This window comes from Manduca sexta, chromosome 13 (assembly GCF_014839805.1).
Source record: "Manduca sexta isolate Smith_Timp_Sample1 chromosome 13, JHU_Msex_v1.0, whole genome shotgun sequence".
In the NCBI taxonomy this organism is placed as follows: Eukaryota; Metazoa; Arthropoda; class Insecta; order Lepidoptera; family Sphingidae; genus Manduca; species Manduca sexta.
The window spans coordinates 4,561,091-4,705,269 of record NC_051127.1 but is presented as its reverse complement, the minus strand read 5'-3'; the positions used below and the strand labels follow the sequence as shown (position 1 = coordinate 4,705,269).

The window sequence follows — 144,179 nt, the reverse complement described above, 5'->3', positions numbered from 1 at the left end:
ATGGTATCTGCCTGCTCCGTGAATAATGGATGTGTTGTGACCGTCCAACCAGCCCATACGCCCATACAAGCTGGGTAGTTCACATTTAATGGTCAAAATTAATACGTCACTTGTAATTGTATAGAGGGTACTGCTTAGGATTGTGAGTGTTCAAGGTGGATTATTCCGTCTTTTGTTCGTGGCTTTGCGCGTGTATACACAACTTTTATCGCCAAGTGGGAAAGCAGAGGTGCAACCAATGTTATATATTTTCGCTAGTTCGTAAGACTATTGACGGTGAGCATAAATTCCAAATTACCCATTAATACTTTTCCCAAACCGAGATTCTAACCTGAGACTTCAGCGCGGCAGTTGGACCTAAATACAACTATATCACTGAGGCATCAAGGTTTAATACAACGGAATACTCTTTATTGAGAAAAAACACTAAAAAGTTCCTAATAGCGTTATAACTAATGCCAATTTCACCAGTAATACCCATTATAACGTATATACTAACGAGTTGCTTTAACATTACGTTATATAATGAAACCACATACTTATCTTGGAAATAACCGTCAATACAATACTCATACCGTAGGTGTAAAATAAAAAAGTGTTAGTTGAGAGCAATATGAATATCAATAAGAGTAATTTTAATTTTATGCGCCCTAATGCCACTACTACTACTCTAAGAAAATTCGTCGCAGCAGCAACATAATACTTGCAGTCAGAAATACACTCACGCACAGGCCGTATTCGCACTAAACTACAAAATGATAAAAAAAAACAGGAAAGTAAATTGGTAATTTTTGTGAAAATATTCGTTACTCGTGGACGATTTTGGACACAATGGTAACAAAGGTAAAGACGTGTATCTGGTTTTAATTAATTTCAATACCAATATGATCATAAATAAGTAATATTGATCATATCAGTCAATTTAATAAATCATTGTATCACCCTACACAAGTAGGTATAAAAATGTACTATGCCGAGTTTCCTTTAATGATATGTTTCCAAAACTTACTCTTGAATGAGAAAGCATCTTCGATCGACATAAAACAAGATCAGTTTAATTAACTATTCGAAACTATAGTTACCGGTTTTCCTGCGTTTTATGGCGCTAATAATGAGGGTGTAAACGCGAACGGTGATTCGCAAGTATTTTACGAGCGGGTTAATGTTTACGCCCGTCGAAACTAGATGGCGTTGTGTTAATATTTTATGTATGTGGAATTTTAATGGCTGTTGCTGTAGTTTTGTTTTTCAATTCGTGAATAAGTTTGATTTGTATGTTTGTTATAAAATATGTAGTTTAAAATAAATATATCATTCATAATTTTATTATGATTACTATTAACATAAGATAAGTACCTTTTTTATTTATTTCGAAGTTTAGTTTTGTTGTCCTTGGAAATAATAAATAAATTTATGTTAATACATGGAATAACGATATACTGGGTTATTCAAAGGCAAGTGAATATCACTATCTGCCCACTTAAAAACTAAGAGGAATTAAATGAAGTATATAATCAATATTATCCCGGTTTGAAAGTCTACCGCATCTGAGGAACATGTGCTCTCGACTTTACCTACAATTCATACTTTTCTCATTCTCCATATCACAGTTCCTACCGCCCCTCCTCCGCCTAGACCCTCACCTGGCGACGCTCTTAAACATGAGCTTTCTATAAAGCGATTTCACAAATCAAGTTTATTTCTATTGCCCAACCTGCGAAACATCTACTTCTCTAACCCAACGAAAATTCCAAACCCCACCACAATGTCTAGAGTCTAGCCTAGATACAATAATTTGAGTGGAAGAAATCAAAAGGAATGATATTATTTCTCGTCGAATTCTTTACGACAGTGATTTCACTTTAGTTGAGCTGGTATTTATACCTATAGTAAACAAGCAGTCTATGGCATAGCTTTAGACTAGACGGATTGATTCTGTATTGTCTAAATTGAAATACTTTCCTCAGGTCGAGGTCCCTAAACTTGCACGCCAATTTTCGATCGCCATTCACAGCGAGGCTAATAGATTTTCCATCTGTGCCATATACTTGGCAATGTGACGGAACGGTGCTGTTACACGCTACGATAAAAAAAAGGATTATTTTCATTAAAAAATTTATATGGTATAATTTTTGGAATAGCCTTCAGTGTTGACAGTATAGTATAGTTCCTTTGCCTTATCTATTTAAAAAAAATATGCCTAGTGGATTAGGGGCAATATAAAGGGCTAATGTTTTGATATACCACTAATTTGTAATTTCCTAATATGATAATATGATTATGTGTACAATACTTGTGAAATATTTGTGAATTTTTTTTCTCGTCATAGCTTAGTCATTTACATAAAAACAGAACTTCTAACGTCACATTTATAATGTCTTACTTCTTCTACATACCCCGTGTTGTTTTCTAATTAAAAAACTATTGGTGTTTATATAGTTCACATCTGCAACAGATCAGGGTTAGGTAACTCTAGTAAACTCTTGCAAAACCCTTTCTTTATAAGAGACGTGACAATATAAAATCCATTTCAATAGAACATAAGTAAATGTTTTCGACTGTATCATCCCTATACTTACAGGAAATCCGAGAGTCTAACTCAAAAACCCAAATACAAACAATATTCCCGAGGACCGCTAAAACAAATATCAATTACCAATAAATACACATGTTTTAGAAGTCAAACGCATTTTGAATTAAGGTATGAAAATAGCCCGGAGATACGACACGATATCAGAGTCGGAACATGTTTAGGGCCTCAATACAATTCACAAACAAGAAATTCGATCTTCCAGGGCAGGTGTCGAGCGACAAAAAGGCCGGGATCCCCCGGGTTGTCCTTTCACTGTCATCGGGACCCTGGGATAGGCAAGGAGCGACTTAATACTGTCAATTTAGGAAGTCTCATAATTCTTAATTAATATAATGAGCTTCAAAGCAGAATACAACTCAAATCATAGTAGTCAAAATTGTCGGCATTTTTATGTTTTTGGCTTACTTCATTGTGTTTTTTGTGCTTTAAACATAGTAACAACACAGATACATAGTAGTCAAAGTCGTCGAAATTTTCACGTTTTTGATTTACTTCACTGTCTTCCTTCACCACTAACATAATCGAATCAATAATTAATTACTATAAAATACATGTGTATTTTATAGTAATTAATTATTGATTCGTATTCGCCCCTGCCTACCTTAAGTATGTACTTAAGGTAGGCAGGGGCGCAACTTCAGCACAAAATTTTCGTCATGTTTATTCCGTCCCATGACGTGATAGGGGACGAGCCTATCGTCATATTGGCCCCAATTCTAGACTCCAAACTAATCATCATCAAGTCAGCCGGGTATCGTCCACTGCTGAACATAGGCCTTCCCCATTAATCGCCTTAGGGAACGGTTCTGGGCCGCCCTCATCCATCGGACTCCGGCGACCCTCACCAGGTCGTCCATCTCGTGTGGGGCTTACCTACGCTGCGTCTCCTGGTTCGTGGTCGCCACCCCAGAACTTTCCCAAACTGATACTGAGCAGGAAAACCCTATATCACTTTGTTCGATCTAAGATTCTAACCTGAGCCTCATACTCATAAATAGATAGTCGTACTGCACATAATACTGTCATCTACGCCACCGAAGCTGTCCAGGTTTGTCAATTGATTTGTATGAAGCAATCAATCCATAAATTCATACAAATTTTCTGTAAGATGTAATTAATAAGCTTAAAAATTTGTTAATTATAATTTATTAGTATTTATTTAAATAATATGCTTATTATCATGTTTCGATTTCCATATCTCAACTCTTAGTATAAGTGTTCACATTATCAGTGTAAGCACGTTTTAACAAAGAATAGAGTTATGTTATTACTGCCACCTACTTGACGCTCCTGCTCCTGACTTAAGCCCCGCGTGTTTCGCAGATTCCTGACAGATTGGATACCGCCCTGGGGCAAGACAAAGAGGCCATCACGTTTTATTCGCCATCTGATTCCCGCCCCTGTCTCTAACGGCATTTCAATTACACCTTGTTATGACGTCACGTCTCGTGTAAACAATACAATGTTTAGTTTGGCATGTTTTATTATTTGATAATGTTCGTTTGTTTTTTTTTTGGTTAATGGTGCTTTGATATAAGATAGGAGTGTAATCTAAAGTCCAGTAGTATCAATAGGTTGTCTACTTCCATGAAGCAAAAGTGTGTGAAGAATATTAAGTTTTGATTAAGACAATACTGCCAATGGATTTAAAAATAAGATATATTGTGTCAGGACTGCCTCGGTGGCACAGTTGCACGCGCGGTACGGTAGCGCTCTGAGGTCTTGGGTTCGAATCTCAAGCCGGGCAAAGTGTATATTTGGGGTTTTCTGCTTAATATCAGCCCGGAGACAGAAATTTGTGCCCTATATGGCGGTAGAATCGCTCCCTATCACATCATGAGACGAAACATACTTGACTGAAAGTGGGTGCCCTGGTTGCGCCACTGCATACCCCTTCGGAGAGAAATGCCTGAAGTGATGTATGTTTGCGTCAAGACGATGACATGCGCAGTCTATTCCCTTACTAATTTGTTTCGTGGTTCGCTTAAATTTCATAATTACTAATAATAAACATTGGTTTTAATAATAATTAAAACGATACGCTACATGCATTATACGCATTCTGGAATCAGATGCTACAATCGCTTGTTATTTGGTCTCACGTACACAAAATTACAGCTTCGTAGAGGGATTCACCTCACGACTTGAGGACATAATTTTGCAATCAGATTAGACTTGGTGATGTAAGATTGTAAAAATGTTCAAAGAGTTCGTGCATTTTATGACTAGGAAAAAGATTGGGAAAATGGTAACATCAATTCTTGAACGACTGGACCGTTCTACGAATTTGGTAGTAATGAGAGGTAATATTAATTAGTGTCTCGATGGCGTAGTTGGATTGCGTACGACACTGCTCTAAGGTCTCCGGTTCGAATGCCGGGTTAGATGAAGTTAAATTAGATTTTTCTGCTCAATATTAGCCCGGGAGTCTGGAATTCATGCCCGAAATGACTATAGGCCCGCCTATGGCATTGAGGGACGAAACGTACATGGCGAAAGTACAAACCCTGTTTGCACCTCAGCCTACCCCATCAGGGATGTGTTATGTGTTATTGATGAGCGCAAAAATACCACATCATATTTTAAAAAAGAGAGAATCAAAGAGTCTTAATCCTCAGTGGATCTAATGGAGTAAGTTTTAATTTGATAAGAAGTCTTACACGGACAACGATTAACACAAAACAAAAACTAACCAATGCATGCAAACACTCCAGTCCAGACAGCAGCACTCAGTAATCGTGGAGGGGACAGAGGGGGGGCTCATAAACCACCTCGCTGGTCTCATAACATGTAAATGTGCTCGGTACAGCAAAAAAATGTCTTTCTTAATGAAATATTCAGTAGGCGGTACCCGGGAAAAGTTTTGTGAGAGCGAGCGTTGACGTTGGATAGACGGTGTCACCTCATACTGGTCGAGTTTTTATATCTGGGAATTTTATAGTGCAGTTTATAAGTACAGTCAGCCACATATTAAGAAACTGAACAAATTAAGGTAAAAAATGTTGGAAAAAAAAATGTTGGTAATAACAGAAAAGTGCGTTCGCTAGTGGTGGGCTATATTTTATATCTGCCCGGATAGCAACCATCGTACACAAGGTGTTAAGGTCTGATATAATGGCCCATATAAGTGTGTCGCATTCCGGGATCAGCCTGTGTACATTCGGTTCCAACACTCCAGCATAATTCTGTCGACTGCCGAGGGTTAACCATCTCTCGTCAGTCAATTTATTGGAACACTCCACTTACCATCAGGTGCAGTGTCACTTTGCCCTGCACGTAAATAATACAAATTATGCGACCAAACTTAAACACTACTCGCCCTCCACCGTCTTTAACGCGAGAACTTAAGTACTAACTCAGAAGCACTGCTATCACACGTCACACTACTGCGGCCAAGTTTTTACGATTCACATTGTTAGAATACCCTAATGGCCTGAGATGACTCGTGATTCGCGAACTTTAACCATTTTTTGCATATGACATGTTGAAAATGGTTTTTAGCTCACATTTAGAAATGGAATAGTATTTTAAAAGTAGAAGAAGCTTAGTAATATTATTCAATATATACCCCCTTATTCATAGACGATTTTTATCTAAGGGCGAAGTATTGCTATGATAACAAGTCTGTTTCTCAGTGCTGACGGCATGGCAGCCTTCGCAGTGCGTAGATATAAGGCCATTGTGATTGGCTAATATTGAGATACAACTTTAATTTAGTTGGCTGTCAGATAAACAAAGCTGAGAAACAGACTTGTTTAATGATTTCTTATGTTTACCCGAATGTTAGACATTGAAATTAAACTAATTTTCGGATTCTATCGCGGTATTAGTATTTTATTTTCTCCCGACGTTTCGAAGACTTTGCAGCCTTCATGGTCACGGGGGGGACTGAGGTGTTGTTCATCCGTAAAGTCAAAGTTACAATATCTACCTACATTTTACAATTATAGAACTTTTTTAATTTTTTTAAATTTTAGCTGTTGGTGGTCCGATCTACGCGGAATGAGCTCACAGTGTCTTGAAGTCTGGCAGCCGGTCTTTTGGGTTCCGATTTAATTAAATGTAGAACTGGATCCCAGGCTTGTGCAAGCTTCCAACCATCTTCCCTATTGAAATTAGGATGTTTTTAATTTCAATAGCCTCGCGAATCATCCTAGGCAGGAATCGGTGTTCTTTGGCGAGGATTTGGGGCTTGTCTAGTCGCAGATAATGATTGGCGCCTCCCCCAGAGTGTTCAGCGACTGCAGACTTCGTCGAGCGTCGGTGTTTCACGTCAGCTATATGTTCTTTTACGCGGGTCCCTATATTTCGTCCACCAACAGCTAAAATTTAAAAAAAATTAAAAAGTTGTATAATTGTAAAATGTAGGTAGATATTGTAACTTTGACTTTACGGATGAACAACAACTCAGTAACCATGAAGGCTGCAAAGTCTTCGAAACGTCGGGAGAAAATAAAATACTAATACCGCGATAGAATCCGAAAATTAGTTTAATTTCAACAGATTTGTTATCACAGCAATGCTCCGTCCTTCGATAAAAAAGTCTATAAATAAGGGTAATATTTTTTAAAGACATGAAAAACTGAATTGGACTATATGGTAATTCAGTAGATATAGCTTTCTAGGTGGATGGTGGCCACTATTCAGTCAGACAAAAATATAAATTTTTAAGTTAGCATGTAAAACAAAATTCAAAAGACTTCCTTCCCAAACAAAAATAATCTGTCAAGAAAGCTACCAGAGTTTAAAGTCACTGGTAATGGTCCATTTACCTGAAGTTAATGTGGCATTGTTATATCAAATGGGGACGAGTGGACTGGTCTTGAAACATCATAAAACGTATACTAGAAGTAAAGTGATGCCTTAGGGTCTTACACAACGTAATGGTATCGTAAAAGGCGAATAATGAAGATCTAAGGTGTAAAGATAGCACGAAATATTCAAGGTAATTTGTATCAAATGAGACTATAAAGAAAAATCTTAAAGTAAAATTGTTCTTGAATATGGATGGACAAGATGGCGAAATTACCTGTGCTGGACTAAAGTTGCTTGCGGTAGCTGGAACATGCAGCTGCCAGAATTTACTTGAATTTCTTATATTTATAAGTAGTTCCTTTTAGTTATAAGCTGATGGAAAACAAGTGATGGAAATTATAATTATGAGACTGAACACCTATAATATATCAATCCGAAGAAAACACTGGAGAATCACGTATTATATCGTAATTCAAAGTTCTATATAGTGCTGCTATCATTTATGTTTATGAATAGATGCAGAGGTTACCAGGTAAGTGTAATGCCCGTCTCTTTATTTGTAAATTTCTCGCATAAAATTAATTTTTAGAGACCCTTCATATCTTTAAAATTGACAAATTACAGCCTTGAATAATTCTGATAAAATCAAAACCGGTGCAATTTGAACATAAAAATTGGCCTATTAATAACTTCAAACCACAAGCTGTCAACCAAGACACCGCGCACTAACTGCTCAGACTCCAAGTCAATTATCTCAAAATAACCATTAACCAGCACATTTCTCATTTAAGACGTTTACGTGCAAATTACTGCCCATGGCGATAATAATACGATATCGCAACGATCTTCGCAAATCGCTCGCAAATTCCCATCAAGCAACAGGTTTGATGGCTGCACGACCGATGACGGTGACCCTAAATAAAAGTCAGTAATTTGGGTTTTTATGTTCAGATGACAGATAGGTACGCCAAAAGTAAATTATTAAGATTTTTTTTTATCTTCATGGTGATTGGCTGCAGAAGGCTTGATATTTAATCTTGCATATAGACAGTCAGGCAGGGTTTTGGCTGTACATCAACCATTACTAAAGACCAAAGGTAGTGGTTGCTGTTTATCATCAGACGGATCGCTTGCTCGTTTACCTACAAAGACAATAATTATTTATTAAGGCAGTCAACATAATAAAGCTCTTGAACTATAATGAGATGTAGATGATGTAGATGATGCTACTTCAAAATCAACACTAGTTTGTTCCTTCTTTTCATTGATTTCTTCACCTGATTACACTTTTAAACTGGAGCCCTTATAAATTTCTGAGGCCGGCGCCTTTCTAATGATTGGGCTTCTTCTTGATTTTGCTCGAGCAGATCTTTTTGATCATCAATGGTGACTTTATCTGTATTAGTTATAATATAAGCAATAAAAAAGATAGACAACAGATCACTATTAAATAGTTACATTCATCAGAAATGTGTTACATATTAGGGTTTTTTTATGGAGATATGTTATGGAAAGCTATTACGAAGTACGGTCTTCTGTGTCTAGAAAAAATCCTTGTTTGTTGGTCATTGTTCGTCTTAAGAATCTAACCTCAGGTACCACACCCTAAACCCCAGATTATTAAGTTGCTACTAGATATTGCTAAATATTAATATTAAAATTAACACTTCTTAAACCATCGCACGTCCTATATCCAATTACTGCACATTTACCACGAAGGTGCGAACGACGCAGTTAACGCATGAATCGACAATTACCGCCTTTTAGCGACACGACCGGTTTCTGATTGGTTCCTGCGTGTCTCCAACGTGGTATTGCGATAAATTATCTTAAGATTGACGTATACTGTTGCAATTTGCTGGTATAAAATTACTAAATTGACCGTTAGGAAATCTCTGGCGCAATTTAGAAAAGTTACTATGTTATATTTAATGCCTAAATAGAAATATCTATATATTTATTTATTGCTTTGAATGTCGAGACTTTTCGTTCGCTTGGTGGTAAGCGATACGATCGCCCATAAACAGTAGAAACACCATCCAACACCTTGAATTACAAAGTATTGTTTGGTATTCAATTGCGCTCGCCATCCTTAGGCATGAGATGTTAAGTTTTATTATGTCCAGTAATAACCTGACTCTAAGTATTTTTCACTGAAATATTCCAATAATTCCGAAAGATAAATACAAGGAATCAGGAATTACTTGTGTAAATTTGGTAATAATTATGCAACAGTATACACTCACGATATAGTATGAATAGTCATTACCTCGAGTGGCACTCCTCCACACTTAAACAATACTGTTTTATGCTGACACTATGACGTATTTATTGAAATATTTGCGCCTTTTGGGCAAAGCAATAACGACTTTTTGTTCTTTATGTACAACATTAATGTTAGATTTTCCAAAAAACGCAAATATTCATTTAACTACTCATAAATACTAGTTGGTGAGCATAGACTCAAATAAAAATGCTGTTTATATTCCAGCCTAATGTTTTACAATCTTAATCAAGGGAGGTCAAGATAATAAAAGGCATAAGTCTCTTTAATACTCGCTGCTTCTATGGAACACTACAGTAAAGTTACTTTACACTTTCGCAAACAGCTCACCACAAGTTTACCTAAGCTACAATCTAATTTATATTCAGTACATAATTAAAAGAAGAAATCGAGGAAAATAAATTAAAAAAAAAACTCTGTATTACTTCCTCAAACACAGTCGAATGGATTACGTCGGCAAGTTCATTTCAATTTAAAACTAGATACATTTGCATTTTATTTATTTATATTATTCATTTATTACGCTCTTTCGTTTATTCTACGGTGCTCGTTTTCATTTGGTTTAAAAGGCAAGCTTCCTTTATACAAGGAAGACAGATTAAATATTGTTTTGATTTAAATATATTTTGTAATTATTGCAGTATCTGATAATGTTTTCGTAGAAAGTTCTTAATTTAGGCGCAGGTTTCCTTATACAGTTTTCCTTTAAAGCCTTAATTATAATTGGATTCACGTATTTCTGAGAAATCTGACGAAATTTGCGTACCTTAAGCATTGGTTTTTCTTGATATGACAGTTGTAGGGTTACATGGGTTTTAAAGACTCATTCCAATGCTCGCTCGGATGATGTTATACTCCCAGGTGTCGACATTGGGCCGTAAGGTTGGTAAAACCAACATATCCGTTCATGGTAATACATTAGATAATATCCAAGGTCATCACCAAATGCTTAATCTAATAAATGCTATTGTTAAATTACGACGATAAACCCTGAATTATTTATTATTACTTATATCATAAATGCGAAAGGTGTGAAAATGTCTGGATGTTTATTACAAGTAAATGCAGAAACCATTGAACACATTGAACAAATTTGGGCACGTGTAGACCATGTCCTGGAGTAACATAATTTTTTATTCCATTAATTTGTTTCCATAGAAAATAATGCAGAGGTAAACTAAGGCATTAAGCGGCGATAGCCTAGATGTGTGTGGAACGGACTGCGAAGACGAATGTCCGCAGGTTCAAATCCCAAGGGCTCACACCTCTGACTTTTCTAAAATCATTTGTGTATTCTTTGTGAATTTATCGTTCGCTTTAACGGTGAAGGAAAACATCGTGAGGAAACCTGCACATCTGAGAAGTTCTCTATAGGAATTTCGAAGGTGTGTGAAGTCTACCAATCCGCACAAGGCCAGCGTGGTGGACTAAGGCCTAATCCCTCTTAGTAGTAGAGGAGGCCCGTGCTCAGCGGTGGGCAAGTATTATAATACAGGGCTGATATTATTATTTTATTATTATAAACTAAGGCATTATTGATTAGTGTGAAATAGAAGTTAGTGTGGAATTTATGGCCGATATGGCGATGAGATAACTCCTTATTACATCATGGGTCGGAATACACGAGGAAGGAAGTTAGTGTGGAATTTGTACCCGATCGCGATGGGCTAGCCCCCTATCACATCATGAATACACCACGGAATGTGGGTGCACCAGTTGCGCCTCTGTCTACCTCTTCGGGGATAAAAGGCGTGAGCATGTGTGTATGTATTATTAAATATTTATAAAACTAATCACGTATTTACATCAAAACAGAATCAATTACAACACTGGTCAGAGTAACTGATTAAAATGTTCGACCCCAAGTATCTATTGTTAAGGAAACTCAGTTATACGACCCTATAAAACTTCTTGTTAATCAAATACATAGCTTTTGGGACGAATGCGTAATGGCGGACTTGGGGATGAATAACGTACAGATGGCACAGTCCGTTTGTCTTTATGAGTAGGAGGCAGAAGGCTGATTTAAGGAGCCGGATAGATCTGCAATTTTGGAATATTTTGGAGATGATGCAAACTAATTTTTGTTCGCTACTGTTGAAGGTTTATGGATTCAAATTCCCACTGTGTACTTTTGTGGAAAAAAAACGTGTGTGGTAATCTTGAAGTCGGTCTACCTGGGTACCGATGTGTAACCAATTCCATTCATAAGTCTGAGTCTCTGGTATTTCATCCAAATTCCTGAAGGAATGTTTTCTTTTTCTTGAGAGTTTGGACGTCCACTGACACTCTTCAAAAATTTCAAGTAGACTCTATAAATATCAAAACATAATAACCAACAGGACCAGTATAGTAGCTTTCCCAAGCCATAATAAGGGGACATTTTCAACACACGAGATATTAAAAGTACCTCATTTTATAAAATCCTCTTGACCCGATTACAGCATAATATACTTAAGCAGAATTTAAGTTAATGATACATGAAGCAAGCGAAAATGCGATTATGAAGATACATGCTTACCATGTACTTTGTTCATAAGTGTTGCATTTTGTATGTTTATCTTGGTTTTAAAACTGTATTGTTATATGCTGGTTGGTGGGATATATTTTGTATCCGCCTTGATAGCGACTACCGTACACAATGTGTCAAATCCCGACATAGTGGCCCACGTAACAGTGTCGCGTTCCGGGATCAGCCTGTGTATATCTTATTCCAGGCCGGCATAATTATGTCGACTGTTGATGGGTAATTACTCTCGTCAGTCGACATTTTAATGGAAGCCAGTCTATTTACAGATACAGACATTTGTGTCAATATCGATCATGAGATTTACAATACTGCAAATAAAAAAAAGAGGTAACAACAGCCCGCGCGCAAGTTCTAAGAAATTGTATGGAACATTGAAATATAAATGCAATTATTTTGACAATATTTCATTACCAATGTAATGAATGTATTTGCACTTTCCTCTAATATTACTATCGATAATGATATTCACAACATACTTGACTAGAAAGACGCTTGTCAGTGTAAAAGCACCCTTATATAAAATCCTATACCACAAGACACTACAAAATCTAAGTCGTTTGTCAAGAGTACTTTGCGAATTCGCAGAAACTAGAAGTCTATAACCCCATCAAGAGAATGGCACGGTCTGCGCACGCCTTAAATCACTTGGACGTTTTAAACTGATTATTCTGGGAACTATTTTGGACCGGGTGTGTTTTTGTTGACATTACCCGAGCCTGGCGCAGATTAGTCCACTTGAACGTAACAGTTGTGAGTGAAGATTGGTCAGAACTAACTGATTATATTTTAATACATATTTGTCTAAGTGGCGTAATTGTATAGCATGCAACTACCGTTCTGGTTGGTAAAATTTATGAAAAAGTACCTTTGTTGCACCTACCGATCGGATTATGATAGATAGAAAAAGATTGAATACAAAATTTTTATGCTTTACATCTTTATTGGTAAGTCTTTGTTGGGTAACGTTCTATGGTACATAGATACCATCACACCTGTATCGCACAGGCTATAGATAACTTCCATGCTCGATTCTGGCACATTTCTTTTGCTACCTCTTATTTGAACAATATTCTCATGCATTCCCTCCAGTTAGGTATTTTTGACATTTATCAAGAATGTCAGATATCTGACATTCAAAGGTTAGGGTGTAGTTGATTCCTACCGGCTCTTCCATCCATACTCGCCTTATATTATGTTCTCTTTGTACTGACAGAAGACTGCTTCTATCATCCATTCTCTCCAAATGGCCACACCACGTTATAATTTTGCTATAATTTATGAATAAGAATAATGTGACTAAGAGTCCGCGGTCCGGCCTTAGTCATTTGAGTACTCCTTTTCTAGCGACCTTTTCAGATCGGTAGGTTGTCATTATTGGCGTATAATCATGGCCGAATTATGTTCTCGCGTGCCATTGGTTCCATATCTGCTATAATAACTAGGCTAGCTTCAAATTCAATGAAGATATTCCTTCAGACCTGTAGAGGAATAAAATGGAATAAAATATAGAATAGAACTTAAGAAAAAGATATTTAAGACAATTGATATGTCACAGTGGATCCGTCACAAGTTGGCAAGTTATGGGCTAGCTTGGGACAAGAAGTGCGAACTTGCACACGTACTGATACGGTCCAACTTACGGGCTGGGCGCGTGACGGGAATCTATTAGGGGGATAGCATAGTGTCGCTTTGTCTTGAATTGGCCAGCTGTAATATTAATGACAAAATTTTTAAGATACTTTTGTCTGTCGATGTGCCTGATTTACGTCTTTTGAAACAATGCCGTTTCATAATACCGTCTGATGTACCTGGTTTTGCGAGGTTTGTCTTTTCCTATTGCGAGTAATCTTACCGGAGGTATCTTGTAAAACCACATAATATACTTACCCAATCGGTTTGGCAGTGTACTTAGACATGGAATTTTTTTAGGTTTGAAAAAAATTGAATTGCACGCTGTGACTTTCTAAAAAAAGGGCTTACTAGTTTCACCTCTTGTTATATTAGTACGAATTTAACGCGTCGTTATATTAATTTCAGAATCTTGACATAATTTTATGCCAATTCACAACATTCTGACTGCATACATATATTTGAGAGGACAGCGGGCGACACTACATTATGTCTATAGAGAATTTAATTGTACTTCTTCTGGTACAATTGAGTTATTTCACGCCCCTCCAGTGTCCCTCGTAAATAATGTGGGCCGCTCACTTTTGAATAGTAACTTATGGCTGTAATTTGCCTTTGTTTTCAGAGTATTTGTGACTTACATTGGTTCGTGAGCAAAAAGAAAGATGTTTTTTTTTATTAGTCTTCTTAGATGTGTTAGTTTTTTTAAACGCAACGCCAGTAGATAATTGCTAATGGAGATGTAGTTTTGACATCAAAATGAAGGATGTTGCATTACTCACACATTTTATCTCTAAAGGGATAATTACAGACGCAACAGTTGCGTCCACATTCTGCCGTATTTATTGCGTCATATGATGTCATAGGGGCAAGCCTGTCTCCATATCAGATACAAATACCAGACGCGAGCTACTCAGTAGTAGAAAAACCCAATATAATTTACTACTATATCTATCTATGTATCTTGATAGATAGGTACCTATTTAAATTAGGTATATTTTTTCTTATTTCAAGTATAATAAAGAGAGATCTTTCACATTTGTTAATAATATGTGAGTTGGAGACAGAAAGGCTCTTCATCACAATTTAGTTTGTATGAGTGACAACAGATGGCACCACATACGAATCAATTATAACGGAAATCTGAAGTGAAAATGCTACTAGGCCAGCCAAACTACATGACAATTGAAATGTAATCTCAGGCCTAAATAAAGTCTAGCTCTCAAGAGTAATGATCACTGATATCATAGGAGCACAAGAGAAAACTTTATTGAATTGTTCGTCACGAACTCAATGCCTTGTCTATAATATCAGCCCTGTATTATGTACTGTCCCACTGCTGGGCACGGCCTCCTCTACTACTGAGAGGGATTAGAACTTAGTCCACCACGCTGGCCTAGTGCAGATTGATAGACTTCAAACACCCTCAAAATTCTTCAGGTATGCAGGTTTCACAAAGAATACACATGTATGCGTGAATGTATGTAATGTGAATGTGTGTGTGTGTGTAATATATGTTCTTGTGTATGCGTAGGTGTGTGTATGCAATGTAGGGGTAGCCTATACACACATATTTTTTTAGAAAAATCAGAGGTGTGTGCCCTTGGGATTTGAACCTGCGAACATTCGTCTCGGCAGTCAGTTCAACACCCAACTAGGCTATCGCCTTTTTCTCTATTGAACACCAAAAAACCTCATATAATACCGCAGCCATCGCCAAATGAACCGAAATGACAAACATGAAACCAGCACACATCGCTCATTAATTCCTTCAATAACACGGGGTGGAAACCGGACCGGGCCGGAAACCGGACGCGACCCGCCGTCCGGCTAATGGATCGAGTGGACGATAAATATCTACCGTATTGAAACATAAGTAGGCATTTTAAAAGTTATTTTCTATTCCATCTTGTAGTGAAGAAAATAATAGGGTTTGCTGAAGTTTTGATCATAGGGTAAGACGGTTAATTTAAAGTTACTTATTGCATTGTGTTACGAGAATGCAAGAGGAAAAAAAGAAGACTAAAGATAAGGTAGAGGGATTTCTTGAACAAAGATTGGAGGTGACTGTAACAGGCATGCGTATAAGAGGTATGGAGAAGACTAGGGAAGGACTACGCCACACAAACAACTACTAAAAATTACTACAATAATGTTCCGTAATGAAATATTATTAATTATTGTATTATAGGGAGTTTTGTTTAATTCCCGTCTTTATGTGTAATCTTTTCATGGAAGCTTGAATCCAATCAAGCTTCATTCCATTGTGAGTTACCTATTTTATTTTGTTTGAATTTGTATTACTGTTATGTTTCCCTAATAAAAATTTAAATAATATCGCATCACTATCCTACTGCTGGATAGAATATTTTTTATGTTCTCATTATGTTTTCAGTGCCTAATCTGAGAATCAAACTTAGAACAGTAACCGAGGAACCACATAACTAAGGATGGCATCTGTTATCCACCTAATGATATTTGAAAAACAAAGAATAAACGGCTTAAATTAATAAATTCCGGCAACCCTGATAAAGAATCAGCAATTCACCCGCATCCCTTGATTCTCTCCCTTAACGTACAATTGTATTGTTAACGCAATAGTTATCAGATTCCTATGAACATAAAGGTTTGGTCACACTAGAGCATGACTGCAGAACAAATGAACAGTAGGTGATACCACTAGAATAGGATCTAAGTACTATTGATGATTTATTTGTGACAAAACCACATGGTAAATGAAAGAATATTGGTAGAGGAATAGGTGCATGGTTAATGATTGTTGGTAGAAGAATACGATATATTACGCTCGATAGTAATTATAGAGACTATTATCCATCATAGTGCTTCATGATGAGTTGCATTTGGGATTAAAATTGACGATTGCTTTTATAGTTTGGTATCATAATAAAACTAAGTGCCGCTGGATAGTAAGTAATGAAAAACAAATGGAAGACGTAACGTCTACCGTGGAAGATCTGGTAGGGGTCGACCGCACCGAACCTTCAATCTCAGGTATATCTCATTTTTGTTAAAGGCCAAAACAAAAGTATCCTGAACCAGGGGGAATGCATGAAAAGATTGATGAAGTTAAAGGAAGTAAGAGAAGTTCGCCATAATTGTGCAAAGTGGCAATCCATTGTCAATGCCTACCCTTATGGTTACTAAGTATGTATTTACGTCTACTGCAATTTTATTCCAATATATTAGATCCGCTAACTAAACCGCGTCACCAGTACCACTATGGTTTTCTACGATAATCTTCTGGGACACGAAATTTCGATTCTATGTGGCCACAGCTTAAAATTATCTTAAAGGTGATCTAACATTAAACGAGCCCAGGTACTCGCTTGACCTAATTTCAGATAACTCTGGAATTTATCTGTCGTTCGCAAAAAGAAGAACACAAAGGATCGCGAATCCGGATCTTGAATTAATTCTCTTACCCGCATTTTGTTCTGATTTAACCTAGTTCGGACCCTACTACGAGTAATTAGAGTTTAAACTCGAAAGAATTTTAAATTATATTTCATTATAGCCTAACCAGGAAAATAAAATACCTCGTCTTGGGCGAAAATATGAAACCAATTTCTTGTTGACAACGTTAGATGTAAAACGAAAAAGCATAACAAACTGGCTTTTATTTTCCTAGCTGGGCTATAATTAACTAAATATAACGTTTGAATTGCCTGAATGTGTTCTTTGTGTCAACTTAAAATATCTTTGTTCAATCACTTTTTCTACGACATTGAAGTCCATTTAATTATAGACTATTAACCACTTTAAAGTGTTTTGTAATGATTAGTTTTGTAAAGTGAATTAGTTTTTTGTAGCTACTGCCACGGAACAATAACTCCACTGCACTTGACGGTAAGCATAATGGATTCCAGAAAGAGTGTTGGCTGACGAGGATATTTATACTTCACCAATCGACGTAATTATGTCGGCCTATTTGAAACCAGATATACATAGATTCAGTAATGCAATACATTTACTTAGACGACTATGGCGGGTATTACAGCAGTTGCTATCAGGGGGGAAACAAAAATCAAACCACCAGCACCGATATCGTGCCACCGATTCATTTTAATACACGTCTTTTCGCCGCCTGTGTAGTCATTTATTTCATAACCGAAATTAACATTTTAAGGAAACATTCAAAAAAATTAAGAAGTGTACAAACAATCAATCAAGTTAAAATGTAAAATAAAATGTTAACTTGGCGTATAACATGCAATATTTTCATTAAAATGTACGGTCGGCAAAAAACATGAAGGCTTAATGTTTTCTCCTAACATAGTAACTATAAAATGAATATAAAATTCATTTTATGATTCAAACTAGTAGCTTGACTTGGGTTTCCGTGTTTAATAAATTGTTAGATATAAAAATGAGAGCACTATAAGTAAGCTAGGAGAGGTGCAAACGTTCCTAAACACTTGATGGCTGCTAACATATAAATAGTATGTTAAGTCTCCCAATGTCCTGTTATTTAACTATCTCGAATGTTCTTTAAACCAGTGCAAATTACTGCTTGCAAACTGCTAGTCGGTACAAAGACAAATCAGTGAATCTACTCAGATAGTTTCTTCAACTCAAGAGCTACCACCTCGTGGTATGTATAAAACTGGAATGTCAGCTAATAGAACCTCACATAGCTACAATTAGTTACGACATCCTTCGTTTGCCAGCTTTGTCTATACTACTTACCTTATTAATAAATTAATATCACCTTTGAATAGGATTTTAAGAAGACATTTTATGTATGAAACTATTTTAACATAACTTAAGTTGTCACTTAAAAGCTTACTCTCAGCTTATACGGCGTCGAAACTAACACTAAACTACTAAACATAACTTAGCCGTCAATATTCGTCATGTGACTTAAGATATCGTTTGAGATTTTGTTGATATTTGTTTATTAAAAGCGACGATCTTAATATGCTAAATGTAATTTGATAGCCTCTCAACTGATGTCACCCTTCAGAGCAAAATAAGTTGCATCTTAATACATCCTTAAATTAAGAGTAATAGATAATTGCAAGGTGAATTAAGCCGTATCACAATGGAGTACGCCACTCCGCTTACCATCATGTAGAGCAGTAACTGGCCGTGATCTTAAAAAAAAAATTGTAGACTACGGGCAGCCTCGGTAACATAGTTGTATTACGTGCGCGGTACGATGTTGTTTTGAGATCCCAGTTTCGAATTGCTGGTCGAGTATAGTGCTATTAGTTTTATCTACTTACTACGAATCCGGAGTCTTGAATTTGTGGCCAATACCACATCACGGGACGGAATGCAATTAGCATAAAGTAGGGACCCTGGTTGCACTTCACTGCAGTATAACTTGGCGAATCAATATAACTATGAATAATGAGTAACGAATTCCCCCAAATAAGCTGTTAACACATTCGTGTACTTGACTATTCGTCTGTATTTGGCAAGTATCGACATCAGGGTTAAAACTTTCATGACTAATCATTTCCAGTCAGGTCCCAATCGAGAACGGTAAGTAGTGTCCCTGGACCACCCACGTGGAGCCGATGCACGACCGGATAAATTTATCTCTCTACAAATTCGCGAATGTCCATTACTTGACGTCACGAGCGTCCCGCCCACAGCAAACCGCCATTACCGCATGACTTACTGTTATGGACTATTTTTGTTTATGGTCTTGTAAACATACTTTAAATACTCGAAGTTTGAGTGCACTTAGGTGGAGTTTATCGATGACCACTAGCGTGTCAAATATATTATTTGATACTGAAGTGTATAGCGATAATAATGGTGACTAAGCCGGATACAAAGTTCAATTATTTTTTTGGATTGTAGTGGTTTTTGGAGTTGGGTTTTTTTATGTTTTTACTTTTTCGTTAGTTAAAAACAGATCTAACTCAATCTAATACAAAAAGAATAATACTACACATTTATCCTATTTCGAGCAGTTCCTCTCTCCATCTTCGAATTCTAAAGTCTTATACCAATGCACTTTAAATGGAACCACTCTAAAGTTATAAGAAATTTATCACAAATAAATCATTTAAAAAGACCACGGAGTAAAGAATTATCGTTGCGAAATAACTATACTGTTTAATATTTTAGTTGAAAAACATTAAAAGAATATACTTACGACGCATAACCTTCTTTGGAGTCAGTTAAATAATCGTTTGATGGCTTGTTCTGACGTGTCGCCTCGTGGGATTACGTGGTGATAGGTAGATATGATTTTTAGCCTCCATTTGGAGGGCAACGTCTCTCGTTAACATTATATTTGAGCTGCATTATCAGGCAATTTAATTTTCGTACTAAATCTCCTGCTTCCATACTATTTTCTTTTTAAATTATGTAACTAGAGATTTCCAGAAAAAATCTCATATAAAGACATAAATGTCTAAGCCATGTGCTTCTTCAATTATTATTCAAATATTATAAAGAAAATTGCCACGATCCCTTGATTGCGATAAACCCGAGATTTAATTAAACCATTACATAATTATAAAGGTGTTACGAGAAAATATGATATAATTCAGTACATCTGCATAAAATTAATTCAATCGGCTATACTTCGGGACCGCATTGGGAATATTATTCATAAGCTAAATCAAAATTGCTTAATTCTTAATGTCCCGCATCTGGTGGATTTATATTTTTAAGTAAGGAGAGATGAACGGTTTCTGTATAAAATTCTAAACCTTCTCAGAATGTGACGTTTGGATGAGGTTTTGACAACTTAATGAAGCTATGAGTATAGTCCGATGTCAGATAAGATAAACAGTTCTAACAATTTTATCATTTTCAATTACAAATTCCTGGATGACACACCTTTATTTTTAACCGTCTGGAAAATAGGAGAAGTTTATGAATTTGACGTGTATTTTTTTTATATTTGTTACGTCAGGATTCGGTCATTTATGATCAAAAAAAATTTTTTTTACTCGAAAGAATATACTTCCTGATTAGTCCCATAGATTTTTTTCAAAATCGTTTCAGTAGTTTGTTTTTAAAACTAATAATCTAGAATAATTATAAGCGTACTAAACAACCTAAAAAATTCAGAGATATACTATATTGAAATAAAAGCATGCTCTATCAGATAAATTTTTGCCCTTACTTTTTCATCTACTATTTTAGCATTGATTTTAGTTTTATTTATTTACTTAACTAGTTGCTTTAGTTGAAGTATTTCATTAGTGATTTCTACGCAATCCGAGGTGAATCTCAATTATTTTAATTCCTTATATATAATTTTGGTTTCTATCCGTATGCATATTTCTATTGCAACCAAGCTCTCCCTCCTTGCACCATAGACGAAGGGACGCTAAAAATAATAATCATTAGCCAATTTGCTAATTATCCCTTCTGGGCACGGCTGCCTGTGTCCAATTAGCGAATTAAAATTACTGTAAAACGCAATTTTAATGCGCCATCGGGTTGGTACCGAGCATCTGGCGCGTCCCCTGATTAACTGCTGTTACTGTAGACGTTTATATTCTTTTAACATCTGCTGTTTTATTCACCATTTCGTGATCATTTTCATTTTATATTCCTTTTTTATGGAAGGCGTGAGGGAGCGAGGGTAAGTGTAAGTGCTTATGGTTATTGGTGACTGTTTAAGTACTGATAATACGGTAATTATGGGTAGAAAAGGAAGGTTGGTTGTGTCTTATGAGTATCTATATGAAGAGCAATAGAGGCCTTGAATCGCTTCTATAACCATTTTTTCATGGAGAAATTCCTCTTGGATCCCCGTCGTGCGTATGCAAGGTAAGGACTATGTCGGAATTTTACCAACTATAACGCCATGGTGGTCTCCATCAGCACTTAAGAATGACTCCTGAACCTCGAACCGAACACACCGAAACCATTCCAGTGCTTAATTGTTAAGAACGACTCGGGGATAGTCCGTTTTTATTCAGGACTCGGGGGTGGCTTGATATGTCCCGTTATATTTTGGCCAACACTACATACATCGCGTATTTACTGATATTTTTTGTATCAGATTTTGATGTCGTAGTGGAAGGCCGAGTAAAAAAGATACAATTTTAGATTTTGCATGTGATTAGTTATTTCTCTTGAATTCTACCTTTAAGGTTGTCAGTGCCTTAAATCGTACAGTATTTGCAAACCAGCGATATTTGGCAGACAGTGTAGCTAAACGATCATAATTATTGGCTTATCTTTGAGATGCTAAGTTTAGCAGCTCTAATTATCGTGTCCTGATTCCAAATATATTGTGCCACAATTTGCTACTGCTGATAAATGTTGTTTTAAAATATTCTAACGTTATCTCTTAACACCAATTCATTAATAATAGAGAATGCGAGTGGATTTAGGAATTAATCTTATAGGAAATAATAAGTAAGTCTTTTTTTTAGTTTTTATTATTTTTAAATTATTACTAAACCTGTGGAAAAATTTAGACAAGTGTAAAAACTATATTTAAATCATTTGAGTTATTGGGGAGAATAACACTCTTATATATAATCCGTATTATGGGAAATTGCGAGAAAAAGTAGCTTGTTAAAATAAAACAAAATCGAATTTGACTCAACTTTTATTGGAAACTCAAAGAAATACATATAATAAGAATTGCATTTACAAAATTATATTATCCAATAATATTTCCATTAAGAAATCGTTCAAAATTATTTTAAGCACCAGAACTTCTCTGAAATAATTATATTTATACCCAAGCGTAATAAAAATGGAGGCTCGACCCCCTAAGATTTTACAGATCCGACCCTGCTTAGTAGTTTGTTTAAAATGTCGCAATGTATTATTTTAAATGCGATAAGGGTGACTTTGGGCACTTAGGTGTTGTTAATTTTGTGTAATCGGCTTGTAATTGAGTTGTAACATATAATTTAAGTAAATAGTTGTTATTTAATGCATTGTGCAGATTTTAGGCGAGTCCCAGTGGGAATGGAGTTAGATTAATCTGTTTAGTATTTAGCTTTGTTATTATTCACAATGACTACTGATTAGGACTGTTAATATGTTTGTATATACTATAGCTGGATAACTGGTGGTCGTGTTGGTGGTAGGATATATTTTATATCCGCCTGGATAGCGACCACCGTACACAAGGTATTAAAACCCGGCATAGTGGACTACGTGTGTCGCGCTCTCGGGTCAGTTTATGTATATCCGGTTCCAACAAGCCGGCATAATTATGTCGACTGTCGAGGTTATCATCTCTCGTCAGTCGACATTCTATTGGACTCTACTCCACTTACCAGCAGGTGCAGTGCATTCACTTTGCTTTGAACGAATAAAAAACAACTTCTTTGTGTGGGTGACTTATTTTAACCAAATGGATAGTTATGTCCAATATACTATGCCGAAATAAATTGACAAGTATCGCGTTATAATTGCTTTTTGAAGCTGAGCGTGTCGTGTGAAGCCTTTATCTTTGATATGTATTGTGTGGTCAATCACATGCGATATGCATAAAAACACAACTAAAGTAAGATATTTTTTTATTTTTTTATATATTGCCTTGAGTAGGAGATTATATTATGTATAATAATCGCTTATGTTTACGTGAATTTTAGATTTTAATGAAACAATTTTTCGGATTATATCGCGTTTTTAAGGCAGGAAAAAATTAAAATATAAAAACCGCGATAGAATCTGAAAAATGATTTAATTTTAATATTGTGTATATCAAACGGACTGTATACTTGAAGCAATTTAAAAAATATTGACCGTAACCAAGCCGTGTGTTCCCTAACTGATCCTAAACGTGTCTATTAGATATAAATGTCTCTTACGTGAGAATTTCTCTCTTGATCCGAATTTGACCCTGCACTTGCTAATCATACAATAATTTCTCACGTACAAGGATTGAACCTGTGACCTCTCGTTTCAAGAGCTCATCCGCTGCGCCACAGCTAATCTATATAATTCTATAACGTTCCTACACAACATCAAGAAAGGCTCTTGAATTACGAGTGATGGATGACCTCAAGGTCAAGGAAAAAGTGGCTCAAGATTGTCCGAATCCCTCAGTCCCCAGGTGAACGTTGAACGAACGAATGGATAGAACGAATGGCCAGGCGAATGAATGGGCGGGGGCGGTAATGGGGCCCGTCAAGACTATTTTGCGTTGAAAGACAAAATACCAACCCATTACTGCACAGAGTATTTATTAATCACGAACCTTTCTTCTTTAGTATAAATAAAATATAAGGGTTGATTGTTAGGGGTTGTACGGCGTACGTGTGCTTCGTAAAACATGTGAAGGGAGTGTACGATTTATTAAGCCAAGTACGTGTTTGTTATATAAAATCTAAGAATTATCCTGTGGTTGTTTTTTGAAAATCAATTCTATATGCTATCTCTAAAAAATATGTATATTTATATTTTATTACTATTAACCTATTTCAAAAACTGGAAAATTAAATGATGAAATAATTTTATAATACTTGGTTGTATTATAAAAATTATAGTTATAACTCAAAAAAAAAAATGTTCAATATTGTAATTTTTATATTGGTTTGTGAGTAACCACCAACAAATTTTGAATTTTCGGAACCTAAGTAGTTAAAATTTTGAGAAACATATTTATGTAGTAAACCGCCGGTGCCGATTAAAATTTGCATGTATATTATAACTATCGCGATACGGTCTTACATCACTGAGGCGAAGATACAAGCATTAATTTTCTTACTCTTTTGACAAAGACATGAGCTGTTATTAGATAATATTACAAATTTATGAAGAAATTTTCCTCTCTTAAAGCATCCCACTCATTCCACCTAATCCGATTTTCAAAATACCCGCGTCTCTTACTCTTAGGCGTCGAGTTTTTCCGAATGGGTACTACGTCCGGTTTCCGGGACAGGCTCGTACCGGAAGTTTGTCCGGGGGGAGGTTTGTCCCGGTTGCCCTTGGCGCTGCGGCAAACTCTTCGATTTTTATTATGAAACTATTATGCTAATGAAGTTATATGTAGGTGTTTAAGGGTAGGTAAATTCTGGCAAAGCTTTATTTATTAATATACTACTTTAAGCTTTTTAATAGCATGGGATTAAATTAATTATAATTTTGACCTTAAATTTTATTAATATTTCCGAGTATACATTTTAAAATAAGTTTTACTTGCCGAAAAATAATGTGTTTAGTTAGTTAATAAAGAGTATTTCTAAATGCTAAATGATGAAATAGATAATTAGATCTCCTGATGTTACCTACAACTGTTCGTCAAATTAGCGCGTTCAAAAAAACAAATTCTACATCTTTACAGGGTACAGGGTCATTTTGACATACTTGTCTTCGCGTGATATTGTGCCAAAAATCATTTATAAATAACGAATATTTTCACCAAGAATCCTGGTTTTAGTTTTCTGACTGTTTGATCATTTTGTCGTTTAATGCGTAAATGGCGTGTTCGTGTGTGTATTTCTGATTAAAAGTATAATGATGTCGCTGTGATAAATTCTCTTAGAGGAGAAGTATTAGGACGCGTAAAATTAAAATTGCTTTTTATAAATATTTTATTTTTGTTCGAATCTTACACTATTTTATTTTATATCTACGGCTCAAGTAACTTATTGTTAAGTGTTATTTCCAAGTAGATAAGCATGTGGTTTCATTTGGTAACTCAATTTCAAAATTACTGTACATGAGTGTGGATATAGATAATTATTATTAATTGATCAAAGTACGGATTCTGCATATATTTTAATATATATCGTGCGATGTACAAAGCAAACGTTAATTACACAATAGAAATAAAACACCGTTTATGATTTACAAAAAATCCCGCAAAGAAAAATATACAAAAAATAATGTCACTAAACGACGTCTTAACAATTTTACTGCGAATGAAGTCGAGTGTCGAATGTCAATGACTTAATAGTGGATTTTACCTTGAATTTAATGTAATGGGGACGATTAACCTTGTGGGTATAATACGTCAATTAAAATAAATACGCGCATAGTCCTGAACCTACACTAAGTTTTGGCCATTTTTAGAATAAAGAGACGGTGTTAATACTTTTAATTTTGAAGTAGTCAATTATAATAGAGGGCTGGTGTTATAATTTGTAAATATATTGTAATTTATATATAACTACATGTGGATGGAAGAGCCGGTAGGGGTCGACCACACCGAACTTTCACACACACGCACACATCATCACGCATTTATCCCCGAAGGGGTATGCAGAGGTGCAACCAAGGCACCCACTTTTCGCCGAGTGTGTTCCGTCTCAGGATGTGATAGGGGACGAGCCTATCGCCATATCGGGCACAAATTCCAGACTCCGGGCATTTACCGGGACCGAACGTTCGAATGTCAGATATCTGACATTCTCAGTAAAGGCCAGGTCAAAAGTACCCGGACCCGGCGAGAAAGTGGCAATCCATAGTCTCTGCCTACCAATATGGAATAGAGGCGTGATACTATGTATGTATGTATATATACATCCCGCGTAAGGCAAAGTGATATTTGTTTTTTCTGCTTAGTATCAACTCAGAGTCTGAAATGTTTGCTCAATGAAATGAAATAAAATAAACGATATGTCCCCTATTACATGATGGGATGCAAACATACAGGTGAAATGTGGGTGCATTAGACACCTCTGTCTACCACTTCAGGGGTAGAGAAATTTCTGTTTTTAATTTTTATCTTTAATAATTTAAGAGACTTTATAATTTTTATATATTTTGTATAGTTCTTACTTCATTTCAAAATATGTCATGACTAAACTACTTATTTTTTTTGTGCCATACGTTTAATTTATATCTTTCTTTCTTTTTATTTTCCGAAATACTTAATGCATGCTGTGTCTCCTTAGATGTAAAATGCACATTGTTTTATACCATTTTTTTTATGTTAAGCGGTAATTGATTTATGTGTTATCTTTTTTGGAAAACTTATAATAAATAAATAAATGTGTGAGTAAAAGTGATCAATTCAAACATCCTGACCTGTACAGCGTAACTTCAATGCAATAAAAACTGAACTCAATAGTTCAATGTACTCCCCACCTCAGGCAGGAGGGAATAAGAAATCGTTCACAACATTCGTCATTGTCGCCCGAACGTCAAATTAGCGAAACGTGGCCAGCGGCGTAGCGATACTCTCATAATCTATCAAGTTATTTTGATATAGGATTTATTTTTGACTACTGAGACAGATATCCTAATTGGTTTTTGAACGGACTACCGAGACGAATGTCCGCAGGTTCAAACCCCAAAGGCACACACCTCTGACTTTTCTAAATATGTGTGTATTCTTTGTGAATTAGCGCTTGCTTTAACGGTAAAGGAAAACATCGTGAGGAAACCTCCATACCTGGGAAGTTCTCTAGGCAATTCGAAGGTGCGGGAAGTCTACTAATCCGCACTAGGCCAGCGTGGTGGACTAAGGCCTAATCCCTCTCAGTAGTAGAGGAGGCCCGTGCCCGACAGTGGGTCAGTATAAATACAGGGCTGATATTAATTATTATTATTTACTGTGACAGATAAGTAACTAACTGGTGGTACTGTCGTATGTGAAAGCTTGTATAGATACTAACCATGTCTATTTCTGTCGCTAAGCAAAGTTGTGTAAACACTTTTTTGTGACGGCGGAAATTGTAGCCAGTGTGTCTACCTAATATATTTTTACGCACGCTCGGCGAATTGGACCCACTGCACCTCATGGTAAGTGAATAGAGTAGTAGAGTAGAATATCGACGGACGCGAGATATTGTAACTTTGACTTTTCGGACAACCAACACTTCAAGCCCCATGACCTCGGAGGTTGCAAAGATTCCGAAACGTCAGGAGAAAATAATAATATGAAAAATCGTGATTTCGGAAAATAGAGTTTTTTCAATGTCGCTCTTTGCTTAAGAAAGACCTGTACCAACAGCTTAAGGTAGTGGATATAAAGTAGCAAGCTCAAAAATTTGCAATTAAAAATACTGTGTAGATATTTTGAGAAATTTTATGTCCAATAATTATATTGGCTATAACATTTTATAATACTGCTCATTACCAGCAGAAATAGATAAAGCTGTGGCACATTGCCTGAAGGAATGTCGTATTATATAGGGGCGTATTAATGCATACAATTCAGTTTCACTCTAAAGTTCAATATATTGAGACGCTGTGAATTTAAGGGCAGCAACTGAAGATAGTCACTATTTAATAATATATTAACATCAGCTCAAATTATATTTTTAGTTCACAATTTGTAATAAGAACAAACCGGAATCGAGAATTGCAGGATACAGGCATATCAGTTAAACGAACTGCCTGTCTGATAACAAATAATAATATGTGGCGATTTTGGCAGCCGAATTTTGTTCATTTAATAATGCCAACTTAACTAAAGATAACCTATTAAATGATGCTTAAGCTTGGCTCATTAAACAGCTCAATTAATTTTATGTCTACTTGAGATTTTACTCAAATATGAGATCGATTTAATAATACGGTCTATAATTTTTCAACTCATAAAACCATGATATTACCTTATAATAAATTGGATAGCCGATGGAGTGAAAAGGTTTTGAACTGGAGGCCATGAACTAGCAACCGCAGCGTCAGACGTCAACCGACAAGGTGGACAGATGACCTCACAAATGTCGCAGGAGGTCGCTGGATGCGGACCGCTTCCAATAGGGCGATCTGGAAATCTTTAGCAGAGACCCAGTGTTTAGCAGTGGCCATCCTGCGGCTGATGTCAATGATGAAATAGTGTAGGAATATATCCCAAACCACAATCACCTCACCCAACGTAGACTTGAGTCTATAAAACGGATCCAATCGTCTAGTTAATTTAAACTTCTTATAGTCCAATTAAAAACTAAACACAAGATGGAATCTCAAGCAAGTTCGTTGAGAAGTGAGAGTTTGTAGCGAGCGTCGCGTCTGACGGAATCAATAGATCCCAGACCGGCTTGTTAACGGTCGCATTACACAATAGGATAGTAAATACCTAGAGTATACTGTTAAGATAAGAACCAATGTGAAAGAGTTAAGGATTATACGCTTTTTATATCTGCAAATACGTAAGGTTTTTCAACGGAATGTCAAAGCAGGCAAGTCACTCGCCTGATGGTGATTTAGTATGTAAATTAGCAACACCATTGAGATTTTTGAATTAAAACTTCATGACAATATGCAACGCTCATCATCCTTACAAGTTAGAATGCTTAGTCCCATATAGCCTATTAAATTAATGACATGATGTCCTTTAAACCAGAATACAATTTTGCTTTCACATTGCTTAATAATAGAATAGATAATTGTATTTACAATCTACCGCTTAACCTCGTACAATGCAATGTAAATATACATTCGCGAAACTGTTTTCTGCATAAATGAAATAAATGAAATAGGCCATGTTACTTTGTTACTTTTTACGGTATTTTTAGAGTCGACAATTGTCACTATGCCGTCGTACTCCTCTAAACTACTCTCCCATCTACTCTACCAGTGTGGATTTCACCAAGATCTCTTTACACTTAACAAACTGATAATTGGCAGTTAGTTTAAGTTTAAGCAGTGTTTTTGTTCACTTAGGTACTTTTGATTTTCAAACTAAGTTTTTACTTTACGTTGTTATTAAAGTTCTAGTTAATTATAACATTTTATTAAGCAGTATTTATGTTAGAAACATTTTCTAGAAATGTAATTTTCTTTTTCATAGGCGTGCCCCCTTCGTGGAGACATAATAGATAGTGGAATTTAGGTGTGGTTTATTGCTTGCTTATTATAAAGAAGTGTTATTTTAATACATTTTTCAATTTGTATATAACAACTACATTATGATATGTCCAAAGTCCGGTACGATGAAAATTTCAAAAGGTAACTTCCAACTTATAATTTTAAGGGGAAAATATTATCTTCGCGACTGCAAATTTATACAGCATATACCTAATTTTAAAGAATATTAGGATCTAAATATCTTGAAGATTAAAGACTAACCCCTTTATTCATAAAAGTTATTTATCTAAGGACGGAGCATTGCTGTGATAACAAGTCTGTTTCTCAGTGCTGACGACATGGAAGCCTTCGCAATGCGTAGATATAATAATAATATCAGCCTTGTATTATATACTTGCCCACTGCTGAGCACGGGCCTCCTTAATACTGAGAGGGATTAGGCCTTAGTCCACCACGCTGGCCTAGTGCGGATTGGTAGACTTCACACACCTTCGAAATTCCTATAGAGAACTTCTCAGATGTGCAGGTTTCCTTACGATGTTTTCCTTCACCGTTAAAGCGAACGATAAATTCGCAAAGAATACACACATGACTTTTTTGAAAAGTCAGAGATGTGTGCCCTTGGGATTTGAACCTGCGGACATCTGTCTTGGCAGTCCGTTCCACACCCAACTAGGCTAATCTTGAGATACAACTTGAATCTAGTTGACTGTTACATAAAGAAAACTGAAGAAACAGCAAGCTGTCAGATAAACAAAGCTAAAAAACAGACTTGTTATCACAGCAATGCTCCGTCTTTAGATAAATAACGTCTATGAATAAGGGGGTAATTGTTTTTCAAATATATTGAATAGCAGGGGTGAAAGGATTTTTTTAAGCGAAACTCGACCCAAAATATAGATTATAAAATGCATGAATGCAATCTGCATTAGTCTAAAACCTTTTCCGCTACACGCACAAATGTCGCTAAAACTGTGTTGTACGATACCGTCATGTTTGTAAAAGAATACATTATTTCCCATAGAAGCAAATTACCGGCATAAAAACTTCTAAGTAACAACTAACATACAAACATTTTTACAAACTTTCGCATTTATAATATGAGTTAGATATAAACTAAAGTAAGGATAAAAACCATGTTTTCTTCGTAGTTAACTCCTGAAATATTGCTAGCGACGATAGCCTAGTTGGGTGTGGACTGCCGAGATGAATTCGCAGGTTCGAATCCCATGGCACTTACATACCTCTGACTTTCCTGTGTGTAGTCTTGGTGAATTATCGCTTGCTTTAACGGTGAAGGAAACATCATGAGGAAACATAGGAACATACCTGAGAAGACCTCTATAGGAATTTTGAGGGTGTGTGAAGTTTACCAATCCGCACTAGGCCAGCGTGGTGGACTTAGGTCTAATCCCTTTTAGTAGTAGAGGAGGCCCATCCCCAGCCGTGGGACAGCATGTAGAAGGGCTGATATTATATCTATTATTAAATCCTGAAAGAAATCCCATATTTTTTTTTTAGATTTATTATCAAAGGTAACAAAGGCTGTCTAAGTCCTTCGTCTGTCGGATAATCAGAACAGCATCAGGGCAGTAACCTCTCAAAAAACTGCATTCACAAACAGACTGTAACATCATCTCCCGATGCAGGTGAGCACGTCTCGTTAATCCACTCAAAAACGAACTTCTTCTGAGATGATTCACTAATCAAGAAAAGTCCGTGCCACTCTGTAGTGGTACAGTCCTATTGTTTACTATCAAATATAGCAACGAAAGTTTACTTGATACATTAACAAATATTTTTTAATTATATAAAAACGGATGAAATTTTATCTTTTTGTTTATAATAGTATTGCAGTGTATAAATTTTATTTACATAACTGCCTTGGTCACGTTGTTGTAATAAGGTACGACTGCAGTGCTGAGGTATCGGCTTTGATCCCCGGATCGGGCAAAGTAAAACTGGGTTTTTCTGCTCAGTCTGAACCAGAAGTTTGGAATTTATGCCCCATATAGCGACAAGCTTGTCCTCCAATCACATCATACGATGTATACGTAATTAGAAGCAATATTCGGTTTTATTACACTCAGACCTGATAAATATTTGATATTTATTTGAGAAAGGGTTCGAACCGATTATTTGCTGGTTCAAAGTCAAGTCATCGATCACTGTGAAATGTTCAACAATAGAATATGAGCGATGTTGCTCTTAGATAAGTATAGGTAGAAGATAAATATTTTATAAAGTAACTTTAATAACTTTTACACTAATCTATGTAACAGTTTTCTGGTTGTGTTTGGAACGAATTAAAAAATTGCATATATCATATAGCTTTGACTGGGAGAGGTAACCATTTTCTGGGTGAAGGCAATCAAAACGAAATTAGCGTTGGACCACCTTCTAACAAATGGAAAAAGTTTTTCATACGGAACCAATTTTATGGCCGCGAGGGACACACTTGGATTAATTAAAAACGTATTTGAATGAAACGCCTTGGGATTTCGAGATTTGATTGAGTTTGAAATTATTCCGTAAGTATTGTTATTTAATGGTTTTGCTTGTGTTTTATCAACTCTGTAGTAGAGACTGCCTTCCTACTGGGGTTTTAAAATATCGTTCCTATAATATATATTTAATGTCCCATAACTAGGCATGGAACTTTTCTACTACTGATAGGGTCCTTATTCCACCATATTGGCCTAACCTAACTTTATAAAACTTAAAATTCTCAATCTGTAAATTATTTAGCTTCCTCATGAGTAAGTTGGATCGAGACGATGGAAACAGTTTTTTTTTATATGTACAGGGCAAAGTGACGCCAATGCACCTGATGTGGAGTGGGGTCCAATAGAATGTCGACTGACGAGGGATGATTACCTCTCGGCAGTCGACACCTTTATGCAGGTCTGTTGGGACCAGATATACAGGCTGATCCCGGAACGCGACACACTTACGTGGGCCACTATGGCGGGTTTTAACACCTTGTGCATAGTGACGGATATAAAATCCATCATATCGCCAGCAACAGCAACTTATCTGAATATTACCCAACAAAATTATATTTCTCCAGGCGTTATGAAATCAATGGAGATTATAAATACACATAACTTTTTATATATAATACAGATTACGCCCAACCATTAACAATATTATGCTTTTTAATTTTTATTAACCGATGATGGGCTAATTGGGTGTTGCGGTTCACGGCATCTGGATTACGCTCTCTACTCAGTTTATCAATACTTAACCATGTTTCGCTTTTGATGTGAAAATATATTAAAACCAAGAACAAATCTATTATTGTAACTCTAGGTTTAATTTAAATTACTTTTATGTTGGTCAACAGTCCACTATTTTTATGACGTAGAGAAGTCAATAATCCTTCTCAAGGAACTATAGATTTCATGAAAAACAAATCAGGTATGCTCACAGCTCCGGTTCTAGGAAAGAACTTTCTCGAAATAAAATCCCGCTCTGTACCTTTCCAGTAAAAATATCACCTAATCTGTTAGTCCATGGTATATCAGGGTGACAGGCGCAGTGGAATGCCTCATAGTACTTTGTAATTCATAGTTTTGTCCCTATAAAATGTAACAGGTCACGACACGTGAGTGCATAACGTTTCATTGTGATTGGTCAAGAGACAATCATATGACTGACGTATAGGTCTCTCAACCAATCACAAAGGTCACAATGAAACTGCGCGCAAATTCGTGTCGTTTTCGTAATGTCACTTTCTAGCGGGGCCTGTATAGTCTTTGCTATTGTTAGAGGACATAGGCACGTTTGTGTCGTGTTTGATTTGCCACATTTTAGGGGACCTGGAGTTATGCGGTGTTTACTACTGTTTGTGGGTAGTAGTTTCGCTTACCATCAGGTGAGCCATGCTCCTCTAGTGATTTGATTGTAAAAAAACAAATCTGTATATTAATGTTAATCCAAATCCATTTAATATTTCCAGTTTAAACTTTCACATTTATTATACATAATTATAATTAGTAAGATTATACAATCTCTCGACACCACAAAATAGTCTCGAACAATTACAGAGAGGTAAACCAGACCGCTTTAATTAAATTTGACCAAAGTTAGTAATCTAGACGAACAAGATTCCTAGAATAGAAACCTTTTTCATTTAATAGTACTTGAACCACTTTAGCTAATCAGATGTACCTTGCCCTTTGATAAGGTCAAGTGGCTATAAACTCAAAGGTATAATAGTAATATAATATCATCAGTCCTGTATTTTGTACTGCCCACTGGTGGAACCGAGCTCTTTTTCTACTGAGAGGGTTTAGGCCTTAATCCACAACGCTGATCAAGAGTGGGGAGACATAGTATAACTCCGTAATTGTTATGAAGAATTCTCAGGTATGATAATATCCGAAAGGTAGAGGTGTGTGGCTTGGGTTTTGAACCTGTGAACACTCGTCTCTGCAATCCGTTCCATTACCAACTAAGGTATCACGTGCTTGTTAAGTATAGATACCAAATATTATATCGACCTTACTGTACTAGACAGTCGTCAAAATTATGCAGGTCTTCTATACAGTACGTGCATTTGTTAAACTAGACTGTCTTTTTTTTGCGAGAAAATCAATCAATTCGCGTGAGTTCGAGGAACTGAGGCGGGGCCATTGGGGTTAGTGGCCGGTTAGCCATGCTGGCGTACGTCTTAAAACCCCGCGGTAGCTTTGGTCTATGCATTAGTATTGGCTCCATGGTACTATAAGACATAACCACACATCGCCATACTATGAATAGTCCACCGGTACATTGTTATGCCTAGCATTCAATAATCTACAGTAAGTCTGTTAGGAACCCATTAAGTTCATAAAAGTCAGTGTTATTTTTTAGTATTTGGAGGTGTTTAACATCTTGGAATGAAGAATAACATATCATGCCTTCTTTGAAATTATTTAACGTCCCGCAAGCAGATGGTTTTAAAATCCTTTCTGTATGAGCATAAAAAAAATTCATAACATTAGAGTAAGATAAGACAGGATCAAAAGACAAAATACACGTGGAAAAAAACTACTCCATTTCACACTCAAATTGAATTAAAGATACAATCAAAAACTCGACAAATAACAAAACAGAACCGTATCCCTCATCCTATAAAGTGTTTCTCGTCGATGTAGAAAAAGCGCTGGCATGATCGAAGCATTGCATAAAATAACATTCGCACAATGAGAAGAAAACTTCCTCGGATAAATCGAAGGAAACCAATGAATTTTTATGTTACAACGATGATATAAAGGATTTATAGCTTTTGTTTTGTACGCCAGCGTTATTCTCGTTTATTTTTATATTTCTGTATATTTATGCGTTTTGTTATTGGAAATTTAATTGTGTTTTTACTGTCTGCTTTTTGTTTCTATTTTTGCAGATTTGCAATATTTTGGATAAGTTCAAGTTATGACGTAAATTTCATATTGCATTTTATTTATAAGATGATTTATTCATCGACGACATAGTGAAATAACGTATGCGTATTCTTAAGAAATAAATTCAAGAACACTTTTGTTTTAAAATAGTAAAGAAGAAAATCCATTTTATCACAAGACAGGCCGAAAACACTGCTTCAATGTCAGAGACAATATATTTCTTTGCGATTCGTAAAAAGCATTTAAAACACAGAAAATGTAGTCTCCCGTGTATTGTTAAGGGTAGAACGTTTAATCTAATCTCATCTGAACTAAGAGGCCGAGAGAAGGGCTAGTATTAGTATGAAAACACACGGAAAGAATTATGGACGTGCACGACGCAATTGAAACGCCGCCAATCAAGTATACAATCTACATGACAATTAAGACATATTCAATATAATGTAATAAAAACAAAATATTTTCATCATTTCGTAATGCTTGTTAAGGTACTGCTTTACCAAAAATAGTAATATTAATATGAGAGAGTCCATAGACTTCTCCATTAAGTTCGTTAAAACTTTCGTTCTTTCGTTTATTACTTCTCTAATAACACATTTCAATGTGCCAATATGTCATTATTCAAGTGGCAATTCTTTTTCGACGCTTCTACCTTTACCACAAACAGCAACAAAATCCGCTAATGACAATAGTCTTACATTATCATCCTAAAAAACGCAACGTAACTGCCTGCAATAAGCGACCGTATATTCCCCAATATAGTTCCCCAGGTGGGCGTTAAGGGAATGAGGTTCCACGGTTAAGAGAACCAGACAGATGGACAAATGGTTTCCACGGGTGTTCCCTAATTTCTCACTGCGATATATTCTTTTTCGTTTTAAAACACCAAGCACTTTTCAACTTATTAATATGTATGAATTTTTGAGCGTATTACATTTTAATGCCACTTTAATTACTGCAGGCGTTTTATTCTGTAAAATGAATTTTAAAATGCATATTTTCATGATAGATATCGTGTTGGTGGGGGGGGATTGATGTAGGGGAATGATGTCGGATTGACATTAACGACGATATTATCGTATTGAGGACTTGAAGGGGAGAAGAACCGGATATTTCACTAGTAGAGAAAATTAAAATACTCAGATGGTAGGATGGATTGGTTATTGATAGTGGTAGCATATGTTTCTAGACGTACTTACACTTTCCTAGATAACCTAAGTTCGGTTTTCAGCCGAGGCGACATTGAATTCTAACATCAACTTCCTGAGATCGTATCCTACAAAGTAAAATGACTACAACCAGTTAATTGGTCATAAAAAAGAACTTACAACTATTTCTGGAACCAGCTCAAAAAGATCTACCCACCACTTTCACGTTCAATAACAACAGAATCATCTTTACTAATTCCAACGCGGCTCAGTCAAAACCAAAAAAGCCCACGCAAATACTTAAGAATAATGTTTGCCGATCCTTCACCGGTGCCATTACCCGCGCTGACCGCTCGGTTGTTAATATCTCTACATTATCTGAGATGCCCTAATGCCGTGCGTTATCGCTCCCTTTGTGTGTTTCACTTAGCGTTAACCGTGGCTGGCACGCGAGCCATGGTTATTTTTTTTTGTTTTTCATGTCGAATGTAATGCAGATGCAGCCAGTTATGTTTAAGAGGTTTTGTTTTATTTATCAAGGTTATAAGGTTTATAGACTGCTTCGGGGGCGTGTTGGCGTGCGTGCGTGGTATGACACCGCTCTGAGGACTCTAGTTTGAATCCTGACGGACAAAGTGATATTTGGTTTTCAGCTCAGTATTAAGCCGGAGTCTGAATTTTGCTAGATATGGTGATAATCTTTGGAAGAGGCCCATGTTCAGCAGTAAATATCCTGCGGCTAATGATGATGATTGTAATAGGCTCACCCCTTATCATATCATCGGACAGAATACACTTGGCGAAAAGTGGGTGTCCTGGTTGCACTTTTGCCTACCCTTAGGGAGATAAAGTGATTGTGTGTGTTTATAGTTTTATACTGATTGTTCCCTCGTAGTTCCTTCTGTAGTCTGTTATATCAATAAACATTTGATATAACAAACTACAAATTCGATCCTTGGACATACACAAATTAATGATCTGTAAATATATTATTACGGTCTAGTATTCTCAAAAGTACGCCGTCATCGTGTCAAGCCACACATTAAATAACGAAGTCATGTATTATTTTAATTCTTATGTGCTCATAAACTGTAAAAATCACTTACCATTATTCGCCTTAGTTTATTTTTACATGCATAAAATTCAATAAATTGTATACATACGATAATAATATCTTTAAAAAAGAAAATAAAATATATTTTCGCACTACAACACCAACTTTTAATAACCCTCAAACGGGATATTATTTCTTGGGCACCGTCCAAAAAAGCGAAAGGCCGGGCTCCTTAGACCGGAGGCGCCGGTGTCGGTTTCGCCGCGGTTAAGTAAACTTCCGTTGGAGGTTGCATCCGCCGGACGGGATTCCCCCATTCCCCTCTAACGGCAGCACATCCGCAATTATTCCTGTATCCAACGATTCCGTTTTCTTTCATCTTATTCGTGTTGGTTTGTGCGGTTATCTTTGTAAACATGGTGAACAGTTCAGGGTGTGAAGTTTCTTCATTTTTTAGGTTATGTAGGTTAAGTTTACTGCCTATTTGACGCTAAAAGGGGGTTTATGACAATACTCAACCGATTTCGAAATATTTTAATTCATCTAAAGTTATTGCCCAGATCAAGATGTCTAATATTTTATTAATAGATTAAGAAAATTCAGATAAAAGACTATTAAATACGTAATCTGGTATAAAAAAATATCTTGCTTCCTATCCTTAAAATATACACTCCACATCAAGGATTATTTTATTTATCATGTACTTTATTATAACTTAAACTGATTTTGAAAACCACCAGAGTTTCTTGCCTGTTCTTCTGCGTAGACTTAATATTGACGAAATCTAAATAACGTATAACATTTTACAGATTCAAATAAATTATTTCACTTCATTTCAAGACATTTAAATACAGATATGTTACATTTATAAATAGCCACCAAACGTAACGTTTTCATACGCAACACAGTGACCCATGAAACACTGTTCCAGCCGGCTGCAAGTCTAATTCGAGGTCTGATTTTGCGTCCAATAACTGTCGCTCCCTTTCCGCACGATTGCGCCGGTCAGACCCACACAGGCCACGCACGGTTAACACTGCCTACATAATTTACGTTCGCTAAGTTGACTTTAATTTTGGCTGTATTAAAATTATACATTTTTGGGTACCTTGGGCGTTTAATCTCATATTTGAGTAGTATCTCCACTAGACATTTCCAGTCATATATAAAAAAATTAGAAAGCTATGCTTAGTTAAACACAAATTTACTCGATCAGCTGCAATTACAAACATACATTCTTGATAATTAGTTGGTAGGGCACACATTTGCGAGAGTTGGAAAAGGTACTGTGATACTGTACAGTCTTACTTGTAAAAAATTCGCAAAGCGCTGCTTAGTTAAAATACAAATTTACTCGATTAGCTGTAAGTCAAAACGCGCCATCTTGCCTCTTAATAAGGTTTAAACTAGGAACTGGTGATGTTTTTGACAGCTATTTAAGCAATACTTAAGCACCTCTTAACGCTAAAACAAGTTTATAGGTAAGACAGTTAATGTATTAAACTATTTAAGAAACAAAACTTAAGCTGACATTTAAGAGCGGCGCTGTTAAATAAGCAATACTTGGCTGTCAAAATCAATCATATATTGTGACTTAAAGAAATCACCTGTAATCTATTTTTGGAAAACATTGTGCTCAATTGGGATGAAGCAATTTAACTCTTGGTCTCTCGTGGCTCGCCGGCGAGCCAAGACAGCTACATGACATTTGCGTGTGTCACGGGATTATAACCTTATATACTACATAATAAGGTTATTTTTCCGTCACACGCGTAGCTGTCAATGTTTGGCGGCAAACATTCAGCTACCTGTACATATTTGAAAATAAAATTTTGACAAGTCATGACGGGTTAAAATATGTACCTGTGGTAGACATCCGCCCTCAGTCTGCAGCGATCTTTGTCAGAATTGATACACCCACACCAAGGATTTAATTTACTAAAGAGGTAGAGCTTAGATATACCTTCCTAAAGAGATAGGGGTTAGATATGGCTTTAAATAAAACTACTAAATAGATTTTTTCTCGATAAATTTGTTTAGTTTTAACTCCCGAGATTTAAAAGACTACAGTCTTCATGATCACGAGACAGAAATTTTCTAACATTTGCATAAATATAAGGAATCATCAGATAAATGTGCTTTAAGCACGAGTAGAGAAGACTTACAATTGGGACGTTTTAACACACGCGTAAACGTGAAATACTAGTTGTCATACACATGTCAAAGCAAGAATACATCAGTGGTGTAAGTGAAATTTTTCGAAAGGGACCCGGCACAACATATAAATACTAATATGCATATATACAGTCTGTAAATCGTTCTAATGATAATTAAATTCTACATTAAGGGAAGCCGGCAGCAATAGGGCTATATGGACCTTCGCCACAGGTATAAATTCTTTTACACATACATGTGCGGAACACTTTATTTTTTAACCGACTTCAAAAAACGAGGAGGTTCTCAATTCTACTGTATGTGTTTTTTTTTTCTGTGTTTGTTATATTTGTTAGGTTAGGACATACTTCGTGATCATCCGATCCACACGATTTTTAATTATTTTCGTCGTGATCAGTGCTTCTTCTAATATCCCTTTCTGATACAGTGGTTGCCTGTAATTGTATGTAATAAATTTCTTCAATGTCTCCAACAGTGTTGTGTATTATTTTTCTGTTTCCGATTGAAATCTCTTTTGCACTTTTGCGCATGCTGTGGTTGCAGCCTGCGGGTTGTATTAGTTTTGTATTGTTTCTAAAATGTAGGTATATTTACAATATTTACAATACCCTTGTATTGTTAAATATTGTAATCTCTGTTGGTTTCATCTAGTTTAATAAATACCTTTAATAATATCATATATTCTCAGGCAACAAATAGCATCATAAACACGGTATTCATAATCTTCTATTCACAGTTAAGGATATAGACTTCGATACATACAAATATAATATCCTTATAGGCAGTAAATTACACCTAATTAATCCACTATAAAAGTGACATTATGTTAAAAATATGGATTACAATCTCACAGACCCATAAAGCTGGGAGTTTAATTTCCAAAATACAAAAATTACCTCAAAATTGTCAACAAATCTACATACCAATGAGTTGTATAAAAATACATACAAAAAATTACTAAAAAGTAACCAATCCCATGTGGTTTTAGATTAAAATTCATAAAAAAAATATTAAACGTATTCTAACAAATCTATGGTGAATTAAAATCTTTATAACATAAAAAAGTAGTAGTGGCATGTCAGCAGTTTATTAGGTGAGTTAAGGTTTTTTTTCTTGTCTTGTATAAAAGAGGCCAGTTTTTACATCTAGGAAGTAATTATCTCCTCGAAGTTCTAAGGAATCGGGAGTCGAGAAGTTGTGCCGCGGTTGAGCGAAATACGCTTAGATTTTCTGCTTCTAATTATAATTTTCTAGTAGATTTTATTTACCTACCTTCAAGCTCTCTTTTACTTTTGGAGTACACTCACGCGGTCTTTTCTATAAGGGTATTCAGAGGTGTAATTACTGGATCCACATTTTGCCAAGCTTGATATTATCCAATGTAGTATATAAAACACTCAGAAGGATTTTTGATGAAGAAAAACTCGATTCACATACATTCACCATTTATTTTGATTACCAAGATTACAAGGAATGTAATGCACGAAAAATTTTACTCAAATGGCAGACCGAGCTGTTCTTTCCTATGAACTGTCTATGTTGCTACACTACAAATCCAACATATCAGTGTTGCTACATAATGTAATAAGGGCGATGTATTTTTACGTCTTTATATAATCATGATAATCTAATATCTACAGATAAATGCTAAGTTATGTACCGGATATATTTCACTAGGAAACATGATATTTACAACATAAATCAGTTCTGTGTTAAAATGCCCTATAGTTGGGCATTGGACTCTATAATTAATAGAGGTCAGGGCTTATGGCATTGACCCAGAGCGAATCGATAGACTTCACATACAAAGAAAAATCGTTAATGTTTACCTTAATACACATAATACACATCTAACCAATAAAACTCAAGAATTGACTATGAGACCTTCATCTTGAAAAACTGTTTTATTAAAGCTATTGTTTCTGTCACAATAGCTTACATTTCGTAAATTGAGTACCGAGTATGAGGGCTAGTTAAGCTCTAAATATAGTATCATCCAACTAAACAGTTTGTCGCCAATATTTTGAAGGTCATATATGGCACTTTTGATGTAAACTAAATCATTAATTTTGTATGTTTTAAAAACTTTATATTACTAGTACTATATCATGGATGCAAAAGTGCCTAGACTGGTTTCCCTTGTGCTTACCACTTCAGTAATTAAAAGCGTAAGTGTTTATGTTAGTACAAGTCTATGAAACACAACCTAAGTATACTTTCAATTTCTAAAAACACCACAAAACTAAGAAAAATACATTGCTCGTTGCCTGGTAGGAAACGGCTTGGCTGTGCCTCTGGCATTGCTTTAGTCTAAGGAAGGCGGATGCTGCTTACCATCAGGCGGATCGATGGCTCGTTTCTTACTAAGGAAATAAAAAAAAAATGCTCCAAGTCATCGCAGGGTATTTCGCACAAACGCGTCTTCGTTCCGTCGGAAGGCGAGCGATCATTTGACTAACTTTTTTCATTATCTCCAACCGGAATACTTCCATACTAGTCCTATTACGTTTTAGTTGTGATTTTTTTTAGTTTATACTCCTTGTTAACTACAGTCATTAGCTTTTAGCCGTTCGAGCAGTTATTTCGTATAAATGAGTCACCTTTACGACTTAATTTAGTAAGATTGGGTTATAATAAAATCATTACTATGCAGTAGTCATTTCTTGGAAGTTGCTTTATGATGCTTAGTTTAGTGTCCAAGTTTTGGTATGGCAATGAAAATATTACGACAGTGGCTTGATATTTTTTTGATTACCTATGTTTCTAGAATTTTCTTGATTAAGGTCTTTTTGTACTGGTTTTGGTACTCAGAAGGTTTGTTATATTATTGTAATGACTAATTTCTTTACTTGATATACACAGTAGCAATACGAATCCTATATTTGATATAGAAGAAAATCTGATATGAGACATCTTTTGGCATCACACTGAAACAGATGTTTCGTCTCGCAATAAGTAACTACTAACAATGCCAACTTTCACACTGCTGCTAGAAGAAATATACTCTTCACATGAGAATATTGACCTCAGTATTGGGAGATGGTTGTTGCAGGATTGCGGAGAATATTAGTAACTATTATTAAACGGAAAAGGATACGTAAATTAATAAGTTAGTAATCTAGTGTTGGCGCGTTTATTCTTGTTGCTAGACGGCCAATAACAAATAGCATAATATTAATGTTCATAATTTTGCATTGATTTAATGTTATCTTCAAGAAAAAAAATAATATTAGCCCTGTATTATATACTGTCCCTCTACTACTGAGAGGAATTAGACGGATTGGTAGACTACTCACCCTAAAAATTAGTATAGAGAACTTCTCAGCTATGCCGGATGCCTCAAAATCTTTTCCTTCACCGTTAAAGCAAGCGAAAATTCGCAAAGAATACACACATATTTAGAAAAGTCAGAGGTGTGCGCCCTTGGGATTTGAAACTGTGGACATTCGTCTCGGCAGTCTTTTTCACATCCAACTAGGCTGTCGTCAACTAGAAGGAACTATTCATGTCGCTCCTAAATACAATATAACTTCATACAAACTAAAAAAAAATAAATTTCACATAAGTTCAGGCGTTACATCTTTGCCATTGACCTGCGGCTGTTCGTGGCTGTGTCCAGTTAACTACGTAAGAACACGAATTCTTAACATTACTAAAATTACCTTCACGGCTCCGTCTACGCTTTTGTAGCTCGGTTGGTTACACGCGATATTTAAGAACACTGTAATTGAGTGTTTTGGGTTCGAATCTAGTGTGGTTCAGATTTTGATGGAGGATTTAATTCTGTAAATTCATATCATTTCTTGCTAGTTCCTTCATTTTGAGTGACAGTCAAGTTTACTATTACTGTAAATTGATTTTATTTCTTTTCTCCTTTATTTTCAGTAACAGTTAAATTCACTTTACTTTGCCAAGATAACGTCGTTCTATTTGGGCTACTTTTTTTTAAACTGGTATGGGAACGGGACTCCCAGCCCTACGGGAACGGGACCTCACTCCACCTCATGGTAAGCTAAGTAGGGTTTAGGTAGCATTGACTAACGAGAGATAATCCCCCGCGAGTCGACACAATTATGCTGACTAGTTTAAAATCGGATAAACACAGGCTGATCCCGGAACGCGAAAACTTCACTGGTGAGCTTTATTTTAGTTGTTACAATTAGGTTTAAAGTTTAGTTTCAAGGAAATGCTAATTCACCATTTCTAGTCCTGAACTTCTATTGTTTGTATTAATGAAGACTGACTTAAATTGATTTTGAAGAATTTAATCATGAATGTGTGTAATGTCAATACGACTTACGCTCGTGTTTTCAAAATAGTTAGCAATTATATTTAATTGCTTTGTTACTTCTGGAAATGAAGTTGGCAGATCATTATCAATTTATTTTATGAGACTGGTCTGATTATAAGTAATTCTTGGAGTTAAATATGATTCGGTACTTAATTGCGTAAAATCGAAATCCGTGATATATTTTCCTTCAGATTTGTTTTTTTGTTATTTTTTGTATTCTATAATGTTTGTTGTCTATAATATCTTAAGTATGTGCTATTTTAAAGATTCTAGATCTGTTAAGTTCCACAAATATTGTAAAAAAAATATTAAATCTGGCAAACTGACTTGCGACTATGTTTCACACTAGTCGTTGTTCTATGTAAGAAGTGTTTAGCTTGCGTGATAGCTCTGGTGTCACGCTGCACAGAATGGGGTGACATCCGTGGCGTGTTTCCACAACCTCTTACTATATGAGAGGTTATTTTGAGAGTCGATGTTATATCGATATATTTTTATAATCACTAAATATAGTTTTTTTTAAATTATTGATGACAGTGTACTTGATTCATATTTATGTTCTAAGGTCCATTATGCAATGTATGTACATGTAATGTAATTTTTTTTTATATTAGCACGGAAAATGGACCTCACTACACATGATGGTAAATGGGTGGGGTCAAATACAATGTCGACTGACAAGAAATGATTATCCCTCGACAGTCGGCACAATTATGCCGGCCTATTAGAACCGGATATCCACAGGCTGATCCTGCAATGCGAAACACATGGGCCACTAAGGCGGATTGTAATACCTTGTGTACGGTGATCGCTATCCGGGCGGATATAAAATATTATATCCTACCACCAACAATATAATCTATTATTTTACCTCGTTCTAGCGTTGTAGAGTATCTTTATATACAGTCCGCTAGTATAAATGTAGGTACATATATGTGGAAAGATGTTATATATTAATTACTTTGTTGTTGTGTTGTGTACTTGTTAATACATTTGGGCTTTGTCCGCATAAACATTCATTTGTGGTGGGGTGTACATTAACTTATGATAGGTTACAATTATAATTAATGAGACACTCGATATCTTGTTCGTAGAAATGATATTTTAACCACACGGTACTTACGGTTAGGTATTATAATATTTTGCAAGGCTTACGGTTACATGCTCACCAAAACCTTCGATATAAAGGAGAGATAGTATAATGGCTGGGTTTTAGTTGGTAGGACGGATGAAGCTGACGAATTTGGCAGAAATGAAACGTATTTTCTTTTGTTATTATTATGTAAATACTAAAAATTTTATTTTTATTGCATTAATTGACGAGACGAGCTTGCCATTTGCCTGATGGTAAGCGATACGACCGCCCATAAACAATAGAACACCATCCAATACCTTGAATTGTAAAGTATCCTGAGACATCCTGAGACATGAGGTGTTAAGTCCAGTAGTTACACTGGCTACAATCTCTTTTAACACTACACACTGCTGATTGGCGGCAGAAATAGACATTGCGGTGGTACCTATCTATGCGGACTCTTACATATGAGAGACCTACCATTCATTATCATATTCATCAACCTATAACAGTGTACTGCTGGATAGGTCACATCCAATACGCTCCTTTTATCCAATCTTCAGCTTGACTCAACAACTCTTTTACCTCAGCATTTTGTTCGTTTACTTTCTTTATATTGCAAGAAAAATATACCATCTAGGCGAGTAGTTACTTTTTTTATAGTTTTAATTTTAGGTCAAGGAATATTTTCCGCGGCTTAAATCACAATTTGCCCACGATTACGTCCAAGATAGTTCATTCAGAGAAGATGTCCAGTCGTAAACTGAAAAGTAAAACTTTTATACGTATATAAAATGTGTTGTTTGTTCGTAATTGTAAGATAATAGCAGAAGGGATTGTGAGAGTCCGCATGGGTACGTACCACCGCAATATGTATTTCTGCCGCCAAGTGGCAGTGAGTAGTTACTGTTGTGTTCCGACTAGACCTTGCAGCCAGTGTAACTACTGGAGATGATGAGACTTAACATCTCATGTGTCAAGATGGCGGACGCAGTGGAATACCAATCAATACTTTGTAATTCAAGGTGTTGGATGGTGTTTCTGCTGTTTATGGGCGGTCGTATCGCTTACCATCAGGCGAACGGCAATTTTTTTTTCTCAAAACTGTATTCAAGGATGCTTAGTGAAAAAAGGAAGGGTACGACTCGTGGTATCGATTGCCTCCGTGGCCTAGTTTTATTGCGTGTGCGGTAATACACCGCTCTCTGGTCTCGGATTCGAACCCCAGGTAAAGAGACGTGGAGTCTTTGCTCAGTGTCATCTCGGAGTCAAAATTTTGTGCCATATGGCGTGGCAAACATACTTGGCGGAAACAGGGTGCCCTGACTAGACCGCTGCCTACCCCTTAGGTAATAAAGCTGTGATGTGTGTGTGTTTTGGTTTTCGTTCGATATATTCCCGTATCTTACAATAGAACACGAATATCGATATTTTAGCCGTAGCTCCTACCTCCTTTAAGTAAACTTCCGGTAGAGCGTCCGCCGGCCGGAAGCGCCAGTCGGTCCGACTACAAAGGCCCGATGCAATATTGTACCAGACTATAGATTATTGTTAAACACTAGCGACATCTATCGAATGGGTACTTACTGATTAATTAAGATTATAATGAATGGATTGATGTCCCTAAGATATATTAGGTCCGTATTGTATAATGTTCTTGTTATTAGGCTGAATGACATAGCTAATCTATACGTCTATACATCTGCTTACACAAATTAAGCAAAACCCAATGTGTCTCTACATTGTCAGAAAAATTATAATAATGAAAGAGGAGTGACTAAATAAGAGTAATAAAATACGACTTTTAATATTAACGTTTGCTAGCGGCTTCGCCCGTGAGAAGGATTTTCCGGGATAAAAGTCCCGCTATATATTTTCCCGGAATAGAAGGTAGCCTATAACCTTCCCAGGGTCTTAAATTATCTCCATACCAAATTCCATAAAAATCCGTTCAGTAGATTTTGAGAAAATCGATTACATACAGACAGACAGCTTTTGAGGACTTTGTTTTGTAATATGTATTGATCAGGGATTTTTACACTCACTTTGCCATGCTCGTATTTAAAAAAAATCTCATAGAAGTGTACTCATAGTATTTTAAGCCATATGACATCGCCTCATCAGTGCCTTATATATACAGTCGTACTTATAAAAAAATCGCAAAGCTATTAGTTAAAACGCAAATTTACTCAATCAGCTATGGGAAATAAGGTTAAAGACAAAAACTTAATAAATTATATTTAAATTTTATATTTTCGTCTCTCACTTGAAAGGCTTACGTGACAGTCACCTACAACCATAAACTGCATAAATGACATAGATAAATATTAAACACGAAGGTTTCTAATAAGATAAATATAGAATATAATATAGATTAATTATTTGTACTTTAATATTGAAATTCCAACACGCCCCCCTCAAAAATTAATCTATTATGAAACCAAAATGAATCACTTCTTTACGATCTTGTGATCTAAAATAACTATTCAAACAAAAAATAAAACCAACGCATTCCTTTCAAGTGTTTCTGGGAGTATTACAATATTCATAATGGTCCAACATTTGTTGCGCAGGATTAGGAAAAACCCAGAAAAAACCTAATCAGACCATTGAACAAGAAAAATAACATAATATCAATTAAATATAAATTAAACAAAAGCATCTATTCCACGCTCATTTCGCCTCTGAATTTCTGGAATGTGACAACTGGTAACAGCTTCGTGAGTGCATCCGCTATTTGTTCACCTGTGGGTATATAATTTAGTTTTATTATATTTTTCTCAACTTGTTCTCTAGAAAAATGATACTTGATATCAATATGTTTCGACCTTTTGTGACTAGTAGGGTTGTTTGCAATACTAATACAACCATTATTGTCTTCAAATATAATTATTGGCTTATCAATGTCAATTTTATGCTAACTGCTAGAGATCTTAGCCATAAAGCTTCTTTTACAGCCTCAAATAACGCCATATACTCAGCCTCAGTGGAAGAGACTGCAACTGACGCTTGTCGCTTGGTATTCCAAGTTATAGTACAACTGTCAAACATTTTAAATAAATACCCCGTTGTACTTTTTCTATCATTGACATCACTACCACCCCAATCAGAATCTACATATCCAGTTAAAATATTAGTGTAATTACATTTTTTAAATGTTAACTTCAAATGTATTGTGCCTTTTAAGTATCTTAATACTCTTTTAGGCACTTCCACAGTTCTTTATTATTTTTGTTACTATATCTGCTCAATATATTAATGCTCGTACTTAAATCTGGACGAGTACATAACATAACATACATTAAACATCCAATAAGATTGCGACAAGGAGCATTAAACACACTATCGATATTTAATTTTCTTTTAACTCTTCACAAACAAAAAACAAAATACCTCTGCTTTCACAAAACTGCTGCTTCTCAGCCACCAATGCCAACCAAACTACAAATTCACAACTGTAAAGAACTTAGTCTATACCAAAACTGTAATTGCGAAACCATACAACAAACACATACAATTAAATACTTAGGGCTGATAATAGATCAAAACTTAAATTTTAAAGAACACATCGAATACATGTCTAAAAGAATCAGGAAAACATCAGCAATATTAAAAAAACTTAATAACTCCGCTAATTACAATATATTAAAAACTATTTACATGGCCATTTGTCAATCCATTATCACTTACTGTATCTCTGTATGGGGTAGCGTTCCAAAATCCACTCTAATAACCGCTGAAAGGGCCCAAAGATCTGTACTCAAAATCATGTTAAGAAAACCATACAAATACCCTACAAGAAGTCTATATCAGGAAGCTGAAGTCCTAACTGTACGTCAACTATTTATTCTGCGAATGTGTATTTACACCCAAAAACGGCTTTCGTTATATTACGATTACCATGCACTACTTAAAAAAAGAATATTCAGATTACCACTTCCGAGAACGAGAACCGTTTTTGGACGTAGATTTGGAGAATACCTCAGAGCACACACATACAACTCGGTACTAAAACACTGCGACTTGAAAGGCCTCTCGGTTCCAGAAACCAAATCAAAGGTGTCAAAGTGGTTGCAAACTTTAGATTACATAGACACTGAAAATATATTATTAAATACTAGTAATTAATGCCAGTTAAGATCTTTAAAAACGTTGTTAAAATTTAATATATAAAACAGGTATTAAAATAATGTTCATAAATATATATATATACATATTTGTTGTATTTTATTTATATAAACATACATATAAAATTATATTATATATTACTGTCAATACAAAGTTGAGCACATAATAATATTATTTAGTACATAAGTTAGAATATAATTTATAGATTTGTTACTAAACTTAATAATATATTTATTTATATTGATAAATATAATTAAAAACTACTGTAATAGAAATTAATATAAAGACTAAACTAAGATGTAAAACTGTTCTGGTCTCCAAGATACAGGCATCGCCTAGTTTGGGGCCCCCTGTTAATTAAAGTTTAAAAATTCTGTTTAAGCACAAACAATTTTAGCATGTGAATAATATTATGTTGTCGTTTACTGTTGTGCCAAATAAAGGTTTTATTATTATTATATTATTATTATTATTAACGCTTTATAATCAAGTTTATTTTCTAAAGGTGTGCTTATAGGATTACAATTGGACATATTAAACTTGTCCAAAATTGTTTCAATGTAAGCGCTTTGGTCTAATGTTATTTTATTATTAAATCTTGTTATCTTAATGCCAAGAAATAATTTTATTTCATTTAAATCAGTCATTTTAAATTTACTCATGAGATATTCTTTTAATGCATTTATGTCATCAAGATTGGCACACACTAAAACCAAATCATCAACATATAGAAGCAAATAAATATTTTTATTTACGTCACCCTTATCTAAAACATATATACACCTATCTACCGATGAATTTTGAAAATCTCTCTCTAGAAGAGACTGGTCAAACGTTTGGAACCAACATCTAGCTGCCTGTTTTAACCCATATAAGGCTTTATTTAATTTACAGACATAATTATCTTTATGAACAATACCTTCTGGAACCTTCATATAAATTTCTTCTTTTAGTATTCCATTCAGGAAAGCAGTTTTAACATCCATATGATGGACTAATAAATTAAATTGATTTGCAAAACTAATAATAAATCTGAAACTAGCTATACGAGCAACAGGTGCAAATGTTTCATTATAATCTGTAAGATATTCTTGGCTGAAACCACGAGCAACCAGTTTGGCCTTATATCTTATAGGTCTACCAAATTCATCGTTTTTAATTGTAAAAATCCATTTACAGTCAACAATATTTTTATCACTTGGTTTAGGTACTAATGTCCAAGTATTATTTTGTAAAAGTGAATCTAGCTCATCCTTAATCGCACCCTCCCATTGAATTCTATCATCCCGATCTTTAATTTCACTAAATGAGGTAGGTAGTTGGCATGTAATTGATTGAGCACATAACAATAAATCATCTGAGTTTTTAACAAAGTATTGATAAGAAACAGGCGGACGGCCTTTTAGTCTATCACTCCTTCTTAAACCAGAATTATTTTCTGTGTTTTCATTATCGCACGTCCTTTGTATATAGTCATTGTCACTTATGACTATTTCATCCATTTTAGAACTACCTGCTTTAGGATTGTCTATGTGACGAGACTTTAATTTTACTTTTTGGCCGTAACTCATGTTTATCAGTTTCATCATGAGAATTTTCAAGTTCATTCTCTTCAGGTCTTTCACCAGGTTCGGCCTGGCTGAAACAAGGCTCATCCATAATATGAGACTTTGACCACACTGATTTTGGCACAAGATCACTATCATCAGCTTTATCATGAGAATGTTTAAATTCATTCCCTTCAGTCTGCTCAATAGGCCTAGACTGCATAAAATTAGTCTCATCTACAATAACATCCCTAACAGTTACATATTTTTCATTTTCTGTATTCCATACTCTATAACCATTTGCTACATAACCGACAAAAATTCCCTTCCATGATTTTTCATCGAATTTCCGTTTCATCTGTTTATTATGAACGTAAACAGTAGAACCAAAAACTTTTAAATATTTTAACTGTGGCTTTTTACCATGCCACATTTCGTATGGTGTCTTAGGTGTCGACAATGCCCGTGTAGGTACTATATTTATTAAATGAACTGCAGTTAAAACTGCATCCCCCCAGAAAACTTTCGGTAACTTAGCACCGTGTATCATAGCGCGGGCTTTCTCAGTAATTGTTCTAACCATTCTTTCTGATACCCCATTTTGCTGTGGTGTTCTAGGCACCGTTAAGTGATATGAAATACCTTTTGAGACACAGTAATCTTTAATTTCGGTGGATAAATATTCCCCGCCGTTATCACAATATAAGTATACTAACTTCAAATTAAATTTAGTTTCGCTTTTTGCAACAAAATCTTTGAATACCAGAAACACGTCAGATTTATAAGTTAATAGGTATGCAACACAGTAATGAGTAAATTGATCAACAAATAATACAAAATAATTCTTATTGTCAACAGTAGAAGGAGTGATTGGACCACAGACGTCAGTATGCACGATATATAACGGTCGTTTAATGTAAGCTTTATTTTTTGTGTCATTAAACGGTAATCGAGCCTGTTTGCTTATGGCATACAAGCTTCACATAAATTATCACCAGGGGAAACCGTTTCAATCAAATTAAAATCATCAAACATATTGTTATTTCTCAATTCTATAAATTTTCTTTTGCTAATATGGCCTAAACGTTGATGCCATAACTCATAACTATTATTATTATTGCATACTTGGGAAAAAGACAGATTCGGTTTAACTTCGAAATCGAGAGCAATCAAATTATTAATCGGCTTACCTCGCATTAGCACTCTACCATTCTTACTAATGCTGGTACCTCGCTCGTCAAAGATAATAGTCATTCCAGCACGCTGCATTTTTGAGACAGAGAGTAGGTTGTATGGTACTTCTGGACAAAATAGCACATCTTCAAGTACACCTTCGACGCCAGTGTTACTTATTACTTGCAGACTTCCCTTTTTAGTCGCTGAAATAAATTGGTTGTGCTTAGCAACCGATATTTTTAACGGGACAGTTAATATTGAATAATTAAAGAAATACTCTTCCCTGTTTATAATGTGATCAGATGCTCCAGAATCCAATAAAAATGTGACTATATTTTTTTCATTAAAATTACCCTCAACACTATTGCCCGTCACAAAAGCAAATCCAGAATAATGGCCTTGTGATGTTCCATCCTGAGTTAACTCTATATTATGTAAAGTTCTTGGCTGATCAGTATGCTTTTGATTTTTCTGTTGATTTAATCTTTTAAAATAGTAGCAGTCATTTTTAACGTGTCCTTTTCGTCCACAATGATAACACCTTAAGAGAGACTTTTTCGGCTTAAATTTATTATATCTTTGATTGTAATTATTTGACTTCAAATTTTTAAAACTTTTTGATTGGACTTGCAATAATTTACTGCTGTTATCATTATTTTCGTTGCGCAACTTAACCTCATGATCTAATAATCGAGTTTTAACAAAGGCAAGTGTCAAATTATCTTCGAATAATGTTTCTATTGCTGTTATGACACCATCGTATGTATTCGGTAATGTTAATAATAAGTGTGATACTTTGTCAGTTTCTTCCAGCGTTGCACCAGCAGCCAGCAATTCGGTAATTAGTTCATCAAAAATTGTGAAGTGTCTTACCAAAGGAAGGTCACCTTTAAGTTTTAAACTTAACAACTTTTTTCGCAATGCCAACTGAGTTGCGAGACTTTTCCGCTCATATAAGGCATCTAGATTCCTCAAAATATCTCTTGCTGAAGCATCTTCTTCAACGAAGCCAAGAAATGAATCTGCTAAATATTCAACAATTATACCTTTTGCAATTTGGTTATTTTGCTTCCAATTTTTACAAGGTATCACGGGATCTTCATCAATAACTTTAATAACGTCCATTTCGCTTAGTAAAGCGCGTATTCTAAACTTCCATACGCTATATTTTTCTCCATTGAAAGGTTTGATATTTCGCTTGAATTTTAGACCATCCATAATGGCGACGAAATTTTTCTTCGATTTTTTTTTTTTTAAATAGCAAATTTAAATATTATTATTTTATTATGAAAATTACTTTAACAAGACTGGAATTAATTTTAGAGTTAAGACTGGGCCCATAACCTATGGGAAATAAGGTTAAAGACAAAAACTTAATAAATTATATTTAAATTTTATATTTTCGTCTCTCACTTGAAAGGCTTACGTGACAGTCACCTACAACCATAAACTGCATAAATGACATAGATAAATATTAAACACGAAGGTTTCTAATAAGATAAATATAGAATATAATATAGATTAATTATTTGTACTTTAATATTGAAATTCCAACATCAGCCAGGTAATCATCAGTCAGGTAAGTCAAAACCCGCCATCTTGCCTCTTAATAAGGTTTAAACTAGAAAACCGGTGATGTTTTTGGCAGCTATTTAAGCAATTCTTAACCACCGCATAACGCTAAAATAAGTTTATAAGTATCTCTGTTTATCTATAACTTCAATTCACGTATTATAAATCTATATACAGTAATTACTAACTACCAATTCACGTATGATAAATTTCAATACAGCAAATAAACTAGAAACAATATCAACCCTTCTCAACTTACTCCTTATAATCAACCGCAGAGGTAATAAACTAATAAAATTCGTAGTAAATCGCTTCAGTTGCTATACGCGGTCGACACTAGAGTTCGGTCACGCGAGCCCTAATGGCCCTTCGAACCGCACTCATTTTCTATGGAATTCTAACGCCCTTAGTTCGTCATATTGATAGACTTGTAGATTGTTACGTCAATCTCTTATTCAAGATTAAATGCTTTTTGAATTATGTCTGGTACTAATGCCTGTAGGGAGCTAAAATACTATTCAGAATGAATTCTTGAATTTACGTGAAGTTAAAATAAAACTATTTTACGAATTTTATCGCGATTTATTATCTTGTAATTTTCACCCAAAGTTTTGAAGACTTCATGGTAATGGGATGGATTGAGGTGTTGGTCATCCTCAAAGTCAAAGTTGCTGTATTTACCTACATTTTACAATAATAATTCTTTTTAATTTTTTCGCTTCTGGTGGTCCGTTCTACGCACAATGATCAGGACACCGTGAGCTCAGAATTGCGATGAAATCCGAAAATTGTTTTATTTTCAAATTAATCAGAAGCTACAAATATCATTTCATCATCATTAAAACTTTGAATTACATAGCAGTATATGCCATTCTGTTTGTAATTCATAACCTAAGAAATTCAATTAAATAATTTACTTTAACCTGTAAAATGTTATACATTATTTAGTGCGTCAATATTAACTCTACCACCAGTTCGTGCAGTTCTCAACAGATAAGAACAGCCAAGAAACTGGTGTTGCTCTGTTCAAAATCACTTTATGGTATAAACTACAGTGTCATGATACAGAGATTTTGTTTTATTGTTATTTAGAGCAGTTTAATAGTTGTTGTAGTATTCCTATTTAAAACCGTCAGTAAAATATCAAGACATTATGAGACTTATTGAATAAATATACACGTAGAATTCATAACCTCCTCCTTTTTGGAATTCGGTTAAAATGGCGAGCATAGTATAATGCTATCCCGTGCTTTGTGATTTAGATTTATAACTTTATAAAGAGACGTCCCCATTAATTGAGAACATTGCTTAAAAACTTATAAAGTAAGCGTCTGATACGATCTCTTCTTGCATGAAAGAAAAAAATGAGATAATATTTATAATCTAATGCTCAAGCTGCAAAACTATTGTAATTAAATCGATATGTAACTAAATTCAAAATCACGACTCGTCAAAATGCGGAAGGCACGTCAATTATAACCATGACGTCCCCCTAAAATTTTAACGCCGCCTAATTTGATCCACGTTGTAATTTCATTTCGAGCTGGAGCCGACTAATGCACTTGCACTAGATGAAACCATATTTCCAATAATTACAAATAAAAACTACTTAGACATAGCCTTTTGCAATCGATAAAGAATAAAAAAAAAAGTAAAACTCCAAACATTTTAACTTAATTTTATTCACTCAAAATAAATTTAAGTTAAAGTGACCACAAATCCAACAATCAAAAAGATAAATCCTTTCAAAGTAATAAAACAGCAAGTTGCAGTGCAATTAAAACTAAATACGGAACAATTTAATAAAAATCGCATCAGACGTAAACTTTTACAATGTTATAAATTGCGGTTGTAACAATTGTTTATTTCAATAACAGATGTTTCAGAGAAGTAAATTGAGCGAACTGTGTAATTTCTTTATGGAGGAAATCGAATGAAAAATAAAGTGTCATGGCAACTGCGGACGTGTTTAAATGTTTTATGAAGAAATATGGACGCAGAGTTAATTATTTTGTGGAATGATAGTAATTTCATATAGCTCATATAAAAATTATCCTGTGACGTCATTTTTTCGAATATAACGGTCCGCTGTGAATCAAATTTCGATATTATTGACCTTCTGTAATTTCTTATTTTTTAAAAAAACAACACAACAAGATAAGCATGTTACTCGCTTAATGGTAAGTATAACGACTGCTCATACAAAGAAAATATTACCTAAAACACTAGATTACACTTCACTCATTATCCTGAAATCGGCTAGACGTTAACAATTATCACATAATTACAGATAAGATGAACACAACATCCGCATCAGCAATATTTGCTTTTAAAAATGGCGCCAAAATCTGGAAATGTATATCACGAAGTAAGTTTTTCATCATCATCATCATCAGCCGGGAATCGTCCACTGCTAGACATAGGCCTCCTCTATTGAGCGCCACAGGGACCGGTTCAGGGCCGCCCTCATCGATCGGACTCCGGAGACCCTTACCAGTAAGTTTTTATATCATAGTACTTATTTAGCCTCGTTTGCAAGTCTCAAAATACCCACTACATCTAATACCCTTCAAACTAGACACTCAATGCTTGCACAACGCTGACAGCAAATAAAGAGTAAAAAACCAAGATGTATAGCTATAGGGAGGGTAGGTGGCGCTGCGGTCGCTTAAAGCGTTTAATCAGTGCAACGCGTGCCGTTCTACGTAATTGCTGATTAAATTCAATTCCCGTACGGTACACGCAAAGCAATTTTTACGCGTTCAGACACCTTAGTGCTTTATGCAGACCATAAATGTTTGCTGTTTTTCTATTGTTTTATTGAGTAGTGTGATGGTAAACAATGCTTGAAGTGATGCGTGGATTATCAAGGAATAGATGGCCCTTGATTTTTTATAGGAATATAAAGGTAGCTTAAACCTCAATACAATGAAGATGGTTAATTTATTACGCTATTTGTTGTCACTGTCAATTTCGGAATGCGTGTTTATTGAGACTATCTTTAAATTGAAATGATCTTAACTCTAGAAGACGTTCATGTTTTGTAAATACCATATTATCATCATTACCACCAACCAAGTCATCTGATAATCAGTTATCATCACCGTCTATCTCTGTAATATCGAACAAAACATCGATCCACTGCTTTTAACATTTTTCATTAACCAAAGAGCCATAAAAAATAAAACGCGAACAATTGTCACAAGAAAAGCTTTCGCACGTTTACCGCTCTTTTAAAGCATCATATTTCACGATACGTTATTACTCACGTCCGATACGCGACTGTAAATAAACTCCCATTTCATTAGTCAGGCAAGCACACCATGTTTGATAAATTGCCCCGTCTTAGCCTAGCCGTAATAGGCTTTGGCTAGATTAGTCATTTCTTATTACGCAAGGTTTGAGCTATTTTGGGCTAATGTGGGCATTTTGTTAATAGTAAATGAAGATTTTGGAGATTTTTTTGTGGGACTCATTGAAAATGTAAAGCAAGTAAGCTGAAGTATAGTTTTCTACATATTTTAAAAGTAATTGGTCATACTTTTGATAATAAAAAACCTAAGCACGCAAAGTGACGCCACTGCACCCGATGGAAAATTAAATAGGGTCCAATAGAATGTCGACTAACAAGAGATGATTACCCCTCACCATTCGACGAAAATATGCCGGTATTGAAATTGGATATACAATGGCTGATACCGCAACGCCACACACTTACATGGGCCACTATGGCAGGGTTTGACATCTTTTGTATAGTGGTCGCTATCCGGGCGGATATAAAATATATCCTACCACCTATAACACACCTTAAGTCTTAAGCCTTGTCTAAGACCTTAGTGTTCACTATTTACCTTCATATTATACTGAATTGACATAATCAGAACAAAAATTTCACTAAACGTTGATTCACAGTAACCAGATGCTATCATGCGAATCCCTCGTCCTGGCTTTCATAAAAAATATATTCTCTTGGGTGTGTAGTGTGTACATGACAACGGCTTTACTGTCTGCTCTTATTCTCTGCTTATTATTTAATATAAAGTGCTCCTGGACGAAGGAAATTCGCGTTCTATTTCCAGCAGCGAAAAATGTACTCGCCCATGTTACATTTTGTATGCACGATGAAATGTGTTGTTTTGTCTAGTCTGTTTTTTCTGTGTTTTATTATGGATAAGAGACGCTGTAGTATTTTTAAAACTGGTTCTGTGTGATCTTGAAGGTTAATTGGTTGACGGTGTTGTAATTACTGTAGGCTTTGCAAATAGATGAAGGATTGTTGATGGTGTTGTGACTGACGGCTTTCAAAGTGGAAAGTATTTAGTTCTTAAATTACGAACACTTATAGAGACGATCTTCAATAAATATCTTTTAAGGCAGTCAATTAACCAGCTATTTTAAACATGTAAAAAATAGGATTTTCTCTGCTTGAATGTTTAAAATTATCGCCGAACTTAACACATAAAACGCTGAGTGGATTATGATGAAATTTAGGGTACAGATAGGGTAAGTCCATAACTAACATATTATAGGATATATTTTATATTTTATATAAAGACTTTCACGTAGTAGGAGCCAAAAGCAAAAGCTACATAATAATATTTTTACTTATCTATACTAAGAAAAGCCAACCTGCTAGGTAAGCAGTCCTGCTCTATCCTCGCAATTAGAATTGGAACTCAAAAAATAATTTATATTTGGGCTCTTAACTCTTTATGCTAGCCAATTCCGCAAAATGCCTACAGCACTTTCATACATCCTGCTATGAAAACATTCCCAAAGTGCCAAACACTACAGTTACTTTCCACTAACAATAAATTACCTTAAGTAATGATAATAAAACACTTTGAATGTCTTGTGTTTAAGTGGTTAGAACGGTGGCGTGTGCCAAACTTACCGAATTAATACCACTTGTCCAACACGCACCGAATGTGCTCAAATTACTGGCGTGCGTGATGGTAATGGTTAGGGCATTGTGGCGAGCGGAACAGGTGTAGGTCAAGATTTCTAGAAATTACAATATTAGAGTGGTTTATAAAAGTGGTGGTAGGTTTCTCATATGTGAGAGTCCACCTGGGTAGCACCGCAATGTCTATTTCTGCCTCCAAGCAGTGTGTAGTTACTGTTGTATTCCGGTTTGAAAGACGTTGTAGCCAGTGTAACTACTGGTCATAATGAGTCTCAAGATATGACATGATGACGTCTCTGGATGGCGAGCGCACTGGAATACCAAACAATACCGTTGAACAGGTCGATTGTTAGGTCAGTGGCAGTACTACTAGATTGACTGCCTTGGTGGCTTAATTGTGATTGAATACGGTACAAATACGACTACCGAGCTGAGATCCTGGGTTCAAATTCCGAGTCGGGCTAAAATATGTGAGACTGGATATTTCCATTTTAAAAATTACTCAGTTGCAGCTCGGGTTTAGGAAGTTGGTGGTGTGATACCCCCGTGCCTCGGAAAACATGTAACGCCGTTAGTCCTGCGCGTGAGCTTTCTCTGGTGATATCGGATTTGCCATCTCACCAGACTATGAGAGTGAAGGAACAGAGAGTGCGCCTGTGTACTGCGGATACACTAGTGCACTATAATATCAAGTCTAGTTTTAGAACCTTTAATGCAAATTATAGGTGGCTTATCTAACAGTAAGTGCCACAATTTTGTAGAAACACCCAGCACAAGCAATACTTTGACATAGTACTCCACTGGTAATGTCATAATCTTAACTACTATTACTACTAGGTCTGTGGGGTTCTCCAAACTGCAACAGAATAATGTATGCAATATTGTTTTAATTGTTTTCAAACTGTTTTGAACACGTTTCCTTGTAGTTTTTTTTAAACATAATTCGCATTTCATAACATAATATGTTCCACAATCACTATCATTTCAGGTGTCGAAACAACCTTTAAATTTAGTCTCATATATCCACTCATTACGCGAACACCATAAAATTATTTAACGTTCACGAATAATTGGTAGTTTACAATACCTCCATGAAACGATGCCTTCGGTTATAATATCCTAATTAAGTCAGAATTTACAGTATTGGTATATGTAAAGGTTAGTAGGTTTAGTGAAAGAAATGGCTAAATATGTATTTTATTAGAAGAATCGTGTGCCCAATAACGATTACGCATGGGTTGATTTTATATAGGGAACTATTTATTATTTAATGTAGGTTGTCATGTCTGCTAAAGATAAAAACCCCGAAATTAAAAACAAGATTTAAAAAAAAATAGGGAAGATTTCGTCTAACATTTAGTTGCTTCTACTGAAGTGATAGTCTTTGTACTTTCAGTATACTGAGCACTTTTCGCAACTAAAATATATGCATATAAGAATCCAAGATTTCTTTCATTTATAATATTCTAACATCCAAATTCACTTAGCCATTTGCGTGATGTAACAGAAATCCAAACTTTACAGAATCTAAACAACATTAGTAGAATAAGTTGAAAGCAGTTTTAAACTCGTGTCAGATATTTAAACTCTTATCAGCGAAATTATATACAAAATTTTAATAATGGCATTCAATTATGTCGGGTTGTACCCTTGTCATGCCGCCTGGCCAGCTCCATAATACATCCCCCTTTGTGGCTGCAAGTTTTGTAATCTTGTATCTGGATACAAAGGGATGTGGGATTTAATTTCCGAAAAACCGGATTCGGTTGGGATTTTTTCGACGTTTTCGCTTGTGTGTTTTGACTGAATATGTGTTGGTGGTTTAAAATGTGAGATGGAGCTTGTATAGCTATGAGCTTGTTATAGACATATTATTGATTTCAATAATCAGTTTTAGTATAATGATGCTTCTATATATTCCTTCAATTTAAAATGCGAATAGAGAAATTTGTATTTTTATTCTTATGATAAGTCTACTATTAAATAAAGTTTTAGTAAAATTCTTGCGAGCATAGTAATTATTTATTTATCACAAAGTATCCTAATAAATATTACTAGAGGGTAGATTCATCGCAGTGCCTTCTAGATTGGTTTTGCCGCATTTCGGTTTCTACCGCCAAGCAACAGTGCAAACTAGACTAGACTATCGTGTTCTAATCTTAAGGATTATAAACCCAATGCAATTGCTGGAATATGTGAACTTCATTCTCTCAAAGTCCAGCAAATACTAGTTTTCCCGTCTCAGAGCTATAATCATAGTGTGGTACACATACTAACACTTTTTATCTCCGAAGGGGTTGGCAGAGGCGCAATTGGCGCACCCGCTTTCCGCTGTGTGTATTCCGTCCGATGACATAGTAGAAGGGGAAGCTTTCTATGTACCCCTTCTTCATGATCATTACCAAACTCTTGTGGCGCAACGCATTATATTACAATTCAAGTTCTATAATTCAAGGCTATATATTGGACTATTTTCTCGTCTCATCAATCATGTAATGATCACGTAATGACTCGATTTAATCCCGATATAGATTAGTTTCCCAACATTTTCCAATTACAACAAAACATACATCAAATTGTAAGTAATTTGAAAAGTTTATGCCAACAGACATTACAGTATTAAATTGTAATTTTGCATGATCCACCGTCACAAAGTTTGCTTCCGTAATCAATCATCTAAGGGCATTGTGTCAATAAGTCTGTTTGTCTGTCATAGAATGTTGTGACGTGGATAAATTGATAAATAAACTGCCTTTATGACTTACGGTTCTTTGAAGAAATGGCTTTTACCAATATTGTGAACATCGTTGTGAACAAATCCTTTGTTCATTGTAGCCTTTGTAGCTACGTTTTCAATGCCATGGATAATGAATGTGCCATCTTAATTATTGGTCTAGTACATTTAATATTAGTAGTTGTAAAATTAGTAAGTAGTAAAATTATAATTACTCGTATATAAGTACTAAGATAACTAAACTAAAAAATGTTTTTAGCAATCAACATTTTACTTTTGAACTGAAATTTTCTGGGAATTAGAACATGAATGCTACCAAATAAAACTATAAGCTTTGCATCTAGATTGTAGTATTTTTTTAAATAAAACACTCACAGATGCTTTCCTTCGCTATTAACCCTTAAAAAGTCAGGTAATTTTGCATGATCCCTGCTTAGTAATGGACCTCAATGGTTTCTTTGTTACTTCAGAAATCTCCCACGTCTCTTTAAATAAAATATCAATTTTTTTGTCTCTTTATTTTCTATATAATATTTACCACTATTCAATCAATTCAACAACAATTATTCATATCTATAAGAAAAATTATGTTATCACAAGCCTTAATATTTTATTTAGTGCTATCATCTTTGTAATATCTATTATTTTTACTCCTAAACCAAGACAGCGTCATTCTGTAGGATTTCAACAAACCAACGACTAACTGAAAGTTTAAAGCTGCTTAAAAATGTTTTACAGTTGGTCACTCCGATATTAATGCAGAACAAACTGGGCTTGTGTACAAGCGGCAAGTCCCAGGCAGGTCTTAAAGTTTGCTAACTTTAATACAAGTAGTGGTTTGTCGCGTGTTTTACTAGACTTTATATTTTCTTGTTTAAGAATTGTTAGAAGTGTTCGTTGAATATGGTGAAATAGTATAAGTATTTTTCCAATACTAGGCATGGTTCTTGTCTTTACATAGTATAAAACAAATTCCTTCGCGAAGTCTGTCTATCTCTCTGGATGCGATGAATTTGCGATGAATTCAAAATTACTGAACGGATTGCGATGAAGTTTGGTATGGAGATACTTTGAGATCCTGGTAAGGATATAGGCTACTTTTATCCCGAGAAAATATATAGTGGGAATCATGAGCAATAACTAGGTTATAGTAAAAACAGGGCTTTCGTTCTATGTACTGATATACCAGATCTTATTGGTTTGGCAGATCTCCTTCATTAATAACATACATACATAGTATCGCGCCTCTATCCTATAGGGGTAGGCGGAGACTATGGATTGCCACTTTAAACGATTCTGCAATACTTCTCTCGCTTCCTCCACCTTCATCAATCTTTTCATGCATTCCCGCCGGCTCAGGATACTTTTGTTTTGGCCATTACTAAGAATGTCAGATATCTTACATTCGAAGGTCCGGTGCGGTCGACCCCTACCGGCTCTTCCATCCACATTTTTCCAATAATTATAAATTATGCCAAAGTAGGATTTGTTACCCAAAAATTAAATCGTGTTATAAGGTTACGTAACAAATTAATGAGAGCTAACACAAACCAATTTCATTCAACCTCGCTGCAAATGAAAATCAAACTTATCAGTATAAACATTCGATCGTTAGCAAATTGCTCTCATGTTAATTCTATCATTGATCGCCATTCTCCCCCAATTTCCATAAAACAAATAGATTTCGTGGGTAATTTGTTAAACGGCGCGTCGATTTGTTCTAGTTCCATCGATGCATTAGCGTTGGGTGATTGAAGGGTTCCCTCGATAATGTTCCAATGGTTATTGATAAGTGTTTCGTATCATCGTTGTTTTAGTTTTATGTATTCATGAGTTGCGGCTTCTATTTTTGGTAAATGTAATATAGCGTGTTGTTTCTTTTCTTAGGTTTCATTTGTGGTGTGTCTAGGTAGTTCGCTTTGCCTATTTTGCTAAGCAAGTACAGTTGTATTACTGTTTCAAATTTTTATATTATATATTTTTTAGAATTTATACGACGTACGTATTTTATAAAAGTTATAAATAAAAATAAGTCGAACAATGATTACTTATGCTTACGCGAATGTTAGACATTAAAATTAAACTTCTTTTCTTACTGGTCACTGGGTTGACCATGAAGGCTGCAAAGTCTTCGAAACGTCGGGACAAAACTAAAATATAAAAAACCGCAATAAAATCCAGAAAGTAGTTTAATTTTAATAAGAAAAATACCCTATTGAAATACATTGTTGGCGAAGCAAGTACGGTGATGTAACAGACTTGAACCGCGATGCCATAACCGTTATATTGTCTCCGAACACTTTATTGACGTTCGTCTAATCAGCTTGTCGGTACTGGATTAAGTTCAAACCGAGACGTGAAAGCGGCCATGTTTCCCAATTTTATAATCGCAAGACGTCGCACACCCACTGTTCTGGTGGTGTGGGGTGACCAGGATTTTCATTTGTTTTCGGGTAAGGTTTTATATTACATTTATGAGTTACTTTTTTGATTAATGTCTTTGTCTAACAGTAAACTTATTTTATATTAAATTTAAGAGTTAATTTTTTGATAAATGTCTTTGTCTAATAACTTATTTAGGTAAAGTGATAAGAAAAAATATGTTCAGAAAATAAAATATTATCTTGCAGGAAAACATTGTCAATGACAGTTAATATCTATAAAATTTGCTATACCGCGCCTATTTATCTTATAATATAAATGACAATGGTAGAATATATTTTTTATCCACTCAGATAGCGACCACCGAACACAAGGTGTTAAAACCTGCCATAGTGGCCGACTTCAGTGTGTGCGCGTTTCGGGACCAGTCTGTGTATATCCGGTTCCAACAGGCCGGCATAATTGTTTCAACTGCCGCGGGGTAATCATCTCTCGTCAGTCGAAATTCTATTGGACGCCACTTCACTTATCATCAGGTGCTCTGGGGTCACTTTGCCGAGCACCTATAAAAAGAAGTCCCAGTCCTCAGAAATTAGTGCATTATTAAATTATTAGTGCATTATTTTATAAACTTTTATCTTTTAATTTTATTGCTTAGGCATTGCATTCATTATCATTGATCTCATCACTTTTACTACTTAAACGACCAATAAATTATTTACGATAGCAAAAAAGAAACAATAATATCTCACAAACCCCTCGCGGCATAGTCACCCTACTTACACCATAAATATTCATGGAGCAGTCTCATTGTCATGACAATAAGTACTGGTAACCCTACGTTTTTCTAACGATTGTGGCACCCACGGACCGACACAACACTTTTATGTTACTTATAAATTTTCAAGTAAACTTTGACAGGTCAATAGGTTGGCATTCGATTTTATGGTTCACTACTGGTTTTGAAAAAGGTTGATTTTTTTTTTATAAGCTTTATAATTTTTGGTCTGGATTCGGAATGTTTCTATCAAAGTTAGAAGGGCAAGACTGAATTTAATTTCTTTAATTTAGTACTGTGTTAAGGATATTATTGGAAGGTATAAAAAAATACTTTACACACAGACGCGCCGCTCCAAAGGGGTAGACAGCAGCGCAACTCATGCACCTAATTTTTGCCGTGAATATTCCGGCCCATAATGTGATAGGAGACGAGTCTATCGCCATTACGGACATAAATTCCAAACTCCCGGTTAATACTGAGTGGAAAACCCAATATCATTTTGCCCGACCCGGTATCGAACCCACGACCTTAGCACTGCAGTACCGTAATACAATTACGCCACTGAAGCAGTCTTAAAAATATTTTCATTTACATAAATGGATTAGACCATGATATTATTTTGTCTCATAATATTTTTACCTTCTCATTTTCTCAAATGACAAATATAGGTACAATTTCATTGTAAACAATTATTCAAATAAACGATGTATTGGTTTGTGTGGATTAATTCCGAATATTCTGGATATTCAATTATGGGATTGAAATGACTACGATATAAAACTATTTTTCGGAGTTTATTTTTTATATTATGATTTACTCCCTTGATTTTGAAGACTGCAGCCTTCATGGCCACGGGGGGGAGGGGGGGACTGAGGTGTTGGTCGTCAAAAAAGTCAGTTACAATATCTACCTACATTTCATAATAATATATTTTTCGCTGTTGATGGTTCGATCTACTCAGAATGAGCTCACAGTGTCTTAAAGACCATTTAAAATATAACACTAGCAATTCCTTATACACTACTTGCTTAAACAGAAGCAAAAACCTTTAAATTATTAATATATTCCACTGCGATCGTCACTATTTTATGATTTAACGACTAGCCTACCTAACATACATTCATTTATTAGCATAAAATGGTAATGCAACCTCAACACAATTGAAATCGAACTTATATAATGTCAAACCATAAGTAAGACATTTGAAGTCGTGTTGCGCTTAAATGGTACACGAAAGTAATTTTCATATTTTTTATTCGAAGACCAAGTATATTCAACGTGATGAATACAGTGTAATCTATAATAATATCAGCCCTGTATTATATACTGTCCCACTGTTGGGCACGTGTTACCTACTAAGACGGATTAGGCCTTAGTCCACCACGTTGACCTAGTGCGGATTGGTAGACTTCACACACCCTCGAAATTCCTATAGAAAGCTTCTCAAGTATGCAGGTTTCCTCGCGATGTTTTCCTTCAACGTTAAAGCAAGCGTTAATTTACAAAGAATACACATGTAATTTTAGAAAATTATGCGCCCTTGGGTTTTGAACTTGCGGTATTCGTCTCGGCAGGCCGTTCCACAACTAACTAGGCCACCATGGTGGACTAAGGCCTAATCCCTTTAGTAGTAGAGGAGTCCCGTGCCCAGTGGGAAGGTTTACATAATACAGGGCTTTTATTATTATTATATAAAATAACATTTCAGTTGAACCTATTAAAACAAAGACACAATAAATCCAACAGTACTTCAAATGCATTAACCATTAATCCGCTTAATAAACGGTAAGTAAAGCAGTTATTAATTATGTACCGACCACGACGAAGTTTCCGACATTCGTCCAACTACCGGAGAAACTTCGGACGAGCCGGTCGCCTGATTGAATCCATAACGTATGTTGAGTATACTTGTAATATTGCGTAGTTTCTTGGAATGAAAATGAGTTGGTTTCTCAAATCAAAATGTAAGCATAGTTATTTTTGGGACGGAATTCCTTGCGAGAGTTAGTAACAAAAGGGAATTGAACTATAAGTAAAGCCTTCACATCTGTATAAACTCTACTCGTTACATAAATGTCGATCAAATACAAATCATACTTTGATCTGCCCGCAAATTAATGGTAATAAAATGAGTAATGTATTAGCTGTTTAATAAAATAATGTCAAAGAAAATTAACTTGAAACATGTGAAACGGACCCTCAATATGTAATATACAAAATAGCCGTTTTAAAATATATAGTTTAAACATCTATAGCCTTCAAATTCCAGTACCTTAACTTTACCTATTGGTAAATTTATCCCATAACCCAACCAGTCGATAAAGGACAATTCACACTAACAATCACAAGTGAAATGTCAACATTCGGCTAATGCTGGGCAAATACCCGCATGGAGCGCTGTCAGTTGAAAACTTCTGTTTGCATTATGTTGCTAGCTTGACGAAATGTCTGATATAGATTAAAGAAAGGAAACTTCACAAGTTCCTTTGATGGTTTTGGTTTCTTCTAGTTCGTTGAGATAATTATTTCTGCCTTACTGATAAAAAAATGTACCAGTTTAAGTTTTTGTATTTACTATCTAGTTTTGTATGCCAGATCTATTTTGTGTATATTTCTGATGCCAAAGAAGTGTGTGGAAAAGATTAGATGGATTTGTAATATTTGTGGCTTTATTTCTGATACTTAGGAATGTTAGATATATTGTAATTCGAAGTTCTCGATAGTGTTGATGATGTTTGTGGATATTTAAAAAACAAATGTGACTAAAAATATTTCTAGTGAGCTAAGCTTTAAGCTGTTTTTTTTTTTTTGGTAAATTTAATAATATCAAATGTTAATCCAGTGTGACCTCTGGTGAAACCCTTGTTGCCCTCTAAAAGTCTGTAACAAAAGTTTGTCTCGAATTTGTGTTAGTAAGATGGAAGTTTCTCGTTTTCCACAAAGCGGAGTCCTAGTTTGGGATCTGCTTGTATCCGTTTAACGTATTTTTATTTAGTTAGTAAAATTAACTCTAGTTTACAGTTCATATAAACGGTAAGCAGAAGTATAATGTAGTTCTGTAAGATTGGTACTTATTATTCAGTTAACATCACCAGTAGCATTTACTCTGGAGTTGTTAATCAGATCCTTAGTCTCCAGAATTTTACTAAGAGAAGCTTATATGTACATTAAGCGTTTTTAACATTTATTTGTTTGATAGTTAAATCAAAACTAAAATAGTATTTAGTACTTATAACAAAAACTTATTTACTAAAAGACAGCAATTTTGATCAAATTAGTAAGAAGTAAGCAAAAGTGTAAGAACATAAAAATATAGCTAGCGAAATGCAACGATTGTGAACGTCCGTCTGATCCTAAGCAAAATGCAAACAAAAGTGTATCGCCAACGCAGTGGCCCGCTGGCCAGCCGGTTCAGTTTAGCGCCCTTTTTCTTTCTGCTTTTTTTTGCACGACTGACCACGTCACCTTGCTCATTATATATATTTTATTCGACCAGCAGTTTATTTAGGAGTTGTGAAACAAGTCCTAACTGTCCAGAATATAAAGAAGATTCACTAGATCTCACGCTAACAAATCTCAATCTAATCTGATGTTACGTTTATAGTGGAGTAAAAACGTTAAATTCCAACATTTATGGGTACTCCATGCTTTTGATAGACGTTTGTCAATACCATGCTTTGGCAGACGTGAGATGTCCATTCCATTGTTTATGGAGCTTGGATGTGGGGTAGAGGCCGTCGTAGTTATAGCGATATGCTATGGTTTGTTAAGATATGGTTAATATCTAAGATGTTTTTATTACATACATACGTTGTCCGAGCTCAATACTGGCAAGACGAAAGTAAGGTGACGTGAGGTGACGCTTTTATGTGCCATTTTGTTAGTGTATGACGCGTCTATTTGTAAAACATCATTGGTTAATATAATATTTTTTATTGTAATGTTTAAATATGGCACGTGGTATAAATTATATATGAAATAAAAAAAACAGCGATAGCCTAGTTGTGGTACGGATCGCCGAGACAAATGTCTGCAGGTTCAAATCTAAAGGGCTCACCACCGTCTTTTAAATTATATTGTATGTATTCTTTGTGAATTATAGCTTGCTTTAACGTTGAAGGAAAACATCGTGAGAAAAATGTAAAACTATGTGCAACTGCAAATTCGACATTAATTCAGTATTATTATTATTATTTCTAATTAAAAAAGAACGAATATTTTAAATAAATTAAACTTTCGAAAATGAATAGTGAATAATCAGTTTTTATTTATATGGTTTAATTTAGTTTATTTATAATATGCACATATTGTGACCAGATTTTTACATTTTAACTGAAAGTAAAGCGATATTAACCACTTTCCCATCGCTTTCACTGCGACTAATCCCTCGTAAATAGGAAATCCGAAGTAATGTGGTCGCGTAGGCGTTCTTTGTTATTTATTGTACTATTCCCATATTTTATAATTTGTTTTGTTTATAAATAATTTAATTTATTAACCATTGGTGATCGATGGAGATAATAAAGTGACTTATCATTTTATTGATGGAAGGCTAGTTTATTTCTCAGGTTCAATTCCCACGGGAATGGTTTTGACGCAATGATGGATGATGCAAAGAAAATACGAGTTTTTGTGTATTTTTCCTTTAAGTTGCTAAAACGAATGACTGCTATATAATACTTTTATAATCACGTTAGTGGCGTAAGGTAAATTTTCCGAAAGGGATCATCACAATTAAGTACTTATATCCATAAATGCTGTTTGCGAATCGTTCTGGTGATAATTAGATTCTACATAAAAGGAAGCCGCCTGGAATCGGATTATATGGACCTTTCGCCACTGCAACACATAGCTGGAAAAATGGTGACATTGCTAGTTTCATACTGTTAAAATTTGTTTTATATTTACATTGTATAATTGAAATATGTCATTAAAAATATCGCGCCTTTATCCCGGATGCATCGACTTTTCACAAAGTCGCTGTTTCACTAATACAAGATTATATGTTATATTTATTGCACAAATCAAATTATTTTTATCACATATTGCTATGACATTTTCGGTAAAAACTTTTAATAATCCCAAAATATAAATAAAGGGGAAACTATGAATGATTTCATTTCTAATTTTGCCATCACGATCATTTTCCGATAAGTGAAAATTACCATACCATGTATTAGAGAGCCAGCGAAGTCCTATGATATATTATTATTCCAGTAACAATTCATTCTACCTTTCTTTTTTTGTAAACGTCAAATCTGCGACGTAGAAATGCAAATTCCGTTTATTCTAAAACATAGCGCCAAGTAACATAAAGCGAAAACAAATAAGTATAACTCTACCGATGCCCAACGTAGGCACCGAAGTTACAACCTCACGGTTCACAGTAAACTGCCACTAAACAAATAAGGCATATATGAAATGATAGTTGAATAGGTCTCGATACATTTACAAGAAGTTTCGCAATCAGTTCGCCCGCATAGGGTTGCCAGTTAATGTGGAATATTTGTTACCCTGACAGAAAGTGGGATGTAGAAATTAACAATGAAACTAAATGGAGTTCCTTAATAATTATTATATGTAGCGAACGTGTTAAGTTTCTTAGTGTTTTGTTATCTCCATTGCCGACTATGAAAGCAAAAGAGCTTTAAGACTTTTGTTGTAAACATTTTAAAAAAGCTTTGAATACCAAACTACAATTACTGCACCATATTCAGAATTATAAAATGTCGTTTACGCAGGCGAAGCCGCGAACGAAAGTATATTTATAAAATGAAAATTATTAACCCATTAAAATAAAATTTTCATAGAATCAAAATAAGTTACAACACAGTGCCAACCCTACGGCTGAAAGCTCGCTAATTACAATTGTTTCACTTCGAATCACGAGCGTTTTCAGTTTTTATGAGTTGCTGAAAAACTGCCTCTAAAAAGTAACTTGATTGCGCGTGTTTTGTATTATGTTCTCATTTCAATAAACGCTTTTCATCCTGATTCGCCTGTTTTGGAAAAAAAGTTGGTGAGTTTATATGAGGGTGCAGTTGATCAGTTCATATGCATCGTCATAGCGAGTGCCAGTTAGTTTGTGTATGAAGGTAAAAGGATAATAACAGCTAATATACGAAGAGAGAGTTGAGAAAGAAGAGTAAGAGTTGTTACAGCATAAACGACGTTAAAGGTTAAGCTATAAGAGTTAACTCCATAAACAAAATCACAGAATAAACGTTGCTAAAGAAGAAGTCATAAGTCACAGCATCATTTACTGCTACTGTCGATAAAACTAGCATTAAGTTAGTTGCATTGAGGGACGCCTGACCATCGAGTGAGTTATCCACAAGTAAGATTATTATGGCTTATAAACATACATTTCTTTTTGTATACGGACGCGGCTAAGTCACGTCATTGCACCTGATGGTAAGTGGAGTGGGGTCCAATGGCGACTGAAGAGAGAAGATTACCTCTCGTCAGTCGACGCAATTATGCTGGACTGTTAAATGTTAAAAATTATGTTAGAATTTTTTATCCGAATAACAAAGCTAGTAAGCCTTTTCAATTTTCATAGAAAAGTTTGCCGTTTAATCAATAACCTAACGAAATATAAAAGTCAGGCAATTGAACAATTTCATCATACAAACCGCCAAGCGCAGCGCCGGACTTCTACCCACGAGGTGAACAGATGACCACACTAAAGTCGCATTAGGTCGCTGAATGCGGGCCGCTCACAATAGGTCGAACTGGAATCTTTGGGGGATGTCCATGTTCAGCAGTCGACATCTTGCGGCTGATAATGATTATGATGAATCATACAAACGCAATTTTGAATTTATAAAAAAATCAGCTCCAACTTTATTAGAAACTAAACGATTGGCGAGTTTAGAATTCAATAAAATATTGCAATACAAAATGGTGCATGTTGATTTTAAATCTGAATCGAAATATCTAGTGAACGCATATGTGTAATCAGCTGGTTTGCTCTCAGGATAATGGGGAGATGATGTGATAGGCGACAGCGAGAGCGGCAGCGGAGGAGGTAGCGATTTAATGTCTGTAATTCTCCTGCTTTGGTCTTGTAGTAGCGTAGTGTTACGCGCCGCTATCCTAGCCGATGACATCGGGCGTTTCCGGAAGTATTCGGCTGCGGGGGCAGGCTGGCAGAAGAGAAGATGTGTCACGCGGCGACTACCTATATTCTATTATTCTTTCTGGTTGGACGTTGTGAAAAAATGTCTAAAATTGTTTTCTGTAATTATTTTGCTAATATAATGTTTAATGTAAAAAAAGCGTTTAACAGTAGTCTCATTTACATTAGCAGTTGTGCACCAAGAAGAACTGTAAGTGAAACACATTTCCATCCATCACGTAGGACAGATAACGCATTGTTAGTCATGAGACAGCCCTCGTCCAATATTTGCTCTTGCATCCCCACGCGACCAGAGATTCAAAAGTGATCATTATTTTTGAAAGCTAGGCCTTATAATGTCTCAAGTGACTTTCAATTGTGAAACTGTTTACCCAGATTAAGGTCGACCACACTCAAGTTTCCCCCTTGATGCGTCCATTAACAATCAGTCCGGATGTCGAAAATCAGATTAAAATATACCGTAATACTCAGGTATAATGTAGAATTTAATCATCATCATCTCAGCCACAGGAAGTCCACTGCTTAACATAGGCCTCCCCCAAGGATCTCCGCGTCGACCTGTTGGAAGCGGCCTGCATCCAGCGACTTCCTGCGACCTTAGCCAGGTCGTCCGTCCACCTTGTAGAATTTAATTGATGTTATTATAAGTATTAGTACAATAGTTACAAAATTCTTCCGTCTAACAAACTTTTAAACGATACCTATTTAATATCACTGAATTATTCTATCAAAGAAACAATTTCCAATTACATAAACAAAACCTACACCATCCTTCCGCTTTTACATCTAAACCATTTTCCATTTAATTAAACAAGATGTCCGCTCAAACACCAAAGCGTCGGCCTTAAGCAAAAGCACAGCATCCGTTCACAAGAGCACTCGTCGCGGATAGGAGCTTTCGAGAAGCTTTTTATACATTATCAAAAGCTGATCACTCGATATAACGTAAATTAAAAGCTGGGAAAATCGTTTTATACTCGAGGAGAAATTATGTTGTATTTATTGAATGGGCCTTCAGAAGTTTGAATATTTTCCAGTGGAGAGTGAGAGTCTATGAAAGCTTTAAAATATTTATTTTATCTCAACTAAGATAACCGTTTGCGTCTATATTTAAAGAGACTTTTTCGTTTCAAAATACTCATATTTATAAAAAAAAAATGGAATTGAAAAAATTATGAATAATATTCATAGAGCAAGATTTTACGATTTTACGCCTTGAACGGCGCAAAGCGGATGTACCCGTATTTTTTTTAATTTTATTATTTGTTTAGGGTTTTTGTTCACAAGAACATTCCAACTCTATTCTATCATACAGTAGAAATTACACAGATTGAGAAATTGACGTACAAACTACATATCTAGATGATGTTCTCTAAATTACAGAGCCGCTTTGCCACATCAGTCCTGGGACACGACAGGATGGACTGAATCAAACCTACATCTAATTTATTAAGTTTAAATTGCCTAAAAAAATCCTCCCTTTCTATTTGTTTTTTTATACATTCCAATAATAAGTGTGTTATGTCCTCAGTGCTGTTACACAGAACACAATTTGGAGAATCTGTTTTTTTCATAAGAAATGCAAAATTTGCTAATGGAAAATGTCCTGAACATAGTTTAAACGCCGTTTTAACATATGTTCTACTGTAGCTAATATCATCAAACCAAGGGTAACGACACGGCTCATATTGAATGGTTTTGTACCAAATGCCTTTTGTTTTGGATATCTCATTAAAATACTGTTTCCAAATGTTAAAACATTTCGTTTGGAATTTAGGGATTAAATCCTAATAGTCTGGAAAGAAATCAATTTCTATACCGGTTAATGCTGCAAATTTTGAAATACGATCAGCCTCTTCGTTACTCTTGACTCCGATGTGTGCTGGAATCCATTGCAATCTAAAAGTAATGCCTTTTTTGTTAAAGTGATGTATGAAATTTAAGATATCATAGAAAAATGTGGAACGCTTCACGATTTTGCGTGTCATCCTTGCGCAGGGGCCATGCTGATCTCTGTATCGTTCCAATTTTAGTATATGTACTGCCGAAGCAAGTACGGATGTACCCGTAATGGATTACTTATTCAGATGCGTTGTTGCGAATCATTGCTCGAGATGTTGCAACCGATAATTATTACAAATTACATGTAAAGCGAAGTGTATAGAGCTTGCAGTTTCAGAATAAATAAGAGGAATATTTATTTAGGTGTTCTACAGTTAAGTTACTTTATTTGTTGATCATTTCAATCTAAATTAGATTTCTTTTCTACCATTAGAAAATATAAAGCGGCAATAGGCTAGTTGGGTGTGAAACGGACTACCGAGACGAATGTCTGCAGGTTCAAAACCCAATGGCACTTCTGCCCCGACTTTTCTTAAAAACTATGTGTGTATTCTTTGTGAATTATCGCTTGCTTTAACGGTGAAGGAAAACATCGTAAGGAACCTGTATACCTGTGAAATTCTCTATAGGAATTTCGAAGGTGTGTGAAGTCTACCAATCCGCACTAGGCTGGCGTGGTGGACTAAGGCTCAATCCCTCTCAGTAGTAGAGGAAGCCCGTGCCCAGCATTAGGACAGTATATAATACACACACATACTATACAACATCACGCATTTATCCCCGATGGGGTATGCAGAGGCGCAACCAGGTCACCCACTTTTCGCCAAGTGTGTTCGGTCCCATGATATGATAGGGAGTGAGGATATCGCCATATCGGACACAAATTCCAGACTCCAGGCTGATATTGAGCAAAACTATCACTTTGCCTGACCCGGGATTCGAACCCAGGACCTCAGAGCGCAGTACGCAGTTATATAATGCAAGGCTGATATTATATCACTCTGTAACACTCATTCCCCATTTCACATACTTTGCACCTTAACTAGAACAATGACTCATATATGAGCAACAATGTCCTTTATAACATTTAATTTTCACTATAAAAGGGTACATTTATTTGAACCTTATAAAGTGTTTAATGCTTTGTCGCTGTAACAAAACCCGTTGTGAACGCAAACAACACGTGTCGCGCTTCACGGCGTCACGCGCGTCGCCGTGTTTGAAGAGTATTTAATTCTATAGCTTGGTGTGGGTGAGGAGCGGTGGCGAGATGGATTTTATTTGATGTTTTCCTACTACGGTCTACTTTTTAGGTCAAAAGTTACCAAACTGTTTTTTTCTTTTCCCTTTTAAAATTTTGCTATTTCCGATGGACCTTTTTTGGGTTTCGCAGAGAAAGTGCATTACAGCTACCGCTCAGCCATCGCGAGGGCATATGATGGGGTCAACGTGCCTCTTACGACCCCATCAATATTATCTGCCTACATTGCTAGATGAAGTCAAGCTAACATTTTAGTTCTTTACTATCAAATCAGAAAAAAATTCGTGGGTCCCCATTTTTTGCCGACGAAAACCCCTATCAAGTCTCCCGTGGACTGGGGTCTACCTGGACTACTTTGGGAATCAATGGTCTAGAGTATGACTTGATTGAGAGCTTTCGAGTTCGTTTCCGAGATCAAGCAATATTATCGACGGTTTTTATGGTAAGAATAGTTCGTCTTATATGAAAGATTTCATACTACGAAGAACGTGTGACGTGTAAACAATACATCATAGAACTAACATAAATTAATTTAGCAATGTGTGTGGAATATATATGTTGTTCCAACCCAACGAGAGGTCGATTTCAAATTTTTGGTACAAGGTACTTGAATTACATTTCATGGAATACATATTATGTTATTCTGACTTAAAGAGAGGCTGACCTAACATTTTTGGCGCAAGTACTTGAATTATATTTCGTGGCAAATGGCTTGTCTTTATTCTGGAACACGCTTGAAAACCAAATTCGAGGCGCAAATAAAGGTAGTTAGAAAAAAAACAAATCGCCATCGCTTCAATCTTGAACCAACTCCATTCTCGTCATGACAACGATTAGAATAGCCATGTAAATTAAACGACAATTAAAACAAAGGCGTTATGTAGAACAATCGTGTCCGCCTATTGACAGCTGTTTAGCGGATTAGCAAGCTTCTTACGAGATTACGTTCTCTCAATAAAGCGGATTTTAATTACAATTTAAAATTAGGCAATTGTACTGGAATATTTTTTTGTCGATAAAGAGTAATATATGCTTATCGTAATATATGCTTAGCGGCGATAGCCTAGTTGGGTGTGGAACGGACTGCCGAGACGAATGTCCGCAGGTTCAAATCTCAAGGGGACACACCTTTGACTTTTCTAAAATAATTATGTGTAGTCTTTGTGAATTATTGAATGCTTTAACGGTGAAGGAAAACATCGTGAGAAAACCTGCACAATTTTGCGGGTGTGTGAAGTCTACCAATCCGCACTAGGCCAGCGTGGTGGACTAAGGCGTAACCCCTCTCAGTAGTAGAGGAGGCTCGTGCCCAGTAGGACAGTATATATACATATCTGCACATAATTTTAGAAAAGTCAGAGGTGTGTGCCCTTGGAATTTGAACCTGCGGACATTCGCCTCGGCAGTCAGTTCAACAACCAACTAGGCTATCGCCGCTAAACACACCATACCTCAAATACAATTTCAAGATCATCCTTCCACAAACTCAGAACCCATAAACAACAAGCTGATAGCAAGACAATGAGCATCATATGTTCGGAATACGGGGCGATCCGACAAATCCCACAGGACTCGGCTGACAGCGTCTTAATTAAACTACACCATCGGCCTGTGGGATGGATGTTCTTTGTAAAACTGTGTAGGCTTTGGTGAGGCTATGGTTGGATCGAATGTTATCTTGTTAACAGTATTTTCAATATTAATTGCTATGGAATGGATGGCGGACTTTACTAATTTATGACTTTCAGGAGTTTATTATTTCTATAATAAGGAGTATGATATAAAAATAATTTATTCTCCTAAAATAACTGACATAATACTCTTAGAGTATAAAATAAAACATGCTAAGGAAATGTAAAAAACTAAAGATTAAATGACATAATTATAATAATTTTGGACCAGTAGTCGGTACAAAAATATATTTAATACTTACAATAAATATTTCATTAAACATATTTTGATTACCCGGAAGGGAAGCGAATTGTTAAGAGAATATTAAACACGCCTAAGGAAAGGTAATAAATAGATCTTCCATAACCTATAAATGGTACATAAAATTGCAATATTATCATTGCTTACAAAACTCTAAAAACAATATTAACGATAGCACTTTGTTTGCACAAGTATTTTTCACCTGTTTAAAAAATTACCCCTTTTAACATACATTGTTATGTTTATACACGTTTTAATATGACTACAACGTAAATATTTGGCTCTTTACCAGCGCACGCACGTAGCAAAATAAACTTTATATCAGCAACAAAAGACCGAAAATTGTCTACAATTAACAATTTACGTTACCTTCCATTTGTGTAGAGGAACGTGATTTACGATGTTTATTCAATATTTTTATTATAAACAAGGTTTATTGTGATAATAAGGTGCTTATTACTGTACATGAGTGACATGTGTTGGATGGACGACCTTAATACCAAGCATCGATTGAGAGAGCACGGAATGCTGAACTCAAACCTCTCAAGATTCTTGGAAATTATAGTCTGGGAGAAAAAGTAATATTAGGTTCCAGCTACTGATTGCATGATTATTTGATCAGAATATAAGAATTTTAGATAACCTTAACTATTACTGGTGGTAGGTCTCTCATTTATGAGAGACCGCTTGGGTAGGTACCACCGCAATATTTATTTCTGCCGCAAAGCAGCAGTGTTTAGTCACTGTTGTGTTCCGGTTTGAAGAATATTGTAGCCAATGTAATTACTGGACATAGTAAGACATAACATCTCATGTCTCAGGAATACCAAACAATACTTTGTAATTCAAGGTGTTTCATGGTGTTTCTACGGTTTATGGGTGCTCGTATCGCTTACCATCAGGCGAAAGGCAAGTTTGTCTCATCTTACAAAGCAAAAAAAAAACTTATGATCACACCTTTACTTGTGAAGGCTAAGGCGAAGGTAGAGGTGCAACTGGACAGCATCTTTCTATTGTTTAAGAATTGTTACAATAATTTCAGTATTTCAAAAATCGTATTGAGACTTAAATAAAAAACTAAAATTGCTTGTTATTAACAGTGTAGATACGGAAAACCTTGAAGCAATTTTCACATTATTTTAAAACAGTTTAGTATATAGTTATATATAATATATTAATATTACTTACAGACCAATTTTCAGAATTAGTTTAAATATTTAATAAATGGTACTACGAATACCCATATTTCTGTCTTTAATACCTTTGTAAAGTTTTTATATTTTAATGATAGCCAGATTACAGGCTAAGATATTCCAAAATGTAGTTGAACAAGGGCATCTATTCAAGCTAGGCAAAGGCAGCTGTGCGCTTCCCAGAGAAGGTAACCTTTGTAAAATAACCGACGCGGACGGAACACACCAATTTGGGACGAATTTGGCAAGCTTCTACAGAATATACGTGTGCCTGTGAAATCATTGTAGGTAGCTGTAGTCAGGTTCTGAGCTAAAACATAGATATATTCCGTTTGCTGGTGGTAGAATATATTTTATATTCGCCCGGATAGCGACCGCTGTCCACAAAGTGTTAAAACTCGTCAATGGCCAACGTAAGTGTATCGCGTTCTGGGATCAGCCTGTATATATCCGGTTTAATAGGCCAGCATAATTTTAATAACTATCGAGTGGTCAGTCGACATACTATTGGACCGCACACCACTTACCATCGGGAGAAGTTGAGTAACTTTGATGAGTTCGTAAAAAAAAAACAGATTTTTTAATTCAAAGTATTTAAGCATGACATGATAAGCGGCGATAGCCTAGTTGGGTGTGGAACGGACTGCCGAGACCAATGTCCGCAGGTTCAAATCCCAAGGACACACACCTCTGAGTTTTCTAAAAAATAATGTGTGTGTTCTTTGTGAATTTATCGTTCGCTTTAACGGTGAAGGAAAACATCGTGAGGAAACCTGCACATCTGAGAAGTTCTCTATAGGAATTTCGAGGGTGTGTGAAGTCTACCAATCCGCACTAGATCATCGTGGTGGACTAAGGCCTAATCCCTCTCAGTAGTAGAGGAGGCCCGTGCTCAGCAGTGGGCAAGTATATAATACAGGGCTGATATTATAAGCATAACTGTCTGCTTAAGTCTTTTCTAGATTAAAAATACCACAGCAATGTTTTTGCTAGATTAAGAGTAATGCTTATGACTCTAGATACACAATGTTAGGGTTACTTGTCGGAAATAATCGATATAGAGTTGATCAAAATAACACTATATTAACTCCATAAATACAAGATAGTTCTGTGTTAATTTTTAAAATCATTTTGATTAAACGTTTCTCTTAAAACTAATCAATGCCCACCCCGGACAACATCAAGCGCAAAGGTGCCCTAACGCTGGCAACATTAGAATAGATTCATACTCAAACGGACTTTTAAATATGAGACTCGATATATGTATTATGTTATCTGGTGAGTATTTTATCATTAAACATTGCATAAACCTTAAACCTGTATATGTAAAAAATCATTCAAAACAGTTTTTTGTCATATAAAAAGATGTCTTATTTGTTCTAATCCAACTCAGTGCACAGCGAAAGCACTCAAATAAGACTAATCAAACAAACTCGTGACAACCCTAAACGAAACGAACCAATAGGCACGTCGTATGCGACATTTTCAAATATAGAATCCCTTTGATCCGAAATCAAATTAGGGTATGTACTCATTTTATAATTTTATAAAGGTAGATTCGAATGGACTAATTATGATGGTGTCAGTAAATCTTGCGTGAAATTGATAGCTCGCCGGCGTGTGCTTACACAAATGAGCCTGTAAGCGGCGAGTGGGTGATCAAAATGTTAATTTATCACAAGGGATCTTATTGGACCATTACTATGTGTACTCGATCATTGATAGTCGAATGAATCTCGCCCTAGCTTATTCGTCTTTTTTATATTGGCTCGGTAAAGTAATCCTACTGTATGAGATGAGTAGGGAGTAGGGTCCAGATAATACAGTCAATACAGTCGTGCCTGTCAGTTTGTTTTTCCTTGTATACTTTCGCCTTTATAGCGATCGTATTAAGCTTTGCCCTTGCATTTTGTAAATTAACTAGAATCTAACATAATGTTACGTTCATATTAGCTCTTGTATATTTAGCTCTAACATGTCCTTGCGTATTTCGCGTATCGTCACTCGTCGATCGATATTGCACAAGCATAGTGTATAAAAAATTTTCAAGAAAAATTCAGAAATATCGAGTCCCCTCGAGAACCGGTAGTACCTCCCTCGTTTAACCCTACCTCCCCGCCGTTAACTGTGTACCCGGAACTCATAAACCGAATATAGATACTTTCAGACGAAATACACTTCTTGCCCTTGTTTACCTTCACAATGCGTTACATCGCTCGTTTAACTCTAATTAACTTTGATTGCTATCAGCTTGGTGATGGATTTGATTTTGCGTGTTTGGAATTAATTTATGAGTTTGGTTATATGCTCTTTTCTATACAAATCGGGATATGTAAGTTTTATAAAAATTGTTAATGAGTTTGGTGGTAGGGTATTTGTATTTATTATTAGACTAAATAAAGACTACTTTACAGATAAAATTAATGATTCAGCGGTATGTCATGTTGTTTAAAGGTCTCCATAATTAGGTGACGATGGTTATAAAAATCATATACCATTTAATCTTCCACAACTACCTCGGTGGCGTAGATGTAATGCATACGTGGTACGACTACGCAATATCTATTTCTGCCGCCAAGCAGCAGTGTGTAGTTACTACTAAGTTCCGGTTTGAAGGACATTGTAGCTAGTGTAACTATTGGACATAATGAGACTTAATATCTCATGTCTCAGGATGACGAGTACAGTGGAATACCAAACCATACTTTATAATTCTAGGTATTGGATAGTGTTTTTATGTGTGATGGCGTATTTATCGCTTACCATCAGGCGAACGGCAAGCTCGTCTCACAAAGCAATAAAGAAAAATAAAGCAAACGAAAGGAATAGGAGTGAGGAAGGATAGAAGTTATTTAGGAGGTGAAATAAAACAATCAGTTTGATAAATGCTCGACATTGTATTTTGGAAACATTTACATGAAACAATATTAACAATGTTCCCATACTTAGTATGGGCGGTACACAATTGACATACCTATATTGTTACAATGTACAGTACTTAGCACCTTTAGATCTAACTTTAGACTAGATTTTATTCTCAACTTATAGAAAAATTTTCATTTATTTACAATTTACATAATTACAAATGGGATGGTATTTGTTAAATCTCACATCTGCTAAAAGCAGGCATAACACAAAATTATTCAGTGAAATTTAAACGAAAAATTGAATTTGACTGTTTTTATATCTGTTTTTTTTTGTATTATATCTGTTTTTGAGCTGGTATTTCATATTATTTCAATACGATATTATACATTCGTGGACCATTTGTCCTTGACATTCAACTTGAAACAATTGTCCTTCAATTTAAGTCTGGGTCAAAACATTAAAGTGGTTATGTTCGTAATTGTTAAACTACGTGTATCAGTTTTCATTTGTTATTCATATTACGTCGCGCAGTTGGAATGATTGTTTCAAAATGCAAAAACAAATGAAATATAAGAAATGGACAAATTGTAAATTTATTGAGATTAATTTTAAATGTTTTTAATATTGTTTCTTTTATTATTTTCTTTCACGTTTCGCATAAAATGACAAAATACTGCTTGATATTTACAATTATGAAGGAATATTCTTGATATTTTATAACAGGTAACGCAGAAAGGAAAGATTTAGAATACATTTTCCTTTGCGTTCTCTACGGAAATATTTTATGTAGTTTTTTATTTCACATGTTTTTTTCAAACATTATTCATCGAAGTTCTAGTTTCACTCGCCCTGTCAAAAGGGTCGGAAATACCGGACAGAAACCGTATATGCGTTTGTATCATCTCTAGCCATCTTTTGTAATAATTTTGTGATAATATATCATGAAATTCTTCTTGTTAATGATTTCATAAGTTTTGACAAAAACATTCCATATAACGTACAAACATTAAATAAATTAAAACAATTCTAGGTTCCATCAATATGAATATTTAATCAGTATTTATTATAAAAAAATTGTTTCATACAAGTGTTACCGTTAACAAAATTGAATGGACAGAGGTACCTGATATCTTTTATTTATTTTTAATTTTGCTACCTAGTTGCCATTACTAGATTAGGGCAAGCATACATACAGGCTCGCACTATAGATGGAAGTCCATCTTCTAGCAACTAGAGTTCTTGAACCATTATGAATGGATGGCGCTACACAGTTTTTCACACATATTTTAGAAGAGTTTTGGCTGGCTGACGTAACGCCGTAGGTAAATAATATTAGAAAAGCTCACACAAATATTATCCCGACTTGAGAAATAAACTCACTTCACAAATAATTCGCTGCGACCAAAAAAGAAAAGATGGAAGACGCTGTAAAAAGACTGGAATCTGACGAAGCAATCAAACCAAAAATAAACGTAAATCCAAATTTCGACACCAAAATAATCCATCTCCACAAACAGACGGGCGTGAAAGATACAAACGAAACTAATTACATCCAACTTTAATAACTAATTTGTTGTTACCAGTTTCAACGAAATGTAACCGTTTACCACTGGTGTGGTAATGCGGCCGGTTTTACGCCGAGAACGTGTCAATTCGATTACACGTCTCGTTTGAGTTGGAGAGCCTGCTGTGAAACTTTATTATCTAGAACGCGTGATGTATTTTTGGCTTTGTCATTATCTTTATTATGGGAGATGGAGAAATAAAAGTGTATATAGAAGTACCCATGTTGGTTGTTTGATAGAAATGCTATTGGATATCCATTCATGGATATTAATTCTAATTCATCATCTTTCTAAATTGTTGGTGACTTGACAGAAGTAGAAATAATACTAGAATCTAGTGCCGCATTAATAAACACTAGATCACCTACATACACTTACTTATCGAGTGCAAAGCTGATATTTTCACATCAATAACCCAAACTTGTGTAAAAAACTTAACAGCTGGCCCTTACCAGGGAACGCTACAAAAAGACAATTTCAATCCCTCAAATGTTACGTCAACCTACAAAAACATTAAAATTAGTTGCCCCTCTAAAGATAACATACATAAAGTAGATTTTTCCATAAACATTGTAAACGCGTTCGTACTTCGAGTAGGCATGTTTAATGGTCACCAATAACAATATCATGTGTCAATAATAAAATGTACCATTGGAGCATTAAATCTCGTGTTTAAATGTCAAACCATAATTTTAAGATCATAAGTCGACGCGAGCTTTAGTTTGATCATACTGCCTACACGCGACGTGACGCCGTAGTGCTACGGTATTAAAATATCTGGTTGATAGATTTCAAATGTTTTTCTTCTTTTGTACATTAATGTAAATCAAGCCATTATTCAAAGAAATGGTCAGTTGTATTTGATTTTATGTTCGGAGTGTATTGAACTTATCAGGTATAGTGCCTATTTTACCGTGTCAAGAATCGGGATAAAACAATGTTAAAAGGAAAAACAAGTTAACATATTTCATAATGTAATATATTTTGGTATAAAATATTAAATCCTTGAAATTGAAAACGAGTAATGCGGACAAAGCCTTTCGGATCCAGGAATTTCGAAATATATTAATGAATAACTAGTAATGTTTTATTATAATTTCTCAAATAATAAGTATTTAAAGAGTGATATACATTTGCACAGTAATTATATTAATATCGATATTTAAATGTGTATCCACCGATCTGGAGCATATATAGATAGTATATATATTGTAGATAGAAAGGTTCTGAATTCAATTTCTGGGTAAGGAATATGCGTTTTTATAACACAATTTGTGAAGAAAATGGTTCATCAATTCCAATGAAAGCATGTAATTACAGACAGTTGTAGTTTCATTGCAAAATAGAAAACGTTCAATTTCATAACGTACAATAATATTTATTTTCTACGTTACTCAAATGATGTCTAACTGCTCATCAATATAAAGTAAGTATAAAGTAAGTATACTAATGATGTATTAAACCAGTCAATGAGAGAATAATATGATTTAACCCATAATATGACAAGTACAAAAGTTTATTCGGCTAAGAATAATTTCCTAAGGACCATGATCCAAAAAATAACTTTACATTGTTAAAACTGATATGCGGGTAGACTGAATCGACATAAGTCGTACGCCAGACAGCCGACGTTAAGAGATATTACTGTGGTTTTATGTCTAACGTAGTGTAAAAGAGAATATCGTTTGGTTTAATGGTCAGTAAAATTATTAAGGACAAAATAAATATCCTCATAATATTTTTAAATCCCCTTCTCTTTAAATATTTGTAGATAATTAAACATATTCTTACCACCATTGCCAGCTCTAAAGTGTAAAAAATACCGCTCATTCATGCATACAATGACGTATACGTGACATGACGTGTGGTGTACTAAATATGCCTCACACAAATTTGTGAGTAATTCAAAATGATTTCTCGTTGTAAAAGAACTATCGGCGCGTTAAGTGTGGATAAATGTTGTCATTCGCTTTAACGGCACTTCGCGTGGGGCCGTGAGGGCGGAAGGGGCTATAGAAACGGCAATAAGCGGGAATAGAAGCTTGTCAGAGGAGATAGCGGTTTTGGGGTGGTTAAAAAATAATTAATATTTTTTTGTCATTTCATATTGACTACTTGAGATTAGTAAGTTTTTAAGATCTTTGTTTTTTAAAACATTGAAATTTGAACGCTTTATTTTTGACTGATTGAAATTTGAACGTAAATTTAAGTTTTATTAAATGTTTTTATTTTAATTTTAAGTTATTTGCGTATTTATTTATTAAACGAAATATTACACAATTAGGCCCTACTTGTATTAAAACAATTTATCAATTAAATATTTTAAAATCAAACACGCAAAGATAATAATATGATTTTAATTAACACATTGTTATGGTCAGTATGATTTACTAAATAAATATTTCAGTTTGCTCTGGGCGAGTCATACGTACGATCATTTTGTTTAATCACAATGTATTATGCGGTAATTAATGTATGTTAAACAATCGAATTGAACCACAATTTCATTTTCGAAATATAATTGTGTTGACTATATTTTCCATAACCATAAAATTATGCCAATTTATCAGACATAATTATGGTGTGATCAGTGGTAAATTATACCTTTTCACTTCCACATTAATAAATTATTTAAAAAAATACATAAAACAATTTTTTTTCTTGCTCTTATTTTATTACACCTCATTATTGGATCAATATTTTTTTTTCATGTTTATGGTAAATATTTTTAATTATTTTTTTATTTAAATTTCGAATTGGAAACTGGTAAGAACTATCGCAAATTCCCTGGCCGTACTAGAACACTTGTTACTGATCGATCGCCTCGGTACCCGGCGTCTGTCATTCCAGATTCTCAGTATAAATTGACACCAGTGTTTGAACAAACGTTTGCTCCAACAGCTCTTTGTTCTTACAAAAACATTTTATAACTTCACATTAAAGTGTTATAGTTTGTCATAAGTCTTGGAAACCGATATTTTATGGCATTTTTAAAGAAGCAATATATGTGAGATTTACTTTGTTTATATAGTATGACGGTGTAAATGTTTTATTGGAGATTTTAGAAATTGTTTAAATATGTCATATATTTAGTTTTATGGAACTGCAAACTAGCAGGTAGGTTACCCAAAGTTTAATAATCTTCCTTGATTAATCGAGGTTGAATCCATTTGACAAACTCTAGAGAGTTGAATCCCAGAGAACAAAACTTATTTTTATACCTGGAACTTTAAAACGTTTATTATATTACAATTGTTAATAACACGCACCGCCTAGTAACAAGCGGAGATAGCCTAGTTATTTGTGGAACGGACTGCCGACAGGAATGTCCGCAGGTTCAATTCCTAAGGGCACACACCTCTGACTTTCCTAAAAAAATATGTGTGTACTTTGTGCATTATCGCTTGCTTTAACGGTGAAGAAAAACATTGCGAGGAAATCTGCATACCTGAGAAATTCTCTATAGGAAGGTGGACTATGGCCTAATCCCTCTCAGTAGTAGAGGAGGGCCGTGCCCAACAGTAGGACAGTATATAATATAGGGCTGATATTATTATTATGTTGTATCTTTCCTACGGGAAATCACGGCATAAAGGCCGGTCCTTTTGGAAGGCTTGCGTGGGGACATGGACCCAACACGTAGAGGCCCCCTTTAAGATTCATTACTCTAGTTGGGGTTTATACACCTTGCGAGTACTCTCTCTGTCTGTACTTATGGAGGAAATACAGCCGAAGACAGCCCTTGCAAGGTGCAGGGACTATTGCAGAAAAGATAGGAATAATACTGTGTCTATGGATGGGATCTAGCTGGACTGGTTGCTGGGCTATTGATTGAGACAACGGGATATTATTATTATTATTATAACACGCACAAAGAATAAAACAGTCAAAATTGGCCCAACACAATCTAAGACATATACTGTACTAATCTTTCGCAACTAAAGCATTTATTTGTATTCACACGTATCAGAAACGTGGTTTTTCGGTCCATATGCAGGAATATTCATGAAGTCAAAACTTGCATATCAACTCGCGTAATCTAAACACTGCACACATCGCTGCATTCTGATTGCTATTGCAAGTTCACGATTCATGATCACATCCATCTTGTTGGAGATGTCTTGAAGACGTGACATGGCTTTGCAGATATTTGAGAAACTCTCCGCGGCCAAATACACCGACAACTCTTTCGGAATGCTTTGAAATAATAATGAAGAACCAGAAGGCAAGGGTCATTGCTTCTCGTTCTTCCATGTTTGTTTTTTTTGGCTTGCAACTTTTAGGAACAAAGGGGTGAATCCTGAAGTCCTCATTTCTAACCTTATGTCATTGAAATAGAACTATTTTGCGGATTTTATCCCGGTTTTTATAATTTTCTCCCGACGTTTCGAAGACTTTGGAGCCATCGTGGTTACGGGCGGACTTATAAATGTATATTACCTTTAAGGTTTGAATTTTCAAAATCTTTTATTACTGCTATTATGCAGAAGTGTTTGTGTTAAACCTTCTACCAAATATTTATGTACAAATCATCATTGGCAATTAACATCTACGAGAGATGATTAAGTAGCGTTAGTAGAAGATGCAAGGTACGATATACACCTACGCTGGTGACTTATCAGACCGATTCTAGCCCGAAAGATACGATCACAGTTTTGGCATCGGATTTCTGTATTCTGTGCAAATAGTCCCTTTATTTCTAGCGCTGTCGTGAATCAGTATTGTTTTTAACATAATGTATTCTATTGTAAAACATTTTCCTCTGTCCATTAATTTTATTAAGACACACAAAATACAAATTCACAATCATTCACTTAAACATTTTTCATTTAAATATTTGGATCGCGACAAATATATTACATACTTACAATTATTCACACCGACATAATCTTATAAATCTTTAGGAATACAAAGGAACACAGTCATTACAAAATAAAACGTTGTGGGAGTTACTCTTGCTTTTATTTAATGAATTGTAGTCATTCATTTATCACGCCTTGATCCTATTTTAGGCGTAGGCAGAAGTGTAACGAACATTTTACCAACTCTTATGGCTTAGTATAGGGCGAGCTTTTTACTATTGCTGAAATTGATATCAAACCGAAGTCTTAAACTGTATTCGGTCTGCTACACTCATGCAGAGAAACGCAATATTGCTTACAAAATATTCACCGTACGAATTTTGATATGTATTAGAGATGGGTAATCAGCAGGTTAGTATACAATATGGGATTGATAGTAAGAATGTAATTTAAGTAAAAAAAACACATGTGAAGTTTGCTAATCCACGTTAACCAGCGTGATGGACGATAGCCTTAATCGTCTAATCGCCATATCAGACGAAAACAATATTAGATTAGGACCCTCGTCTCCAGCAATTACCTTTATCATTATCTGACAGCAAATCATCAAATTGTATTTCTTTTTTTTTAAGTGCAATTGCCCCATCTAACTCGTCTTTATCAAATCCAATAAGATCAGCTTAATGATTATCATCATCAATGATCATTCACTCAAGAATAACTCCACAACGTCTAAGAATTATTTACACTGGAGGGTTTATATACAGCTCTCTTGCACCCTATGGGAGGTGGTGACCACCTCGGGCCGAAGTCGGTGGGCGGTGAGTGATGATGTCACACCAGTGGCGGAACTGGGGCTGCACGCGTTCACACCCTTGTTCACACGTCCTAAACTATGATACGACTGGAACAAACAGGAGAGACATATTATATACATTATGACAATAGTAAAAAATAGTCTTATATTTTTTCTTCGTGTTCAAGCTTTCTTAATGGAGAATTTCATCAAAATCAGTTTAATGGTTTTAGCTATGAAAGCGTAAGTAATAGAGATACTTTTATATTTACAACAAAGGATTGGAATTACTAACATGAATAAAGCATCGAAAAATATTATTTTTCAGTATCGCGGTCTTTTAATTTAATTTTACTCCTGAGGTTTCAAAATTTTTACAACTTCGCGGTTATGGGGAGACTGGTATCTAACATACGATTCATCAAAAGGTATTATTAGAGTACTCACACTAGTTATAGGTATTTTATAATCTTTCTTCCTATAGTCGGTGTAGTACGCGCCGCCGTCCGGCTCGGAGCGAACGTCGTCTCCGTTCAGCTTTGTTATCTTACTCGTGGACGGAGGTCTTTGGAGGCTCATGTACCCGTTCGATACCGGCCTCCTCTCTGATTGGGAAGAATATTATTAATTTCTAGCAAGTAATGAATAAATAAATACATAGGCCTTTCTATTTCTCTTTTTTGTTAGTGCAGTAGCAAGTAGTGTTATAGCAAGTTAGTAAGGCCTATTTAATGTTAATACGTTGGTTCCCCCGTGGCTCTTTATCCATCCGCTTATAGTAATTCACTGAAAGGAAATAACACTTTTCAATTGTACCATTAATGACGATCCACTGCCTCCTTCATCCAGACACCTTCAGCAAATCTTAGGGGTATACCTATTAATTAAAATTTTTAGCATCTATCTCTCAGAACTGCTGAGATAGCGGCTTGGCTTATGCCCTTTGCATTGCTATACGACGCGGCTGTTTACCATCAGGCGGACCACTTGTTTATATGCGGATTTCTTCGTCTTCAGCCTTTGGAAAGCTACTGCCAAACTTAGGCCTCGTCCTATAGATTTCCTTACCAATCTGTCGGCATAGCGGCATCTAGCTTCTATTAAGTTTCTACCTTTACGAGGTCGTCCGCCTATTACTTGAATAAAAATCTTACCATACAAACAAGGTATAATGTCAGGATCGGCGTCGTCAGCGTCCCTGGGGTCGGTGGTGTGCAGCAGCGCCCCGCGCGCGCCGCGCCCGTCCGGCCGCTCGCGGGGCTCCGCGCTACTCGTCCTAGACTCCGTCTCCTGCTTCACAGGAGTCGGACAGCTCGGGGCGCGCTCCACGTACATCGCTTCACTGTAGAAGATAATACTCCATTGATTCATAGTAATTTTAAGAAGTATTTAGAGATTTGGCTTGACCTTGGTTAACAAATTGCTGTATACAGAAACAAAATATCAAGTTAAATTTTTATATTTATGACTACCGCCAAACTTTGTGCGAGCGCTGTTGTTATTCGGTTCGAGAAGAACAAGTGTTAGTACTGGTGCCGATAATTATACGACTTGACGTCTATTATCTCATGGCCACGGAGCATAGTGTGAACCATGAATGGCGTTACCATTATTTATTGACAGTCGCTCACCAGTAGGTCAGTGGCTTGCATTGTTGAATATGATATTTATTACCATCGCAAATGCCATATTAAATGATAAATATCTTGTAATCACCAATTAAATCACTAATTGCTAAGCAATATAGTAAAAGATCTCGTCGTCACCTCACCTGAGCGGCGCGTGTTTAGCGGGTAGATGCCGGTGCCTTGTCGCGTGCCGACGATATAATACAGCCAGAACCCCGCACGCTGTCGCCGCCAGCAGAGCCGACATGGCCGCGATGGACGCCAGCACCGGCGACATGCCCAGGGTATTGCTCTCGCCTGTGGAGGTTCTTTGTTATTAAATGGATCATTACCTAGGCATTAGCTGCCATAATTGTTAATGAATCAATTAATGCAAGTGATTGTCATATTGATGTACAAAACTTTAAGAGTCACAGTCTTGAAAAAAAAGCAATTCTTTCTAGATTCCTCGAACTGTCTTGCAATTCTTAATATTATTGGAATAGACAGAGAAAAAGTTGCTTAGGTCTTCGAAACTAACTATTTAAATCATTTTTTTTACGCTAACACTGTTTTGCTTATATCTGTGGTTAATTATGTAAGTTATTTCCAGTTTAAAGGGCATTAAAACGAGTATAGATACATGATTATCTGCATCTGATTATAGAAATGTGCGCAGTTACCAAATCAGGATTAGCACCCTCACTGTTTCGTGTTTATGACAATTCTAAGCCATACCATCAAGCGAAGTGGTAATATAATTTAAAGCAGCAATGAATTAAGTCACAATTTAAAGTCCATCGGGTAAAGTTCGCCATGTAGCCGATATTTGCATATCACTGTTATTTAAATGTGTGAATATTCAAATATTATGAGCAGAGTAATTTTTTAACTAACTACGCTATTTATTATAGCACCGATTACGTAGGAGCAATTTGTTTAAATCACTGCTAACCAGTGGTGGCATAATGGGATTATAATCTAAAATAAATACGTAGAGTAAACCACACTTTTCAGTTTTAACATTACGCATCGAAAATATGATAGTTATGTCGCGTAAGTAACTGGAATTAGCAAAGCTGTTGTATATTTCGATGAAATCCAATCTGCTATAAACAAATACTAGTAACGAATTTTCCGAAAACATCATTAATTTACCAACATTCGTGAAACAAATATTTGTTTAAAATTTAAATTGTATGCATCATTGTAGTAGGAGATAGGACAAGCAAGAAACTGTCCTTTTCCAAAATAAATATCTTATACATCTTCCTGAGACAGTTAAACAGTATAATTCAATACTTGGTAATATCCACTCATTGTTTTATTACTAACATACTAAAATCTTCACCAACTTTAACACTCACAACATTAAGCAAGATAATACTCGTACCACAGGTTTGTTTTACTAAAAACGAATGTAGTTCAGCTCTAATCCAACAAGAAGCGATAAATAAAGAAATGTTGAAACTACTAAGCGCGCTATCCACACCTGGAAGCGCCATAAAAATAGTTCAAGCTGAAAGAAGAAACTTGCAGGTGAAAAGGATGTTTAAAAATTCTAAATACCTTAAGGGGAACTTCCTTTGTGAGAATTTAAAACTGGTTTAAACGGTATTTGGAAGTATTTAGTTCGTATTTTAAGTGGATGTTAAACAGGTGGAATAGTGCTAGAATTTATTAGGTTAGAATAGAGTATGCATGAAGAATGTGGCCTGCAAATTTTGTGTACTAAGTTGTAGGCCTTTTTGGGGAAAGTCGATAAGGTCACGGTCTCACGGTCTACCAGGTGATGGTAAGTGATTGGAAAGAAGGCGTTACGTAAGGCCATGAGCAGCGCTCAAGCAGTTATTGCTCTGGATTATAGGAATGTAGTTAATAATATTACAAATTTTAAGAGTCTTCGCATTTGTGAGTGATGACTGTTGCCAGGAATGAAGAGTAGGTATCGTACAAGACCTAGCTCTTGCCTAACGAAGATTTAATTCCTGTATGTTCCGAACTGCCCTTCTTTCGAACTAATGTAAATATACTATAGATGTTAAGATTGTAAATAAGTATCATATAAATTTCAATACCTTGTCATATATAAAATAGAGAGTATAGTTTCAAATAAATTTGATTATATTCTTCATAATACCAAACTCTTTAATACTTATAACACTAATATCCTTCAACCTAATAAAACAACCATACATGTAAAACAGTAATACGTTAAACCCAAAGCCCAGTTCGATCAAAATAAGTAACATTACACACTACGCTGTTATTAAAGGAAATATAATGGTTTATTACATAATAAAATTCGCTTTCCCCCTACAAACTAGCTCACAGTACCAGTGAATTGCCCGGTATGGTTAAAAATAACACGCGATCAAAATTAACGTGCATTTCTTCACAATTTTATGGAGGCAAGGTATGGTTGAATACGGCTTTTGAATTTCATAACGTTATGTTCTGGAGATTTATGTTGGAACTTGCTTGACCAGTCATGTGTTTGGTTTGTGATGAATTAAATTGCTGTTTGAGGGGAATAGACGCCTTTAGAATTCTCATAACCATTAATTTGTTAACTGAGATGTAAAGGCTCATATGCCATGATGCTAATTCACCATCAGAAAAGCTGTTGCTTTCCTACGTTACGTAGGGACAGAAAGTTGTAATTTCTTTTTTCTTGTCTAGGCAACTAGTATTTTTAGTATGAGAACTTATAAATAGTGACATTATATGTTAATCCTCCACATGCTTTCTGCGATAAAAGTCAGCATTTTTGCAAATGCAATCTCGAGAAACTAGAAATTTCTATAAGTATTCATTAAGACGTATGTTTTATAACCACAACTCTTCAATCATACTTGTATCCACATTACGGGATTCGGGCTTTGATTTATTCTCGCCAACTAGTCACGCAAGATCCGCTCTACTAGATTTAGTTGACGAAGTAGTCGCTGACTAGTGAGCTGGCTTTAGTTTTCATTTGTTATGTTCAAACAGATTTAGAAATTTTATATCTCAGTAGATGGGACAAGCGTCTTAATGTATTTATCTGGCTCGGTTGTGGACTGTGAGTTAGTTTGGGTATTTTTCCTTTTAATAATATATCTTAGATTTTTCTTCCTTATTTTATTTATTCTTTTATTTTCTGGAAATTCTTAGTTGTATGAATACTTTTAATTATCTTTGTAGTCTGGAGTCACAAAAATAAGTAACAAAAACTCATTTACAGTCTTGGAACGTTACTGAGATGCAAACCTGTTTTAGGATTCGTGCCATTCAACAGGTAAAAACGATTATTTCCAAATACCACAATTATTTATTTGAACAAATCTACGAGAACCGACTCGTATGTCACATCTAGCATAACACCATCAAGCAAAATGTAAGCCATAATTCAAACGCTGGCAACCTGTTAAATAAAGTCATTCTAAATATAGAATCGATATCGCGTGACCCAAGACTCTTATTAGGCGAAATTTCGAGCCCGAACCGAGCTTACAAGGCGAACAGAAAAGTGGGGGCAATCAGGTCATATCGTTTTTATTGCAATGCTCACCACGTATTTATGTCGAAATTGCTTGATAGTAAAAATGTTACAAGAATTGCTAAGTTTTAATAGGGAGTGTTTTGAGTGGTTCCATTTAGATTATGACTTTTTTCTGTATAATATGCTGAAGGTGCAGTTTCATTTTAAGTGTCAATTTTATATTAACAGATTCTTGCATAGGTGAAGCCTATTTGTAATTTCAAATATGACGACAGAATGAAAAGGTATCATGTTCATTCAACAGTGTCCTGGTGGTAGGATATATTTTATATCCGTCCGGATAGCGACCACTGAACACAAGGTATTAAAGCCCGCCACAGTGGCACACGCAAGTGTGTCGCATTCCGGCATCGACCTGTATATATTCGGTTTCAACAGGTCGGCATAATTGTGTCGACTGCCGAGGGGTAATCATTTCTTGTCAGTCGCCATTCTATTTGACCCCACTCGACTTACCATCTGGTGCGGTAAAGTCACTTACCCGTGCACGGATAAAAAAGTAGCATATCAAAACAAAGAAGAAGATACCATAAACCTATAAGTTGTGTAGCATTTACATTCTGATAAAAAGGATATTTATATAAATGATAACTAGTAAAAGTATATTAAATACGCTGACCTGTGTATTTAGCCTGTCCTCTCAAAGTGACTGTCTCAATGGTGGAAACATCGCTTCTTCCCTTCGCGTTCACAGCGTATAAGTCAATCCTGTAGCTGACTCCAGGCGGAAGACCCTTCACTTCGAAGTAGGGTGGTGTTCTGTTAGTGGATACGTTGTACCTGACCTGTATCAAAGAGTTGGGTTATAGGATATAGGTTTGTCGACAAACGAACAGCTTGCTCGTTTCATAATTTATTTACATAAAAAAATCATGGATTTAGTTATTTATTTTTCGCACTTAATTAGTCGTTTTGTATCATGCAGTACACTTCACTGCTAGCTAAGCTTCGGAAATAGGCTACGCCATATTTCGAGAACCACGACTTGCACAGTAATTTCATGATATTATGCTAGTTTTATGTTGGCGTAATACAGGAAACCTTAGTATTTTATGATTTAATTGAACTGGAAAATATAATTACACAGCTTAATAGTTCAAAATTAAATATCGATAATGTTTTTTCAAGTTGAATGGCGGTTCTTATGGCAAACCAGCCTCAGGCATAATTAAAATTCCTATAGCCATGAGATCATTGATTATAGATACATTTCAAAGACTGACACATTTACCCCTCTTATTCATAGACGTTATTTATCTAAGTGCTGACGGCATAGCAGCCTTCGCAGTGCGTAGACATAGGGCCGTTATGATTGGCTAATATTGAAATGCAACATGAATCTAGTTGACTGTCAGAACAAACAGCAAGCTCTCAGATAAACAAAGCTGAGAAATAGACTTGTTATCACAGCAATTCTCCGTTCTTAGATAAATAACGTCTATGAATAAGGGGGTAAAAATATATATTTTTTTATCAAACTAATAAACCATCATAACAAAGTATTGAATCTGAATTTAGGTATTCGGCACGATAAATACTAAAACTGACACGGCATACTGAGGAAACTAATGTCTTTTATATTTGCACTTTATGAAGAGAAAATGTTGAAACTTTTTAAATTATATGAATTTCTCGTTAAAGTTCCCAACTATGATCGCAAACAAGGTGAAAAGTGGCACTTAACTGTAAGTACAAACTTACCGTGAGCGAGGGTAGCTCGAGCAGTTCCATTAGAAAAGTCTGCGGCAGCCCACCATCGAAGTTTTCTACGCACTCCACGTATAGAGAATCGAGGCTTTGGTTGGCCACAGTACAGTTCTGAAGATGGAACGGCCGACCTAAAGAATAATAAAAATGATTAAGTCATTGTATTTGATGGAAAAAATGTTGCAGATGTAATTTGCATAAGAGACAATATGATAAATGGGTTTAAAAATAATTTAACCGTCGTAGCAAAAGTGAAAGTGATTAGCACGGTGTATTCCAAATACATTAGTATATCGTGTCTTTAGAAGGTTGTCAAAGCTCTTTTTCGACCGGCGTCATAATATGTTTCATGTATCGCTATGCATATAATAGTAATATTCCTTTAAATCTATTTCCCTTAAAACGATGTGGTTTTGACTAGACACTGTAATCTAGCGTTTAAAGTCATTCCGAGCTTCATCCACTTTTTCATCATTTAAACAACCTCAAAGAAGAGATTGTAAGACGCTGAAATATCTAAACCAATTTATCTGCCCGTCGCAAATTGCACTAATCCGGTCAGTATAAAGACATTTACGAAGCTAGTTCATATCTCGAACGACCAGTCTTTGTGGTACCAAATTGAGCGAACAATTTAATAACAAAATAGCCACGTATTCTCATAAAAAAATATTCAAAACTACTTTCCATAGACTTTTTAAATCATGGGCTTGCGAACAAATGAGTTCTCTTAACGTAGAAAAAAAAATAGAATAGAAACTATCAATGCGTTTCCCAATTTAGCATTTTCTCACATTTTAATCGACTTCAAAATAAGAGAGGGTCGCTTTATTCATCGTAATTCATCTTATTGATAAACTACTAAATTATGGAATATAATATCAGTTAGTATTTATAAGGAATTACACGAGTTGAATCAAGAAATGCAGTGCGTACAGTTTTCTTTTTTGAGAAGAAAAACTATACAGTCACAATAAATTACATTAGCAAAAAGGTTGCATTCATATTTCTTTACTTATGATTACACTTATTTCACCTATACACTGTTAAAAGTTACATACTTTTTTAAATTTACCAATTTAATAATCGTACAGACTCACCAGCTGCCACTAGTTGGAACATGCAAGGCACCTTCTGTTGGCCGACTGCATTCTCCCCGTAGCACGCCAGGGTTCCGTACTCCATGTCCGTGGTCGGAGTGTAGTTCAGGGTCGAAGTGTGACCGTGACTACTGTATAATCTGTGATAGAGAAATTATTGTGGTATTGATAAAATCTAAGAAAGGATTTTTATTAAGTATTTAAAAAAATAATACAATATTCCTTTAAAGTTTTTACATTCATTCAGCTTTAAACTTCAGTTGTCCTCATCAGCATACAATCTGATGTTTTAGTTAGTGAAATACACCCTACAATATACATGATAGGTATTACTATTCTAGAAAATATTATGCAAACCTATAAAAAGTACACAAATACCACGACACACACCAAGTCCGTAAATGAACCAGTGAAATAAATTCAAAAAGCAAACAGCACATTTGAATTCTTGTACATTGTTTCCAACGCTATAAGCGACAGTGATTGCTTATTATGAAGCGTGTTTGCATACAGCGTTACGTTTTCATTAAAAAAGCAAAAAACGCGGCAAAGGAAACAAACGATGCAGCCACGCGATTCTTAGTTATTCCCGAGGCAAACTTTGTCCAGGTATAACGTTTGCAATCTACTAAGTTTCTTTTTGTTGCAGAATTTTCTCGGGTCACAAGTTTAAGTTTCATAATGTTAATAGGAAAAAAAGTTTAACATTTGTGACACACAAATTAAAAACTATTTTAATAAGATTCTTCAGACAAGAGTACCGACAAAATAGGTCCACACATGAAGATAGTGAGCAAGTAGCAATAAAAAAAAATTTATTAAAGAAACTAAATTTAAATTGAAAATGTGAACGTGGTCATCACTCAGTATTACAAAATAGACTGTTTAAACATATTGTAATAATTATAGTAACAATTATTACCATCACAATAAGAATAGGATACTAAGTTATATTACCTCGGAGGGATTTCGGTCTGTTCTCCAGAGTTGTTGAAGGTCCAGTGGAAGGAAACCAGCGCCGGATTGGCGTCGACCGAGCAGTGCAATGAAACTGTCTCATGCTTCAAAGCTCCAAAGAGTTCGCCGTCTCGTCGTTCCGCGCATACTGGTGCATCTAGGCAGATAGGAAAATGTATTAAAAACAGCATTTGTAAATCGTCGAGTTAATTTTGTCTTCACCGTGAATGAGACGGAAGGTTAAGTATATCATCAGTGTCTATAGAAATTAAGTAGCAAGTATATATAGTAATGCATTTCAAAACTTTATTATTGATGAATTTATTCAATACATTCTATAACTGTTTGAAGACGCATTGGGTATGCGTAAAGGTGAATAGAGATTAATTAATTTGCATACCATTATTGTACCGCATTCATATATATTTTAGCGAATAAATCAGAAAAATTAACATTGCTTAAAAATTTCAAAAACAAAATCGGCAACCCCACGACGTATTATAGTTATAAAGTTAGAAGTAGTTATTATATTAAGCATGATAAGGAATTTTGTAATGGAAACACAGGTATTGAGCAAAAATTTCATCAAAGTAAAAAAGGTAAAAAACAATATTTACGCCATGAAAATAAAATATTTACTCAGTTGAAACCAGAAATCCCTCAAAACCAGAATCCGAAATTCATCAAACGACAAGATCAAAACGTCCCCAATATCACCAATTAAAACTTAAGAATATCAGACAAAAAATAATCTCTAACAATAACAGAGTGGGGACGGAACCCCTAACGAGCTCGGGCCAAACTATAGGAAGTTAGGAAAACGCTTAAATCTTTTAATGAGATGAGAGATCAAACTTGTCTGTAATGAGGGAACTTGCAGCGCTGTAGATGACATTTGACGTGTCTTCGGCTTCTGGATATGAATTGGGTTAAGGATTATGGTTGATTGAATGGTTTTCGAGATTTCCGATTTTATGGACTTGTTGACTGTGTTTGAAGTTGTTGTAATTCAATTTTATGTGGTAGATAATATAGTATATTGTATAGTTGTTGAAATATCAGCTTCTATGGATTAGCTAGCCGACTAAGATTTAAATAAGTAGAGTCAGAATCCAAAAGTTGATTTTTTTTAATTAATAAAATAGAGCGTTTCATCTTTTCTGCTTAGACACTTTCACGTGAACGTGGCGAAGATAGAATTCTAGTTCCTGTTAATTACTTTTTCAGGTAAAATCGTGAGCTTTTCAGGTGAAATTGCGGCTGGTGGGATTTGCTGCTTCCGAGACAAAGCTCCGGCGAGTTTATGAAATATTGTTTGGTAAAATTTAAGCTTGCGCGGAAGCTCCGCTCCAAATTATACGAGCTTTTATCGGAACTTTTTAATGAATGTCTGTTAAGATTATTATAGTGATGCATCTTGCAGAGGTATGGTTGGAAATTTTATAATTTTTTATCAGGTTAAATACTAAGTACATTCCGTTTTTTGTTGCGTCTGTATCAGATGGCTAGTGTCTGTTATACTGTAAAGCAATGCCATATACTATTTGTTTACTGTATGTATAAGTAGACCAGCTCAACTAAGGTGAAACGACTGTCGTAAAGAAATTAAATAATTATTAAGTTGCCTTAAATAATTAAGTTATCTCAGGATGATAAGTTTAGTATACCAAAAAATACTTTGTAATTCAAGGTATTGGATGGTGTTATTCTGCTTATGGGCAGTCGTATCGCTTTCCATCAGGCGAACGGCAAGCTAGTCTCATCATTCAAAGCAATAAAAAAAAGAATAAGAATCGTTCCTTTAGATTTCTTCTATTTTTGAAATTACTGTATCTAGACGTAAAAGAACCGAATTTGGTATTTTAAAGGCCATATACCATCAGATAGCCTGCTTCCTCGGTTGCCCGCTTACAAAGACCTTGTCGACTATCTATTTGCATCTTTTTCTTTTCAAATTACTTCAGTTCAATTATTTCTGATGACAGAATATAAATCGCATCAACTCACGCCACTACCAACATCTAAGTAAGCACTATGGGTCATAAATTCGTGTGAAACGTAAGACGCAGGCCTCGAGAGTAATGCTTCGCCGATCCCCTGATCCCTGACGATGTCGCACCCGCTCGCTAAATGCGGGCAAATTCACTACTAACAACGATGGGCACGTATGTCCTGAGTGCCTTATACCATCTTGCTCGGACCGATTTTCATCTAAAGATTTTTAGGTTATTTTTTAGTTTTAAAGGTAGAAGAACTATAATTATTATTAATCTCTACTACATTTAAGAGTCGTGGTGCAGAGGTAATGAGCCAGCTGTATGACATGGAGGTATGATTTCGCTAGCGAGACAAATTGATCCGCCCCAAACATATTTTATTAGGACCAAAACTTGTGTATACATTTAAAAAAAATATCAATCATACCACCTTATTCATAGACGTTATTTACCTAATGACAGAGGATTGCTGTGATAACAAGTCTGTTTCTCAGCTTTGTTTATCTGACAGCCAACTAGATTCAAGTTGTATCTCAATATTAGCCAATCACAACGGCCCTATGTCTACACACTGCGAAGGCTGCCATGCCGTCAGCACTGAGAAACAGGCTTGTTATCACAGCAAAGATAGAGCTTAGATACATGACGTCTATGAATAAGGTGGATATAGTTTAATGCCAAAGCCCAAAGTCAAAACTTCATATACCAGTACCAGTAAATAAGGTCGATAGTAATAATAAGCAACGTGATAGGGTTGCTAGAAATTCATATTATACTAGTACTATCGACGACACAGCGAGTTGTGAATCCAACTGACTTGAAAATATTTAAAGGTAAGCAAGATTTTGATATTTTAGATAACTTTACGACTTTTAAAACAGATCGCCTATAATGTGACATCGAGAGGAGGCCGTATCATCGATAACTAATGCCTATCGTAAATATCGAGGGATGGTACTCACATCTAATGAGCAGTGTGACAGGGTTGCTAGTGCCTTTGCCCTCGCTGTTTGCCGCCATGCAGGTGTAGTCGCCCGCGACAGCCCTGGTGACCTTCTGCAGCACCAAGCTCTGCGCGCTCAGGATCACGCCAGCCGCATCGTTGTGGTATATCTCTGTATTCTTTATCGGAGAAAAATAAATAAATTGTAATTAAGTGGGAATTCAAAATTTGAGATATTTTTTTTTATGAAGTACGTTAAAAATATTAAACAGTAATTATTGTATTGCGTGATTCTTTTCTGAATAGAATTAATATAATGTTCTTCATTTTTATATTTCTACACCTGAGAATTTTTTGCAAAGTAAAAAGTGTTCAACTGTCAATTTCTCATAATAATATCCCTATACAAAACAAATCATTACGATCGAATACTATTGAGATAAGGACAAACACACATCAACAATATTAATAAGGCCATGTGTATATGTAAATCACCTAACCGACAATATCAGCAAACGTCACCCGACAAGCCGCAAGCCTCTCGGGCTTCTGTCTTAAGCCTTGAAATATCTGGTACTTACTCCACGGAACCACACCAAGCGATGTGTCTTCGGATTAGCCTTTACAGTACACTCGAAGTACACATCATCGCCTTCCTTGATTTCGTCAGGGTTTAGGTTCGAACCCATCTTTAAATCAACAATGGGAACGTCTGGGGAAAAATATATTTATATTTAAAACTTTATTGTACATCCTAAATATAAAAAAACAAGACAAATTTGTTTACAGACGATTGAAATGATGAAAACATTGGTGGTACAAATGGCGGTCTTATCGCTCGAGGCGATCTCTACCGTATTGTTTGAATTAAAATAATTTGATAAAAATCAAGAAAAAAAACTTAAAATATATTCTAGATTCTTGACCCTTACAGAAAAGTATGATAGATTGATCTTATTAAATTTTTTAACATTAATTACTATAACAAAAATAAAGCCACAACTGTATATTTTGAAAGAGGTTAGAGTAAAATGAACGTAATGAAAAACCAGAATTTATGTAAATAATAATCTGTCAAATATATAGCCTAGAACCATCGCCCAATAAATTCGAATCAATATCTCATTTATCAATTCGTCGTAGTGGGGTAATTAGTAACAATTAAACAAAGGTTAATAATGCATAATAATGAAATATCCATTTCCTACACTACTATATCTATAACGTAGTATAAACTAACATTATATCAAATCTATGGGCCAATACTTTTACTGGTGGTAGTTCTCTCATATGTGAGAGTCAGCCTGAGTAGGTACCACCACAATGTCTATTTCTGCCGCCAAGCAGCAATGTGTAGCCATGGTTGTGTTCCGATTTCAAGGACATTGTATCCAGTGTAACTACTGGACATAATGAGACTTAACATCTCATGTTTCAGGATGGTCAGCGCAGTGGAATACCAAACAATACTTTGTAATTCAAGGTGTTGGATGGTGTTTCTACTGTTTATGGGCGGTATCGCTTACCATCAGGCGAATGGCAAGCTCGTTTCGTCATTCAATCAGCTATAAAAAAAATATCAACTTACAATGCACGTTCAGTTTCCATTTGTCTTCGATCGCTGAGTCGGGGATGTGTTTGTTCTCAGCGCGGCATGTTAGGTACTTCCCGTCGTCTTCCACGCTGGGCACTAGACTCAGCACACTTAACGTCTCGTTATTTTCGGAGAACTGGATAAGAAATGAGTATTAATAAAATATTGACAACTGGTAAACCTTAGAATTTCCTAGATTATGATCTAAAGGTGTCATCGCTACGGCATTTAAAACCTGCGGGGTTCAAGTAATAACTCTTATTCAGGCATTAAATCTATTTTGATCCACAGTAGGCAATAAATATGAATACCCTTAACTACATGAACACTACTACGAGAAATCCAAAAACATGATCCACAAAAACGAATCCTTATAAAGCTCAATAAATAACCATAAACACAAAATAAAAACAAATACCATAAACACATTAATGAATGAATAAAGTGACCAAACCAATGCAAAATAAATTGAATAAAGCACCACACTCCACTATCGCATTTAAAACGTACAACAAATTAATAATAGCAAATCGGAATGGAAAAAACGTCCCGAGAGTCTGTAATGGACACTGGTATCGTAAAAAAACACTCATTACACTGGATGGTTGGGAGAATGCAAAAAAAGAGAACAGAAAAGAATCTATTAATTAAAACACAATGGGAACGAACGTGAATGGGACAAAAGTCTGTGAAAATAGTAAAGGTGGGGAGTTGGTGAGGATGCGAGCGGGTAGCGGATTTTATAGTTAATGAGAAGTTTGGAACAATTGAACAGGTTTGAATGACGTTTGATGAATAGCTGTGTCCCAGATTTGTAGATAATAATGAACGTATTATAATAGAAAAAAAACAAGAGGCTTAGGTTAAAATCATTATGTTAAAGGAATTGCTCGATTACTCTTTATATTTCATATTGTGTTCGTTCTAGAGTAACCGTAATTTATTTAAAGACAATAAGATATTAATGAGCTGTTCAAAAAGGCGCTTATTTTTTATGATATTGAATTATAAGGCAAGAAAGCTGCTGGCCCGAAAATACTATCACCTAAAAACCAAACTGCTAGTCCGGGGAAACTATCAAGCAAATAATAGACCCAGAATTACGTTATAAAATAAATATTTGTACACAAAAATCTATATAATAATACTATTACGTTCAAACTAAAACTACAGAAAGTAACAAACACGTAACACAGCTTACATAATTGGTCTCCAAACATAGTTAACTCTAAACAAGCTGTTTCGTAACATTTTGTGTTCTGTGCTAAAGACTCCTGAACGATAACTATGTAGCACATTGTAACTATACTTAAGTAGTAACTTATTCAACACGGAAACTGATATCGATTCAAAGATTGAACAAAACTTAGTGACTTCAGCGTACCGATGATTCAAATTATAAAACAAACGAACATTATACAGTACGGGTCTCTTATAATTTGATATTCCTACTTTTCTCGTAGCGTTCTTTTTATCATTTAATATCAGGTATAATTCATGCCCTGTTATTACTTTTCTGAATTTTGATTTAGCAACGAATTGTAAGTTTAGTGTACGTGTACTCGACCACACAACACCAACAATATTATAAACATCTAAACAGTTCTCCACTTTTAAAAAACAACACAACCCCAACTTTACAATACTCCAATCGCTTTGTTCGGACTATCGCAAAGATGGATCCATCAGAATAAAGATTTCGTCTTGCCTACAACTGACAGATTTGGTTTATTATCGGGACCAGTTCGTAGATTAAGATTACGATCGTTAATTGAATTGTCGTAAAGAAAACAACCCACTCCGTACCGCACCAACCCTGATCCCTTACAAAGAGCGTGCTCACGTTTTTTGCCATCCGCTTCAGCTGTCTATTGTTCTTCCACCAAGTGACATACGCCTCCGGTCTCGAGCCAGTCGTCTTGCATTCAATTTCGTACCTCTTGTCAGCCGACACTTGCTTCTCTTTCGTTAAAATGTTCACTGTTATCGGTTTCACTGTGGAATAAAGGGTCGTTTTAGTTTTGAAGTATAAATATAATGTGAATAGAGTTCATTTTCATACGTCAATCGAAATTAAATTTTATTTTAAGTTGATAAGATAAAAATTCAGATTTTTAGCAAAAAAAATCATCAATATTAAGTTGTTTTATGTTAATTCCCATCTTTTGTCTCTAAATAAACTATGAAAGATCTAAGAGTTGACGTAATAACAATTATTTTTTCGCAACTAAACGACGAGCCTCGAGGCAAAGTTGTCGGTTTTATACCTTCCGAAGTCTTGATTAAATTGCTATAATACTTTGCTTGACACTTTGCTCACTATTCATACTTAAGAGATTAAGTAGTTTAAGTACCTAAATCTCATAATTAATAGTGAGGTGTAGACTGATACATAATTCAATCACATAACTTTTCTTATTTAAAAAATCCTATAGAAAACTTATTTGGTAGGCGTAAAAAATACCTAAATCTAGGTATTTTTAATAAGCCGTGGATAAGTATACAAACTCTTTCTTTTTACAAATATGAAAAACAATCTCAGTATTTCCATTAGATCCGAAGATAGAAAACCTAATGCCAGCGGCTCCGTTAGTGCATTCTCTGCTCGCGCAATTATCTTTTAGTTTTATTCAATTTAATGAGGAACTTCAATTAAGCTCTTTTTGTAATGTTTATTAGAAGTTTCAGTGCATCGTTAGCATTTATATAGATATTTATCGTAATTTATAGGAAAACAACTTCAAAACTATTGTTTTTTTTTTTCTCTGGCTCGGTTAAGTGGCTACAGTGGAGAATTTATTAATATTATTATAAGATATCTAGGACTGCAACTTTTAACCATTGCCAGAATTTTGCCGGCCTGACCCAGTTGCAACCAAGACGTATTTGCAAGCAATATTTTATTTTATCAGAAAATAATTATTGACCGAAATATTCCCGTAATTTAAGGCATTCTGCAGACGCTACTGATACAATGACAAAGGACTCAATATACATCCAATACTTACAATTGATATCAAGTATCAAGACTTTGCTCTCAGGCGGTGCGAGGTTGGTGTTAGAAGCCTGGCAGATGAGTCGTGAGTTGAGATGCTGCCTGCCCACGTTGGGGAAGGTGAGGGTGTTCACGGTGATGCCATCAGCTCGCTGGTCGTACGAATCGTCGATCACTGTGTTCTCTAGAAACCACATGACCCTGGGTCTTGGTCGACCTGTGACAATAAACAATAAAATAATAATATCAGCCCTGTATTATATACTTGCCCACTGCTGAGCACGGGCCTCCTCTACTACTGAGAGGGATTAGGCCTTAGTCCACCACGCTGGCCTAGTGCGGATTGGTAAACTTCACACACCTTCGAAATTCCTATAGAGATGATGTACAGGTTTCCTCACGATGTTTTCCTTCACCGTTAAAGCGAACGATAAATTCACAAAGAATACACACATGATTTTAGAAAAGTCAGAGGTGTGTGCCCTTAGGATTTGAACCTGCGGACATTCGTCTCGGCAGTCCGTTCCACACCCAACGAGGCTATCGCCGCCGTCATAAACAATGATATTAGTACATATATACACTATATTCCATTTCTGTAAGGGGTAACAATGTGTTGGATACTTAAGCCCTTGGTCTTACAAATAGATTGGCTTTCGTAACGTGATTTATGCCAGAGGATACAATAATATTAATTCCAACACTGTATTATACGCTGCCTTACAGCTAAGAACAGTCTTCCTTACTACTGAATGTTTTACTTCTAAGTTCATCACGAGTACTACAATGACCCTCACGCCTTTTATTCCCAAAGGGGTAAGCTGAGGCGCAACTGGTGCGCAGACTTTCCGCAGTATATATTACGTCTCGTGAAAGAAGGCGAGCCTATCGCCATATCGGGTACAAATTCCAGACTCCAGGCTGATACTGAGTAGAGGAACCTAATATCACTTTTCCCGACCCCCGAGAACGAAACTGAGACCTCAGCACTGCAGTTGTACCGTAATACAACAAAGCCACCAAGGCAGTCCCACGCTTACCCTAGCAGAATTTAGGTTTACCTCATGCAGACGGGCAGCTAATGGCCTTTTATTTATTTTAGGACAGCTTTTTCAATCATCAAATAAGTTATGGCGGACAAAGAACTTTGACATTTTGACAAGTTTTACAAAGAAAATGTGTCAAAATTACAAAGTTATTCGTCCGATAAAAGCTATGAACAAAAGTTATCTATTGAAAAATCAACCCTTTGAGTTACCAACATAAAATATTCATATAAAAAGGAAGCAATCATAAAATAAAAAGGTGTTTGCTTACTCAAAACTGCTGTATTTTTTTTTTGTAATATGAATAATACTTGGCAATTATACAGCTTATAATGCTATATCATGATTACTATGTAAAAATTTACGGTAGAAAGAATATGGTTTTTTAAATTTTTAGCAATTCTACACAATGATAAACAATTTATGTCATAATATTAAGCTATAAAGCAAAACAGAGCTGGTTTTTTCATTTGCTTATTTACTGTATGTAATTTATTTCGCTTCTCAAAACTCTTTCACTAAGGAGCTGTGTTCCGAATGCTCTTAACTATTTTTAATCCCATAGACTCACGCGCCTAGAGCTCTGTTAAAACAAATTAATTATTGTAATTATAAAACACTAATCTTGAATAAAAAAAATCTGTTCAACATCATAATATCCCCAATTATTAATACTTCATCCTTTTGAGATGAAAGCGTGAAATATATTTGATAATAACATCCTAACGATCGTGAGAAAACTAAACGTACAATGAAACAAGTTTGTAATTGACGACTATCAGCCTGTTAGATAATGATCACAGCGCGATAATTAAGATGCCTACGAGTGTCAAATTCGGCCCATAAAAGGATTTGGGTAAGGTTGCCATAGTTTCAATAATATACAGGATATTCACTAGCAAATGTTTTTAAAATAAATAAATGCTTATACATTTTGTAAAACAAAGTCAGTGAACCTGTCTGTTTGCTTACAATGAACTCAAAAATGACTTAACAGAATTCAATAAAATTTGGTATGGAAATAGTTTGAAACCCTGGACTTTTTTATCCTTGAAAAGCTCTTTGATGCCGGGAGAGGAAACATTAATATAATTATTATAATCAAAAACACCAATTTAGAAATAACCTCGATGATAGGTAACCCTGTGATTTTCAATTGGGTTAAAACTTATTTTTATAGGGTATGGTGATCATTTCAAAATTATAATATATTCAAGCGATATCCGTCATAGGGCATAATATTTGGAAATCAAATGAAACTGGCAGAAAATAATATTGAATATTATTGTCTAAACTTTAAAAGGGTATAAGTCTATGTATCTAGAAAATACAGAAGAAAGAATCTGAAAGAAAAAAGTGTTGTCTTCAATTATCACTTTTATTTAACGGATATTAGAGTACTATTTCAAGCGACAAATTATTAATAAAATCGTGACAGAAGCTAAGTAACACGTAAGAAGGGTTGAACAGACAGGCATTCGGTCGTAAACCAAAAGCGCAAACTTTGCGCGGCATATTAAACAACTTGAGGCAACTTTGCCTGTAAGAGATCATAAACTTGAAGTTACTTGTAAAATTAATCTATTACATTGCCCCACTAGTCGTGTTCACTAGATCTTGGACGTTGGTCTTTTTATCTTGAGATGGCAGGCTAATCAAGATCGTAAATATAATGTAATCCAAATTTTATTCATATTATATAAAAGCAGGGATAGCCTAGTTGGTTGTGGAACGGACTGCCGAGACGAATGTCCGCAGGTTCAAATATCAAGGGCACACACCTCTGACTTTTCTAAAAATTATGTGTGTATTCTTTGCGAATTATCGCTTGCTTTAGCCGTGAAGGAAAACATCGTGAGGAAACCTGCATACCTGAGAAATTCTCTATTAGGAATTTTCGAGGGTGTGTGAAGTCTACCAACCCGCACTAGGCCAGCGTGGTGAACTGAGGCCTATTCCCTCTCAGTAGTAGAGGAGGCCCGTGCCCATCAGTGGGACAGTATATTATATAAATGAGATGTTTTGCGGAGACATTTTTAAGAAAACCCAAAACCATTAATTACAATTGGATGTTCGTTACTCATACAAAATTATTAACCTTCGAACTTTTCGAAGAACATTGTACATTATATCCTTATAAAAACATCAGTCCAGCAAGAAAAAAATTGCCTTATACTAAAACCGATCTTAACAAAATATGGAGTGATGGTAAACACTCCTTGAAGATTACATTTACATTACCTCTCTGAAGTCATCGCAAATACGACAAATCACCGCCGTATGGCGAGCCTACATCCCATAAAACAATAAGTCGTAAATAAACAAACAGCGCGTGGGCGGTAATAGCCGGCGGATGATAATAACTAGGCGGTAATAGCCGCGGGCCATAACAGATCCAAATCTCACGCCAAACCGTGGAGAAATCTTCATTAGGGACAGGGGTTAATTTGTAATTCGAAATTGAGATCCTCGAAGATCAATAATTGTTAAATGTATCATTTTACATAGTGGCACGATGATCGTGGTTTGCAAAGCCAATATCGAATACCACATAATAATTAAGAGTACTATTACCGCCAAATCTAATTGCATTCATAATGGCATCGGTGCATATAGTATCAATTTGTAAGAAGCTCATTATTACTAGCTATGAGAGCGACTTATTGTTCACTTTCTTATTTAATGAGCACAGTAGCCTTGTTTTGAATGGAATGGCCTGCACAGACGAAGGTCTACAGTTTCAAGTATCCAACACTTACACCTGACCATTAGAAGATATTATATTGTTTGCATAGTTTATTAATTATCGTTTGCTTAAACGGTGAAGGAGAACATCGTGAAGAAATCTACATACTTGAGAATTCTACATTAGGATTCGAAGGTATGTAAAGTTTGTCATCCTGCACAAAGCAAGCGTGGTGGACTAAGACCTGAATTTAAGGAGAAGAGGCCCGAGCCAAGCTGTGGGCCAATATAATTTTTAAGGTTGGTATTATTATTATGAATAACAAGCTCTCATAATTTCACCCCATGGTTGTCTGGAAGAGATCCCTCTTAGCAATAAGACCGCCTATTGTTGCACTAGCTATAGTTAATTTGTATATAGATTTTTTCTTTTACTTATGTGGTGTTCAATAAAGAATTATCTATCTATGTATCTCATACGCAATCTGTCATTCAAATTGCAAAACAATAATTGTAATGAATTGCCTCAAAATGTGCCCATAGATTTATCACAAGGAAAGTAATTCACATGCAAATATAGGACTTACCGCCTTCCACTTCGCAAATAAGAAGCACGTTTGAGCCCTCGTTATAAGGCTCCACCAGTTTCGTTCGATCTCTTCTTTTGACGTCATATATCGTTGGTCTGTTTGGTGGGACTGCAAATAAAATTGGTATTAGTTGCATGTGAAAATAAAGTTATCAATATTATAACTGAAATAGCATATAAAATATAATTTCGAAAGACAACATAGGTACAAAAAACTCTAGAAAGTATTTGTGAAATTAAAGACTCCGTGTTCGTTGTTGACTTAAATGGAAACGTAAACCGTCAGAGCTCTTAGTAAATTTAAAAGCTTGTATCTTTTACATATTTGATTCATACAAATTAGAAAAGCAATTCAACTGAACATCCTGCAATCTTGATGACATACGACTATGCAAAGTGTCTGATGTAAATAATCAACAACTCGCGCTGTTGTAGGACGCTGTGCATGTTAAACTACAAACAAATTGTTGCATACCAAATACTATCATATTTAGCAATGTCGACGCGAAACGGAACTAACTCTAATACAAAATAAAAAATACTTAACCAGTATAGACCAATATTGAATTAGAAATGAAATTTAGTTTCGATCAAAAAAAGCAAAAACTTATAACTAGGCTATATGAAGAGTTGACCTTAGCCGGTTATACACACACACATCACGCATTTATTCCCAAAGGGATATGCAGAAGTGCAACCAGGGCACCCACTTACTTACTTACTTAGCTGGTTACGTCATGAACACAATCGTTTAGCTCGGCCATTTTTATTGTTTACTTATCTATTACAAAAAAATCACTTACTTATAACTGTAAAATTAACTTTAAGGTTCCGTGTTGGAGAGTTCTTGAAGTCGACCCTGCATCTGTAGACGCCAGCGTCTGATGCTATCACGTTGTCCACCATCAGGACAGCTGGTGTGGCGCTGCCGCGAAAGAACGCGCGATTTCCAAAAACCGTGGGAGAGGACCACAGTTTTGGCTGGTTTGTAGAACGACCTCTGATGTCGTAGCTGTTTAAAAAAATACAAGTGGTTTATTTTAAAGTTAGAATAGACTCCTATAAATGATATTCTAATAGAATATTGGAGGTGGTTATTTTGCAATCGTTCCGTGTGGCTAACATAACTTCTTTAATTACAAAAGTCACTTTCTGCAATTTTGCTTCAGTAAATGTAGCTTTTAAAACCCTTCATTTATCTCCAAAGAACAGTTAACTGAGTTCAAGCTATATTAGCACACAGCACGATGTCTATCAAACATGTTCCTTTGACGAAATGAAACTGTCGAAGTCAGTCTAGTGTTAACATTTGTAAACCTGTTATGTGACTTTGTAACTTGCCTGACAGCTTCTTGAACTGATGGATGGACTCTGACCTTATTGGATGCTGAATACGTACAGAATGTCAAACTGCGCCAATCGATCGTGAGTATTCGAGATATAAGTGAATTTCAAAGCATCCTATCTTTGATAGGCAATTAATTTTGGTGATGTACGCTACACGACAAATATATTAGTATAAATCTCAAAACATGGCAGAATTATTTCGAATTTGTTGATCATTTTATTAACTTCAGATATAATGTCAACCAAGAATATGTACAGACATTACAATGCAAATTACGTAAATAAAAATCACAGCTCTTCTCTATCTTTTTATTTGATTAATTTTGTTGTAGTTTTAGGCTCTCCGAGCTTCATCGCTTAGTGTCGTAAAATACGCCTTGTAGATTCTTGGTCATAGAGGATGCAGTGGCGGGTGTAAGAAAAACAATAGTGACCTAGTTAGTTCTCGGATATTAATTACAAGAAGTATCTGTACATACCTGTACAAAGGCTGATCGCCATCAGACTCCTTGAACCACAGTACCATGACGACGTCGTCATCAGAATGGAGTGGCTGGATGTCACACGGCAGCGAGGCTTTCTTTCCCAGCACTCCTTGGACGTCCGACGTAGGAACTGTGAACAAAGATATATATTTCTTTAAGTCTTGGCAAGATTATTACTTTGTATATGATAATGAGGTGGTTTAATTCTATTGTTATTGTGGATAAATTGCTTTTATTACCCCTGAAGTGAATACCAATTTATTTGTTGCAGAAATTATTATAATCGAGGTAAGCATATTAAGAATCCCAGCCAAGATACTAGTAGCAAAATTACTTGTTAAGAGAATACAGTCTTTCAGCATGATATTGCACCATACTATTAAATTATTTAACTTAATAAATATATATGTAATATATTATAAAAATATATATTACCTTAGTTTAAAGCTCTTCTAACTAGTAAATAAATAAAGGGCCATTATTTATTGCCGTTTTGAGCTTTAACTACCCTTAATAAGGCACAAAACCTACAAGTTTACGATACCTTTTATTGATAAAAAACTGTTGATCGAATCGAGTAATTACCCCGATCCTAAACCCACGGCCTACTAACCATCTCATCAAAAATTTGTATTGTACGTTTATTCTTGTCGTACTATTATAAATCGTATGTCTGAACAATAAAGCATACAGTCGTGTGGTGTATAATTATCAAAGTTCCACATTGCCTGCAAACTTGTAGTATTCGAATACAAATTGCTTGGGCGATAAAGGTCTTTGTAGTATTTCCAGGAATTGTTTGTTTCTGAGACAAATAGTTTAAATATCCCTATATTTTTAAGTTGCAATTCCACGCTTTAGATGTATTGATCTACATTATGAACAAAATGTTAACTGAAATAGTTCCATCTACTTGCCAAACACCAACTTAACCCGGCGAGCATGTGGTGAAAAAATGTAACAAGAAGTATGAGGCAGGGTATGACATACCCCTTAAAAAAATTGGCTATAAAACTTGTTTCTGAAGAAGTATTATACTATTTATTTTTTGGTATAATAAGACAATACCATCATAACGCATTGGAAATAAAACAATCGCGCCATTTTAACAATTTTATTTTTTACCTCGATGGAAATAAGTCACTTTGAATTTCAAACAAACACTTTCAGTCTCTTAAAAACTAAAAGGAACTAAAGTAAAACCAGTTTTATGATAAAAAACTTAATCGTATGATAGAATATGAAATAATTTTCTTTATAAACTAAAAAGAATCACAAAAATTTAGGAACATCTTAGGAACTGGAGATAAAATCTGTGCAGTTTTTGCAAAAACATTGCATGCTCCACACTAATAGCCTTTCCTCAGCTTGTTCATGAGTATTTTGTCTTATGATTATTTTTGTTGGGGTAATCTCTACATCTAATAAAATGACCAGGAACATTTTGAGTCGATGAAAGTGATTCGTTGATCTGGGAAGAAATTCTCTGACGTATATAAATCGAAATATATATTTTTTGTCATTTCACATCTTCAGGTGTTCGTAAACTAAAGGCAAGCCTAAGTTTCGGATGAAATCGGTCCATTTAGTGTCTTTGCCCTGATTTTCACGAAACATTGGACCCCTGGGGCCCGTGGGCCCCTCTCAGGGGATCCGCAAGTAAAATAAAAGATAAAGGAAAAACTATAAAGTGCACGCTTTTGCACTCTTGTATATCTAAAAAATAAATACAGAAGTAAACTGCTAGTAAAAACAAATTTAAGAATCCAACTGAACAACATCAACTCAAACATTACGACTTTGGTCGCAAAAAAGGTCGCATAAGGTGGCATTAGTGGTCCGCACTAAATAAAAGTTTGCGAAACCCTGTTCTAGTAAGTACATCTTCTATCATAGACCGAAGTTGTTTTTTTCTATTTTCAACATCCATTTTCTATTAAAATCTACAATTAAACAAAGAAAATAGGTTAAAATAGCAGAAAAAGCAATTTTAGTTTTTGTCACACCAGCTATGAGGCGGGGTATCACGTACCCGAACTCAGTTTGCAAGCGTGTAACTCGAATGCAGGTTGCCGCGACACTGTGATCACCCCACTATTACCTTCCGCAACCCTGTAACTCCAGCTACTCAAAGAGACTATAAGTTTGAAAGTCAGGCACAAAAAATATACGCCAGTAATTAACATGGGGGGTATGACATACCCCGCCACACGCTCGCCGGGTTAAAGTGAGAGTTCGCTGATGAGAGTATATCCTATGATGAGATTTTCCAAGACCTAAAACTCCTTTCCTCTCCCCTAATCTTCATAATACACAAAGTCCTGGATCTATTACATTTCATTTCTTGTATATTTGTAATATTTTCAATAGCCGAAACAATTAAATATTTTAATTTGTAAGAGATCTTTTAAAAAGCAATTGGAGATATAGCGGAAAAGGATAACCCAGGCGTAACCGGCACCAAAATATCTTCTAAACATAATAATAGGAAGTAATTTTTCACACATGATGATCCCAAAGATCAAGTTATCATTTTAATAAATCAATATTAATGGCAATATTGATTGTTGCCATGTACGAGCTATTGATAATCCATGCCAGAAGATTTATTGGCAGCTTAACACACCAAACTACAATGCCCGTGCTATAATTCTGATATCAGCTTACAATATATTACTCTGAACAACCAGTAAAGTTCAAAAGTAGAACAGATTTTAAAACAGGAAACCGTAAAATTCATGTGACTGGTATGTGCACCCAGAATACTTGTAGATATCTTGAGATCTGAAGCAAAGAGGATTTGGAGGACCTTTTTGGTTTTCTAAAAATATTCCTACTATCTCTTTCATGCATGTTTAGCAATTTCAAGTAAATTTTATACACCAGTATGACTTGTTATGAAAATTGTGGATAATAAGACATTAATAATATGTTTACTGGTTTCAACATTTACTTTAGCATACTAAAAAAAACCTTAATTATTTCCCATAACACTGCTTTTTGGTCACCCGACACTCACACCACGTGGCACGACAAAAATGCTTGTTATTTTCCACATAACGCAGTCGGTCACGGATTTCTTTTCAAGTATGGATTTATTACTTAATACGTTAGGTGAATGTTTGTTAGTTTAACAACATTTGTTTGACTTTATACAAAGGCTTTGAACACGCAAGGTTAGCGAAGGACTAGATGTAAACGTTAGTAATGTAGACAGTTTTATTTACAGCAAGAATGAGTTGGAATATACACGATATATTTGTCTCCGGAAACGGTAAAATGACTTTTTCGTTTCGTCTGTTACAGCCATAAATACACTCTCGTAACCTCTAACCCTTAGGGTTATTATTTCATCCACGATACCTCTAGGATTATACAATATCATCGTTTGCTGATCACTTACCAGATGAGCCACTTATTCCAGCTATCTATTATTAAAAATCTCAAAAAGACACACGATTTTAAACCTTAAATGCAGCTTTAAAAGCTGTAACAAATAGGAAACAATATCTTATATTATTGTTAAGCTCCCCCTGCATTTCTGAACTGTGAAAACAAAAACTGGCGGTTTTAAACGAAATTAAAAATAAAGTGAAGATTTATTGCTGTGCGGTGTTTTGTTTTCGTACTCGAGCTGGGAAATATAATGTAGGTCAACTGAGTGTGGCGGTAGCATGTAGCTTGTGTGATAATGAAATATAATATGAAAAGAACGCGAGATTCATTAAAGTACACTGTGGAGATCAGAAATAGAGTTTAAATATGACATATATCCTTTTAGCAGTGTAAAGGTAGAGACCGCTGTAGAGGAACCGATGGTTACGTTCCTCTATGGAAGGGGAAGATTTCTAGTCAGGCAGATGTTGCGCCTGACCGGCCGCGGCCCCTCCGACAGTTCCTATTCGGAGGTGGTATATATGCAACGCGTCGCTCAAATTGTGCAAGCGTAATCCAGGATCGTCTGTCGCCATCTTGCGTGATTGCTATGCGATAAATCACTATAGTTGTGTCAATATCACATAGGTCTTCTCGAAGTTCCGTTGATGTTAACGAGATGGCGGTACGTATACTAATTGTACCGCCACATCCTAATCTATGTCCTCAAAGTCAGCAGGTTTTGTGTGTTTGAGTAGCGAGAGGAGCAAACTCGCATGATGGCAAGTGTGAGGATTTAAACATAATATTGTATCCTAAGACATTAGATACGAAGTCTTTGTAGCCAGTGTAACTACTGGACATAATAAGACTTAACATCTCATATCTCAGGATGGTGAGCGCAGTGGAATATCAAACAATATTTCGTAATTCAAGGTGTTCGATGGTGTTTTACTGTTTGTGGGCGGTCGTATCGCTTACGATCAGGCGAACGGTAACCTCATCTCGTCATTAAGAGCAATGAAAAAAATCTCATAATGCCTAATTTTTTTTTCAAGTCTTAGTAAAATTCTACTATGCCTGATGAAAACGGAATGGGGACTAGATATAGTGTCGACTGATGAAATTTGATTACCCCTCGCCAATTAACACGATTATGCCGGCCTATTCAACATCGGATATACACAGGCTGACCCTGGAATGCCACACACTTACGTTTTCATCTATGACGGGGTTTACACCTTGTATATGGTCACTATCCAGGCGGAATCAAATATACCTACCACCAGCAGAATAATACCCTGGCTATATTGTCCTTCAAGGAATACCACAGTGCTCAAAGGTTTTTATACTGCATTCTAGTATCTAGCTTCTTACCATCCAATAAATACAACAGGAACTTTTTAAACAATCGCTACAACTGCATCATTCCAATTCATAAACTTCTGTTGCTGACCTGGAGAATGGTACCCAAAACCTCCCGGTTTCAACCTTTCACCACTAGACCTTCGCCACAAGCATGGTAATTAACATAATGAATATGAATACATGTATTACGAAGTTTGCAGCACGGATTTATTCATGCATGGCTTCTTTTAAAGATGTTCAGTTTTTAATACGAAGCCAACGCAAACTAAAAGTTTTGCTGCGTTTCTTTTTTAGTGCATATGTGTGCTTCATTGTACTTACTATCGTCTCATTGGTTCAGTAAATGTGCTTGGACTGGGAACTGTGAAGTTCTGGATTATATTTCCAAGAGCAATATTTTTTTTAATTACCTACAACATACATATCACATCTATACCCGAAGTAAGGTGCCAACCAGGACACCCGCTTTGCACTTGTGTGTTACGTCCCATGATGTGACAGTGAGCAAGTCTATCGCCATATCCGCCAGATTTCGGGCTGATATTCAATAGAAAACCTCAGTAATAAGTTGCCCGATCTGGGACTCGAGCCCAAATCCTTAGAGCGGTGTTATAACACACTCGCAACACAACTACGCCACCGAGGTAGTAAAAATTTTCGTTGGAAATAAATGCATGAATCGTGATTACGTAAAACAACCTATAGTTCAATGTCTGCGTAAATCTACCTTTCAGTGTGGTCAAGTTGGTAGTATTATAGCAACCCGTGCCTTATCAGAATAAAAAAAAACTTCGGACAATTAACTGATTACAGAAGTTATGTATTGCATTCAGTATTTTCCCTAAGTCCTTTGTAAATACAACATCATTATAAACCTTATAGACTGCTATGAAATATTTATTAAAACAGCATTTTTGTCAGCCGTACTAAATGCGAGTTCAACTTATATCATACAATGACTGCCAGCCGCTCAGTTACATTTATAATTAAGTATTTATTGTGCGACTTTATTGCTTGATACAATGAATTTCGCAAATATATTTTAATAGGTATTTCTCGGGGCTCCGTTCGTATAAAAATTCTTTTCCGCAAGCATTGGTAGCACTCAATTTATATTAATATTAATTTAGTATTATATTGTCTCATTGCTGGGAGGGGCCTTCACTGCTACTGAACACATTTAGGCCGAAAACCTAGCGTAGGTAATACTACAAAGTACTAACTATGCGTCTAACTATAAAAATAATTTCTTATATTTTTGCGAATATTCAACATTGAAATAAGACTAATTAATGTTGAAGTTTTCAAGGCTGCAGCATTTATGATCAGGGGACGGGCACCAGGAGAAAAAAAAAATAATATATCGCAAATGAATCCGTTTAGTTTTTTATCAATATACAAACACAAATGGATTTGGTAGAGTAGAGTGCTTCATTGAATTTATTAAAACTAGTAAAGTCGTATGCTAGTCTAATGTTTACTTAACCCATCTACACCATTCTGCCGTAATGCGAATCGGTACACTTCATATACCTTCGAAATTCTTACTGAGAATTCTCAAGTACATAATCTCCCTCATTTTTACGAAGAATTGTTACGTCTACGATGTCTTCATTTTTACAAAAAAATCTTAGGTCTCTTGACGATGTTTCCCACATAAACCGAAGTTATCCAAAATTTTAACCAGAATTATACGTTTCGTTAGATTTTCTCCATAGCATCAAAGTTCCACGTCGGTAGCACGCGTACCTTTGTCAAACGCCAGTCAAGGAGTCAGTGGCTCTCAATCATGAGGCGTACAAAGACCTATCTCAACGTAATTCAAGATTGCTTGCTCTTTCGCACATATTGTCTCAATATGTGTGTGAGTGAGGTGGAATTTTAACTTCGAGTAGCTTGTGTTTGACGTTTTGTGCAGTAGGTATAATAATATAGTGAGCTAGTTATATAAGAGCACCATTTTTTATTTATTTTCGAATACTTATAACCTATTCGGATTTTAGTTAAGTACCTTCATTTGATCAATCAGTCACGCCTAACTATACACCAAAATTACTTACATGTATGTTGTTTTATATCAAATACAAACTATATAATATAATATTGCACAGTATACCCGCCTACTTCCGCTAATTAATTTCAACAGCTTTTCGTTTTGCCTAGCTTAATTTTGAAATGGAGGTCCGTTTTCTCTATACAGAACTCTTAGCGCTATTTATAAAATTTTTATAGATGTTAATACTGATGGTAGGTCTCTCATATTTATTTATTTATTTCAATTAGAACGGGTAAACCAATTACACTAATTAAGTTAATAATAACAGTATATAACTATAGTAAAAAATGAAACAGATCAATAATCGACTTAATAACTACATGAAATATGCGGTATCATGAGTTAATTTCACAATAATGCAAACATTCATACTGGATCACGTTCCAATCAGCCGAAAAAACGTCAAAATCGGGTGCGCTGTTAAGAAGAGCATTAAGAGCGTTGAGAGTTCGCGGAATCGGTGATCTAGAACGTGCTACAGTACGGCACCGCGGGACAGTAAACAGATTGTGCGTCCTACTACGACAATACTTGTATGGTACAAAGAGCCTACAGAGCTCGTTATTCAGATCGGGATTCAGATATGTGAGAGTCCGCCTGGGTAGGTACCACTGCAATGTCTTTATATACCGCCATGCAGCAGCTACTACCACCGAGTAGTTACAGTTGTATTCCGATTTGTAGGAAATTGTAGGCAGTATAACTACTGGACATAATAAGACTTAACATCTCATGCCTTAGGATGGCGAGCGCAGTGGAATACCAAATAATTCCTTGTAATTCAAGGTATTGGTTGGTGTTTCTACTGTTTATGGGCGGTCGTATCGCTTACCATCAGGGGAACGGCAAGCTAGTCACGGCATTCAAAGCAATAAAAAAGTTGTATTTACTACAGATTTACAAATTCCCAAAAACCTTTAAAATAAAATCTAATAAAAAAACGTTTTGTTTCCCGATAATGTCTAAAGCCGTCCATTCATACTCATTCGGGCCACGATCGGCAACATGTCGGATAAAGCCCCGATTACCGCGGATAAAGACCGTGAGGTATTTTGATGTGGTAATAGGAGCAGGAAATAGAGAAACATTACCCGACCCCCGCGGTACAATCAGTGCGGATTCGAAACCGTCTCACGTACAGATGTTCGGTCGTTAGTAATTTCTTTTATATACAATTTTTACGCCTTTCCGCCATGCAACCTATTTTTGTGGTAATTTCGAACATTTTGGGTTATGGTTAAATAAGGTTTGGATCCGGTTATTTCTATTAAATATTAGTTTTCAGAATGAGAATTTCTTTTTGCAATAAACATTTATTTGTGATTAGTTTTGTGGTTCGTGTCCCCACGACGAAGCGTGGAGGCTTTTTATTGTTATAGAAACTAATATGCGAGTTTTGCCATGCCGCATCCAGATGATTAAAAATAATCGAAACGCTTACATTGGTGAAGGTTAGTCCTATTATTTTATTTGAATCATTTCACACATCACCCCCTTATACCCAAAGAGATAAGCATAGATGCAACACGAGCAGTTATTTTTACTGCATTTTCCGTTCCATGTTATAGGGGGCGAGTCTATCGCTATATCGGTTACAAATTAAAAAAAACTAATATTTTTCTTTAATTATATTATTACAACAGTATATAAAAACTAGCTTTTGCTCGTGGCTTCGCTCGCGTTAACGAGTTTTCCGGGATATAAATCCTGCTGTATATTTTCTCGAGATAAAAGTAGCCTATAACCTTCCCAAAGTCTTAAACTATCTCCATACCAAGTTTCATAAATATCCGCACAATACATTATGTGAAAATCTATAACATACAAATAGTCAGAAATGGGAACTTTGTTTTTATAATATGTACAGATATACTTAGTTTATCATTAATTGAACACCGACAAAAACAAAAATACTGTACAAAACGTGTTATAAAAAGCTACAGTGTACAGAGATCACGCGCGTTGTAACGATGTCTCGTCCGTAGAGGAAATGAGCAGTGAACTAAATTGCTCACCATTTCCAGCCAGCTCTCCTTGTAATTTTACTATTCAGCCATGCTTTTGAAGGAATTGGTATTGTTTATGGATTATTTTTGTACAAAATAATAGTGTTCGATTTTTGAATGTCACAAATGAGGAGCTGATTTTTTTAAGAGGAAAAGAAAGTTGATCATCAAAAGATGAATCATAAAGAGAACCAAAATGTTACATACTTTATAACTCATAATCTTAACACCCAGAGTCTATATACATTTTAACATTATTTTCCAAATTTATGATTTATAAAATATTCAAACAACATTAAACAAACTGCCGCAAACAAAGCGTTCTGAAACATAAATTAAACGAAACCGAAATCCAAAACCCGAGATATCTCTTGCTTTTTATAATATTGTAATCAGTAATGCGATACTATGAAACATTCAACGAACTTCTGAACACAGCTTCAACTCTCGCAAAATTGAGTTAGACAGTGTTACGGCCTGAGGGTGAATTTTAAAATGAATGAAAAGGGATGCTGAAATTCGATATTATTATCGATTAATTTTGCCTACAGGTTCGTCGAAGTGTATTAAGACTTGTCTGAACTTAAAAATTTTAAAGTAAAAACCAAATATCTTAAAAGAACGATATTTTTTTATTCGATTTTTTATGAAACAGTTATATTCTGCTCACAATTGCACTCTTTTTAACTGTGAAAATTACATGAAAATCGGTTAAATAGTTTCGAAGATGTGCGCTAACAAACAAATAGAAAGAGACAGAAATGAATTTTGTTACTCTGCTTTAGTCATCCCTATTTTTATTACTTTTATGTCAAGAAAGATAAAGACACACTGGATTCTGTTGTTTTATCATATTTATAGATGTTTAAATTTAGAACTACGGAGATATAGATGCGTTAGCGCGATTGACAATACAAGTATCGAAAAAAAATATTGAATGACACCTTGCAGTAATATGGCGTTTTTTATAAATTAAGTACACAATTAAAATAGTCATTAAAATTCTGATAAAATTTGAACATAATTGTAAACATACAAAATACTCTTAAACCTAATCGAAGAGGCCGCTACGGACCAATATGATGGCGTTTATGTGGCGTTTGATGTTTTTCTATATTGGCACGAGAAGGTGACCCTATATGGCGTTCGATTTTTTTTTCTGATCTGGCACAGTAATGTGATCTTGCTGCATCAGATGCGATGAAGAGTCCCTACTCTACTTGGCGAACGGTAGTAGTCGACGTAATTATGCCAGTTATATACAGACTGCTCCCGGAACGCGACATTATCCGTGTGGATAAAATTGCTGATTAACTATTACAACGTCTTATGTTCATTTTTAATTGAATTGGGTAATGAGATTCAAAATTTCCCGATTTATTTGTCTTTTGAAAATATTTACTGAAAAAGAGAGAGTCATATGATATATTATATATAGAACTGTGTATATATAGAGTGGTGAGCCAGCGATATATTATACTACCAAACGGATGTATTTAAATACGTTTAGGGTCAGCTTATTGTGTTTTGTACGGTACATATGAGATTTCCATATTATTTCTCTAAAGATGACCATTCTTCTGTCATCACCGGTGAGGATAATTTATCACCAGGTGATCTATTCGCTCGTCTCTCAACATCTGCTTTATTATAGTGGATTTTAAATTGCAATTATAATAAAATTGACGCGTCAGTAATGTACGGATTAAGCGATGTATTGCGAAATATAATTAATGTTAAAGGGGCTTTGCGTTGGTCAGTTACTCGTTACAGTTATTGAGGTTAAATTATTAGTATAGATTTATCTCCATTTGGCTTATTACTAAATTATTATTGGTGGTAGGTCTCTCATATGTGAGGATCCGCCTGGGTACCACCGCAATATCTAATTCTGCCATGCAGCAGTGTGTAGTCACTGTTTTATTCCAGTTTGAAGTACATTGACAGTGTAACTACGGGACATATAATACTTAACATCTCATGTCTCAGGTTGGCAAGCGCAGTGGAATACCAAACAATACTTTGTAATTAAAGGTGTTGGATCGTGTTTCTGCTGTTTATAGGCGAACGGCAAGTTCGTCTCGTCACTCAAAGCAACAAAAAAATCTTTAGTGTATCATGTCAATACATACGTCATATTCAAGTACAATTTAATAATACCTACACGTCTTGTATCTCCAAAGGGATAAACATTATCAGCCCTGTATTATATACTGTCCCAGTGCTGGGCACAGGCCTCCTCTGCTACTGAGAGGGATTAGGCCTTAGTCTACCACGCTGGCTTAGTGCCGATTGGTAGACTTCACACACCCTCAAAATTCCTATAGAGAACTTCTCAGGTATGCAGGTTTCCTCACGATGTTTTCCAAAGGGATAAGCAGAGATGCAGCTGGTACACCCACTTTCGGCTGTGTGTTTCGTCCCATGAATTGATAAGAGACAGCCTATCGCCATTTACCGGGCACTTTTGCAGACTCCGAGATCATATTGATCAGTAAAACCTGATATCATTTCCGATTTGGACTTCTGGCCTGACCGAACAGTGGGTTGGTTGTATAGCCCATGCAATTAAACTACGCAAGTAAGAAACCACATGTTTATATTTAACTCTATTTTCATTAACCGAATTAACTTAAATTCCACATATTATTACCCAGTTCAAAGGATAAAAGCATAAATGAATGGCGGTCCAACCTTCATTTACACAATGGACAATAAAATTATAGGTTCCTTTTGCTTCTACCAAAAATAGTATGCACGTATGAAATGTTTGCTTTTAATGTGAAGAAGTGTTTATTATCACTTATTAAATAGCCAAATTCTTTCCTGGGATCATATTCAGCTGTGAATTTTCCAGTGTTCAAAAATAGCTTACTCGCACACAGTACACTTTACTTTCATGTTACAAATTCATCAAATTTATTTTTAACAGGTAGTAGGAGTCAAGCGCTTTGCCGTATTTACAATAATAGTAGAAATAAATTGCAGCCAATGTAACTACTGGGCTTAATAAGACTTAACATCTCATGTCTCAGGATGACGAGCGCAGTGGAATACCAAACAATACTTTATAATTCAAGGTATGGGATGGTGTTTCTTCTGTTTATGGGCGGTCGCATCGCTAACCATCAGGCAAGCTCGTCTCGTCATTTAAAGCAATAAAAATACTATTCAGTTATCGATATATCGATACTCAAAGGGGCATCACTATACACAATATTCCGGATACAATTACGGAAAGGTTCAGTTGCCGATATCTTTCGATACTTTATAAAGTTTCCAATCGAATCAACATTGATTTTAATGGAAGTCGGAGTAATTCTCGATGCTCATACATCATTTCTTATTATCAATAGAAACTGACAATAATGAGGGTTGAGATCTTTCCGGTAAGTCGCTTTACAATAAAAATATATGATGAATTACTGATTACAGAATTAATATTTCTAGGGCATATTTCACAACTTCTAAGTAACTGTTACTTGTCATATGTATTAACCGACTAAATACGAAAGTCACTAATCTACCCATTAAATGGAAATAAAATGAGTATTATCTTCATTGCTGTTTAATACGATAATTGTCAAATAAAATATACTTGAAAAATGTGAAACGAATACAACATTTTTGGTGAATAATTTTAACAATATTAATTTAGACATTAAATTGGTTTACCTTTATATCTTACTAATAATTGAAAACATAATAATATTACAAACAATATGTTTTACCAATCAGTGTAAATGATGTCCTTAAAATTGAAATGTACACATATGATAAACATTTTAGAATAAAAAAAACTATTCGCCTTTATTTCAAAATTTTCTTTAAAAAATGGCGTCAAATTGCACTTAAACAGACCTCAAACCATAAATAAAAATTGCTTATTGTCATTTTATTGAACTTAAGCGGAAGTGTTGTATCTATGCAGCGCCGTTAGAATGTGGGCGAGTAGATACGGGCTTCCTACGTTACACATTAAACTTTCAAATTTTCTGATAATGGTTGCTTAAAATTCAAAGTTTAAAGGTCAATTGTAGATAGACGAAGAATTTTGTGAACTTGAACTGCGCGTTGATAGACGTAGAAAGATAATCAATCGTATAATGAAATATGGGTCTTATGACTTATTCGAAATACGTTACCGCCATAATTAAAACCAACTTAATTTGGCATGTATTTTCTAGATTGTAAAGTATAGAATGGCATAGAGAGTTGAAGATTGGTCATGTTAATTTATGGATTTAGAGGATTCATTATCCTAATTAAAATATCTATATAGTTTTATATAATATCAATTTAGCTGGCTGAATTTGTATATGTCATTGTAGTTTCCATAACGATGGAAAAAAAAATAAGAATAAGAAAAATAGTGTTACTGTTACACATACGATGTAGCTAATATAACTCTGCTAATAATAAATAGTTTAGTTTATAAATTCTTTGTGCGTTATTACTCTGCTACATATCCCATTTAAGGTACAATTTAAATATTAAAACTAACCAAGATCTCTCCACCATAAATAGTTCTGAGGCTTTGGTCAAATAGCGGACGAAGCGCGACGGCGACGCGACGCTGGCGGTACGTGAACATTTTTTTTTTATTATTATTTATTTAATAACATAATACTTATTCCGCATAATGCAATCATAATTTTAATGGAATTATACCCTGCATCATTATCATCAACAATATGTACTATATTTAATATTATGACAATTTTGGGTGAGTACATTTTGGATATAATGTGTTTAATTAATTGGCATATTGCTGACTAAACTGTCCGTAAGAACGCAAATAAGTACAGAGTGTTTATGACATTGATTTTACCTATGATTTTTATTTTTATTCATTTCACGCACATAGTGTCTGAATATATTTTAGTTGTTTAAATTATAAATTAAATAGTTGTAATATATATGGTCTCATAGAGCCATTGCGTTCAGCGCTCGATTTCTGATACAGTCGTGCATCAGCGTCGCGTCGCTTACTTGCACCGTCCGCGGTTCAACGAAAGCATTATTTATTTATTTTAATTAGAACGGAGAAACCAATTACACAAAAAATCTCAATCACATAATATCTTGATCGCAGCTATTATTTTTTTGAAAGAATATCCAACTCTTTAACTGTTTTCCAATAGGAATGCTTCACTATTTTATCGAAATAACGCTCATACCTATAAATATTAAAAGCGAAAATTAAGTTGGCATATTGTTTGAAACTTAGGTAAATAGTGACCTCCGAAGTTTTCAGACGATTTAATTTTGTACCTTTTATAAGTTCAATGGAAATTTTCAATGTCTTAATAATTATTAGAATTTAATTTTGTGCCTGAGATGCCTGAAAGAAATAGTGGAAAATTAATTTAATACCTTAGTTTTAAGTTGATTAATTTGGAATAATTAAATTTATAGGCAAAACGCTGTATATTCGTTTTAACTCAACACCTAGTCTGTTTCTTTAAAGATTTTTTTATTGGTCAAGAAAATACGCACATGGCCCTCTACATCAACTTCTTCATACCCATTTTGATGGTATATGTAATGTAAAATCTACAGACCAGCGCTGTGAACGATTTTCCAATAATTTTTTTCATATTGCGAAGTGGTGTGCATTTCATTACGCATGCAATGCATTAATCGTGAGATATCTAATTTAACATTCCCTACGATTATGAAAAATTTCAGCGCATCTTTCAGCCCATAAAAAATGTATTCCATTATTACTTTACCGCAAAAATCGGATCTCCAAACAAGGGGACCCTTGAAGGGATCCATAAGAACCCACTGTTCCTAAGTAAATAAAAAGTTATTAAGAGATTCCGTTTCAATAATTGTTCTTGTATTCAGAAAGTTAAATATTACTTTTGAGGACAATGAATTTTGGATTATTTGTTTCATTTTAAGTACTTGAATATATCAGAAACGGTTGGGAGTAAAAGAAAAAGATGGAAGAAATATGGACGAGAAAATTACACAATCTAAGATCGTGAAAAATTATCATTCAAATATCGGCCATGAAACAAAATAGATAAAATTTATTATTGTTATTGCTAAGCTATTTTTTATCAATAAATGGGCCAACATCTATCATCCCCCGTGAAGTCCTATTGGGAGCCCGAAGATTACACATACACATACATACATACATACATACATAGTATCACGCCTCTATCCCATAGAGGTACGCAGAGATAGTCTCTATATTGGCAATTCCTATAGATTGCCACTTTACACGATTCTGGCATACTTCCCGCGCTTCCTCCACCTTCATCAAACTTTTCATGCTTTACTAAGAATGTCAGATAACTGACTTTCGAAGGTTCGGTGCAGTCGACCTCTACCGGCTCCATCCACATTCGCCTTATAAACCCTCTTTGTCAGTCTCTTATCATCCATCTTCTCCGAATGCCCAAACCATCTTAGCTTACCCTTCCCAATTTTAGTCTCTCTCTCTTTCTTTCTAAAATATCTCATAGCTAATTCATACCCACGATTATGAACAAGCCTCCAACACACCTCAAGGTTACCCATTCAGATTCTAATCTAGGCTCACCAAACCCACATAATACAATGCGTCCTAATTACCTTAATTCCAATGTCCTAACTTTCATTCCCAGTATTAATTAGCGTCGCACGTCCTAATTCGAAAACACTAAAATGCTAATATAATTACAAGAGGTAATTTAGACAAAATCCAGTCACATCCTAAACCTATTAACTAGCTAGTTTCTAGATTCCGAGCGGTTATAAATTACAGACTAATTGCCGACTAACTACGGGATGTCGGGTCTGTGACACAGATTTTTTATACAAAATTATAAAAGTTAGAAAATTGAATAGTATATTTTACTAGGAATTGTAATAGGCTTGGTTGTTTGAAATAATTAGACTAGATAAAGTTTGGGAGGAATTGTGGCGTGATATCCATTTTTAAATTTCTTAGAATATTGGAAGTCCTATTTGAGAAAAAAATGTATAATCTAAAACACCACTGGTGGTAGGTCTCTCATATATGAGGCCACCGCAATGTCTATTTCTACCGCCAAGTAGCAGTGTTGCGTCGCTGTTTTGTTTCGGTTTGAAGGGGCATTGTAGCCAGTGTAACTACTGGATATAATAAGACTTAACATCTCATGTCTCAGGATGGCGAGCGCAGTGGAATACCAAAAAATACTTTGTAATACAAGGTATTGGATGGTGTTTATTCTGTTTATGGGCGGTCGTATCGCTTACCATCAAGCGAACAGCAAGCTCGTCTCGTCATCCAAAGCAACAACAAAAAAAAACATAAACGTGTGACTCTATGGACTCCAAAACGACTAGAGCGCTCTTAATGAAATTTTAGGTAATCTTCAGATTAGCCCAACAGATGATCTTCTATAGTTTGGTATTGATTTGGTCATCAGAAGTGATCTGGCTACAATTAATGCTATCCGTGTGAAGTCGTAATTTTATGTAAAGAATCTATCCACAAGGAAACTACATTGAGCCATTTTTCTATACATAGTTTTCTTCAATCATAATGTGGAATAATCTAGGCTATACAGCATAAAGTAAATATTCTTACTACGCAAAAAACGAATACAAAAATCCGCCTGGTTGGCCACCTTTTATACGTTTCTGTTGCCAAGGTGTGAATACGCATTATTTTCTACTAACTTGAAGGATTTTTTTTATTTCTGCATGGAAAAGTTACCCGACTACACCTGATGGTAAGTGGAGTGGGGTCCAATAGAATGTCGACTGACGAGAGATGATTACACCTCGACAGTCGACACAATTATGCCGGCCTATTGGAACCAGATTATAGACAGGCTGATCCCGGAACGCGACACACTTACGTAGGCCACTATGGCGGGTTTTAACACCTTGTGTACGGTAGTCGCTATCCAGGCGGATATAAAATATATCCTACCACCAACATGTACTAGCTTAAAGAATTTAATAGCTCAAGTATTAATAGGTTAGGGTGAAACGCGGATAAAAATATTTCTATCCACCCAAATCTTAGACCGAAGAACATATAATCCACGCAGAATTTAAACTAAGCAATAAGACTCTAGGACAGCAATAAAAGGCTTTGCATTCCCTCCTTGTTCCGGCCAACGCGTCGTTATTACGTTACGTCACTTCCCGTCCCGCACCGAGACACAATTCAATGCAAATAGTCACTTGTGGTGACAAGTCTACAGCCATTTTATTTGTAAGACGTGGAATGTACGTTACTTGATATTAAATTTTTCATATTAGACTAGTTACTGTGGCAGCTAGCACTGGGTATTTGTGTTTCGTTCCAATAAATATCAGCTGTTGGAATTCAATTATATACTTGGTATGAACTTTGCTCGGATCGTATGTTTTTATACACGAACGCGATAAATAGAGGATACTATACGTAATGGTAAGTAGAGTTCATATAGAGTCGACTGACGAGGCGTAATCCCATCGCCAGTCGTAATAATTATGTCGGCCTGTTTGAAATCGCAAGGGAAGTACTTGAGTTACAAGTCACGTAATATCGTAGCTAGATCTTAATACATGATAGGTACCATCTGCTAAAAATAGCTTAAAAAAAAGGTGTACGAAGAAGGAAGTTTTTGCTTCGCAATATATTTTATTGGAGTTAGTTATAATGTAACAACTATTGGTTGTCGTAATCGTTCTGCCGAGCCACAGCGTAGAGGTTAAAACAGCTGGCTGCCAATCTTCATTAATGGAGAGGCACTTGAAGAAGAAGTCTGAAACCAGGTATCCACAGGTTGATCAAGGAATGCTATACGTATATGGGCCGCTATGTTGGGTTACACCTTGTGTACGTTGGTTGCTATCCAAGCGAATACAAATATAAAATATGGAACATAATGAGACGGAAATAAGTCTTACGAATAGTTAGTTAAGGGGCATCTGTGTATTTTCTCGCATCAACTATCTCTTGGCAAATTGGTCTAGAAAAATCCATACAAAATCAAACTTCATAGTCAAACCCAGAGCATTGATCCACAATTCACATACAATCTATAAACCAAGGACTAATTTAATTTATAATTTAATTCCACTTGGATTTTCGCAGATAATGCTCAAGTGAGAGACAATGTCCCAACTCCCAGCGTATAGAACTAATTTTCGCTCACACTATAGACGTAGATACCGTTAAGCTTCGCTCAGAGACGTTCGCACTTAGTTCAAAGACGTTTCCGGGACACCTGTGCCGAAACTATATCGTTTCGTAGGGTTGGCAGGAAACACTCGTTAATAATACATACATAAAGTTTATGGGTATGGTATATGGTATAGGGTTATGCACAAAGTGTTTTTTTTTATGTTATTTACATAATTAAAATAAAAAAACCTAGTGCATGATAAAAAATTGCGCATACATACATAAATAAAATAATAATAAATACATAAATAAAAAAAAAACTTTTAAACGCTTCTAAAATCATTATAAAAAATATACCAACTGCAAAAAAAAGTAAAAAATACATAAGAATTATTATTATATAATTTTTATACTAGCGAATAAATTTATTTTATTATTTCTGTGTTTTTTGTATAATATTGTTTTTTTGTTTAAATATTTTTTTATCTCGTTTTTTCTACTTCTATTTTTTTTAATATTATTTATGATGTTAATATTATTATCCTTTTGATGTCAAGTTTACCTATAAAGATTAAATTCAATAGAATGAATATCTCTTTTCTTGTGATAGTTAAAAACAAATTCTATCAGGACTAGTGTAGCCCCACCAATGGTAGCTTGTTTTTCTTTTTTTCTTTTCTTGATAAGTGATCGTCGCCTAAATTATTCCACACTAACAAGCAAGGCCTATTACCTAAAAGTACTAATATTATATTCTTTTTATCGTTTATATTGTCATTGTTGACCGTCGATTAAAAATATCCCTTGTTACCGAAAATGTCTGCCAAATACTGGTTTTCAATCACGTGACAACCCTAGCGGGCACTGTTTGCAGGCTTTTGCGAATTCGCGTGTAAGTCAGTATCGCTTAATTGTATTGCATGGAGTTTAGAAACGTTTAAAATGCCAACTGAATTGGCATAGTCAATGGAATTTGGCAATTATTGAAGTATCTAAGACGTAATTAGGGTGGTATCGGGTTTGGGAGAAACGCGTTTGTGTACATTATCAGTCTTACTTATAAACTTGTTTAAGAGTTAAGAGGTGGTTAAGAATTGCTTAAATAGCTGTCAAAAACACCACCGGTGTCCTAGTTTAAACCTTATTAAGAGGCAAGATGGCGGGTTTTGACTTACAGCTGATCGAGTAAATTTGTATTTTAACTAAGCATAGGTTTGCGAAATTTTTATAAGTGAAATTATTAGTCTCTAATAAGTAAGTAATACAAGAATTGTCAAATAATAATTACATGAAACTCATGAAATAGGCCATAAACTCTAATAATTTGTGTAAATATATTTATTTAAAGTAAACGCGATAACCGCTGAACGAAATTCGATGAAATTAGTCAATGCGTATTAAAAAGTCATCGCAATTATGAAAACATTTGAAATATAGCAGCGAAACATCTTATTCTCCATAAGATAAAGTGGCGACCCCCGCAGGCACGTTTCAACGGTGCACGATCGACCATCAATCAATGCGCCCACAAAAAGTGTGGGCACTACAACCTGCTTAGTTATGGAATCATTGTACAACAACAAAACTAAAGGTATCTACATCTATTATTATTGTTACATGAATATAATATTTTGATAATTCCATAACTTATACAAACATAACACACACACTACTCATTATTTATTTATATCTATATATATAAATAAATAATGTATTGTATTGTACCTATGTACAATACAATACAACAGGGAATTATAATTATATTTTTTTAGGATATGTATTAAAACATATTATCGTGAGGAAACCTACCATACCTGAGAAATTCTCTATAGGAATTTTCGAGGGTGTGTGAAGTCTATCAATCCGCACTAGGCCAGCGTGGTGGACTAAGGCCTAATCCCTCTCAGTAGTAGAGGAGGCCCGTGCCCAACAGTGGGACAGTTCACAGTATATAATAAAGGGCTGATATTATTATTAAAACATATTATAATATTATGTAATATTATAATCGATGTCAACAATACAGGCACAACCTAATGTGGACATCATCATTAAAGAGAATTATGTTCCTGTAATTGGAATATACATTATAATTGCATACCTACACAGATATATACACAGATCCTCGCGCTTTATATGCCCAAAGGGATAGATAGAGGCGCATCTACCGCACTCACTCGCAATTGTATTTTCCGTCTCATAGTGATTTTTGTGGGCATTAATCCAAGCTTACCAAGCGTTATAGTGTTCACAACTGTATGAAGGTAATTATGAAAAAAAACCTGTAGTTATACTGCAATGTGATTTTTTTTTTATTTCTAGTCTTGTTAACCCTATTTTAATCACTTCAGGATAGTTGACGAGTCTTATCAAAACTTGATTTTGATTGATTTGATTTGACACCGGTTTGATTGCCTGTTCAATGATTGATTTGCATGTCCGCGGAATGATTAAGGCGATTATTTATCTTTAATGTCATGGTTATATGTTTGACTACCTCGTTAGTGCTGTTGTGTTGTGCGCGGTATGACACCGCTCAGGTCTCGGGTTCATATTCCGTGTGCGGTAAAGTGGTATTGGATTTTATAAGTACTCAGTGTTAGCAGAATAAGTCCGAATTATGTACCCGATATAGTAAGTTCATCTCTCATCATATCAGGGGACGGAACACATATAGCGAAGAGTAGGTGCCCTGCCCAGCTCTCTACCCAGCCCTTCGTAAATTAAAGCGTGATGTTTGTGTTTCAAGTTGGGTTTAATTTTACGTTTCGATATTAAAACAGAGACAGTTAATAAATTGAATTAACTCATGTATAACATGGAATTTTACATAGAACCACCTTAACATTTTATAAAGAAACACAGGATTTGGAAAATATGACTCAGTTACTAAATAATCTCTCTCCTGGATAATGAAATAATTAATATCTCCCATGAAAATCCCATAAAGGAAAGACGGTACTAAATTACAGCTCTTACGTACAACGCTTTGATTGTCTGAGATCATTGTGTTGATTACGTTAATTAAACATTACCAAATGTTTTGCGGAGAGATTACTGATGTATGCACGTAGTTAATTATATGTAAGATGTGAGGAGGAAGGCAGAGGCTTAAGCAATGAACTCTCGGTTAAATGCGAATATATAATTAGAATAAAGCTGAAATATAAGTAGGGATATTTATAGATTGTTCGAAATGGAAATACACTCAAATTCTAATAGTTGCTTGGAATCGGATCCAGAATGTCTGGTTTTATAGTCCAATATAATATTAGCCTAATCAGGCGACTTATAAATTAATCATGGATTGTACTGAACTAAAAGTTAGTCTATATAATCAAATTGTTCTTTAATTTATAAACTTATGTTTATGCAACGTTGAGTGAAAAATAGAACCAACAAACTCACTTTCTCATTTAATTCATATAACTTCTGACTTATATTATTAAGTAAATTAAACGCAGGAACTTATTAAATTTGAATGAAATTTGGCAGACGGATAAACAATGTCCAGAATTAAAACATAAGTTACTTATTCCCATAGGAAAAATATGATTATTTATGAAATTATTTTAATAGATGTCGCTAGCGACATAGGCCGCACTATAAGTTGCTATTGTGTTTCAGACTTATGAGGTGGAATAGGCTATTTACGCCAGTGAAACTGCGATCCGTACCCGTTAATTATTAAAGATAACATTACCTTGTCTAACATCCCATTACTTAATAATATTATATAAAGCAAACATTCTAAAGATTGTAAATCAAATATGTCGTATAAAAAGTGTCTAAACTAGAGTGCTGACAGGAAATCATAAATTTATAATATAGCAACTATAAAACATTTCTAATCAACACTTACATAAATTAAAACGATATTAATGAATCGAAATTATACTGCAGATTATAATTATATGCATGGCGCCATTAAACCAGTTTTTATACTCTTGATTTAGCACTAAATTATTATTTCTTAGCCGTGTGAAGTTTTTTCCCAAAAATAAATTAAATGCTCCTAGCCGAATTGCAACTACTGCGGCCAATCTTAACAAAGATCAACGCGGTACGCAGTAGATATTATAGTGCACAAGTATGTTCGCAATATACAGATGCATTCTCTGTTCCTTCACTCTTACAGTCCGGTGAGACGGAAATCGGACATGACTGGAGAGAGATCAGGCGCAGGACCAACGGCTTTACGTGCTTTCCGAGGCACGGGGGTATCACACCGAAATATAAGATTAAAGAGCTCTTTTACGATGTCTGAGTAAATGCTCGTCCAATATATTATAGGACGACTAAATATACAAATTAAGGCTCAAAATACATTATAAGCAAAAGAGTACTATATACATTGCCTAACTTATACTGGCGGATTACTTTTACTATCACGGGACATAAAATGTGTTTACGATAGCACCAACGATATGTTGACCGTTTTGACATATTATAATAGTGAGGTGGAATCTCAATTTACTATCAATAAAATATAATCAAACACGAGTCGCATTTATAAGGTTTTAGATTTATAACTAGTATAGAGGTGGCTGATTAAAAAGTTCTTATAAAAACACACAAAACCACAAATAGTAAGCAAGAACCCACTAGATTGAGGCCGATTCTAAAAGGTAGGTCTGGAAGACTGGAGGAGGTCTATGTTCTGCAGTGGTCTTCCAAAGGCTAAAAAAGAAGAAACAGCAGTAACAGTTAACGTAAACTTTACTGTCAAATGTTGGTAATTTATTGAGACCAGCCGTAAGACAACAACTTTTCGACAAAAGTGGTAACAGTAAATCAACGATTACGTTCATAATCAGCACGGTATAGCATTATAATTGCTAGAGCTCAGTTTGCGGCGCAATGCTCCGACGGACAATTACACGCTCGTTACACATTTCAATGGCGCCTACGATAGGACAGGTGTGTCGATGATGCAGGCTATTTTAGACTTTGTTTCATAAGAATCTTAAGGTTTTGTTATAAGTGCAAATATTTTTAGATCTATTTTAGAATGTTAGATTCGCTAATAGACTTAATTACGACGTATACAAAATTTGGTATATGAGTTTTGACTTAAGTGGGTGCCCTGGTTGCGCCTCTGCATACCACTTCGGGGATAAATGTGTGATGTTTTTTTATGAGTTTTTGTCGCACGATAATGGGCTTAAGCGATGCATAATATTCATAAATTAAATATATAAATAAAACGAGTGCTAGAAGAGTACGGGGCTTTAGGAACTATTTTACCAAACTACTTACAATACACCCTAACTCAGCTTATTAACCACGTCAGTAGTTATTCAGTATTATTAGAGCAAAAAAATATATATTATTACCTCAAAAAATCGCTTTTGTTCAAGGCTACGCCCGTGTAAAAGATGTTTTCGTGATAAAATGTAACCTATGTCCTTCCTAGTGTATGAAACTATTTCCATACCAAATATCATCGAAATCCGTTTAATAGTTCTTGAGTTTATCACCTTCAAATAAATCGACATGGAAGAAAATCTTATTTGGTAATATGTAACCATATTTGGGTCAGCAGTCCACTGTCTGATAATGAAATCGAGGGCCGCTGTAAACACAAAATTGAAAAGACATAAAATAAAATATCTTTCACAAAAATGAATGCTTTTTAATTTATTTCACGTCAAACAAGTTCGTTGTTTCGCGTGAATAAACATTGATTTTTATTAAAAAGTTAATTTCGCCACTCCTTTTTTGGTAAATTATTTTTTTATTGTTCGCAATTTAAATGTTTAGCTTCCTGGTTCGGTATTTATGTTGTGCAATTTGTTACGTCTTTGGGAGCTTCGAGACTACTTTATCATATCTCGATGTCCCTTCTGGCTAATAGATAATTATGGCTGAAATAAAATGTTTTTGATTAAAACAAGAATTTGCGGTGTTGTTCGTTGATTACTTAAAGGTTTTTTAAGGAATATATCAGCTATAATTTATTTGCTATTACGTAAGAAACCATTTTCAATATTGCTGATGTATCATTTAATTCATCCAAGATCAAAGGCCTAACTCTTTTTGTTAGTAAAGTGCCCTACCTCAGTATAAGGACATTATAATACAATTAAAAGGTCTAATGGCGGCCTTAGAAGCGCAGTTTCTTTACAGTACCACGGTACTGCTGGGGTCTCGGAATCAATCCCCGGTCGTAAAAAAGGATGTTGGATTTTTTTACTCAGTAACGGCCCGGAGTAGGGAATTTGCATCCAATATGGCGATAGGCTCTTACCCTATGATATCATGGGACGGAAAGTACACGGCGGAAGTGGGGACCCTTTTTGCGCTCTACATTCCTCTTCGGGGATTAAAGGCATGAGTGTGTGTTAAAGGACTAATATTTATTCTCATTGATATTTATGTCTTAATTAAGTACCATTAACGGAGATTGCTATCAAAATTAATATTAATTTACATGTAAATATGGTTGTTTTCATTGTATCTCTAAACTCAACATCATTTTCCTCGTTTGTCCCTTTTTATGCGACGGAATTATGGATCGACATTATTTTTTCATACAACATACTTTTTGAGTCGAATCAAGTCGTAGACAAATTTTAATTCGCAAATGCACAAATAAGAGATTTTCTTCACCACGTTTCTATGTAGTCTAAAGTAATTGAATACCTCCAGCCTCTGCAACAGGGATAGCTTAGTGGTATGTTTAATGGTGGCTGTTCCGTGATTGCTTCCAGTGATAGTGATCGCTGTGCTAAAGTTATCGGGGTTTACCTTATATTGGACTGTTAGTAGGTAGGTTTGTAAATAATGGAATTAATTTTAAATTAAGTTTTTGTATTTTTTATAGGTTATGGAGTATAAATCTAGCTAGATGGTCAGGCCAGGCCACACGTGTGGGTATCGAAATATTTTGGCTAAGGTGACAGATTTTTATAGTGGCTGGACTTCAAATATTAAAAAGGAAGCAAAATTTTTCTTCGATTTTTTTTTGGGTTTATGTCGACCACACTTTAAAGCAAGATAGTTTATGTAGATCAGATGTTAAAAACAATAAAATGTATCTATACATATTATAAATCAAAGTCCCCTTTTCTGTCTGTATGTTACCGATTTATGCAAAATCTACTGAACAGATTTTTATGTAATTTAACATGGAGATAGTTTAAGATTCCGAAAAACTTTACACAAGCGAAGCCGCGCGCATAAGCTGGTACAAACATAAGAGAAGAAGACAAACCATTTGTCAGCGACTATATTCGCACTTCACTCAAAATATCGATAGCTCAACACATCCCTCTAGAGACCGCAGACAACGCACCCTTATTAATAACTAGATAACATTACACTCCGGATACAGGCTTTAATTCATAAGACTAGAGCTCTAACATTTAATATACAGGGTAATCAATGCATTAGACAATCATTTACTTAATGGTATATCGCTACTCTTGATTTACATAAGCGTGTCATTATTAATGAGATGGTTAGTTCGAGACAGACTCGTATTACACATTTTAGATTTTTTAGAGGAGTAATATTGCTAATTTAAAACAGTGGTTATAATTATTATTGTAGGGTCTATATCTGGTAAAACCGTACCGCATGCACGTGCGGATAATTACCTATATATGTATATATTGTTTGGTTAAAAGATATTGCAACAAGACTAATTATTACATTTTGTATCACCTTTATTTTTGGCATATCTACTTAAATAATACTTTGTAAACCTTTAGTCTAAGTTATGTCCGGTATGATATTTTATATTAGTTGTAGTTACCGGTAACTGGGTAGTTTGATTTGAGTGTTTGCTTTCTTTTGTTCAAATGTACTCACTGGCAATCCAATAAAACTAAATAAATATAGGTAGAATGAGGATTTGGCAATAAGTTATGCCCATACATGAGGCTTAATATAGCTAGGGAAATGTCGATGTTATTCACCCCTGCTTGCCCTGGAAAAAACTTGATGTATATGAAATGGGTTCTTAGAAGAGGAATGGATTTTGAACGTCTACAATTAATTACTGTTGTGTACATTAACAAATAAGCTTTCGTTTGTGTTGTATTCTCTTTGTGTCATCACCATGGTAGATAAGTGTGAGTGTAGAATTAGTCCGATGAATGATGATCTACATTTAAAGAATGTTTGTGATAAACCCAACATCCATTAGGTGTGAATAACAATTTAAATGATTTTGATAATTATTTTGTGGTAATGTTTTGTTACGGTTTATTGAGATAAAGTGTATGATGGCGCAGTGGGCGTAAATGGAGAGGTTGCGGGTTCGATTTCCTTTCATAAAAAATGTTATAAATATTTGGATTTAGGTGTAGTTAGACAAATACCTTGCAAATACCTAGGCCACGATGCAAGAAATATAGATGAGATAGGTACGGTTTTACCTTACCCTTTCGAGGTAAAAGCTTGAATCGAACGTATGTATGTTTTTTACTAATTTAAAAGAGTTTTTCGGTACAAAAATATACCTTAGTTGCCTTAGTTTCGTGCAAAAACATGAACGCAATCTTCTTTCTAATGTAATTTATAGTGACTGCATAGTTTTTTCTTTTTAAAATAAAAACCTGTTCGCACTTTCTTTCTTGCTTCAAGTCGTGTAATTCATATAAAACTCATATTATATATGATAATTCAGTATTTTATCATCAACACAAATGTGAAGTATGCACGGCAGTCGCACCACACCCAATACAAACGAAAATATACATACAGATTATTCAAATTACTATACACATTATCCGAAATCCGGTGTGACAAAGGGTGATTATAAATTACGTTCATAATATTATTAATTTGCGGTCAAACCCATATCAGTTGGTTAGAATAAAATCCACAAAACCGCGCCGCGTGACTGTTGTCGTCCAATGGTATTATCAATTTGTATAATTTGCTCCGTTTATAGGCCGACGTCATCGCTTTGCCACCAGCCGCTAATTAAGTACTGAAAAATGAACTTAATTTGTGCGAAATATAGTACATTTTATAGTGCATACAATTAGAAGTATGGTCAACTGGTGGTAAGCACTATGACTGCCCATGAAGACGTCAAACATTTAAAATATATAAGCGACTTAATTCGAGTGATAATAAAATATTCTCATGTACCTTAACTTATCATAAGCACAAATAAGTTCGCATACGTGATGAATAAAGATTTTTTTATTATTTCTAAATATTGTTGTTAACTTTGCTGTAGGTTTCTCCTTACCTGTCGCTTCATTAATAAAACCTAATCCCCATCTACTCGGCAATATTCCTGGCACCTAGTGCGCTGTATTCGGCTGTTTTTTCCGCATAGACAGAGAAAGTTCGTCCAAAGTGTACGTATCCCAATAGGACCGAGTGACAAAATATACCAACTACTTTTAAGCAACATTTGTTACAGTTGCATGTTTTTGTAATAAAAAATTGTGTGGATTCATGAAGGTGGACCGGTCTTCGTGCCATGGAGGATACATACAATAACTACATAAAATCATATCCCCACGCAAGGCTTCTAAAACTGGTCTTCATGCTATGGTTTCCTGGACAAAATATACAAAAACATGCATAAAACCATCATTTCAACAATAAAGAGTTTCAATAATTCTACTATCCAATGCAATGCAACCGACCTTAACACAGAGAACAAAATGTAACGCATAACTCGCCGTTCGGGACGCAGATGGGGAATTTCAGTTCTCTGAGCTGGCTCCTTTGATACCGTTTCTAACCTTATTGAAATCGTCAGTTGTACGTACGAGTTTACGTCTAGTTTTGCAATCTAAAGTGCAGTTAAAGGAAAATGTAGGTTTAAAGAATAGTAAATGGTTAGATAAATAGTCTTTAGTAGTCTTTTCTAATGCTTCGGTAGCGTAGTTCTACTGTATGCGTCGTACGGCAGCGCTCTGAGGCCCTGGGTTCAAATCCCTAGTCGGGCAGTGATATTTAGGTTTTTCTGGTCAGTATCAGCCCGGATTTTGGAATCTGTGTTGAATATGGCGATAGGCTCGCCCCCTATCTCATCATGGGATGGAACACATTTGGCGAAAAGTGGATGCCCTGGTTGCGCCTCTGCATACCCCTGGGGTAAAGGCTTAATATATTTTTGTTTTTTTATACATTATCAGCTGGCGATGTGTTCGTCATTCAATAAAACATGACCGGTTAGTTATAATAACAGTCGACGAGGTGTAACTCTTCACACCACACCACTAACGATTGTTATTGTATGATCTCAATAGATGGCGCTAATTACCAACACGAGCGGTTTATGAGGTGTTGAAAACCTTTGTACAAAATAATAAACTTATTATTCCTAACATTTTCTAGTAATCGGAAATTCCTTTTATAAATGCGGTATTTTGAGTTTAACATTTATGTAATATGTTTACGCCTTGGGTCGAGAGGTAGGTAGAGGTGGTGCGTAATACTTGTCCAGTTATCAACATTTTATTTACTCGAAATGTGGTCCAAATCTAAGAAATCATCAGTGAATGCAGACAAAAATAATAATAGCTATACTTGTTATAAAATAACACCTTTGATCTTATTCCATTAGAACGTGTGGTAGAAACAAGAAATTAAAATAGATAACGCACTAAATATGCATATATTCATAGGTATATATGTGCACAACACACATACAATGGAAGAGAGACGTATCCCATACTGTCTCATCGATTCCGCACAAAAAGAAATTAGAAGTTGCAACGCAATTATCACTTCTATACTATCAATACGTTCCAATTCTTATAAAATAGCATCAGCGAACGAAACAATGAAATCTCTTAATAAAAAATAAACAATGAAAAAGCTATGACCACCGGGCATTTTCTCCGGAACTCGGGAATGTAAGTAAATAACTAATTAGCCTAGATCTGGAGAGAACTGTACAGAACTCTATAAATAAATGGTAGTTTGTTCGGCCACTGTATTCTAAATTGAAAAGGAATTCTTAAACAATTGTGGAATGAAATGGGATATAGTATTATAAATGTTTTACTCAAACGTGTTGGATTCTTTGCTTTGGAGGGTACAATAAAATACAATAATAAAATAAATATGAAACGTTTCCTGAATATCACAAGACTATAGTTACATTCATCGTTTAGTCGAAATTATATTTTCATTTCATTAAAGGTTTATTATATTTTTTATTGTAGGTTCATAAAATGATATTCACGCTGAATAAAAAAAAATCTCTCTAAATTTCTATAAAAAAAATAATTCAATAAATTATAATTACCTCTTATGATAATATTATGATAACAATATTACCAAATATTACTGAAAGATAGTTCCAAAAAGAGACTTCTCTATTAATAGGCAACGCATGCAAATTATAATTACTTGATCTAGAACTAGCAAGACATTCACTTCTTAAGCTTCTAGTAAAGTTCTATGAATAAATAATTCAAAGCTTAGTGCTTATGCAGGTCTTTGGATTATACATGAATCCAATTAAGTCGACCATTCTATAGAAAATAAAACTAAAAAATTAATAACTAAAACCACTTGCCAAATCCAATAAGGGGCTAATAAATAGAACCTATTCTCGTTGCAAAATTGCTTTCGTTTACAAAAGGAGCTCTAGGAAACTGTTTTTCAAAGATTCCACGGGAAAAAAACTCCCAAAGATCTGTTATGAGTGGCAAACGAAAATACGTCGCCGGTAAACATCTCGAGGCGAGATTTGAAAAAAATCGACAAGATACGAACCACACCGGCGTTAGAGAGTCCCGTAGCTATAATCTAGTCTTTTGAGATGATAGCTACTTTGTCTTAACGTCGAGAAATTCTACCGCTAAATTAACTCAGCAAAGTGTGCACTTTTAAACTTAAATATACATTAAATACCAAATCTGAGAATCGAATCAAGCTCCTCAAGGTCCATAAACCAAATATACCTCTACAGCAACGATGTCATAATCAAACAAAATAGTAAAAGTAATTAAATTATAAACACTAGATTTTGATATCAAATATTCATAACAGTCAAATAGAATAATGGATGTTAAAATAGGTAAAAAGAGTTTAATATCAGACGTTCCAATATAAATAAATTACCGTACGTATTTATAGTTCAAACTAAGTAAAATGCTTTAGAACATTCTAGTAATATATACCGTTCCAAGCTATCGCATTTCGCTCCAAAATCACTAGTCTCTTCGTGTCTTGGAGATTACGTTAAGCCGACGGTTTCGGTTGTGTTAAAATAACAACGTTGTTCAAGCAAAATCAGATATAGTACAACTCATCCATCTCCTAAAACTTATCGACTTTCATTCGTTTTATAAGCTATGTAATTTAAATCTTTGTATTATGTCTTTCAAGAATATTTCTCAGTATCTGCATAATATTAAGAAAACAACGTGGAAGTCTGCTGCCCCATCGATCCAGAGGCAAAAGGAGTGTAATAAATGATGATGTTAAGAGCCAACTTATCTAACAAGAAGCGTTATCCCAATATATAAAGTTTAACATTAGAACATTGTAGCCAGTATAATTACTGGACATAATAAGACATCTCATGTCTCAGATCGGCGAACGCAGTGGCATACCGAACAATACTTTGTAATTCACGGTGTTAGATGGTGTTTCTACTATTTATGGGCGGTCGTATCACTTACCATCATGCGAACGGCAAGTCCGTTTTGTCATTCAAAGCAATAAAAAAAAAAGTAAATTATAACATGATACTGCATTGCGCTCCCTTGAGATAGCTAGCGTTAAATGACAGAATTCTCGGTAATATCATAAGCTTTAATGTAGTTCACTCTGAAACAACAATGCTGGAATAGCTATTGGCAGCTACGTTGATATAATGACTCACATTTCCATATCTATAATTAAAATAACAAACAGAAATAATTTAGAAATCGCTGATTTATGTTCTATTTGTCTTTTTTAGTCACCCGTATTTCTTTTTGTTAATTTTCTTGCAATGATAATACACCGGAATCTGATGTTTCATTATAATTAATGACATATAAGTAATTATCATATTGAATAGAATCTTCGCTTGAATTTATTGGTATTGTTAAATTTAAGTTTATTTAGAATCCTTTGTCAGATTCCGAATGCAAGTTGCAGAATTGAAAACGATAGTTTCCGCAGAAGACGTAACAATTGTTGCTTCAATGGTCTCGACGAAACGGGACCCAGAAATCCCTGCTTTCAATAACCTAGTGGAGCTCAACACAAGATTTGAAACCGTATCTTATTTGAAAATCAAAAAGCAGACGAGAAGTCTCCAGGAGTCATTCAAAAAACTTACTCGGCGCGTCTGGCAAACACGGCGCTACTACGATTTGTCGAAGGCTTATAGACAACATTTTTCGTTCCATTTTGTAGCAGAGTTTTTTAGCCATGAACTATTTAACTCCAATAATAATTAGTAGCATAACTTTTAAAAGGATTCAATCTTTTCAGTGCCGTTTTATAATTATTTATAAGTTTTATAAAAAGTAATGATTATTTCCTTGTCAAAGAGAGACCATGAGAATATTAGTCACGTAATGGTAAAGATCACAAATAAGCTAAAGATATAAAACAATATAAGCCAATCTTTAAATTAGGAATAGGTCTTCCTCATTATTCTAATATACTAAACGTTTGTAGAGCTAACCGCATGAACCGCTGACCATGAAACCACAAATTTAGTCCTCAATGCAAATTATACTTTCATTTAGATTTCGGTTTAATGAAGACAGATTTCCGATTTAGAATTATTCAATTTAAATTTGTTTTCAGAATAACAATTCGGAGATTCTATTGGACGATTCTGGACATACCATGTGCTTTTATATTTAAATAGAGATAAGACTTAAAATTCGATCACCGATTTCTCAGGCCGAAAAGTACTGCCATGTAGTATGTTGTAGTTATTAAATTAAGGTTACAGTTTAAAATGGTATTTACTAATAGTAACGTTTCTTATTTTAAAACTAATAAACTAGATTTTTAAACGGTATGCGCAAAAAAAGTCCGTTCATCTTCACTTTTTCTGACAGGATATATTTTTAAATCCACCCGGCTAGCGACTATCGTACATATGGTGTTAAAACATACCATAGCCTATGTATATCGGAGAAATCTAATTCGACTAGTCTTTAGTAAATACAAATAACATGAGATATAAATTCAAAAATCTCAACAAAATTAAGAAAATGTCGAGGTAGTCCCAAACAAGTTTCCAACAGGCCGGCATAATTGTGTCGACTGCTTATGGGTAATCATCTCTCATCAGTCGATATTCTGTTGGATCCCACTCTACGTACCACCAGGTACAGTGTCACTTTGCTGTATAAAATAAAAGATCAAACTCACTGAAAGCAATCGAGAATCAGTAGTTCCGCACAATCTCCCCAAAGCCCAGGCGCAGTACGCTTCGCATAACACGTGTCCCGTGTGTTTGAGGGTCCTTCCCTCGTTCTACGTCAGCGAATAACGAGCCACCGTTGATTTTCATTTAAATACTACAGTGCTTTGGTGTTGATTTGATGGGGGCTGTTGGCCGGTTGGTACGTCTAATTGTGTCTGGGTTTGAGGGATTTTGTACTTTTTATTGACTTTGTTATATGCTCGTCTATGAACAGAGATAAAAGGTTTCACTAGTGTATTAATTATACTGATTACAACATCTTTTACACTAATGAAGTGATATAGAAATGTACTGTCTGAGATTTGAGACACGAAATTCACAATCCGACATAGTGGTTCTAACTTAGCAATTTACAAATGTATATCTGGTGTTACAGGACAGGATTATTCTAGCAACAATTTAACATCTCTCAATCGTTGGCAAAAAAAAGAAACAATTAATTTAAAACCAAGGTTTAATTAGAAACGTGCAAACAAAAAACAACTCTAAACAATATCAATCAAGTACACGGCACAACAAAATCCTAAACACAATCAAACTTGTAGCGTGGAACACGGTCGTTGCGTGCAGCTAACAAATGCCAATACACTGCAATAGAATCCGTCACGGTTCGCGGTTATGCATCATAACGAGCAGAGATTGCACATTTTATCCTGATTAGAGGCCGGATTTCGCTAAGCGGGCATTTCTTGAGGAAAATTTCTTCGTGACACATGGATTGCCCGTTTGGTGAGCTTTTATTATTTGTGTATTATAACGGTTAGTCGCTGGTCTTGATTTAATAATTATTGATGCCACCAATTTTTAACTAATATAAATACTATTTTGTATTTCATTCTTGCTTTGTTGGAATCAATTTTGCTTAATTTTAAGGGACTGACATAAATAATATTTTCTTATACCAATGCTTCTAAGGAATACTTTTTTTATTATTTTCCCGTAGTTAGTCATAGCCGTATAGTTATGAAATTCTAAACCAATTTTCAAGGTCCTAAACTGCTCACAACCAAATTCAATTAGAAACACGTTTTTATTTTACAATATTTTTTAGTTTACAATCTCCCAAAGTCCCAACTACTTCACAAAGATTTACCAAAATCCATTAAATCAACGAATATGCATCCTATCAATGAATTCCAATTATATACTTTCAAATATTATGTTTAAAAGTAATTATCAATCCGAATTAAACTCTGTATGCCCTTCGGAATTACAATACATTAAAGATTTAATTAAAATGCGAGTCTACAATGAAATTGTCATTAAAATGTGTTTGTTTGCTCCTGAAAATATTGTCGACGGTATACGAGCTCTTGTCATGTAAATTGTGGCATTGTATGGCGTCATAAGAGTACGAATATGAACATATAAACGGCTTTATCCGGAGAGTGATATACTGCTTTGATAAAACGGAATGTGATTGCGTTTCGAGAGGAATGTTAAAAATAAATTATATTAAATTTAATTGATATAATATCGAGATGGTTTAATGAAAAATACTTGAAAGCGGAAAAATGTTTTAGATAATACTTGCATGTATAAAGGTATTACGTACTTATAACTCGAAGTACGTGATGCAGTGTTTTATAATTCGAAGACGGGTAATGTTATCATATCTTTGACAGACACTTACTATGAGACGACTTTAGCGTCGACGGTTACTGTCAGCCGTTAAGCTGACTGCCTCGGTGGCGTAGTTGTACTGCATGCGCGGTACGGCAACGCTCTGAGGTCCTGGGTTCGAATCCCGGGTCGGGTAAAGTGATATTTGGATTTTTCTGCTCCGTACCAGCTCGGAGTCTGGAATTTGTGCCCGTATACGGCAATAGGCTCGCCCCCTATCAGATCATGGGACGGAATACACTTGGCGAAAAGTGGGTGCCCTGGTTTGCCTCTCTGCATACCCCTTCGGGGATATAAGCGTGATGTGTGATATGTGTTAAGCTGCCTTCCCAGTTAAAAGTGCATTAAAAATATAACATGTTAACCAAACACAACCACCGTGTGTATCGCCACTGCCGCATAACTCGTGAAACTCGCGTTTAAGAAATTAACTTGGTCTCTAAGTCTCCGATCTCTTTTAAGTTCAAAATT

At 35.2% G+C, this 144,179-nt stretch overlaps 1 protein-coding gene and 1 non-coding gene across 2 annotated transcripts; both read right to left on the bottom strand.

The window, feature by feature from the left end:
* Positions 1-72,907: 72,907 nt before the first annotated feature.
* On the bottom strand, positions 72,908-73,011 carry LOC115453641. The gene has a single exon (XR_003939584.2). It is a non-coding gene; the product is annotated as a U6 spliceosomal RNA (small nuclear RNA).
* A 13,048-nt stretch (positions 73,012-86,059) lies between these two features.
* LOC115453527 (hemicentin-1) lies at positions 86,060-109,905 on the bottom strand. The gene is made up of 16 exons (XM_030182226.2): positions 109,804-109,905; positions 108,781-108,989; positions 107,976-108,086; positions 103,671-103,874; positions 102,506-102,657; positions 100,657-100,798; positions 99,650-99,780; positions 99,088-99,247; positions 96,129-96,285; positions 95,172-95,311; positions 94,066-94,202; positions 92,984-93,149; positions 88,985-89,138; positions 88,368-88,555; positions 87,661-87,818; positions 86,060-87,321 (listed from the first exon to the last, which is right to left on the bottom strand). Exons 1-16 carry the CDS (start codon positions 109,848-109,850, stop codon positions 87,175-87,177), a joined length of 2,403 nt encoding a protein of 800 aa, XP_030038086.2. The 5' UTR covers positions 109,851-109,905; the 3' UTR covers positions 86,060-87,174.
* Positions 109,906-144,179: the final 34,274 nt, after the last annotated feature.

Bases quoted from the DNA above. Each gene is read 5' to 3' on its own strand.
- LOC115453527 (XM_030182226.2), bottom strand. From the start codon at position 109,850: ATGGTACTGTGGTTCAAGGAGTCTGATGGCGATCAGCCTTTGTACAG. The intron at 108,990-109,803 runs GTATGTACAGAT...TTTTTTAAACAG, and splicing joins GGCGATCAGCCTTTGTACAG to CTACGACATCAGAGGTCGTT. The intron at 100,799-102,505 runs GTGAGCACGCTC...TTTCTTATCCAG, and splicing joins TGAAGCGGATGGCAAAAAAC to TTCTCCGAAAATAACGAGAC.